Source organism: Pseudorca crassidens, chromosome 5 (genome assembly GCF_039906515.1).
Source record: "Pseudorca crassidens isolate mPseCra1 chromosome 5, mPseCra1.hap1, whole genome shotgun sequence".
Classification (NCBI taxonomy): domain Eukaryota; kingdom Metazoa; phylum Chordata; class Mammalia; order Artiodactyla; family Delphinidae; genus Pseudorca; species Pseudorca crassidens.
In genome coordinates, this window is record NC_090300.1 from 10,968,763 (window position 1) to 11,112,941 (window position 144,179).

At 39.9% G+C, this 144,179-nt stretch overlaps 3 protein-coding genes and 1 pseudogene across 4 annotated transcripts; 2 read left to right on the forward strand and 2 right to left on the reverse strand.

The window, feature by feature from the left end:
- Positions 1–1,635: 1,635 nt before the first annotated feature.
- PP2D1 (protein phosphatase 2C like domain containing 1) lies at positions 1,636–22,178 on the forward strand. The gene is given in 4 exon segments (XM_067739780.1): positions 1,636–1,658; positions 4,770–4,877; positions 4,879–5,813; positions 21,066–22,178. Coding segments are annotated over 4 exon segments (1,875 nt in total). The 3' UTR covers positions 21,875–22,178.
- RAB5A (RAB5A, member RAS oncogene family) lies at positions 22,033–51,956 on the reverse strand. Of its 2 annotated transcripts, XM_067737380.1 has the most exons (6): positions 51,573–51,952; positions 48,272–48,527; positions 29,115–29,266; positions 28,685–28,807; positions 27,083–27,176; positions 22,033–23,474 (listed from the first exon to the last, which is right to left on the reverse strand). In XM_067737380.1, the coding sequence occupies exons 2-6, from the start codon at positions 48,432–48,434 to the stop codon at positions 23,359–23,361; spliced, it is 648 nt and encodes a 215-aa protein (XP_067593481.1). In that variant the 5' UTR covers positions 48,435–48,527; positions 51,573–51,952; the 3' UTR covers positions 22,033–23,358. The 2 variants fall into 2 exon arrangements, with proteins under 2 accessions (XP_067593481.1, XP_067593482.1); XM_067737381.1 differs by lacking the exon at positions 28,685–28,807 and having other exon boundaries at positions 51,573–51,956.
- Positions 51,957–58,467: 6,511 nt separating this feature from the next.
- Positions 58,468–107,232, forward strand: EFHB (EF-hand domain family member B). The gene is made up of 13 exons (XM_067737192.1): positions 58,468–58,779; positions 72,829–72,891; positions 73,599–73,742; positions 74,443–74,623; positions 76,890–77,000; positions 80,499–80,628; positions 86,744–86,827; positions 87,415–87,482; positions 91,404–91,558; positions 98,457–98,664; positions 101,586–101,798; positions 103,658–103,839; positions 106,863–107,232. Exons 1-13 carry the CDS (start codon positions 58,483–58,485, stop codon positions 107,034–107,036), a joined length of 2,010 nt encoding a protein of 669 aa, XP_067593293.1. The 5' UTR covers positions 58,468–58,482; the 3' UTR covers positions 107,037–107,232.
- Positions 107,233–133,217: 25,985 nt separating this feature from the next.
- Positions 133,218–134,022, reverse strand: LOC137225579 (centromere protein U pseudogene; annotated as a pseudogene).
- Between the last annotated feature and the right edge of the window lie 10,157 nt (positions 134,023–144,179).

Sequence of the window (144,179 nt, forward strand, 5' to 3'; positions counted from 1 at the left end):
AGTAACCTTCCCACACTGACGTGGCATGGGTGTGATGCAGCTGCTGGGAGTGATCAGGCAGTACACCTGCATGAGTGGTGTGAAGGAATTATGGAATAAGGAATTCATTCTGTGGGACTTCCCTGGAGGTCCAGTGGTTAAGACTGTGCCCTTCCAATACAGGAGGTGTGGGTTTGATCCCTGGTTGGGGAACTAAGATGCCACATGCCGTTCACCACGGCAAAAAAAAAAAAGAATTCATTGTTGAAATCTGACCTCACACAATTTGTGGAAGGAGCCGGGCAACTGAACATCTGGGAAAGGAAGCTGGAAGGACCAGAGGAGTCCGTAGCCAGTCTGAGAAGCCAAGGCTACCCAGCCACTGAAGTAGGACCACAGAAGGCATGCTGATGGAGGAATCTGGAGGGAGTATTTGCTTTGGGGGTCCACTTGCTGGTGGATCTGGGGCTGCTGTGGGCAACGTAGAGGGAGCGAGGACAAGCTGGACCTGCTAGGCACCTCTGCATCTGGGGTCAGCTCATTGAACCATAGCAGCGTTCAGATGTACTGCCCCCAAATTCCTTTCTTGCAAGTCTAACCTGGAACCACACAGGGAAAAGGATTCTGGAAAACATAGTTTCTAGCCTAACCAAGTTAATGGTGGGAGATGATTCTGGAGGAAAGGTGGTGAGTTCCATTTTGGACATGTTAATTTGGGGTTGACTGGAATACGTGCTCGTGGTGATGTCCAGTAAGTAGTCGGGCTTGTCCAATCTTCTTCAATATGCAAACAAGCTGTTCTAAGACTCTAGTTCTAATACAGCCTGGGGTGAGAAAGTGGAAGGCCGCTGTGGATTAAGAACCTAGGAACTAAAGATATCGACCAGGAATAAAGTTAGCCTCAAGAAATACAGTGCAAAAGCCAAAAAGCCTGTACCTTTCAAGCAGTGACTTGGGGCGGCAGGATGGGAGTGGGGATGGCGAGACTCTCCAGGGCAGGTAGGAAGGGGTGCTGGAGAGATGGCTTGAGATACCTTACCCCTGAGTGGGAAGACAACTGTACATTAATTGAGAGTCACTCTTTTCTTTTCTTTTCTTTTTCTTTTTGTGGTACACGGGCTCTCACTGTTGTGGCCTCTCCCGTCGCGGAGCACAGGCTCCGGATGCGCAGGCTCAGTGGCCATGGCTCACGGGCCCCACCGCTCCGCAGCATGTGGGATCTTCCCGGACCGGGGCATGAACCCGTGTCCCCTGCATCGGCAGGCGGACTCTCAACCACTGCGCCACCAGGGAAGCCCACTCTTTTCATTTTTTAAGTCTTATTATGCAGGCATAAGGCAGTCTATTCAATGAATGATCCTTATTTCAGAAATTTCAAAGACAAGTTTGTTACTTAACACAATTTGTGACCTTATTGCTTCACAGTTCTTCAGAATCATAGAGTGAGTTCTGACTGAGGTTCCAGGTGATGTAGTAAACATTCCAAGCAGAGAGGTCCACCAGCAAGTCAGGGGACCCTCCCACCGGCATCACCACCATCACCACTATCACCCACCCCTCCACTCCTACCACTGCCAACACTAGCCAGGTTGGAGGAACAGAGGCTGGGAAAGGTGGTAAAGAGAGGGCAAAGGATGGTGGCAATCCCAAAGGAACATGGAAGTTAATAGCGCTTTCAGGTAACGTTTCTTCATTTGTATTGGATAACAAATGTAGTCAATGAACAATTATATCTGCAGTTTTCTTTTTCCTCCACTTTCTCAGTCATCAAATGAAACTTTGGCTTCCTGTTAGACTATGTACGTGGAGGAGCGGTATATTCCTCCGACTACCTTATACAAAAAGGGCTTCTGTCTCTCTCTCTCTACTTTTATTCTGCTATATTTTTCATGATAGTACTTATCTCTGATATTATGTGTTTCCATGTTTCCTTTATTTTTTTAATTTTTATTATTATTATTATTTTTTGCGGTACGCGGGCCTCTCACTGTTGTGGCCTCTCGTGTTGCAGAGCACAGGCTCCGGATGCGCAGGCTCAGCGGCCATGGCTCATGGGCCCAGCCACTCCGTGGCACGTGGGACCCTCCCGGACCGGGGCATGAACCCGTGTCCCCTGCATCGGCAGGTGGACTCTCAACCACTGCGCCACCAGGGAAGCCCCATGTTTCCTTTATTTACTGTCTGTCTTTCATATCAGAATATAAGTTTCATTACAGAAAATGCCTTTGTTCGCATCTCTATCCCAAGCAAATAAACCAGTACCTGGCAAATTGCAGACATCCAAGTGTTTGTTGAATGAATGAATGAACGAACGAATATATGAAGATGCATTACATTCTAAGAATGGCTCCACGTGAGAGAGAGTTGTATTATGGCTCTATATAGGGAAATAAAATTCTGATATAACTTTATTTTTATCTGATGACTCTAGGTCTAACTATAGAATTGGTATGCCTTATATATTGTCCCAACAGTTCTACAAGCCTCAGAAAAACTGTATCCTTTATATGAATATTACCAAATAATAGCAATTTTAAAATATTTGATATACGTTTTGGTCAGAGAGCTGAAAAGCTTTGCCAGTACCCATTTTTTCCACTACTTCTCTGTGTGCCTGTCCACCTCCTCGGCTGGGTCGTCTTCATCCTTCTGCCTGCTAGCTGGTCATCCCTTTTGTTTGACCTTGGAGCCCTTGCTGCTTTCTCAACTGAGTGTTTTTCTAGGTCAGCTTCTCAAGTGTCATGGTGCCATTCCTAGCCAGATGAAGGTTGGGCTCCTGGTTGAGTCCTGTCATGGGGCTCTGTCCTGGCTTCATCTGACCTGTCTGGTTCTTTGTATGAGCACATGGGTGGGACTACAGACTCCTCCCCTCATAGCTTCAAGGGCAAGACACCAGCCTTATTCGTAAGCTGTACTGTAGCTGCACAGTAGCTGGCCTGTTGTAGGTATTGAAGAAGTGAATGGTTGCTGACTAAATACTGAAGTATCGATGAGTGAGATTGATAGAACTGGGGGATTTGATGGGTACGTGGGGCCTCATTATATGTTTCCATTTTTGTGTGATTTTAAAATTTTCCATTAAAAAAAGAAACAAGTTTCTTTTAGATTCTTATGGTGGTTTTCTGCTGCTAAATCCAAATATTTGTACATTTTATAGACAACATTAATAAAATATATTGTTTTAATTAAGATAACTGAGTAAAGAAAAAGTTAAAAATAGAAAAACAAAACAAAAAAAGAAACCAAAATTGGTTGGTGAGGCAAAACCAGGAAAGATTGCTACTAGGCTAATAGTTCAATGAGCATTTATGGAGTGGAAATTTGTAAATGAAATTTTACTGTAGGGATGAGTAGCTGTATCCAATAGAGTTGTGCACATCAGGGAATTAAATACACATAAGGAAAGGAGCAGACTAAATATACCCATATCAAATACAATTCATATATTAGTTGAGTTGAAGTTAGCTAATTTTTTAAAATTAAATTGAAGTATAGTTGATTTACAATGTTGTGTTAAGTTTCTGCTGTACAGCAAAGTAATTCAGTTATACATATGTATACTTTTTTAATATTCTTTTCCATTGTGGTTTATCACAGGATATTGAATATAGTTCCCTGTGCTATACAGTAGGGCCTTGTTGTTTCTCTATTTTATATATAGTAGTTTGTATCTGTTAATCCCAAACTCCTCATTTATCCCTCCGCCACCTCCTTTTCCCTTTGGTAACCATAAGTTTGTTTTCATTTTTTAAATTTATTTTATTGAAGTATAGTTGATTTACAATGTTGTGTTAATTTCTACTGTACAGCAAAGTGATTCAGTTATACATATATATATTCTTTTTCATATTCTTTTCCATTATATTTATCACAGGATACTGAATATAGTTCCCTGCGCTGTACAGTAGGACCTTGTTGTTTATCCATCCTATATATATAATACTAGTTTGCATCTGGAAGTTAGCTGGTTTTAAGATATCACATTTCATAAACATTTAAAGTCACTAACTTTGATTTTTCAGGTTTTAAAATATTTTGTAACCAAAGCATTTTTTTTCAGGTCTCTCATACCTCCACAGGCCCTTTCAAAGATCTCCTGCCCTAGGAATTGCCCATAAAAATGGATACAAATGGCTTCATATGCTGAGTACTGTTGTAGATGCTTCAGATAGGAAGGAGTGTAAGAAAGGGTGTCTGCTTTCTGGAAATTTATCATCCAGCTCCTCTTCTTTCCTCAGGCCATAACTCTTTCCCTTTGCAGTCCTAAAAATTTCTGTCCTTACTATCCATTCTTTTCATCATTCTGCTTGGTTTGGGCATCTCCCATTCATTTTCTTGAGAACTCTTTAATTAGGACAAACACGTTTTTTTAAAATTATTCTATTTCTTTATATAATATTATATAAATAAAATTATTTTATTATTAGGACAAAATCGAATACAAAAATAATTATGCTTTATATTTGAAATCACATTCCTAGATCTCAAGCATATACCTTCACTTGCCTAGATAAAATATTGTGCTGATTTATCTGAGTGTTTGTTCTTAGAGGTCTAGCTGACTTTCTGGAGATTTTGCTGAATTTCATTTGGGCCTACACAGGCCAATCACCAATTCCTTAAGTACTTACTATGTGTTTTGGGGGGGAATCACAGAAAGAGGAATAAGAATATTCTAGGCCAATATAAAATCTCAAGGATCCAAAACAAATTGCAAAGATAGGGGACTGCTTGAAGAGATATTCAGTGCATCAATCCAGGCATGTAAATATCTTTTATCCTGTTTGCAGAGTGTTTTGGAAATCAAGGCAATTGTACACAAGAAAACTGACATATGATTCAGATGAGGGAGTCCCACTTACCTGGAGAAGAAAGCATTTTAAAAGGAAAAAGAAGAGACCATCACGAAGTGCAGGTCTACAATGAGATGATCACGTTTCCCTGTTCCATATGCAAGCATGAAATTGACCTACCTGGAATATTCCTCCATAAAAAGCAGCATGTAGCTCTGGCTACATTGGGCTTTCAGTGGATGGGTGGGGAGAAACCAGGGCTCTCAGCGATTGCTGATCAGAGGCAGTCCGTCATTGCTAAACTATTGTCATCGTTTGCATTTACTGAAAAAATCTTACAGGGCATTAATAATGCTTTTGAGCTCCTTTGCAAGAAACAAATACCAGCACACTATAAGATTATTGATAACATTCCCAAGAGTTCAATATATCCTCAAAAAATCTGTCACCTATTAATTAAAGGAGCAGCCATTTGCGAAGACAGGAATTCTACGTGGAGAACTGACATGAATGATAAATTCACTGTCGTGAATAATTTTGGCAACAAACCCAATGTGTGTTTTTTTGGTTTGTTTGATGGACATCACGGTGCCTCGGCAGCAGACTTGACATCAGTGGAACTCCCAGTTTTACTTCTCCACCAACTTTCCAGACTTGATCCTTCCTACCAAATGACCCCTGAAGAGCAAACAGTAATCAATTCTTTTCACACAGTGTTTAGAGAAGACTACAGAGCTATAGAAGACACCTTCTCCTCCATAAAGAAAAAGACGAAAGCATTGAAAAGTGAGTATGAGAACATACACAAAGCCTTTGCAAAAGCATTTTGGAGAATGGACAGGCTTTTACGTCTTGGAAGGAAAGAAGTGTCCAGGGCTCGATGGAGCGGCTGTTCTGCAGTTACTTGCATATTGGAAGGCAACATTGAAAGTCCCAAAGCTAAGAAGTCTTCGAGAAGATTCAATGACCTTGATGCTTCTTTGGTCCCTTTCCAGGAGACGCCGAAAATAATTTCTGGAGTGCTACATATCGCAAACACTGGTATGTATATTGAATGGTACCAGGTTACACCTTAACATGTTTTATTCCTGGCAGCAAAACCTCTCTTGCTTCCAGAATTATCTAGTGACCTATTATTTAATGACTTACTAGTGCCTAGATACTTCACTGACCAATTTAAGAAACGACCAATAACCACAGTTTAAATGTAGATTTGCAGGCACAAAATGAATTGTAATTATGTCTCAAGGAGGCACGTACATGAAATAATGTGACCAAAACATGACGTTTTCTAAATGGGGTAGCAACACAGCTATTGATAAAGGCAAAGCAAATCTATTACATTTGCTCAGATCGGAATGAAACCAAAACATTCCCCACACTTCCCTTTTTCGGGAGAATGGAAAGTTCTTTGAGTGTTGTTAGTATAGCTGCTAAACTGGTCAGTTTTTCTGGTAACTAACATATTTGCAACAGGTCACTCTTGTGCTCACTGGCCAAGTTGTATCGATTTCATCTTAGGAAAAACAATCGTTTATGATTCAGTTTTATAGGCGTGTATTTCCTTCTCCAAAAATTTTGGCTGGATTATTTTAATTTTATTTCAAGAAGCAATTCTTTTGACTTGCTGTGCTAAAGTTCTAGCTAAGGAGCTTGCCAAACTCGAAAGCCCAGAGGTAAAACAGTTTTAGCCAAGTTAACCCGAGTTCCATGCTCATTTCCATGAGATGCTTAACTAGGGTTCCACCACCCCTTTCCTCGGTAGAATTATTATTAATGACAGTGTCCACTTACTGAATATTGCGCACAGAGTAATTTCTCATGTAGTCTTCCAAGAACTCTGATATCTAAAGATATCTAAGAATTGTTTTTAAAAAAAATATTCGACATGTAACATTGTGTAAGTTTAAGAAGGAAAACATGTTAATTTGATACATTTTTATAATGAAACATGATTGCCATTGTAGCGATAATTACCACTTCTATCACATTACATAATCATCATTTCTTTATAGTGGTTGAAAAAATTAAGTTCTAGTCTCTTAGCAAGTTTGATGATTAAAATATATACATTCTCTCTGTTCCCAATATTGTGCATTAGACCTCTAAGACGTATTTACTGCTCATTGCAAGTTTGGACCCTTAAACCGCATCTGTTCTCCTTCCCAACCCCTGCCGCCATTTCTAAGTGGTGTTGACCCAATTGTCCAGATGAGAAAATAGAAGCTCGGAGAGGTGAAATTATTTGTTCGAGGTGTCAGAGGTGATAGATATTGGAGCTGGAAATCAAACTGCCTCTGAAGGAGATTGCTTCCAGAGTCTGAGGAGTCTGGGCCTCAGGGAGTGGGACTTTGGCCCACACCGGGGCCAGATATATTCACCAAGACCATTACAATGTCAAGGTCCCTGGAAGCCGGCCTGTTTCTGATCTAACTCTGGTTGTGAGCCCAAAATGAGAACACCAGATTAAGCAATACCACGGAGCCAAGTGCAATGCCAATTTCCTTGGAGCATTTGCCATTTCTCAGGCCCTACCCTGAGGTTCCAAAGTGCTTCAGAGCAGGCCTACTTCATGGATGGAGAGTTTTCAGATTTCAAACTAATCTGGGAACTGACCCATATCCTTGGACTTTGGACCTCTATTAGAAAATATCATTTGATATCATGGTTCCTGGGAAATGAAAGGAAAATATACGAGATACTCAATAAGTAGATACTATCATCAAATGTTCAGTTTACTATGATTCATTACTTCCAAGCCCACTGTTGTTTGGCAGGTTCTAATTTCCAGGTCAAACATTTTTTTGGATCTAATTTACAGGCTTACATACATAACTGTGTTAAAATGTTTTCATTTGGGCATCCTTCATTCTAATAGAAACAAATAAGTAGGGGGAAAAAATCCAACTTGTGAAAGGGAGGTCATGATTTATGATACAAAAGTGCTCCTAAAAGAAAGTAATTTAAATGAGTTACAAAAAATAAATGTTCACACAAATTTATCAAGGGCATGTTTTGTATTTTATAAAACAAGACCTATAAAGATAGCAAGGGGATTCATTTTTCTTGTTTGAAATTTGTCAAATACCAGTATCATCACAACTCTGGAATTAAAACCAAGAAAAAAACTCCACCTCACTTTATAAGGAAACATGAGTGTGGTGATACAGTCATTGAATAAGTGTTGAATTTGTGCATGTGGAAAAAGATCCTTCCAAACAGACATTCCTGACTTTTTTTCTTAGCACTTCTCATTTATATTGCATTTTATCACTTCTCCTGGTGCTCTCTTATTTTTCTTCAGTTAATCCTCAAAGGATTAAAACTCAAACATATTGATACAGCATACATAATTACACTTTTTCCACAACATCAAATAAACCACAAATTTTTACATTTCTAATTAACCACACTAGTTCCTTATAAACATATGGGATTCTTATTTGATCCCCTAAATTCTTTTCCCCAGTGATTTTATATTTAATAGCTTTATTGAGATACAACTCACAAAGAACACAGTTCATCCAGGTAAAGTCTACGGCTCAGTGATTTTTACTATATTCACTGATACAGCCTTTTCTCCCCATCTTTTTATCTTTGAATCAAGTGTCTTGTTAGAGAACATATAGGTGGATCTTGTTTGTATTCATTTACTGTGGTTGCTGTTACAAATTTACCATAGATTTGGTGGCTCACACAACAGAAATTTATTCTCTTACAGTTCAAGAAGTTCTAAACCAGCATAACTGGCCCAATGTCTTCATGGCAGTGCTCCCTCCAGAGGATGTGGGAAAGAATTTGTTCCTTGCTCCTTCCACCTTCTGCTTGGCTGCCAGTATTCCTTGGGTTGTGGCCACATCACTCTGATCTCAAATGTGCTTCCATGTGGACATTTCCTTCTTCTGGTCTGTAGCCAAATCTCCCTCTTGTGGTCGAATTTAGAACCCACCCAGACAATCCAGTGTTAAGCATCTCAGGATCATTAATCACATCTTCAAAGTCTTTGCCATAAAATGTAACATTTACAGGCTCCAGAGATTAGGTTCTGATATTTTTGGGGATTTTATTCAGCCAGTCACCATGTTTGTTTGTTCGTTTTTCCATTCTGCCAAACTTTGCCTTTTGATTCAAGTATTTAATTCATTTACATTTAAGGTAATTAATTATAGGGTAGGATATATGTCTGACATTTTTCTGTTTGTTTTCTCTCTCTCTCTCTCTCTATATATATACATCTTTTGTTTTTCTATTCCTCCGATACTGCTTTCTTTTTTTTCCCTCAACTAAGATTAGCCATCCTTTTTTTAAAATTTAATTTTATTTATTTTTTTATACAGCAGGTTCTTATTTGTCATCCATTTTATACACATCAGTGTATACATGTCAATCCCAAGCTCCCAATTCATCACACCAACTCCCCCACCCCCCACCACTTTCCCCTCTTGGTGTCCATATGTTTGTTCTCTACATCTGTGTCTCAATTTGTGTCCTGCAAACCAGTTCATCTGTACCATTTTTCTAGGTTCCACATAATGCGTTAATATACGATATTTGTTTTTCTCTTTCTGACTTACTTCACTCTGTATGACAGTCTCTAGATCCATCCACGTCTCAACAAATGACTCAATTTCGTTCCTTTTTACAGCTGAGTAATATTCCATTGTATATATGTATCACATCTTCTTTATCCATTCATCTGTCAATGGGCATTTAGGTTAGTTCAATGACCTGGCTATTGTAAATAGTGCTGCAGTGAACACTAGGGTGCATGTGTCTTTTTCAATTATCGTTTCTCTTTTTGAATTAGGGTTTCTCTTTTTGAATTATGGTTTTCTCTGAGTATATGCCCAGTAGTGAGATTGCTGGATCATATGGTAATTCTATTTTTAGTTTTTTAAGGAACCTCCATACTGTTCTTCATAGTGGCTGTATCAATTTACATTCCCACCAACAGTGCAAGACGGTTCCCTTTTCTCCACACCCTCTCCAGCATTTGTTGTTTGTAGATTTTCTGATGATGCCCATTCTAACTCGTGTGAGGTGATACCTCATTGTAGTTCTGATTTGCATTTCTCTAACAATTAGTGATGTTGAGCAGCTTTTCATGTGCTTCTTGGCCAGCTGTATGTCTTCTTTGGAGAAATGTCTATTTAGGACTTCTGCCCATTTTTGGATTGGGTTGTTTGTTTCTTTAATATTGAGCTGCATGAGCTGTTTATATATTTTGGAGATTAATCCTTTGTCCAATGATTTATTGGCAAATATTTTCTCCCATTCTGAGGGTTGTCTTTTCGTCTTCTTTATGGTTTCCTTTCCTGTGCAAAGGCTTTGAGGTTTCATTAGGTCCCATTTGTTTATTTTTGTTTTTATTTCCATTACTCTAGGAGGTGGATCAAAAACGATCTTACTGTGATTTATGACAAAGAGTGTTCTTCCTATGTTTTCCTCTTAGAGTTTTATAGTGTCTGGTCTTATGTTTAGGTCTCTAATCCATTTTGAGTTTATTTTTGTGTATGGTGCTAGGGAGTGTTCTAATTTCATTCTCTTACATGTAGCTGTCTAGTTTTCCCAGCACCACTTATTGAAAAGACTGTCTTTTCTCCATTGTATATCTTTGCCTCCTTTGTCATAGATTAATTGACCATAGGTGCGTGGGTTTACCTCTGGGCTTTCTATCTTGTTCCATTGATCTATGTTTCTGTTTTTGTGCCAGTACCATATTGTCTTGATTACTGTAGCTTTGTAGTATAGTCTGAAGTCAGTGAGTCTAATTCCTCCAGCTCCGTTTTTTTCCCTCAAGACTGCTTTGGCTATTCGGGGTCTTTTGTGTCTCCATACAGATTTTAAGATTTTTTGTTCTAGTTCCGTAAAAATTGCCATTGGCAGTTTGATAGGGATCACATTGAATCTGTAGATTGCTTTGGATAGTATAATCATTTTCACAATATTGATTCTTCCAATCCAAGAACATGGTATATCTCTCCATCTGTTGGTATCATCTTTAATTGCTTTCATCAGTGTCTTGTAGTTTTCTGCATACAGGTCTTTTGTCTCCCTAGGTAGGTTTATTCCTCTTGTCTCCCTAGGTAGGTTTATTCTTTTTGTTGCAATGGTAAATGGGAGTGTTTCCTTAATTTCTCTTTCAGATTTTTCATCATTAGAGTATAGGAATGCAAAATATTTCTGTGCATTAATTTTGTATCCTGCAACTTTACCAAATTCATTGATGAGCTCTAGTAGTTTTCTGGTGGCATTTTTAGGATTCTCTATGTATAGTATCATGTAATCTGCAAACAGTGACAGTTTTACTTCTCCTTTTCAAATTTGTATTCCTCTTATTTCTTTTTTTTCTCTGATTGCCATGGCTTGGATTTCCAAAACTATGTTGAATAATAATGGTGAGAGTGGACATCCTTGTCTTGTTCCTGATCTTAGAGGAAATGCTTTCAGTTTTTCACCATTGAGAATGATGTTTGCTGTGGGTTTGTCATATATGGCCTTTATTATGTTGAGGTAGGTTCCCTCTATGCCCACTTTCTGGAGAGTTTTTATCATAAATTGGTGTTGAATTTTGTCAAAAGCTTTTTCTGCATCAATTGCGATGATCATATGGTTTTTCTTCTTCAATTTGTTAATACGGAGTATCACATTGATTGATTTGCGTATATTGAAGAATCCTTGCATCCCTGGGATAAATCTCACTTGATCATGGTGTATGATCCTTTTAATGTGTTGTTGGATTCTGTTTGCTAATAGTTTGTTGAGGATTTTTGCCTCTGTATTCATCAGTGATATTGGTCTGTAATTTTCTTTTTTTTGTAGTATCTTTGTCTGGTCTTGGTATCAGGGTGATGGTGGCCTCTTAGAATGAGTTTGGGACTGTTCCTTCCTCTTCAAGTTTTTGGAAGAGTTTGAGAAGGATGGCTGTTAGCTCTTCTCTAAATGTTTGATAGAATTCACCTGTGAAGCCATCTGGTCCTGGACTTTTGTTTGTTGGAAGGTTTTTAATCACAGTTTCAATTTCATTATTTGTGATTGGTCTGTTCATGTTTTCTATTCCTTCCTTTCAGTCTTGGGAAGTTATACCTTTCTAAGAATTTGTCCATTTCTTCCAGGTTGTCCATTTTATTGGCATAGAGTTGCTTGTAGTAGTCTCTTAGGATGCTTTGTACTTCTGCAGTGTCCACTGTAATTTCTCCTTTTTCGTTTCTAATTTTACTGATTTGAGTCCTCTCCCAATTTTTCTTGATGAGTATTAGAGTATTTTGTATTAGATAGTTTCTAGCACATCATTTTAATTCCTGTATTTCTTTTACTATATATATATATATATATATATATTTTTTTTTTTTTTTTTTTTCCGGTATGCAGGCCTCTCACTGTTGTGGCCTCTCTGGTTGCAGAGCACAGGCTCCGGACGCACAGGCTCAGCGGCCATGGCTCACGGGCCCAGCCGCTCTGTGGCATGTGGGATCTTCCCGGACCAGGGCACGAACCCATGTCCCCTGCATTGGTAGGCAGACTCTCAACCACTGTGCCACCCGGGAAGCCCCCTGTTACTATATATTTTTAAAATATATATTTTTAGTGGCTATTCTGAGGATTATAATAAAATCTTAACTTAAAAACAATTCGGCTTGCATTAATGCCAACTTAACTTCAAACGATATATATGGCATCTTTGCTCCAATATAGCTCCATTTCCTGCAGCCTTCTTTATACTTTATAGAATTACATCTTTACACATTACAAGCCTATAAAGTTTTATATTATTGTTTTATGCAGCTTTCTTCTAAATAAGATAGGAAAATAAAAGTGTTAAAAGTAAAATACATTTTTTACTGTTTTATATTTACCTATATACAGTTGACTCCTGAACAACATGAGTTTGAACTGTGTGGGTCCACTTATATGCAGAATATTTTCAATAATAAACACACTATTACACAATCCATGGTTGATTGAATCTGTGAATATGGAACTGCAGATATGGAGGGCTGTCTATTGGACTTGAATATCCACAGATCTGTTGTGTGTCCTGAACAGTGCTCCCCAGATACTGAAAGATAATTGTAGTTACCTTTCTTTTTTTGTGTGGGTTTGAGTTACAATCTAGTGTTTTCATTTTTGCCTGAAAGACTCCCTTTAGTATTTCTTGTATGGAAAGTCTACTAATGATGAATTCTCTCAGTCTTTTTTTTTTTGCAGTACGCAGGCCTCTCACTGTTGTGGCCTCTCCCATTGCAGAGCACAGGCTCCAGACGTGCAGGCTCAGCAGCCATGGCTCACGGGCCCAGCCACTCCACGGCATGTGGGATCTTCCCGGACCAGGGCACGAACCCGTGTCTCCTTCATCAGCAGGTGGAGTCTCAACCACTGCGCCACCAGGGAAGCCCTAGTTTTGCATTTTGAATATGTCATCACGTTGCCATCTAGCCTCCATGGTTTCTGATGAGACATAATTTTTGATCTTATTGAGTATCCCTTGGCTGTATGTAATGAGCCACTTTTCTCATTCTACTTTCATTATTCTTTCTTTCTCTTTTGACAGTTTGACTATGATGTGTTTAAGTACTGACCTCTAATTTATACTCGTTGGAGTCTGTTGAGCTTCTTGTATGTTTTTATTCCAATTTGGGAAGTTTTTGGCTATTAGTTCTTCAAATATTCTTTTTTTCCCACTTCTGTCTTCTCCTTCCATTATGCATATGTTGGTATACTTGGTGGTGTCCCACAAGCCTCTGCGATGCTGTTCACTTTACTTCATTCTTTCTTTTTTTCCTATTCTTCAGATTGGATATTCTCAATTTATCAATCAAGTTTGCTGATTCTTCTGCCAGATCAAACCTGATGCTAAGCTCATTCTAGTGAATTTTTCGTTTAAGACATTGTACTTTTCAACTCCAGAATTTCATGCTTCTTTGTTATAATTTCCATCTCTTTATTGATAGTCTCTAGGTTGGTGGATCATTGTTCTCATGCTTTCCTTTCATTTTTAGCCCCATTTTCCTTTAAACGTATTGATAATTTTTTTTTTTTTTTTTTGTGGTACATGGGCATCTCAGTATTGTGGCCTCTCCTGCCGCGGAGCACAGGCTCTGGATGCGCAGGCCCAGCAGCCACGGCTCACGGGCGCAGCTTCTGCACGGCACGCGGGATCCTCCCGGACCGGGGCACGAACCTGCGTCCTCTGCATCTGCAGGCAGACTCTCAACCACTGCGCCACCAGGAAAGCCCTATTGATAAATTTTAAAACATTTTCGTCCAGTTAGTTCTAATGCCTAGACTTCCTCATGGACAGCTTCTATTGACTTACTTTCTTTCCTGTATATGGGCTATGCTTTCATTACTATGTTTCATTACTCTCTCATTACTCTTTTTTTGTTGAAAACTGGACATTTAAAATAATATAGATGCCCTCCCTCTCCAGGGATTGTTGTTGCTACTGTTTTTGTGACTTATATGAACTAATTCTGTAGACTCTATATTCTGTCATGTGCAGACAAAAAGCCTCTGCTTGGTTGGTTATCTTAGTGTTCAGCTAATGACTAGATGGAGATTTCTTTAAATACCTACTACTAATATGCATGTCTTCCAGTCTTTGCTGAGGCTCTTTTTTTTTTTTTTTCTGTATGCGGGCCTTTCACTGTTGTGGCCTCTCCCGCTGCGGAGCACAGGCTCCGGACGCGCAGGCTCAGCGGCCATGGCTCACGGGCCCAGCCGCTCTGCGGCATGTGGGATCTTCCCGGACCGGGGCACGAACCCATGTCCCCTGCATCGGCAGGCGGACCCTCAACCACTGCACCACCAGGGAAGCCCGGCTCTGTCTTTTTTGAGGCTTGTCTTGTAAAAAATGGCAGGCAGTTTAAAACTCTGCCTATGCTTTTACTTCCTACTTGGGTTAATCATCAAGATTAGTCATAGGTGAGAAATTAAGGCTTGTTCAGGTCCTGGGCATGTATACAGCCTGCACATGTGCACGCTCTTCTGTTTCCCCAGGAGTATGTTTGAGCTTTTCAAAACCCTCTGTAGGGTCTCAGTCCTCAGCTCTTTCTTATACTTTTTGGGGGGTCAGCCTCTTGTCATCCCCAGATGCTTTCAGTGCCTCAGGCAAGTGTGATTTTAAACAATTGCTGCTGGTTTTTGGCAAACACACTGAGGATGAGTTATTTGCATAGAGTAAGCTCTGAGTCAAGTCAAATGATGACAAGATTTGAGAATGGAGCTTTCTTCAGGGACTTGCAAGACAGTTCACATAATGACAATTCTCTGGGGATAGATAATTTTAGGGAGGTCTAAAGCCATCCTTTCTCCTGCAGAGGCTGCTAGACTGTTGATTGCAGAGCTAGCATCACTATAAAATGTTTGGTTTTCAAGGCTACTGCAGAGCTGAAGAGAAGTGGTTGGAAGTAGGCCAAGTTACAAGGCCATGACCACTTGGTTTTACCTACTTTGTTTCTCTTCAATGTTTCTCAGATTTTTGCAAGCCTTTGGTTAATTTCCAGCATTTCAGAAAAGTTGACTTTAACAATTCTTGTCAGTGTTCTCATTCCTTTTCCTGAGGAGTAGATTTTCAGAGATCCTTACTCTGCAATATCTAATCTTTTCTTCTGCAATATTGAACCTGCTGTTAATCACATCCAGTGTAGTGTTCATTTTAAATTTTGTATTTTTCATCTTCAGAAGTTTGATTTTTAAAATTATCTTCCATGTCTGTATTTAACTTTATAACATTGAGAGTTGTTGCCTACTAATTCCAACATCTGCCTCAGTTCTGGGCTGGTTTCAATTGATTTTTCATTTTATTATGGGCAGTATTTCCCTACTTATTTGCATGCTTGCTGTTTTAGTTTCTTAGGGCTGCCATAACAAATTAGCTGAAACTTGGCAGCTTAAAACAACGAAAATCCATTCTCACAGTTCTGGAGGCTAGTTGACCAAAATCAAGGTGTTTGCAAGGCCATATTTCTTTCCTCCACTGTTCAGCATCAGTTTGAAATAGTCCATTATTCTGGCAGTCTGCGTGGTGGGTGAGAGGCATATATTTATTTTCAGTTCAGTGTTGCAGTGAGGGCGTGGTTCTTTGGGCTCCTAGCTTTGTTGGGGAAAACCACTAGTTTTCCCCACCTTGAACAAGCCCTAGGTTTTGTTTCCTGTTCCATAACCCCGTGAAAAGTCTAAGCTCATTTATTCAGCTCAATAAATGCTCTCAGATAAAAACTGGCTTTTGCTCTTGGCATACTCTGGGATTCAGCCATTATTCTTTTGACAGGAGAATTCTTTACTTTCTTACTAGCTCAACAATGTACATGACTTAAAAGTATATACATTATCCAGGGTATTTTCCTATTCTCAGTGGGAGTCAATCCAAGACCCACACTGGCACATTACTGCTCCTTTGTAATATTTGAGTGTTTTAGCGTATCTGCTATTCCAGTATCTTTATGTCTAGATTATACATATTTGTTAATACCTTCTTTTAATGAGGCCCCAGAAACTACCTTTTTTCCTAGTGTCCTTGTTCTCTGTCCTGTGAGCTCACTCTAGATCCAGAGGCCAAGCATGACTTTACCCACTACTTCCCTATTACTCACAATCCTTTATTTGTTCCTCAAGCCCCCTTTCTTCTCTCTTCTTAAGGTTAACAATAACTCCTTTATCTAATCCTCACAACCTGTGAGGTAAGAATAATCTCATTTTAATAGAAGCTTGAGGCTCACCAAAGCCTTATTATATATGGTTATATCATTAGCGAGCCAGAACCCATGTCCTTTAAAGTCTCATTACTTCAAATGAACACCAGCAGCTTCCTGCTTCTAAGGTGTCCCTTCATTCTTATGTGTCTTCACCTTCCTCATTCACAACTGATGCTGTGTTTGCAGATCTTTTAATTTGTTGTGATTTTCCTATCTAGATGTGATTGTCCTTAGTGGTTAAATAAGTTGCTTTTAAAATTACTTCCAGCCCCATCTTTTTCCCCTAAAACCTAATTCAACTCCAGAATCACCTTAAGCAGGGAAAAAAAAAAAATATATATATATATATATATATATATATATACACCCACACACACACATATACATATTCTTAAACAACACTGACCTTTTATAGACTTTTCCTTCCCCATCTCCCTTTTTTGGGGTATGTTGGTTTGTATATATGTGGACTCACATATATACAAACTGGATTCTGAAAATATAATCAACAAATATTTGACAGATAGTTGAGACTAATGTGTGAAGTACTGTTAGGCTCCAGTTGGAAAATGGTGAACTTGAGTTTCATGCTCACACATCTTACAAAACAATCAAAGGAATCTTTTGAACATACAGTGAAAACTAGCTCCACATCAATAAGGCTCTCATGCTAATCACCAGTAGGAAGAGTCAACACATGGCACCCATGCATACAATTTCAGCCTCTTTTGCCAAAATTAGAATCCTGAAAAAAACTGGATATAAGTTGTTTTCCTAACCTCATCTACAGGTGTTTCTACTATGCTTCCATTTTAGGGATACTTCACTAGGGTTTAAATTTCCTTAGTTTGTTTATGCTGCTTTTCAACTGCTCCCTTTTCTTTCTCCAATAACTATTTCCTCATTTCTCAAGTTCCAAGTTCCTGCTCCCTACTCCCTTAAGCCTATAACTCTTTTTAAGGATTTTCTTAGTTTTTTTTTTAAATGGGTCTGAAATGAAACATTCATAGCTTCATCTCAATCTCTTTTGGATAGACTCTCTTCAGCTGCTTTTCCCCTTCATGGAACAAAAAGGAAAATAACCTTTGTCAAGTGTCTACTTACTAAATTACCTTCTTAAACTCGACAAAAAATATTGCAGGTGGTAAATTGTTACTCACAGAAATAAAGTGACTTAATGAAAGTCACACAGACAAAACTGGGATTGAAGTACCAAGTAGCAAGCTCTCAAGACTTTCCTCTTCCCCATGCTGCTGCTTCTAAGGCAAGCCATCTTTTTATCCAGGGCACTCGTGCACCTTAGGGATGTTTCCTTTTCTCACCACCATCTAACATTTCTCTTACTCTTTCCTCCAGTCCTTTCCTAAAACTTCCGTTTAAATGACCTTCATGGCCCCATCTGGAAAAAAAAAAAAAAAAAAGATCTTGCCCATTCAGATCTAGAATTCCGTTTGGGATTGATTCTAGAGGTCATTCTGAAGTTGACGGGGACACTCCTCCTTTTCACAAACTAGAGACAACCCAGCAATAGCAGAAGGCAGTTATGTCATTGCCTTCTGCATAAAGAACACTTTGCCTGACTATACGTGTCATCTATTTTATTTATTATTTATTTTATTGCCGAGTTGGGTCTTTGTTGCTGCGCACAGGCTTTCTCTAGTTGCGGCGAGTGGGGGCTACTCGTGGCAGTGTGCAGGCTTCTTATTGCGGTGGCTTCTCTTGTTGTGGAGCACTGGCTCCAGGCACGCGGGCTTCAGTAGTTGTGGCTCATGGGCTCTAGAGCAGGCTCAGTAGTTGTGGCGCACAGGCTTAGTTGCTCCTCAGCATGTGGGATCTTCCTGGCGCAGGGCTCGAACCCATGTCCCCTACATTGGCAGGCGGATTCTTAAACCACTGCGCCACCAGGGAAGCCCCCATACGTGTCATCGTAAAAAGGCTTAAATATCATCTCAAAGCAGTTCATTTTAGTTCCCATTAATGTCCTTAAACATGTTGCCCTTCCAGTAACACTGTTCCTTTTTTTTTTTTAATTGGAGTACAGCTGATTTACAATGTTGTTAGTTTTAGGTTCCACTTTTGTTTGATAATGTTTTTCTGAACAGCACCATCTCTCCAACTACTGAAAGCTGGTAACTTTATGTCTAGGAATTTGAATACTTATTTATGCTCAGATTCATTATGTTTTTGTGTAAAGGTCTTCTTCATCACAGTTCACTACTTAGTTATTCTCCTTTCCTCCAAACAGATATTACAGGAACCCTTCTTTAAAGCCAATCTCTCAAACTGTCATGTCTTGCTCCTCTCTCTTCCTTCAGTTCTCCAAGACACATGGATATACAGTGTTATTTTTAAATCTCCCTCCAATTTCCCATCTTCCTTGAAGCTCTTTGTTCATTATTCTATTCTAGCTTTCAGCTTAATGTAGACAACCACTTTCAACAACCCCGATTGCAGCTGGCAGCACATGCAACCCGAGGTCTAGGAAATAGAACTATTAACTCTGCATATCCACTTTTTCGCCATGTCTATTCCATTGATACTCTTCCAGGGCCTCTTATTATCCTCTATTTCCTGAGCTATGCACGAATAGTTGAGAAACACTGGGTACTTCCCCTTCATTTTCTTCTTCCTTCATGCAAATTCACACAGGTTAAGGATGTGAGTTAGTCAGAAGGCACCATTTATCAGGATGAATCAACTGTCCAAGTAATTAAATAACTCAAATCAGATAGCAAGTCAATGGCAGGGCAAAACCTGCAGCCATTACTTACTGTCCTCATTTTCTAGAAAATTTTATTGTGCTGAGCTTAAGGGATGTTCACAATAATAAAATCAACGAAAATGGCATTTCCTACCCTGTAGCACAGCAATTAAAAAAAAAAGGCAAACAGTAGTACCTAAGATGTTTACCAAACTCTCTGCAGAGGCAACTAAAACCAAAATACCAACGTATTACCCTTCCACTGTAACTACATAATCATATTAAATGCTTTTCAAATCACACAGAAACAATGCTTTTTCTTTTTGCTGAGTGAGCTTTGGCTTGCTACATGCAAATAAAACATTTAGAAGTCAGTGGATTGACTATTCTGAGCCTGTGTTTCCAGAGCTATGGTCGCACTATTTATATGTGTAAGTACACAAAGAAATTTTCTAATTTAAAAGAGGAACTGAACCATATGTTCTCCTAAGAGAACAATTCAGTCTACCCAGTTGGCATGTTCAATACCAACCCATGCTGCTTTGCTGGTACAATAATAATTTAAAACTCAGCAGAAGTCAAGAATTATTTTACTGACTTCTCTTCTGCAGAGTGTAAACAGAATGACCAGCAAAAAAGTTAACAGAAAATATTAATAACCAAACCACAAATAAAAGAGGTCATTCAGTTTTGAGGACTATCATTTATACAGCTATCAGGTTTCCAAAATATTTTCCACACAGTCATCTTTTGGTCCCATCCAATAACTCAGATATTAACAATTGCCATTATGTAAATGAGCCAACAGGCTCACTCTATGCCTGACACTAATGCTTCACCAGCTCAGGCTCTGTCCAACATATTAGGTGTGTGAACCTTACCTTCTGAAACCTAAATCCCTTTACCTAAAACGTTAGGGGATTAGAAATGAAGGCCTGCAACAACAAAATTCTGACTCCAGGTACGGTGCCATATTTGAAATCAGAATATTCTAACGTAAATTTTGCCTATGATTCCAGCAATATTAACTCTCATAGGTATTATAAATATATAATTATGTTCCTAAAAACTTGGGAAAGTCAATTTTTCCTAACAAACTAAAGGATTCTGAGTCCTTTTTTGTATACCAAAGAAAATTTTGGTAATACAACCATCCTTCAATCTGTTCAGAGCATTATGTTAAGATTTTCTTAAGATTTTAATAAAGCACACATCATAGGTTCATCTGAATCATGAACAAACTACAATCAGATTTTTAATACCTCAGTTTTCAATCAAAGGGTTTAATGTTGGTTAGCTATTATCCATTTAATACATTAATAACACGTTTTTCTTCACCGGGCTGACAATTTCTTTTTAACACACATAACAAACCTAATAAGATGGACATTAACAGTGGCTTTCTAATTTTTTAATCACCCATACCTATAATATATTCAGGTTTTAACTTTGACCAGTTAAAAATTTACCTAACTGCACTCTTAGAAAAAAATCAAAGTTTGTATTTTTAATTGAAAAGGCATTTATTAAAACATTTTAAAAATGTCTGCTCTATGGAATGTATGTTGGTTATAAAAAAGTTCAATTCTTGATTCTACAAATATGTAACACTCAGAAGCTGCTTCATAAAAAAATCACTTATTTTTCATTATCTGTAGTTTGTTATTTTAATACTAAATTCAGTATTTTAAACACTAAATTGCTTAAAAATGAGGAATAAATTAGCCCCCCCATTTGAAATCTGAATTACTGTAAATCTTCTAATAATGATATCAATACTACATATATTTAAAAAATATTTTTAAGTGGCCTGGTTTCTATTTATGAAGTTAACAGCATGCTTTGATATAAATGGTTATAAATCTCGAGGATCAATTTTTAAAAATAATCTTTTAGGTAATGTGCAAGCAGTCTTATGCAGAAATGGGAAAGGCTTCTGCCTAACCAAAGAACACACTACACGAAACACAGATGAAAGAAGAAGAGTACTTCAGAATGGAGCAATAATTAGTTCACATGAACCATACGGGCTCCTACAAGGGCAAATAAAAACCACACGAGGACTTGGATTTCATGGAAATCTCAAACTGAAAAAATTCATTATTCCAGCACCTCAAACTATTTCTGTGCCTATAGATGACTTATGTCAATTCCTTATCTTAGCTACTAATGGACTCTGGGAAGTTCTGGATACAAAGGAAGTCACTGCACTGACAATGACAGCTTTTCAAGCATATAAAGAAGCACAGTGTTCTATCACAGGAAACAAATTGTCACCATCCAAAGGGTCTCTGCTTTTCCCAATCGATGAACAAAACACATCTAAACCAGAAACTAACATCCACATAGTGTTTCAGAGCAAATCTGAAGAAAATGTGTCAACTATAAATTCAAGAGAAAATTTGTCAGATTCAAAATATTCTATTCATAACCTTAAAAATATAGGAACATTTCCACCAAAAATGACTAAGCATGATCCTTGCAGTGAGAAAGAAACTGATGGACCAACCAGTGTAGATGCTGTGCCAAAAGACTCAAGTGAAAAAGAGAAAGGATCATGCACTAAGAGTTTCTATGGAGGTGCTGCTGAGTATATCAGCCGTGAACTTGTAAGTGCTGCTTTGGCGGCTGGCTCCAGAGACAACATTACAGTCATGGTCACACTTTTCAATGGAAGCGAGTACCTCCAGAGAGCAAAAACATGAAGACAATTCTTCAGTGAACCAGATGCTAGGATAACATCAACACCACACAAATCATTTTTAAGAATGTAGTAAAGGAAATATAAAAGCAGACTGTGGGTTATACAGTACCATTTATATATGTTCACTGTTTCATGCCAAAAAAGAGAAAAACCAGTACCTGCTTTTTGTACCACTTTATTCCAACCTGAGCACCTCAATATAAAACTAAACACTGGTGAACTGTTTTCCTTACTAATTTTGAATTACTGTAAATGTACAAGTTCTGCTAGCAGTTCAACATTTAAATAGATTAAATCATCTCTGACACATGGTAGATTTCATATAATGAAAATACCTAAAACAATTAGTGCAATATACTGAACTGATCAAAATAAAATGAACTTTGGAAAACAAGGCTGCAAGATTGTTACTAACATATCCAATACTTATGTTACAAATTACTGGTACATTGTTTATTATGGTTCTAGCCAGGTAGGAACAATTCAAGCCCCTTCCTTTCAAAGGGGGAGAGAAGGAAAAAATTAGCTGTTTTAGTAACTGTACATTTTGTATACTTTTAAGCAACTCTTAAATATTACAGAAAAGTAATAAACATATATGGAGACTACAACGCAGTACCCTATTTACAGTACAGCTGAAGATCGAATTTGAAATAATCAAGTTTGAATGTACATAATTGTTAGTGCATTGACTATTTCTATGTCCAAAGGGCACAAAAGCCCCTCCCTACTCCCAAAAAACAAAAGCTATGTAATGGCCAGCAGTGATTAAACAGAAATCACAGACACCTGGTTTGTTTCATTTTTGTTGAAGAACTTACATGTTTGAAGGGAACACTATTCTTTAAGATGCATTTTATCAGTTTTCATATTCCTAAAATAAGACAGTTACATATGATTTTTTTTTTTTACTCCATTTAAAAAATAACAGGACTAGCTATAATTTAGATGCCACTGATGTTCATTTTTTCCTCCTGAAGATGTGGGAATGTTTCCTTGTGGCTAATTTGTTAAAATGTGGAATGTGTACTTTAAATAAGGATACTAAGTGAAATTACAGGTGGCTTGAATATCGTAGTTAAGCATAAATATCTTTAGAACCTCCTTCCAAAGAAAGAATTTTTTTTGGAAAGCCCAAATGAGTGAGTTCCAAATCTTTTTCACAGAACTGGCTGGTTAACTGTGGGTTCAGAGTCATCTGTTTATATCCCTGGTGAAGAGAAATGAGTCCCGCTAACATTCCAAGGAAATAAGTGTACACACAGCTCTCATCTTCCCCTTTCACTGCTGAAACATTAGTCAGAGGGTCACATGCATGTTATTAAAAATTAAGTTCAAAACACTTAAAATAATTCTGTATTAGAAACTTGACTATCGTAAGTCTCTTCTTTTTGGAAGTCATACTGGGCTGGTTAAATGCTCCAATTCCACTGTTATTAACAATTAGGAAGCAGAAGAACATTCCAGTTAGTTTAAACTGGAGGTTTAGTTACTACAGCACTGACTCCTGGTTGGCTGCGTGGGTTCAGTAAGGTCTACTCCTCTTCCTCTGGCAGAATTTGCTCCTGGATTCTGTGGTTCATTCTTCGGCAACTTTTTAGCTGAGAGATAAATTATCAGAATAAACACAATTAGAATAGCTGTATTTAATTCTTTATATAGATTCACTTAACAATACCAGAAAAGTTGTACTTTAAAGAAAATCTAAGTAAGTTCCTAAAGATAATGGCCAGCCATTATGTTTATAATAAAGAAGCTCAGCTCCAACCCATCAATGTTCTCTGGACTGCCACAAACTTTCTGGAACAAGTCAGGATATAAACGAATACCATCACCCCAGGAGAACTTGTCCTCTACTGTGCAAATTATTACCCCACATCACAACAGACTGTACCTCCTATTTTCTTCACTTATACACTTTACCCTTCAAACATCTATCATTTTCCTCTCTTGTGGCTGATTAAGAATCCTAATCTGATTCATTAGCAGCTCTTTTGAGATAGTGCCTTCAGGATCAAGTCCCTGTCATTAACAGGGACTTGATCCTGAAGGCACTATCTCAAAAAAACATTTTCCAATCTTGAGCCAGATAAGCATGGCTTGCCACACATTTGGACAAAGCCCCACAACTGGTAGTTATGGCTTTAGCTTTGCTAAGTTCTATGGAGCTTAACAGCTGTTCTCTGGAGTATGGCTCCCACTGATGAGAAAATGTACCAGCTAGATGTAGTCTGCTTGGATCCCAAAGATCCTTGATGTGTTGGGATTCATTAAACATTAAATATCTCTAAGAGCACCGACTGTAAGGGTGGCTAGACACACTGGTTTCTATCAGCCTTGGGGATACATCATTGAGGTAAGACTCTAGCTTTACCTTAGCTGTGAGGTTATACAAAAGCTGAACAAGATCTACCTCAAAATCTAAATGCCTAGTTGTGTTCTGGATCTTTTACAGTTTCTTTGTTGTAATATTCCACGATAGCATTAATCATCTTTAGAATCCTAGATGCTGGGCTGGGCAATGGATCTGGGAGCCAGGAGCACTGAGGTTTGGGAAGAAAAGTGTTCCCTTGGGCCACTTCTCTAGGAATGGCTCTAGGAATGGTACTGTAAATGGTAATAAAATGGTAAATTTCCAGTCAAATGTATTTACAAACAAAGCCCCGCCAGGACAAAGAGTAGGCTAACATTACAAACTTTATTATAATTAATACCAAATTAGGTTTTGGACTAAGTGATCATTTCTCCCTTTGGCATACTTCTGGCAAGGGCTTTTTGTAATTAGATCTGAGTGAAATTAGGAGGCTGAAAGAATTAAACTGGAATGAGGAACCTTTAACTTGTATTGGTTAATTTTTATTGTGTGAAGATGAACTACAACATATCTTCAGGGGGTCTCAAAAGAAGTAGTCTCCTGTCTCCTATCTTAGTGAGTGCTACCCAAAGCGAAGCTGGTACTATCTGCTTTGTATATAGATAACTGCAGCTTACCAACCTGACCCTGAATTGATTAGGACTGTGAGAAGCTAAAATTCCTGAATCAAGTTAAGGAAGATGTGCAATGAAAAAAGCCACTGAAGGACTTCCCTGGTGGCGCAGTGGTTGGGAATCCGCCTGCCAATGCAGGGGGCACGGGTTCGAGCCCTGGTCCGGGAGGATCCCACATGCCGCGGAGCAGTTGAGCCCGTGAGACACAGCTGCTGAGCCTGTGCTCTAGAGCCCGCGAGCCACAAGTAGAGAAAGCCCGCACACAGCAACGAAGACCCAACACAGCCAAAAATAAATAAATTAAAAAAAAAAAATGTGGTTGTGATTTAAAAAAAAAAAAAAGAAAAAAGCCACTGAAGACCTTATCAAATTAAAAGCAGATGATAAATTTATTGTAGACTCCTACTAAACAAGTGTACTCTACTTGGGAACCCATCAAAAGTATAAATATGGGGCTTTCCTGGTGGCGCAGTGGTTGAGAGTCCGCCTGCCAATGCAGGGGACACGGGTTCGTGCCCCGGTCCTGGAGGATCCCACATGCCACGGAGCGGCTGGGTCCGTGAGCTATGGCCGCTGAGCCTGCGTGTCCGGAGCCTGTGCTCCGCAACGGGAGAGGCCACAACAGTGAGAGGCCCGCATACCGCAAAAAAAAAAAAAAAAAAGTACAAATATGAGTTCACTGTGTGATTTATTTAAGTTACTAATGGAGAGGTTACAACTCAATTTACACTTGGAGTTTCTTTCAAGGAAAGAAACATTCTAATTTTAGAAAAGTAAATAAGAGCTCTAATACGTAGGCTACTTTCTGACTGAAAGAAATAACCTTATTAGCAAGTCTAAATAAAAGGTACAAATTAAACAGAGCCCATCTGGTGGAGTCTTAATAGCATCAGAAAGGTTTAAAAGTTCAGCCTGATTTGAAGGCCCTATTATCTCCTTGTTTCCCAACTTTTCAGATGTGGTTGTGGGTGTGATCTGTCCCATTTATTAAAAAAAAACAAAACAACTATATATTTGTCTCATAATCCTTCACAACTATGCTGGTATTTCCCTAACAAAATGCAAGCCTGAGTTTCTCAGGAAAATATTTTACACAGGCAAGTTTTTCCCTAAATGAAGCTGCCACTAAACTCTCTCACCTAGTGAAAAATAATATGACAGTACCTGCAGCTCTTATTGGGTTTTCTTTAGCCTCTGAATCAGCTGTTCACTGGTTAATTTGTATGACTTCAGTATAAAAGAATACTTATTTGGGACCAAGGATGTGGACACCCCAGTTAATAATCACTGCTGTATAATAAAAGATGTTGTGGGATGAGATGAGCGCTTGGCACACGGACATTGTGGACGCAGCAGACTGTGAGAGCCACCACAGTAGACCCCTCCCATGGGATCTGCACCTGAAAACTACTAGGAGGCAGCTAGGGTCAATAAAAATATTTTAATTGTTGTTATAGAAGAAAGAAGGCTTCAACTTCATCACCTATAATCAACGACTGTGCAACAGCAATCATTATTAGTTAAAAGTACTTAGAGGAAAGGTAAGAGCACAGTGTAGGATCAAATGACCATCGAGGCAATAGAAAGCCTGGATATTGTTTTGCTTTCCCTTGTTCTCTCTGTGCCTCAGTGCTTTGAAACTTTCTCCATTACAATATTTGCGTTAAAACAATTTGTAAATCTGTATGTACAATGTACTTGTCTGTGTTATAGTTGTCAGTAATCAATGATTTAAAAAGAACCTGAAAAATAAACAAAAATAGTGTTCAGAGCAATGGAGAGATGAAAATAGTTATTGATCAGTAAGAAACAAATCTCATCATGTCTATATGTTGCACTGAAAAACATTACTGAGTTTATCTTCCTTTTATATAAAAACTATAATCTAATAGAAAAACATGTATTTATCCAAATTTTTCAGTGAAATCTTTAGAAAATCTATCTGCTTGAACTATCAGCTCCAAGTTCAGGCTTTCAACTCACCTAGAAGAAACTTAACTAAACTGAAAGCACTGCAACCTAATGGGTAATAATTTTTCAAATTTAACAATATGCCTAACAAAGTAATGCTTCTGGAAGAAATCTAGGATAGTAGTATAATCATTAAAAACAAAACAAAACAAAATTCCAAGAATTAAAAAAAAGACAGTCAAACCAAATATGCCCCCAGTGTAACTTGTTCTACCTTTATTTTTACTGTTTGCAAAAAAGTTAATCTTACCTATTGCCATGAATATTTCATTTACATTCATTGATGTTTTAGCTGATGTCTCCATAAATAATAAACTGTTGTCATCTGCATAGGACTGTGCTTCCTGTTTATAGAACAAAAATTGAGATATATCCTTTGCACATACTATTACTATACCTGCCTTATTTTTGTTATAGAAAAAGAGAGGCTTCCTTATTACTACTCCAACTTGATCACCTACAACCAACAACTGTATAATAAGCAATTATTTATAGTTAAAAGTAAAACAAAGGTAACCACTGCGTAGTTTATAACTTCCCTTTTGCCTTAACTTCTTGCACAATCCCATCCTACTTTATCTGGTCTCACATTAAATCTACTTTCAGATGATGAGTTTCGGAGAGAGGGACAACAATTCTAAATATAAAACTCTCTTTGATCTTTATGGCAATTTTACCTATGCTCGTTATTTACAAGGAAGGTAAAGGGAAACCAAATGTTTAACACCGGCTTCAGCCACTAAATGGTACCCTTGTATTTAATTCTGAATGACTTCTACAAGCAATATTTTAATTTTGAATGTCATGAATCATTCCTTTGAAAATTCTACAAGCAGCATTTTAATTCTGAATATGTCATGAATCATTCCTCTGAAAATTCTATTACTACTTTACGTTGTCATGCTTTACAGTTTACGTGTATTATTGCCTTTGATCCTCACAGCTGTTGTGAAGAACAACCAATTATCATTCCAATTTGATAAAGAAAAAAAATGAGTTTCCTTTGAAATGTTATGTGACAGGGCCACTTGTGACTATAATGTAAGTGTGCTATCTGCCTCTCTATGCTGAGGAGGTAACTATCTTAGAAAGAGTAATAGATACTATACCTCACATGGTTGTCACCAGAATTAAATGAAACCACATGTGCAGATTCTCAGTTTACTACCTAATAGTGCAAGAAATATTAGTGCCCTTTCTCCCAGTACGTGTACTCCATCATCAAAAAAGAACATTAACCCATCACTGATATTATACATATAATGGCCACAACCAAACTTCTCTGGTAGAGAAGCTGAAGAGCAAGAGGAGGGGAAGTTTTAAAATGTCTAACTAGAGACATTGCTTTATTTTAAATGACAGTACTTTATTTTGCAGCTGGGAACACTCTTAATTAGCTATATTAGATAACATACACACTGGATTTAAGCTTTTATTTTTGAAGGCCCTTTTAAGAACCACCACATATATGTATGTGTGTATGTGGGTATGTATATGTGTGGTGATATATATAGGTAGTTAAAAAAAGTTAGGAAGGATACTAAAGTTATACGTGGGGTTGGAGGGATTAGGGTAGGAGGCAATCACCTTTTGCTTTATATATTTCCACACTGTTTGTGAACAATTACTTCTTTTGTAATTGTTTAGGTCGACAAAATCTTTGAATCAACTTATATATTACAATTAAATAAAGATATTAAAAAATTCAGGTTTATCATGAGATTTTATTACATAGTACACATCTGGCTAAAAACTTTTTATCATTTGCATCGTTTTAAAATTGTAACTGTAATTCAAGTGTGGGTACAGAAGAAAAATATGCGCCTCCAAGTGAAAGTTAAATTCAACATACCTGGAAATCGACAGCTCTTTTATTTGCGAGGTCAGCCTTGTTTCCTGACAAAGCTATAACAATGTTAGGGCTGGCCTGCCTCTGAAGCTCTTTAACCCAGTTTTTGGCTCTGGCAAAGGACTCCTGGGAAACAAAGAAACAGCTATTCGGCACAGGCTCAAAGAATGGCTAGGGAGTGTGTCTGTGGGGCGAGGCTTTAAAGACTGTCCAGTGTGACTCCTGGAAAGCAATTCTTAGCACTACTGTAGTAGCTGAGACAATTGCATCTTATTTTTTAAAATCAGCTTCTCTATTTCATAAAAGCTTTGGCAGAAATGTCATGCTTGGCTAACAAAAAAAGATTAAGAAAAAATCTTTTCTATAATTGAAATTCTGAATACCAAAAATGGATACTCAAACAAGTTTCTTTGTAGAATGCATTTCTACTTACCTCGTTTGTGATATCATATACAACTATGGCTGCTTGTGCTCCTCTGTAGTACATTGGTGCTAGGCTATGGTATCGTTCTTGACCAGCTGTATCCCATATTTCAAACTTTACTGTTGTGTCATCAAGACACACCGTTTGAGTTAGAAAAGCAGCTGAAAGAAGAAAATGTCTGCAATAAGTTTATCATTTTCCTACTAATATTTTAATACTACAGAAAACACCTAGAAACCTGATATACTGCATACCCACAGTTAATAGTGGCTTTAAATACCTGTAAGATCTATGCTTCAAAGCTAGATAAATATATGCTTACATATAAAAACCTTCATAGTAAAATCACAGCTTGAAAGTGTTTCCTACATTCTTAAAAAGTGTGTTGTAATATTAAATAAGTTTTTTAAAGTTCTTAAATTGTTTTACAAATTGTGTATCTAAAAACTTTAAATTGTAACATGACTTAAGAAATATATATATTTTCTTTCTTTCTTTCCTTCTTTCTTTCTTTTTTTTTTTTTTGTGGTACACGGGCCTCTCACTGTTGTGGCCTCTCCCGTTGCGGAGCACAGGCTCCGGCCATGGCTCACGGGCCCAGACGCTCCGCGGCACGTGGGATCCTCCCGGACCGGGGCACAGAACCCGCGTCCCCTGCACCGACAGGTGGATTCTCAACCACTGCGCCACCAGGGAAGCCCATTGATATTCTTGAAAAACTGGGGGGAAGGTGGATCAGCATACCTATAACTACCATCTATACTGACAACAGCATACCTCTTGCTCCATTCTCCTGGGTTTAATTGGCATAATCTGGGAATTTAGTCCCAGTCCATTACCACTAAATCAATATATTTTTTATATTATTCCATCAAAACATCGACACTAATTTTTATAATCGTTATTACCTCAACCTAGACTTAATTTGTTTAATAGAGATTCAATATTAACTCCTAGCTTTCATTCCTTGCCTTATGGATTTTGTGATTTGTACTTTTTCCACCTGTTCTTTTCTGAGATTTTAATCTTAATAATAAAGTAGCATTTTATAATGATATTCCTCCTTTTAAAATTAAGAGATTGCTGTCACATCCTGCAAAGAATTACTGTATCATTTATTTTCTCAATTGCTTCCTGAGAACAATATGAAGTAAAATGTCTATTATAAGTATGATTCTCTTGGCTCTAAGAATAAACATCACGAAAAACACCACATGGATGCTTCTGAAAATAAGTTGACTTATAAGAGGTACATGATAATCAAGTGAATTGAACTTTAAAATATTACTCTTAGAGTAAGTTTTTAGATGTTGTTAGCTGCACCAAAGACCTACACACAGCCATTTTCCCCAGCATGCTGGCCAACAGTAAGAACACCTTACAGTTCCTTTCTTTCATTAACTTTGGTAGTTAAACCCTGCTGCTCTATCACTCAGTTTTAGTTGGTAAGCTCTTTCCTTTTTCTTTCAGCTCAAGATGTATTCAACTCCTCTGAAACTGGCATAGAATTAAGTTATAAAGTTTTCAAAAACTCTGTCCTCCCATGCAAGAGAATTATGATCCAATCCTGTAAATTGTAGCAGTTTACGAGTGATGTTAATCTTAAGAGATTTACTAGTTAATACCAATGTGCTGAATAAACCAAGTCTAATTTGATTTACATCTCTTCTATATTAGACATAACATTTATTTTCTGTGCTATTTTTATTAGGTCAACTGACTGCTGTACTGGCTTTGGTATCAACAAACTATAACCTTCTCAATTTTGCAACCATCATGATTGGAAATTTCTTTATTTTGAGTTAATTCTATTAGGGTTCTGTGAATTCTCACAATTGGCTAGTCATATTTAAAATATACTCCAATTCAAACTTCTTTTACCATCCAAAATTAGCAAAAATATCCATTTTTAAAAATCCTGTATTTATGATAAAGGATACCAAGAAAGTACTATGTCACTTTTTCCCAGTCACGAAAAGTTCTCATGCAGAATCAGTATTTTTATTTATTTACTTTTTTTTTTTTTTTGTGGTACGCGGGCCTCTCACTGCTGCGGCCTCTCCCGTTGCAGAGCACAGGCTCCGGACGTGCAGGCTCAGCGGCCATGGTTCACGGGCCCAGCCGCTCCGTGGCATGTGGGATCTCCTGGACGGGGGCACGAACCCGTGTCCCCTGCATCGGCAGGCGGACTCTCAACCACTGCGCCACCAGGCAGTTAAGAATCCGCCTGCCAGTGCTGGGGACATGGGTTCTAGCCCTGGTCCGGGAAGATCCCACATGCTGCAGAACAACTAAGCCCATGCGCCACAACTACTGAGCCTGCGCTCTGGAGCCCGCGAGCCACAACAACTGAAGCCCACGGGCCACAACTACTGAAGCCCGCCCGCCTAGAGCCCGTGCTCCACAGCAAGAGAAGCCACCGCAACGAGAAGCCTGCGCACCGCAACGAAGAGTAGCCCCCACTCACCGCAACTAGAGAAAGCCTGCATGCAGCAACGAAGACCCAACACAGCCAAAAGTAATAAATAAAATAAATTTTTAAAAAATGTATCAAGCGTCCATTCCATCCTTAAGCCTGAAACCTGCACTTTGCACAAAGCTCTTAGGGCAATCTCTCTAAACCTAGAAACCAGAAGAGAATGTCCACCATCACGATTATGTAATATCACTTCAGATATTCTTATAATAATTAAGGTAATAAATTATTGGAAAGAGACATTATTTGGAAGAGGCAAGAAGCCTGAAATGAAAATCCAAAGGCGTCAGCTAAAATAAAGCACATAGTAAATTCCTTAAATTGGCTGGAACAGATCAAAGAAACAGCCTTACAAACACAGGCAGTGACCAGATTTCAGTGTTATGCTGGGAGGAGACTGGATCCCTATCAAATTAACAAAGAATAAGAACAATCAATTCACTCAACTCCTCTCAGAAGCCATCCTTCATCACACCCTTTTAAGCAGGTCCTACCTTTGTGCTCCCAGAGTTCCCTATGCAAGAACACGTTTCACACTTTATAATCACTGGTTTACATTATCTTCTCCTAGACTAGGAAGTTCCTTGAGAAACTAGCTATTCTTGTCCATATTCAATATCTAAAATAAATCTCAGTTCATATAAATGTCCAAAAAGTTTGCTGAAGTCCATGAAAGATATGTACAACTATTTGGGGGCTATTTTGACTAGATACAGTTCCCAAATGGGAAAAAATAGGTATTTCAAAAGGCCTCTCTCTACTCAAGTTATTATGTAACAAACACAATCTCAAAGTACCAACAAGATCTTTTTACCTGGGTAACACCATACTGTTAATGTGATATGATAAAAAGAGCATAATTACGGGGGGAGGAGAAAAAAGACCAATATTAGAGGCCAGTGGAATGAGTTTTAGGGTACAGTCAAAAACACATTAGAACTACTTAGAAGTGCTGTAGTGCCACAAGGGCAGAAATATAGGAATAGGATAACCCAGTATTATAAACATTATATAACACAAAGACCATCAAGATTTTCCAAAGTTCTCAAGGTCAAATACTACCAAAGTATTTAACTTCCCCCATAAAAGTCAGTGAAGTACAGCTGACATCTTCAAATCCTCAGTGCTTCTAAAAGTACATTACTAGTCCTTTACAAAGTTGTAAAAATAAACTCTAGCACTCAAAATATAAACTACTACATAAATACTGTAGCAACATTAACCAACCACCAACTTACCTGAATCTGCAAAACCACTTTAATTTATCCAAAACGTCTATTTTCTGGCTAAGAACCATCACTTTCTTAGACCTCTTCATTTTCTCTTCACTTCCATCACCAGCACTAGCAGTTGGTTTTCTTTTCGGGCCCACATTTCACAAAGAAACAGCTTTTATCACTTCGAGAGTTACTGTGTACGCGACGACAAGTAAAGAAAAACAAAGCTGCGTTGAGATGCAGGTGCTGGCCTGTCTAATAGGCTTCCTCTTTGGGCTTCCACGATCAGTTCCTATTTGCAAGCTTGGCAGTAAGCAAGTAACACTTCAGTCTCAGCAAAACTACAAATTACTGAATGACAGACCTTGGGGTCAGCTGAGAGTTGGTGAAACTGTAAATGTTAAACCTGCAAATACCAAAGGCCTATAATGTGTAAGACCTCGATAAATAGTAAGCAAGGAGGAGACACTGCAATACACTGGGCAAGGGAAAGAACATCCAAAATCAATAGCATTAACCAAAGGTTAACAACTCATAAAAAAAAGTTTAAACTAACACCTAAAATGATTCTACATGAACTAAACAGAAGGGCAAAAAAGGAAAAACCAAGGAACCAATATCACCCCAACCCTCAACTTATTGTTTTATCAAATTTGATAGAAAAGAATTACTTTATTAGAACTGACCAAAAATCCTATAAGACTATCAGGTTTGATTATATAAAAATTAAAGACTTCAGGTTTGTAAAACATGTATCATACACTCAAAACACAAGGACAAACTCATTTAGAAAAATTTCTATAGTGGATATTATGAGATTAATTTTTAATATGTAGAAAGCTCATATAAATCTTAACTCCAAAAGCATCAAAGATAAATGTGCAAGAAAATCCACAAAAGGCATGTAACACAGAAAAAAATCAACACCACTAGTAATCAATGAAATCATCCTCACAGTAAAAATAGTTAAGTATTATCCCTTAACTTAGCAAAATTAAAAAATGAAAATAAAAGAGTGTAGCAAAAACTGATGCTCTGCTGGAGATACTGTATTAACTGTTTTGAAATAATTTTGCCAACATGTGGCAAAGCCATGAAAACTCTATTTGTTAACCTAGTATCTCATGGAATCTCTAAAAGATGATATGGGAGCAGGAGCGTAGGGAGAACACACCTTTAAGTTCAAAGTATTTTTGTATTTAATAATAAGAAATAACCTAATGTATAAGTGAAAAGGCACTGATGGTTTGGTTAAGTATTAAGATGCAACTAAATTTAAAATACTAATAAAATGACCTCTTAATCGCCAAAAAGTAAAAAAAAGAAAAACAAAAAACCCCACATACATACACACACACACAAATATATATATACATACATACATATATATATAAAAATATTTTTTTTCCCATGACTATGTCCTCCCTTACATAAAACTTTCATGGAAGTGGTGGATTTGATGCCCTATTAAAACTGAAAGGATATAGTTGTTAGAGAGGGGAAGAGCCTTGTTCAACATCTCAGATGCTGATCAGGGGCTTGTGAACATAAAATCCAAGTTAGAGGTTGTTTGGAGGTGAGGTGTAGGGGAAGCAAAGGTTTTTAGAGCCAAGTAATTCAATGGTTGGGTTCGATGGATCTGGATCAAACTTCAGGGAGAAAGATGGCAGAAACTGACCAACTGGCATCAAGAACAAGGTATCAAAGTTATCTGTGAAGGAAGAAATTGGTTTGTTGGGAAAATGACTATCAGTGGCAGTAGTATTATAATACAATATAATGAATTTTATCAGATAATATAATGAATTTTATCAGACAGATGAGCACTGACTTCAGATGATAAAATCGTACACAGACAAAGATATGGATGGCCTATGGCAGTGGTCCCCAACCATTTTGGCTCTGGGGACCAGTTTCATGGGAGACAATTTTTCCACAGATTGGGGGAGAGGGGTTCAGGAGGTAATGCGAGCCATGGGGAAAGATAGGGAGCAGCAGATGAAGCTTCACTTGCTTGCCTGCCGCTCACCTCCTGCTGTGTGGCTCGGTTCCTAACAGGTCACGGACCGTTACCAGTTTGCGGCCCGGGGGGTTGGGGACCCCTCGTCTATGGGACTTCCCTGGTGGTGCAGTGGCAAGAATCCACCTTACGATGCAGGGTAGGTGGGTTCGATCCTTGGTAAGAGAACTAAGATCCCACATGCCGCAGGGCAACTAAGCCCGCAGGCCACAACTACTGAGCTTACACGCCTCAACAAGAGAGCACGTGTGCTGCAAACTACAGGACTCACGCGCTCTGGAACCTGTGTGCCGCAGCTAGAGAGAAGCTCACGCGCCACAATGAAGAGCCTGCAAGCCGCAACGAAAGATCCTGCATGCCGCAACTAAGACCCAAAGCAGCCAAGAATAAATAAAATAAATAAATAATAAATGATAAATCTTTAAAAAAAGAATATATGGATGGTCTAAAAGCCAACAACGGCCAAAATAAAAGCTGCGGTCATTTTTTATTTTAAACTGTATATGTGTATATAAGAGAGTACCCAGTAGACCATGGCAGCAAAGAAGATGAAGACCACGTATTCTTGGAAGAGTTACAGTTCAACTAACGCAAGGAGGAAGGTAAGAAAGGGGATAAAAATAGATTGGGGCAGAAAGGAAAGCGTACACAGTGATTAAGCCCAAACAGAAAACACTCCAAAAGCCTGGCAACAAAGTATAAATATATACTTTGATCTCTATATGATCTCTATATACAAAACATAGAGATCATATACAAAAGATGGCCATACATGGGCTTCCCTGGTGGCGCAGTGGTTGAGAGTCCGCCTGCTGATACAGGGGACGTGGGTTCGTGCCCCGGTCCGGGAAGATCCCACATGCCACGGAGAGGCTGGGCCCGTGAGCTATGGCCGCTGGGCCTGCGCGTCCGGAGCCTGTGCTCCACAACGGGAGAGGCTGCAACAGTGAGAGGCCTGCATACCACAAAAAAAAAAAAAAAAAAAAGAAAAAAGATGGCCAAGAAGCACATGAAAAGCTGCTTACCATCACTAATTATTAGAGAAATACAAAACTACAATGAGGTATCACCTCATACCAGTTAGAATGGGCACCAGAAAATCTACAAACAACAAATGCTGGAGAGGGTGTGGAGAAAAGGGAACCTTCTTGTACTGTTGGTGGGAATGTAAATTGATACAGTCACTATGGAGAACAGTATGGAGGTTCCTTAAAAAACTAAAAATAGAATTACCATATGACCCAGCAATCCCATTACTGGGCATATACCCTGAGAAAACCATAATTCAAAAAGAGTCATGTACCACAATGTTCACTGCAGCTCTATTTACAATAGCCAGGATATGGAAGCAACCTAAATGTCCATCAACAGATGAATGGATAAAAAAGATGTAGCACATATATACAATGGAATATTACTCAGCCATAAAAAGGGACGAAATTGGGTCATTTGTAGAGACGTGGATAGATCTAGACTGTCATACAGAGTGAAGTAAGTCAGAAAGAGAAAAACAAATATCATATATTAACGCATAACGCATATATGTGGAACCTAGAAAAATGGTAGAGATGAACCGGCTTGCAGGGCAGAAACAGAGACACAGATGTAGAGAACAAACGTATGGACAACTAGGGGGGAAAGTGGTGCAGGGGGTCATGGTGGTGAAATGAATTGGGAGATTGGGACTGACATAGTATGTATAGTATGTATTAAATGGATAACTAATAAGAACCTGCTCTATAAAAAATTTAATAAAATTCAAAAATTCAAAAATAAATAAAGATGGCATAAATTAATCAAACAAAAAATAAAAAGATGGCCATATTCCCAAAGTAAATCCAACTTATGAGATGATCTATATAAATACTCATCATATTGAACTCATTCTTAAAGACCAATAAGCATCTGATAAGGACTGATATCCAGAATATACACAAAACTCCTACAACTTAGCAACACAAAAATCCAAACTACCCAATTAAAAAAATGGACAAAGGACTTTAATAAACATTTCTCCAAAGATAAATGGCTGGGAATTCCCTGGTGGTCCAGTGGTTAAGGCTTGGCACTTTATCTGCTGAGGCCCAGGTTCGATCCCTGGTCAGGGAACTAAGATCCCACAAGCCATGCAGCATGGCCAAAAAACCAAAAAACATACGCACACACACACACAACCACACGGCCAAGAAGCACATGAAACGATGCTCAACATCACTAACACGAAAATGCAAATCAATACCACAATGAGATACCACTTCACACCCATCAGAATATCTATTATCAAAAGGGAAAACAAGAGTTCCCAGGATATGGAGAAATTGAAACCCTTGTGCACTGATGGCGGGAACATAAAATGGTACAGCCACTGTGGAAAACGGTATAGAAATTCTTCAAAAATACTAAACACAGAATTTCCATATGATCCAACAATTCCACTTCCAGATATATGTCCAAAAGATGTGAAAGATATTTGTACACCAATGTTCACAGCAGCGTTATTCACAATAGCCAAAAGGTGGAAGAGACCCAGGAGTCCATCAAAGGATAAAATAAGCAAAATGTTGTATATACATAAAATGGAATATTATTCTGACTTAAAAAGGAAGAAAAATTTGACACGTTTACAAGATGGATGAACCTTGATGACACGCTAAGTGAAAAAAGCCAGTCATAAAAGGACACTATCATATAATTTCTCTTATATGAGTGAGGTTCCTAGAGTAGTCAAATTCAGACAGAAAGTAGGATGGTATTTGCCACAGGTGGGGGGCGGAGTGGGGAAATAGGGAGTTATTGTTTAATGGATAGGGTTTCAGTTGGGCAAGATAAAAAAGTTCTGAAGATGGACATGATGTTTGCACAACAATGTGAATACACCTAATGCCATAAAACTGCACACTTAAAATGGTTAAAACTGTAAAATTTTTATTACGTGTATTTTACCACAACAAAAATCATTCAAGCAACATCTAAAGATAATTGTTGCCAAATGAACGCAATCTTGGAAAATATTAATGATACATAGGGAAGTCTGCATGAAGTCATGCAAAATGAGGATCAGTTTTTCTCCAACATTATCTAGGAGGAAGATATACTTTTTAAAAGACTAATTCATGCAATTTTTTTCAGAAATAATATGGGAGTAACAGAGGTCAATGTGTTTTTCTTTTACTATTATAGCTTGACAGTTACTCTTAAAGGACACCCAACTCTTCTAAGGGAATCACTAGCCAGGACATAAGCTAGTCACATGTCACTAGTTGAACATTATCATACTAATATTTCTGATAGTACATTAATGTACACTGTTTTAACATTAGTCGTAGGAGTTTGAACTTGGTTAGTATTAAGTTAGTATCCCAAACCCAATCACCCTAGAATGAACTGATAAAACCAATATTTGAACCTTCAAGGCTGAGAGTCTGTGGTTACCACACCAAGGGCACAATCCTTAAAGTCTTTACTCACCTGATGGGTTTTATATAACAATCATGTTCCAAATACTAAACTGGGAAGCAGAATGAAGGCACACATCACAAAGAGGAAAGGTGAAGAAATGGGAGAAAGGGGAGAGGCTGTTAAAAGCTATTAGCTAGTATCAGACAAATGCTCCCCAACAAACATCAAGAGAAAAAGTTAATGAAATTAACTCAGCTTTAAGGGATATATGTCCATGAAAGACATTTAACAGACACTTTGTTAAATAGTTTAAACAGTATTTTAAAAAATTCCTATAATGTGCAAGCAAAGATGACTTCTGGTTCTGCATATAAGGAACTTAGAAGTCGCCACTCCATCCTGACAAATGAAAACCTAAGTAAACTGAAAAATCAACAGTTGTTCTTAGATCTGAAAAAGAAGTGAGGTCACAGGGCAATCTGTTGTCCCCCAAATTGGAGAGACAAGCCAGGTGGATAAAGAAAACCACAACATGTAAGGGCAGAAACCTGAGGAAACCAGTGCTGGTGTAGGAAACTGTAATTGACAAATTGCTGGAGGTTAGGTATGGACAAATCTGAGTTAAAAACTCCAGGGGAACCCACCAGACATAGGGGAGGAGGGGGGCACCAGACTTTTGTGAGTTTTACATCCAGGAACTTGATCAGGTTCTCACAGTACATATCAGAGAAAAATCCCTGCCTGCTTCTGGCAAGGTAGGAGGAAAAGGAACCATTTTGAAATAAACCAGACTAGCATGTTCTTAACAAAGCCTGTCCCCATGAGAAACTAGTTAACTAGTTAACCTGTTGGAGTATTATCAGACTCTTAACTGACTTGGGGGAAGAAATATCCAACTCAAGCCAGTTCTATCCTTCCATGTGGGAGAAGGGAAATCTCTAATTCCAGTCCATTCTAGCCATCCTGTCTCAATCCAAGGGGGGTAGAAAAAAACTGATAACCACTTGTGAAGTTCACTGTTTAGACAAACAGGCTCACTAAAAGACAGACCTAATCACAGGACTGTAGAATGGTCCCCCCCCCCACACACCTCTTTACTGCACTACTAAAGGCCTATTTATGGCACTTGCTTTTACCCAGTATATCATATCCAGCTAGCAAGAAAAATCACAAGGCATACTAAAAGGCAAAACACAGTTTGAAGAGACAGAGCAAGCATCAGAACCAGGAACAGCAGAGATGCTGGAATTACCAGACTGGGAATTTAAAACAACTAGGATTAATGTGCTAAGGACCCTAATGGTAAAGACAGAATACAAGAATAGATGGACAATGTCAGCAGAGAAATGGAAATCTTAAGAACACCCCAAAATTGCCAGAGGTCAAAAATACCATAAGAGAAATAAAGAATGCCTTTGATGGGCTTATTAGATGACTGCACATGACTGAGGAAAGAACCTCAGACCTTGAGGTCTATCAATAGTAACCTCCAAAACTGAAATATAAAGAGAATAAAGACTGAAAAACACTGAACAGAATATCCAAGGACTGTGAGACAACTACAAAAGGTGTACTATATTCATAACGGGAATACCAGAGGAGAAGAAAGGAATAGAATATGTGAAGCAATAAAGACTGAGAATTTCCCCAAAATAATGTCAGACACCGAATTACAGATCCAAAAAGCTCAGAGAACACCAAGAAAGAGAAATGCTGAAAATTCTACTCCCAGGCATATAATTTTCAAACTAAAGAAAATCAAAGATAATGTGCAAGGATTGTGCCCTGGCTATTTTGCAAAGGAGGCCTCTTTCCCCCTTCTCCTTAGGGATATCCCTTCTCCATTTGGTTTAAGAACCTAGCACTTAATACTTCCCAAGTCTCAAGGAAATCTACCAGACTTTAAAAAAATTACTGGCCTTGAAAGTGACTCTTTTAATGCTTAGCAATAAGCCTATCCACTAAGTGAGCTTAAAATAAAAGTTCTGGGGCTTCCCTGGTGGCGCAGTGGTTGAGTCCGCCTGCCAATGCAGGGGACGCGAGTTCATGCCCCTGTCTGGGAGGATCCCACATGCCGTGGAGCGGCTGGGCCCGTGAGCCATGGCCGCTGAGCCTGAGCGTCCAGAGCCTGTGCTCCGCGGCGGGAGGCCACAGCAGTGAGAAGCCCGCATACTGAAAAAAAAAAACAACAAAAAAAAAACAAAAATGCAGAGATCAATGTACATAAGCATGGCAAAGATCTGTAAGTATGACGCTACCTTGAGTTAGTAAAATAGGATAACAGGCATTCTGTGTGTTGCTGGTTGGAGGGCGGTGTGGAAAAATGTATCAGAATTACAAAAGTATATAACCTAAGACACAGCAATCAACTTCGAGGAATTTATGTTACAGAAATACTTGGAATATGTGAGAAATGACTATGAATTAAATTATTCAATGCAGCACTGTTAACGTCCCAAAATATAAAACAATGTGCAAATCTGAAACTAGAACTGATAAAGCATATTGATTATGATCCATTCAAAGGAATGTTGATACAGCCAAGAAAAAAATGAGGATGCTCTTCATAAAATGATATGAGAAATCAGACTGTATTTTCCAAGATGGCCAGAAGATTTCACATACATTCTTGTGACAACATGACACTGACACTTTCCTCAAATCTGTACAAGCCTGTGATATGAACATAATTGACACTATCTATGTGAACTTCTGGGAGGTAGGTCATAAAAAGCTACCCAGCCTCTGCCTGGTATTTTGGGGATATTCATGTTTGAACCCAGCCATCATGCTGTGAGGAAACCCAAACCAGGTGGCAAGGCCACATGCAGGTGTTCTGGCTGACAGCCCCAGCTGAGGTCCCAACCAACAGCCAGAATGAGCTGCCAGATGTGTTGAGATGATTCTAGCCCCAGCACTGACTGCCACCCATGACATCAGAAAATCACCTAAGCCCACTCAACCCCCAGAAACAAAAGAGATAATAATTGTTTTAAATGACTAAGCTTTGGGTTCATTTGTTTCTGAGCAGTAGATAACTGGGACAGTATTAAAGTGAAAAATAAAAAGTATACTACAGTAGGTCTGGTATGTTTCAAATTGCGTAAAAAGGAGAAAATACACAGATATAAATATAATAGTAACTTTGCAAGGACAAAGTAACACTACCTCTGGGAAAAAGAACTAAGTGGGTAGAAGACAGGAGGGAGACTTTTCGATGTCAACCATTTGAGATTTGACTTATAAGAACAAATCAATGAAATAATAAAAATGTGATACATGTGGAGGGCATAAAAATGAACAGTGGTGCTCACTTTGGAACATGAGTGATTTGAATTTTTATTTAAAAATACTTTCACATTATTTTCCTTATATCAATAAATCGATATATAAGGGGCTCTGTACCTGCCAAGTACCACACATTTTATAACAGAATGCTTATGTCATGCATATCCTGACCCTAAACTTTATCAATTCCAGAATACAGGTGGCAATGAAGAAAGATCTGTCTTTAATCCCAGCTGTCACTTAGTTGCAAAACCTCAGGCAAATCACTTTTGTTGCCTCAGTTTCCTCATCTATAAGATTAGTATTTCCTCATATAGCTATGGTAAGGTCCAGATGACACTGTGAGAATGCTGTATAAGCTCTATGACTGCATCATATGACATGGAGCTAACTTAAAAATTACCTTACAAGCTATCCTAAAATTACCCTGTACTTCCTAGAAGTCACATTTTTCTAAAATTTACAAATTAGTTATGAATACAATAGATGAGAAAGTTAGGATTGTCTAAGTTCAAGTTCAAGCCCTCTAATATTAAAGGACCCTATGTGTCCAAGATACATTCACATTACACCTCAAATAGAATTGGTATCAACTAAGTGGAACCCCTCTTGGCTCTCGTTCTATGTGAGGATAAATAACTTTTTTTTTTAATTGGCCGTGCTACATGGCACGTGGGATCTTAATTCCCCAACTAGGGATCGAACCCGCACCCCCTGGCTGTGGAAGCAGGAGTCCTAACCACTGAACCACTGAAATCCCTAAGTAACTATTTTTTTAACTGAGAAACGCTGAAGGTGCCTGATCATTAGAGTGACTACAGTCCCATATCATCAAGGTATCTCTTCTTTTTGAATCCAAAGAGTGACTGCTATCTTCAGCTTTGCAAACAGGCTAAAACCACAAATGACTGGTTCCTCATCCTGCTGTTACCCTTCCTCATCTATATTACCTGGAAAAGAGGGTGAATGTTGTTCACCAGCACTTCCCTCAAATACTGTTTTGTAACACTTGTAAAATTCTAAGGATTATTTCTTATTTTCAAAATCCAATATGTGACTTCACTCTCATCTTGAGGAATTTAGTAATTTGGTAGTTGCAGTTCATGTTTACATCAAAATAGCCAATGATCAAAAATCAAACGCCTCTGGAATTACTCCTGCTGCCTTTCTCACTCTAATACATCCCTATTTGCCACCAAGAGGCCTGGCAACAAAAGGCTCTCAATGATAACTCCAAATGATGAATTAATTCAGCATGCATCGTAAGGAAGACTGCATATAAGTAACCTCAGATTACTATGGTGTAAGACCCAAAAGGTGGAAAGGTTAACTTTGGTTTCTAATATTCAGCACAGTGCTAGGAGGTTGGTAAATTTGTTGAGTAAATGAATTTCTGAAAAGCTTGATAATCTTATTTCCCAGCAAATTAGTGAATCAACAGAAGTAGTTCACCATACTTAGAGCTAACTGGCAAAATCATTCTACCAAACAGCTTTGAACACTTCAGCAACACCAGAGGGCATCGATGAATTAAGTAAGACAGGGCAAAAACAGACGTTCATGATCCCAAATTGTGAAATAAATTTTAAGAGGAAGAAAAGGTTTAACTATACTGATTGCATTGTTTAATGTGGAGGAGAGTACACACTTTAAAAAAAGTCTGCCATAAAAGAATCCTTATTTAGCTTACTCTTCTCATTTTATAAATGTGTAAACAGTGCTGTTTGTAAAAGGAAGCCAGGATTGAAGCTAAGCTTATTGGCTCCTAATTCACAGCAATGCTTCAGTAGCCACATATGATAACATTTTAAACTGGAACACTGGGGAATAACTGATGTTAAGACTATTAAAATTTTTTAGGTCAGAACTGGTACAAACATATAAAATACCAAATCTTTACCAATTTCTCCTAGTAATACAACCTATCTCAAATACTGAATATGTACTTTCTAGAAGGAAATATTATTATGCAGAAAGGTAATATTCTTTCAATTAGAACCAAAAGATAAACTCCCACAAATTTTAACTCTCACTGTAACAGAAAGAATAATGAATATTTCAAAAAGCATTTTTCTCATGAATTGCAAACTACATGCTGGTGGTTTGTCCCTAGGTCTTCTATCCTTTCTCAAAAGTACTTTTAATTGAAAACAATATGCAGATGCAAAAAGATAAAGGAAGTAAACAAATGCACACATTACAATTACACAAACAAGTCTTTCTTACAGCTAACAAGTGAAGGGCAATAGTAGAAAGCTTACTACTACAGGAAAAACATGAGTTATTCAGATTTAAATTTTCTAGCTGCTTTTATTTTTCAGTTTAGGAAGCAAATTTAGTATGTACATACATGTCGTATTCTATCTAACTGTGTAATTTCTCTCTCTGAGAAAACTTCCAAAATATCTTAGTTGATGTGGGGAGCAGGCATTTAATGTAACATACATAAATAACCGCTTTTTTGAAAATCAACAAATGGTGGGAGGGTTAAGCAAGAATCTACCATACAGAACTTAAAGAAACTTAGTTGTATATGTTCATGCTATTTACTTGAAGGAATCTGCAAAAACTCCATTTTTGGAAAGGCTCAAATTTAGGAAGTACCTGCTCATAAAGTTTTTTACATCTCATTTGTTCCTATAAATTTTAATAAGAAACTTTATCTTCCAAGAGGAGAAAATCTGGACATAAAATTCTTTAACACTGTCAAATCCTAAATTGAATGCTCTGCACTAGGTGGAAAAGTCACGGTTCTAAAATAATATCATGTCATGACAATACAACAAAAATATCAACAGTGATAAAAATGACTCAGCAAAAAGTAATGGTGGTGATGGTAATAGCTAATATTTAATAAGCATTTTACTCAATGCTAGGCATTGTGCCAAGAAATGTATATGCACTTTCATTTAATCCTTACCAAAAACCTCAAGTAAGGTACTATTATTTCCATTTCATATAAGACACAAATAAAGCTGGGTATGACTTGCCTCAGATGATACGTGGTATGTGCTGGAGCTAGAATTTTAAATCAAACAATGTGGATATAGAGCCGCTCGCCACCCCTTTCTTAACCACACGCTCGACTCTTAAGAAGGTCCTGGTTGTAAATTGATAAGGTAAGGTAAAAGACTGTTAATAATAACTTTGAAACCAACCTTGTTTTTCTTAATTTTAATAATTTTTCCCCCAGATGTTTTTGAATCTGAATAGAAACAAGTCCTGGTAGCCCCTTAGAGAAAACTGGACGGATGTTAAATATAGAATAAACTTTGTTCTTCCAGTAAAAACAACCCTGAAATAATTATTTCAGACACTCTACTTAGGGTTAATAACTGCTGAAAATAGCTTAAAAAAGAAGGCACTTATTTCTTTAATTTCGTGTATAACCAGTCCTTGATTATTTGTGGCAATAAAAGGGAACAGCATCAGTACAGATAACTGAAAACTATGGATATTCTAACTCCCGTAAGTAAAGACAAGGCAGGGTATCCTTGATGGAACAGAGAAGGAGCCATGCTCTCTTAAAGAGGCCTAGCAGGTTAACAGGAAGGGGTTCCCATACAAACAAATAACAGGTTAATATGTAATGTAACCAAGTACATAATACTTGAAATTCTCAAACTGGAGGAGTTAGATGAACAGCAAGTTTTAAAAAAATCCTACAGTTTAAAAAAAGGAAAAGCAATTATTCCATTTGTGGGAGAACTTTAATATGTAGTGTAAATGTAATACTGGCTCCTCAGAACACAGAAAGCAGGGGTTCTCAAACTTTGGCATGTACTAGAATCACGTGGAAGATTTGTTAAAACTTAAAATAAATCTTTAGGTGTTCAAGGTGTTAAATGAAAGATGGCCAGTCCAAACATCCAACAAGTATTTACTGAAGAGCTATGTGCCTCCAGATGAAATAGCAAGAAGGATGACAACCCTCTGAGCCTAATGCTCCCTGCTAACCTTATGGGCTAGTCTTAGACAAACAATGGGAACGTAAATGTCATGCAGACTTTAAACCCCTACAAATAAGCTAGAACTCCCCAAAGCGCTAAACCCACCACCTAACTATCTATCTCATTATGAGTGCTATAGAGCCAAGGGGCAGGGGTGTGGGGTATTGTGAGACGACATGGATTCTTAAATCAAGCTATCGTGTTTAGGAAGAACCACAAAAACTAAAGAAACCTTGATGTTCTTGATGAATATAAGGTTCTAGAATACACAAATTCAAGAGTGCAGTATATGATTTCCACCTTACAACACAACCAGAGATGAAAATTTTAAGTGAGCTCTTCAGACCGCAACTAATGTTATTAAACATCAACAGTTAAGTAAAAAATAAAGAACAGATGAAATGTAAAACATCTGGCTAGATTCATTTTTAGACAGCTCCTACCACACATCAGCCAAAACAAAAAGACATATTACCTACAAGTTACAGACCTTAAATAGCTCAAACCTTGAGATCCTTAAATGCTTAGATTCTAATCTAGTCCTTAAGAGTGAAGAGCTGCTAGCAAAGAGCATACAAAAAACAGTGCTCAACTGTAGGCAAGTTAAACCAATACGTCTTACACCTTAAACTTACACAATATTATGTCAGTTATCTCTCAAAAACAAACAAAAAATCCAGGGCTCACAGCTGTAATCATAATGGCACTGTCATACCTCCTAAGGATATTAATATGTGGTCAACATAGTGGAAAGGTATCCAGCCAGTAACCAATAACATAGAAATTGGGATGTAATTAAAGTCCTAAAGTTGGTTTAAAAAGCCAGCTCAATCTGTACTCGTAGAAAATATTAAGGAAGTTTTATGTGTTAGAATGAAAACCTTTTGACAATTTCATTAATGAAATGTAGACAATTGGTACTGGTATTAAATGGAAATGGAGATTATATATATATATATATGTGTGTATATATATATGTGTATATATATATACACTCCCATACACACATATCAGAGAATATGTATATTTATGTTGATGAACTGATAAGGGGTTAAATTTCTCTTTTAAATGTCCTTCCTTAGATGTCATTAGGAAAAAATACATTTCGAAGATAATCGGGAGTAACCAAAACAAAAACAAAGTTCTAGTCTTAGGCTACATTTCCCAGGAGTTAAGTTCTTTACTACAGTACTTCAGTGTTTTTGTTATTTTAATATGCACTGTGAAGGGGGGCAGGGTTAGCACATAGCAAGTCCCAAACATATCGGCCCAGGTATTTTGCCTACGATGCATATGTACTTTGGAAAATGCTGCAACTGACAATCACTTGCCAAAAAGCAGTTATAATGACTAACTTTTTGCACCAGTTTAAGGTGGGTGGACATAACCTCAAACTCTTTAAAACTCTTCCTACCATGTGGGCTAGTTAACTTTGGCCCAATTTGCTTTCTGGAGGAGGCTAAAGCTTGAGAGGTAATACTTCATTATTAAATCATACGTATACATATTTTTATATTTCATTATTAAACGGTATACACACACACAAATGTATTCACAAAGAAACCACAAAGAACGTGTGATACACTTCATTAAAGCTTTTTAAAATACCAAGATTTCTGAATCAAAATAAAAGCTGCATGGTATGGACTATACTTTTGATGCTCATCCATTATAAAAACCATAAAATACTAAAATGGGATCACATTGTAACATGACATACAAATGGAGGGGGCTGACAATCACTGTTATACTGCTGAGTCTATTAAAGTGGAAATACCACTTATCTACTACATTTCTTGTATGTAGGGAAAAGCCAGGAGATACTAGAGTTCTGTAATTTATCTTATTGGGAGGATCTGAAACTACAAATAAAATTCTCAAGTGTACTTACTTGAGAACATATACTCAATGCATAGCATAAAGTTATGCTCCTGAAAGACGGACTCCAAGAAGTTGCTACATGCCAATGGGTATCTGCCTTACATATTTCAAAAGTAAGACTTTAAAACGTATAAAATACCTGGAAAAAATATGGTACTGCTTAGTTACACACCCCTTGCAAAATACCACGGATCTTAAAGCTGTCCACACAGTACCTAATTCAAAAGCTTCATTTGGCAGATGAAACTGACGCCCAAAAAAGGCTGTTTTGCCCCGCTGCTATATACAGTTGTGGATTTCTCTGATGAGGTTCAATTATCTAATTTCTTGTCTTCTATTCACAGCAATGCTCTGTTAGTTGTCTCCTCTTTGTCCTGTATCTTACCGTCCCCTTGCCTCAGTCTTACCAAAAACACTGTAAGCAGTGCTTACTCTACCTCTTTCCCCTCTCCTTCCATCTTTCTCTCCAGGTCCCATTTCCCTTTCATGTCCCTCTTCATTAATCACTCACTTTTTCTCTTCCCTCAGTTATTTAGAATTAGAATTTTAATGTTAACTCTTTTACTATTTACTTTTACTATTTTCACTATTCATTCTAAAGCCAATATAATTCAGCACAAACATGTATTAACTTGAAGAAGCTTCTAATCATTATCAAGAAAGATATCAATCAAATCTTATACTTGGGGACATTGATTCCACTCATGTTTACATCTGTGTTTTAGCTTCCATATAACCATCTTGGGGATAACCAGTAAATCGAAATATTAAACAACATTACCTTAACAAAAACCAAGTTATAAAGCTTGAGCCTGCTGCTCAGCTCTTCACTCTGAGACCTACTTAGTACCTATCATCATACAATCAGAACAGCAAAATCTTATTTGTCAATGTATGATTCAATTAAATGAAGAAGGGATAAAAGAAAATCTTACCCCCAATGGTACTCTCTTGAAATTCATGAAATTGGCCCTTCACAAAACGAAGCACCAGGCTCGATTTGCCAACAGCAGACTCTCCCAGAAGTACTAATTTGAACTGGCATATTTTATTTCCAGTATTTGGCCCATTGGGTCTTGTTGCTCCTCGATTAGCCATGTCCAAATTTGAAAGAAGTCCCTAATTTCAGTCTCTTAAATGAACTTCCAGGATGCAAGGTGTCAATTTTTTTCTTTCTGGAGGTAGAGAAACCTGTAAAAAAACAAATATGAAGTAATTAAGTATACAAATCAGCAAAACAAAGCAAATCTACTATTAATCACTTTGGTAAATTCTGCCTGTAACACATTATTGCATGACAATTATAATCTCTAATAGACACCGAGTGTCATTTAGTTTAATTCACTACCTTTGTGAGTACTGTAAAGGCATGAGATTTGAGCCTAAAATCATGCTGTAATCAAGGCTTTTAAAACATTTTAAAGCTAACCTTTATCAAAGACTCAATTTTGTGCCAGGTGATTTTAAGTACTTAACACAGCCACTCAACAATCCTATAAAGTTGACTATTACAATCCTTAAAAATGAGGAAAACAGGCACAGAGAGGTTAAGTAACTTGAGGTCACACAGTTACTGTGACAGAGCTTCAACAGAGCTGAGTTTCAAACCCTGGCAACCTGAAAGGTGACTCAAGTACTTAGGTTAAAACAGTTTTGAGTAAAATTAAGTTAATAAGTGGAAAGCTCTTAGAATAGACCTTAGAACACAGTAACAGCTCAATAAATGTTGGCCATTATTATTTGAAGGCTTCTGTTAAACAGTACATGTTTTTTGTTTATTTAACGGTAGTTTTGGAGCAACAAATATATTAAGTAGGTGGTGTGTCTGGTGCCTAAAAGACTTAAAACTGTTTTCTGATGTGCTCAAGTATATCAGACGTGGAACTGTTAACTGTGGTTCTCTATGTGGTGAGTGAATTAGTGTCTTAGTTATACTTTTCTGTAGTTCTGGAGCTAACAAATGTGTCGTTACTTTCTATTTAACACATTTAGAAAAAGCTAGCCTGAAGGGCAACTTCTATGTCTTCTACTATTATCTAAGAACGCTAATTTTCAATCTCAAAGAATTAGGGAACTTTCAAAGAACTCTTTTCCCATCTATTCACAAATCAATCATCATAGTTTTCTTCCATCTTTAATCAAAAGCTGATCATGTGCTAATAACATTAAATCTGATGATTCCCCTTCTCAAATCACTGTTCTATTTCATTTAGGTACCTAATAAGATATGTGCCTTACCCATGAAATTAGTTTATACAAGAATCCCTCTTGACCACGAACTCATTAATAAACATATCCATGAGACCTTACATTCATGGCAATAAAATCACCTCTGCCTTACCTGAACAGCAGCTTTGAAGAGTCCTTACCTTTTAGTAATACGTATTGAAATACTGACAAATGAAATAATAGGTCTGAGTTGCTTCCAAACAATGGGGGCGTAAATAAAACAAGATTGGCCATAAAATAACTGAAGCTAGGGTGATGGGTTCATTATACTATTCTTCCTACTTCTGTACATTTAAAAAATTTTCTGTAATAAAAAAATGCTCCAACCCCACATCTATCCTCCTACCACCCCAAAAACATATCAGATTTGGGGATCTAATCCTGGCTAGCTATACCAATTTCTGCTGGAGCAAGTGCTTTCATTTCAAAGCCTCTATTTCCAGTATACCTAACTTTCATAACTGCTGTGGGAAGTAAACAAGAAACTATATATGTAAAAAGTTTCTAATACAGTGGTCAACACACAGCAGGGATTTAAAATTGGCAATTAAAGTGCCCCTTTGATGAAATAATGACCAAGTATCAAAAGAAAGTCAGGTAGACTGAAAATGCACCAACACACCTTCAGATAGTACATACGATAGCAACTAAAACACTTCCCAGCTGTCTGATTACCTACAAAACAGCAAACTGAATTACTCATCAAGGACAACATGCTCCGAATTTCCAGTCCTCCCAAAATTGCACGGAAAACATCAGATGCCCATTAAAAAAGATTATGATTTAGTTTTGTCTTTTAAGGTTTAAAGCCTTGCATTATAGTTCCCTCCAAGGATCTCAAACAAAACATATCTGAATCTAATTATAAATATACAGTTAGCATAACATTAAGGTTAAAAGTTACATTTTGTAATAGTTGCATTCACTACTTAAACTTTTGTTTCACAAAAGCACAAGATTTTGCACAAAGTGCATTTTAAATCTTTTGAAAACACCTGGCATTCTAGAGTTAAAGTCCTCCTGGGTGCTCCTTGACGAAAACTAACAGCAGCTTACGTTTCTGGGTACTTATTTTGTGCCAAGCACCATCCTATGAATTAGGCTCACAGCAACCCTACGAGCTCTTTTTATTATCCCCATTTTACACTAAGAATAAAGTTTCTGAGCTGTCCTGAATTACCGCAGTGGTGTCCATGTGGGTTTTTTCCCTACTAGTTATGTGAAAGGCAATTGACTGGACACTTAGGCACCACTTCAGCAAAAAACAAAAACCAAATATGTGAATTATGACGTTCAGAGCTTGAAAAAGTCTGAGTCTCAGGAGGATAACCAGCTTCCAGGGAGGCGAACAACAGAGCACGTTTAGAGGGCTCTATCCAGTGAGTGTGTTCAGCGACCTAGTTGTGCCGAGTTGTTTAAGGCTGCGGTTCACCACCTTCCAACGATGAGACAAGAGTCCCTAGACAGCCCGGCTTCCCGAGCCGCCTCCTCCCTCCATTACCCGGCTCAGGGAGTCGGGGGGTAGGCGGAGCTCCCCAAATTCACACCTGCTGGAAGCCCCAGTTCCTCCTTCGAGAGCACCTGAGCAACTGACACCAGCTCCGATCGCCCGAGCAGGCAGGCTCCGCCAGGCCCCTGGGCCGTCTCTCCCATCCTCCTCCCCGGAATCCGGCTTGCTTCTGGCCGGAGACCACCCCCCCCCCAACCCCGGGCTGCCAGGACGGAGCAGGCGGAACCGCGGCCTCCGGCCCTCTCTCGCGGCGCCATCTTGAGAAGGGAACAGGGTGACACCCGTCGCTCCCTCGGCCGGTCCCCAAATCCTGGCCTCCGAAGCCCCTCGAAGGATGAGTCACCAGGGCCGGTGGGTCGAGACGCCGGGTTCGGCCCATCTCCAGTCTCGGGCCCCGACGCGCGAGAGGGAAGGGCGGAGGACTCCGCGCCGGCAGGGCCCGCGGACCACCCGGGGTCCCGACCCGCTCCGCGCAGGCGGAGGGCCGGCTCGGTTACCTGAGTCCGCAGCTCGCGGGGCCGCGGCGCCGAAGCTTCCGGCTGCAGGTCCCAGGCGGAGCCCGAGAGGAGGCTGAGGCTGAGGCGGCGGTGGTGGCTGGTGGCGCGTCTCCTCGTCTCGCCGCTCCCCTCAGACTGGACGGTGCGGGGCTCGTGCCGCGGTGCCGCCCCCGTCGGTCTCCGTCTCCGCCTCTCGCCGCTCCGCCTTCCTCTTTGCTTTCTCCTCCTCCGCCGCCGCCGGCGCTCGAGTTCCCACTAAATCTTCCTCCTCCTCCCTCCTCCCCTCAGGCCGGCCGCCGGCTCCTTCGCTAACCAAAACACAAACACTCCAGTCCCAGCGCGGTAGCCACTTCCGCCGCCCGGCGCCGGCCTCGCCGCCACGTCGCCGCACGTCGCAGACTACGCCCCTTCGTCACTTCCGGTCGTTCCCCGTCCGCCCGTTCTATCCGCTCCCCCGCCCCCTCTCAGAGCCTTAAGAGTCCGGGCTGGGCCGCGGGGCGGGGCGGCCGCGTCACGTGACCCCAGCGAGCCGCGGGGTCGGCTACGGCCGCGGGCCGCCTCCCCTTGCCCGCTTCCCCGGGGCGCGCGCGGCCCCGCCCCCGTCGGCGCCATTGTTATCTGGGCGGTGGTCGGTGGCTCCCCGTGGCCGAGGGCGGGGACGAGGCGGGGACACTCCTTGGCCGGCCTGCTCTAGGGGGAGCCCAGAAGAGCTTGGGTTTGTTACTCCCAGGCGGTGTGGGGCGGCGAAATTTTCTCTGTGAATATTAGCTGTCAGTTCCCCTTCCCCTACCTCTGCAACAGCCCAACAATGCCCCCTCGGCTTAGGGGCTTTTTTGTGGGGGCTTTTCTAGCACAAGAGAGCCTTCCAACACGTCCCTAGGGATGGGTGGATAGGTAAGGGGCATTGACTCCAGGGAGGAGGATGCGATCCTCCCCCGACCCCCGAAAGTTGTCTTTAGGCGGGGACATTTTCAATAACTTGCTTTTCTTGAGAGCCTACCTGTTTTGGGTGCGAAGGGGCAAGTTATAAAATAATAGGTAGCTTTTATAAAGAATTTCCCGTCGCGGGTTACTGCACTAAACGCTTTACAGAAATTATCCCATTTTCTTCCTACGCTATGGGGCTCTCACTCTGAAACTAGCTCTATCGTCCGCCTCCCTCTACATTGGAATATTACCTACCCAAAGTGGTCCTCGCCGCTGTCTAGCACAGCAGCTGGCAGCCAGGAGTCTTCAGTCGTGGCTGTGGAATTCATGAATGTGCCGTGCCTGTTTTACAGGTAAAGAATTTGAGGCACAGAGATTGTGTAACTTGTCCAAAATCACCGCGGAGTAGGTGATGAAATTGTGTTCTAACCTGCGGGCTGGCTCCAGAATCTGAGTTCTTAAGCACAGTTCCAGTAAAAGAACCCAATACATTCATTAGCCTCCATTGCAGACCTACTTAAGGCAAGCTGTTTTGGCTCCATCTCACACAACAGTCCCTGGCTGGGCATCTGAAACAAAATAAAAAATTCCTTTCGGAATTTGGGAGAATGTTAAATCGATTTTTCCTCAGGATGAGGGTTGCTTTTTCAGTTTGCTGTTTACTATTTATAGCCCTGCCGTGTGGCCATCAGTTTTGATCGTCTAGATGTGTACTTGGCCTAAGGTATCCTGTCGGTGCTCAGTCAACATTTTGCAATGAAGGTGATTTGAACCCTTGAACAGCCAGCCTTTCAGATCAACCTCCCAGTTACCCCAAGAACATTATGTGTCATGTGCAAACGGTGTCTGTGGCACTTTATCCCAAGGGGTGGTTCCAATATGGTATGTTAGTCATGGTGATACCTCTTGGACAATCCCAGGAATAATCAGGAAATAGGATATGTCACATCAGTTTTGGCATGTCAACAGTATGCCCCAAACCAAACCTATTCCATCCCAAATGTGCTTCTGCTTGGTGACTGGTATTAACAGCCTCCCAGTCACCTAGACTTGAAAGAGCAGAATCATCTTCAGCTCTTCGTTGTCCCATTCTGTCACCCAAAATTCTCTAATCCCAAATCTAAGCTCTAATCCCAAAGCCTGGGCCATGGTAGTATTTGTACAAGCTGAAATTAATGCACGCTCCTGCCTTTTCAACCCATTCTTTACACTTTGGCCAGTCACTCTCCTACTCAAAAATATGCAATTGCTAAATAGAGTACAAAGTTCTTCAACTCTGGTCCCAACCCATGTTTCTTTCATTCTGTTTCTAAAGCCTCCCTCTCCCCAAACTCTTGCCTTGTGACCTAATCATACCAGTCTACTCTGTGTTCCCAGAGTGTCGCCTGTGTGTTTCCATCTTGGCATCTTTGATCACTTTGTTCTCTGCACCTTGGAATACCACTACCTCTCATCACTGCAGGTCTCACCTTGGCCAGGATGCCAACTCCTCTGGATGGCATCTGAGGCTACTTCTACTGGATTTAGTGATCTTTTTCCTGTAGTTTCATGATACTTTACTGTCTGTAATAGTTCTAATATGTATCTGCCTTATTTTACAGTTAGAGAGTACCTGCCTAGACTTTCCTCCTCAGGCTTTCATTCCCATTAGGATTTTAAAGTTCTTAAGGACCAGGACCATAATTTATTCATGATTTAACTTCCTTTCAGAGGAACTTTGATTGATATCATAGGGACTCCCCAAAATTTGTGAGCTTAATTGCATTTTTTTTTTTGCCACACCATGCAGCTTGTGCAATCTTAGTTCCCTGACCAGGGATAAAACCCCGCCTTCCACAGTGAAAGCACTGAGTCACTAACTACTGAACCACCAGGGAATTCCCAAGCTTAATTACATTTAGAATGGTGAACATTTGACTTAAGTCCTCACAAATAACACCTGGATGCTGAAATTTATACATTGTTAGGAACTCCCCATCATTGTTCTAGGGTATTGCTTCCTCATTCATTTCATTCTACCAATTTTTAAAATATTTATTTATTTATTTATTTTGGCTGTGCCGCGTCTCAGGTGAGGCACACAGGATCTTTGTTGAGGCATGCAGATTTCTTAGTTGTGGCATGCATGCAGGATCTAGTTCCCCGACCAGAGGTCGAAACCGGGCTCTCTGCATTGGGAGCACAGAGCAGAGTCTTAACCACTGGACCAGCAGGGGAGTCCGACTTTCTACCAATTTTGTCTTTTAATTCACTTCCTTCGTGAGGGAATTCCTGGCTTTCCAGAGGTTAGCAGTACTTTCATTGCTGGGGCCTGGGTTCAATGGTCAGGGAACTAAGATCCTGCAAGCTGTGAGGCAAGGCCAAAAAACCCCAATTCTCTGTATTCATGAATATATTCCACAGTATTTTATAGTTTAGTCATAATGTTTGCCTGGGGAGTTCTGCTCCAGTGGCTGGTACCTCTAAGATCCAGTGGTAATTTTGGAGAGATGGAAATGCCACAGTAAAGCTTTGCTCTTGTACTGCCACTCGCAATAGGCCTGTGTTTTTTTTCCCCCTAACTCTGGATAACTGAGGAGGACTGATAATTGGATACATTCTAGTAGCAAATGGGAGATCCTACTGAAACCGTGTAACTTGGAGTGGGACTTGAACCCACAGGCCGGGACCCAAACCCAGCCAAAACCCAGATTGGGACTTGAACCCATGGTCTTTTAATGGAGATCACACCTAGTCTCAGGACTTAATGAAGCTCATGTTCTTGATGTCTCATCGCAGAAAGAATTCAGTGAGAGACAAAGTGATAGGTAAGAAGTGGATTTATTTAGAGAGAAACACACTCCATAGACAGAGTGTGGGCCATCTCAGAAGGTGAGAAGAGCACCAGGGTAGGGGGGTTGTCAGTTTTTATAGGGGTGGGTAATTTCATAGGCTAAAGAGTGGGAGGAGTATTCCAGCTATTTTGGGGAAGAGATGGGGATTTCTAGGAATGGGGCCACCGCCCACTTTTTTTTTTTTTTTTTTTGCGGTGTGCGGGCCTCTCACTGTTGGGGCCTCTCCCGTTGCAGAGCACAGGCTCCGGACGCGCAGGCTCAGTGGCCATGGCTCACGGGCCTAGCCGCTCCGCGGCATGTGGGATCTTCCCAGACCGGGGCACGAACCCGTGTCCCCTGCATCGGCAGGCGGACTCTCAACCACTGCGCCACCAGGGAAGCCCACCGCCCACTTTTTGACCTTTATGGTTGGTCTTGGAACTGTCACGGCGCCTGTGGGTGTGTCATCAGCTTGCTGATGTGTTACAATGATCATATACTGAGGCTCTAGGTCTAGTGGAAGTCGACTTGTCCACCATCTTGGACCTATTTTGTTCTAATCTGTTTATGTCGTGTCCTCGGGCTATGTTATTCTTTTAAAGGTTGTGCCCTGCCCCCTTCTCTCCTGTTTAACTACTAGGTGGTAAAATTTCTTAAGGAAGCTACAAAATGGATGGAGCCTAAATAAAGTCATGCAGAACTGAACACTGCCCTTAGTGCTGCCTTTGCCCTCAAATCTCTAAACACCGACTCAGGAATTCCCAGCACCTTGCATCTCTCAATCATCCACAACACTCCATGTCTTCTACCTTCTCCTCCAGGAAATCTTTCCATTGTGTAGTTGAAGAATGACTCTTTGCATAGATGGTAATGAATGGTAACATTCACTTTTAAATGGGACTGTCTGGAGACAAACCGAAAGGTAATTCTGGCATAAGGAATTGTAGGCATGGTGGCAAGGCAGTGAGAAAAAGGCTATGGAAACTTGAGCTATTCAGGTTTAAAAGCTAGTGTCTTTGTAGGGCATCATGAAAGCCTCAGCTCAAGGTCACATACCTAAGGGATTTCTAAGCCCATCAATTCTAAAGTAGCTTCCCTCCACATCAAAGTGTTCTGTTTTCTTCACGGTACTCATCACTCATCATGTGAAATGATCTTATTTATTGCTTTACTTGATGGTTATCTATCCCTACTAGAATATAAATTCTATGAGGTAGGGATTGGCTTAGTCCATTGTATTCCCAGAACTGACACAAAATGAGGACTCAGTACTGTAGATAGTTGTAAACAAAAGAATCGAATGAACACTTATACAGACATACCTTGATTTACACACAATCAAGTCATTTAAATTGCTTAGGGGGAGAAGAATATGTATACTAGCTATCTAGAAAATTACAGTACACTGTTTTTACAAATGTAAAATAGTATCCCTTAACCACTTTTTAAAAAAATTTGGGGGCTTCCCTGGTAGCGCAGTGGTTGAGAGTCCGCCTGCCGATGCAGGAAACACGGGTTCGTGTCCCGGTCCGGGAGGATCCCACATGCCGCAGAGCGGCTGGGCCCCGTGAGCCATGGCTGCAGAGCCTGCGCGTCCGGAGCCTGTGCTCCGCAACGGGAGAGGCCACAACAGTGAGAGGCCCGCGTACAGAAAAAAAAAAAAAAAAAAAAAAAATTTGGACTTTGCAAGTTTTTCATGAGGCTTTCTTAAAAAAGTGGAATCTCATAAATTTCATTCAAATTCTAAGCGAGGTGTTCTGTATCCCCTGTATGTGTAGAACATGACAAATATTCACCAAATATACATTCATTAAACCTTGAGTTTAAAAAAAATCGCATACTTAATTTTGAGTTCGCCACATTATTTTAAAAAGTCAATATGCATTACTGTGTAACGCATTTCAAATTTTAATATATTTACTTGAAATGCTATTTAAAGCCTATTTATTGGAGTGTGTTTTCAAAGACTTTAAGATGTTCCTTACCACAGCTGCCAAATATAGTAACTTTACAGAATTTTTAAAGGATGTCCTAAGTGCTGAAAGAACTACATGCAGTGTGCATGTACTTTCACAAGGAAGGATCTAAAATTGGTGGTCACCACCAGAAAGAGGGTTATTTATTCTCTGATCGCCAGTAAAATTAATAGGCCCGTGGCCAGGAGTAGGCCCCTGGCTGAACCCATCCTAACGGGACCGCGTTGCTTGGGAAACCAAAGAGAAGTTTGGGGTCATTTGATCTGGAGCCCAAGACCACATCCTTCAAGTTTTCCTGCCCTCCAAATCAACTAAAGAAGGGGGGGAAAAAGAGAGAAGGAATAAGGGAGAATAGGGGGAATGAGGGAGAGAGAAAGAGGAGAGAGTGGGGGAGAGGAGAAAAAGGGAGAGAGATGGGTGGGGGTCCTGCCCTGGAAAGAGCTGCGCTCCAAGCCCCGCCCCCGTTTCCCAGGTAACTGGGTAAACAGACCTCCATCTTCTTTTCCCCAGTGAATTCTGCTAGGTGTGAAGTGGCGGGCAGGAAGCAGTGGGCAGGAAGTCCGAGTGGAGATGTGCTCTTTCGGAAGAGCGGGGTCCCCCAAAGGGTTGGGGCGCTCCAAGGGATTGGGATCTTCCCTCTAGCCAGGTGCAGCTTACCCCTTAGAGATGAGTGCCCTTGGAGGAATGACGGTATCTGAGAGGAAATCTCCCCTGAGCATGGACGTGGCACTCACCCAGGAAGGAAAAGATGACTTAGGAGAGAGAAGGGTCTTCATGGGAACAACATCTCCCACGGAGTTGGGGCTCAGAGTGGGATTAGGAAAAGAAGATTCTCCATGCAGTAATAAATATGAGGAGAGGATGGCTTCATGGGAAACAAAATGTCCATCGAGCAATGGGCTTGATATAAGATTAAAAAGACAGAATATTTCTAGGACTTTCATGGACGGGAGTAATTTAGGAGTCAGCAGGGTCTCAGCCTCACAGGAAACAAAATGTCCTCTGAGAATGTTGCCAGGAAGAGCAGGTTTAGAAAATGAGCGTTTTCTGGCAGGGTGTCGTCCTGGAAGGGTAACACAGTCTCCACTGGGCCTGGTGTGTGAAAGTCCACAGACTCTAGGCAGCAGGAGATGTCCTGTGTCTGGTGACCCTGAAGAGTTAGGGGCTTCAGTGGGGAAGCAACCTACTTTGGGTATGGAACCTAGACGGGGACTGGAAAAAGAGTCCACCTGTGTGGTGATGAAGCCCAGCGTGGAGATGCAGCCTCCTGTGGAGGTGGACATGGGGTTCCCCCAACCAGAGGATCCAGATGAAACTAAGCCTACAGAACCCCAAATGGGCTTGGTGATAGAACCTTCTGAGTGCCAGTTGGCTCAACAACCTGAAGAGCAAAGGGAGACTGAGAACATTGAACCAGGAGTAGAACCTCCAGAACGCATCAGACCCATATACTCTGGGAAATTTTTTGATCGGTTGCCTTGCTGGCCAAGTGTAAGTTTTTTCCTAGTACTTTCCGTAGGAACTATGTATAGCCATGTCTCTATCAAGATGATAAACGAGTGAGACTTGTTTGGATTTGCAGAGTCAAATTGCAGAGATTTTGTTGAGATTCTGATATTCCTTGTCCCAAGAGACTCTTTCCAGCTGTTATTCTGTCCGATCTCCTCTGACTCTCTGCCTTCTTTTCTAATGTCAGCTTTGTTTTCTGTGCACACGAATGGGTCCTCTTGATTTCTCCCTCCTTTCTCCTTTGACCTACATTTCATTCCTCAATCTGCATTTTCTCAACCCTCCAACTGTAATACATGTTATATCCTAATATTCATGTACTTTTTCCAAAAACAGTTTGCTTTTTCTATTCATTACTCTGTGAGTTATTTATTCTTTCAGCAAAGACTTGTGGTGGTCCTTATGCTGGGTCCAGGGCACTATCAAATGAGAAGCACATGATTCTAATCCCATGGGTTTAGGCTCTCACTCCAATGTTGGAGGCAATAACTAAACAAATATTATATAGATGTCTAAATGCATAGAAAACATTCTTCCTTAATAGAAGTACACTCTAAATATGAAGCGCAATGGAGAGTTTGGACAATTGTTTTGGAGGAGATAGGAAAGGCTTTACAGAGCAAGTAATATTTCAGCTAATTTAGAAAGGTGTCAGTATTTGTCAGATGGAAACGGTTGGAGCATCTTGGGCAAAGAATGGCATGGAGTGTGACCAAAGCTTCTTGTGTCGGGAGGTATAAGCAATTCTGTTTAGCCAGCATGGTGGTAAGAGATGAAGAAGAAATCTAAACGTCCCGAATGCAGGGGTAAAACGTATGGGTACAGAAGCAATGGTGGATCTTCATGAGGGAAGAAATGAATAAAATTTGCCTTTTGGAAAGATAATTCTGATATCAATAATAATGGTGGACTGGAAGGGGAAGATATTGGATGACAGGAAAAAGTTAGAAGGTTATTTCAGGGTAATGATGGCCTGAAATTAACGTAGAGTTGGAAAGAATTGGAGAGGAGAGAGCAATTCTGAGAACCTTTTAGGAGACGGTATTGTTAAGAATTGCCGTCCAGTTGTGGATCTATGTGGTGAAAGAGAGGGAAGTTAATGGATGACTTAGGAGTTTCTAGTTTGATAATGAGACATCTTCTGGTTTGGTGACACATGAATATCTGGTGTTGGCCATCCTGAGTTTCAGTTATTTACAGGGTATCAGATGAAAAAGCCAGGCAGACAGTTGGAGCCATGGGTGGAAATGGGACAAAGAAGGTCTAGGCAAGATCTTACCTTGGGAAACACATGAGATGATCAGAGAAAGAAATGTCAACTAGGTGAGTTCTTGAGGACAAGGATTTTCTCTTATTTATCATGTCGCTTCATGGCATATCATGATGTCCAGCTTATACTGGTCATTCAGTAAATATATGTTTGATAAATGGAAGGAAGCCTGGATGATTAAGTGGGAGAAAAAACAGAGAAGAAAAAGGTGAGTCTGAGAGGGTGGTATTGAGCAACATAAAGGGAGCATCCTTAAAGTATTCTGGGAGTAAAGGGGACATTAGAGAACACAATTCTGCTGAAGTGGTCACAGGGATTCTGCAGAACTTTTTTTTTGGCATCTGCAGACTTTTGTTCCCCTTGGGAGTCAGGGTGTTCTTTTGTCTTTGACCTACTTTGCTTTCTGGTTCCGTTATTGGATTTCCCCAGCCACTCTCTTCTCACTTGACCATGCCTGCTTCTCCTTTCTGGATCGGTTCTGCAGTCTATGGGTCTATGGCTTCAGACCTGATCTCACATACAAGGAGAAACCAGCTTCCGGTTTCCAATACAGGCAGTTCTAAAACCTCTGCTTCCTGCTACCTCTCACGTCCTCCTTTCTAAATGTGAGAGGAAAAAAAAAAAAAATGTGAGAGGACAGGGAAGAGAGCTTCAAGGAGGAAGTGACCAGCAGTGTTAAAACGTCTCCGATAGGGTAAATAGAATAAAGATGAATTAGCTTTGGGCATTAAGGGAATTAGCAACATAGTGAGAATGCAGATTCCAATATACTGAAGAGTGAAATTAGAATTGGAGAAAACTATTGTAACTTTTTTTTTTCTCCTAAGAAGTGTGACAGTGAAGAGAACAGAGTAAAGATTCCATTTAGGAATAATTTTATTTATTTAGTGAATCAGTAGGGGAGTTTGAGATAACACAAACGAGATAATCGGTGGAACCAGACCCCAGATAAGCAGGAGGGAGTGGAAACGGGATCACAGGCCAGAGGAGAGATTAGCCTAGATTAGAAACAAGGTTCCTTTTAAAATAATTTTTTAAATATTAAAATATCTACTTTCACTATAAAACAAAGATAATAACATGGAAATTTTAGAAAACAGGAATGAAAACACAATAATCTTATCACCCTAACACTACGCCTACTGGCACTTTGCTGCCCTCACATTAATTGTTATCAGTGGCTTTACTATATCAACATCGCTACCCATGGAGCTTTGCAGGTATTAACTCTTTACCGGTGAGGAAACTGAGGAAAATTAAATAATTTGGCCAAAGTCTTACAGCTAAGAAGTAGTAGCCCCAGGATTTGAAGTCACCACTTCCAATTTAAGAGTCTGAGTTCTAGACTGTACTATACTTCCCATGACACTTTTCTCCTAATCATTTTTATGTAGTTGTTACAGCAAGCATAAAAATTGTCTTGACTTTTCACTTACTATTATTTAATAAATTTTTCAGTGTTATTACAGAGAACTTAAAAGATGTTTTAGTGATAAAAGCAATATTCCTTTAAGCCCATATATGCTTCCTTTTTTTTTTACATCTTTATTGGAGTATAATTGCTTTACAATGGTGTGTTAGTTTCTGCTTTATAACAAAGTGAATCAGTTGTACATATGCATATGTTCCCATATCTCCTCCCTCCTGCATCTCCCTCCCTCCCGCCCTCCCTATCCCACCCCTCCAGGTGGTCACAAAGCACCGAGCTGATCTCCCTGTGCTATGCAGCTGCCTCCCACTAGCTATCTATCTTACGCTTGGTAGTGTGTACCATATATGATTCTTTAGATAACTCATTCCCTCTCTTTTTGGACAATAGATTTTTTTCCAGATTTTTCTGTAAAAATAGTCTATGAACTTCTTTATGTATATGTCTTAGAATATTTCCTTAGGATAGAGTTTCAACAGAAGCTAAACGATGAATCTTTCTCTGGTTCTTGTTGCCAAATCCCTTCCTAAAAGATTGTACCACTAAGTTTTAAAAATTAATAATGATTTGTAAGGCATTGTTTTAATTCACATTTCTTTGATTTATAATGAGTTTGAAAATTGTTTCATATGTTTGTTTTCATTGTTTTGGTTTTTTTTATTCTTATATCTGGTCATCTTGCTGAACTCTGATTGGTCTTAATTGCTTATTATTTCTTTTGGATTTGCTAGGTAGACAATCATATTGACACTTTTGTCTTTCCTACTTTAATATATCTAACTCTCATTTCAATTTCCTATCTCACTGCATTGCCTACGATCAATAATACAATATTGAAAAGTCGCTTTTCAGACTTTAATGGGAATGATTCTAACGGTTCACCATTAAGTATTATTTTTGCCATATCCATTCCCAGTTTGCTAAGTATGTTTAAAAGTCAGGAATAGAGCTTGAACTATGAAGAGCTTTCCCCACATTTGTTGAAATATATCTTTTTCTGAATCAATATGATTAATTTTCTAATAACAAACCATCTTCATATTTTGGGGCTAAACCCTACTTGGTTGTGATATATTATTATTATAATATATTCTAGGGTTTGATTTGCCAGTTTTTTAGTGGGGTTTTTGCATCTACGATCCCATGTAATATTGGACACAGTTTTCCTTTTTGGGTTATCCTTCTTGGAGTTTGGTATTAGGGGGATGCTAGCACATGAAAAGAATTGAGAAGACTTCCATATTTTCATTTTCTTTATGCTTGTAAGAGTTTAGATATCGTGTGCATTATCTACTTCTCGTAGGCTTAGTGGAACGCGTACAACTGAAAGGAAAAGAATAGGAGATCCCCAGCATCCTGATCAAGGGATGGGCTGGTGAAGTATTTGGTGCCCCTGAGTTCATCCAGTTTCAGAGAAGGGAAGAAGTTCATTTGGGAGAGGTCAAAACCCATTTTCAAGTATGACAGTGAGCAGAGCTCAGATGGAAATACCTCTGTGAAGAACCTGCTAAAATCAGCCTGCGAGGACACTAGCTTTTCATCAGGGTGCGCTCAGGAAACTGTCATCTCCACGAGAGGCCGTTCCAGTGTTGGGGGGAGGGGAACAGATGCATCTCATTGTAAGGACACTCATCCTGTGGTTTGAAGTTGCTGCCCAGAGTTGGCTGCAAGTGAAGGTCTGCTCTGATGGATTTATGAGACCCCATTAGGCCTTCTAATCCTGCTGGTATAGTCATTGGTATAGCAGCAATGACTGCTGGTACAGTCATTGGTATAACAGCATTGGTATAGCAGCAATGACTGCTGGTACAGTTATTGGTATAGCAGCAAGGACCTGTATTCAGGAAAAGCCAAGAAATGGTGGCCCAAGAGGAGATTTTTGGAGTGCTCTTCAAGAACTAAAGAGTCTGGTAAAACGAGGTCCTCTCTGTGTAGACCCTTGGAAGGGCTCTTGGACAGCACTCTGGTAGAGATCAAAATCTCTCTAATGGTCATTTCTCCAAGACATCCTGATACTGTCCCTTGATTGACATTAATGCACTGACTATGGCAGAAACCTTGGGGTTATTAAGACTAAACAACTGAACCTTACAAAGTGCATTGATAAATGGTATTGAAGCCTGAAGTACAAAGAGGAGGAAGGAAGGAAAGTTTCAAAGAAAGGTTTTAAAAAGATAGTATTGTCTACAATGACTAGACAGTATGTTAGGTGCTAGGGCTACAAAGATGAAAAATGATACAGTACTGGCTTTCCAAAAACCTTACAGTCTAGAGACTTGAGACCAATAGACCAATGATTTTACAATGTGGTAAATGTCATGCAAAGGGATGCCTTATTTTTTTCCTCTTCTACACAAAGAGACCCTGATAGCTATTTGGTGGATGGGTAGAGGCAAAGGGGTCACCTATTTGTAAATCTTGTGAGAACCTGATAGTCATGCAAGCCCTGATACTCAAAAAAAAAAAAAAAAAAAAAAGTCACAAAGATTCATTTTGTCTGAATTTGCAAAGAGCCAATCTCTGCAGAATTCTGCGAAGTGGGTGGTTTTATTTGCCTAACGGGTTCAGGGCCTTCTGGGCAGAAAGATTGATGCCATCATTCCTAAATTTTTGCTGAGATTTTCCGAGTTAGGGATATCTATGAGCAAAACAGAGTGATCTTGACCAAGGGAGAGATCGGACCATTATGCCAGCCCACACGGAGTTTGGATGATTATGGGTCAGTGGGTCTTTAGCAGCTGAAAATGGTCTCATATCAACCTTCCTGAGTTGACTTGAATCATACTTGGTCACTGAAACCTGTAATACTGGGGACCAACTGACGAGCTGGCCAAGGGAGGTGGCACTGCTGTGGCTGGGAACTGAGGAAGGAGGTGCCTGAGGGAGGAGGTGGTCAGTGCAGTTGGGAGTTTGATTACAGACAGAGGGCCTGAGCAGATAAGTAAAGACCGAGAACAGTAGAAGCCAGGTTTCTTACTGGTAGAGAAAAAACTTACTAATACGAAAAGGAGAAGGATAGAAGGAATCCTGTTGTGTTGGATTGTGATTGGAGGTATTGGTGGAAACTCATGGTACTATGTCTATGTCTATGTCTATATCATCTATATCTATATCATCTATGTCTATATCCATGTCAATATCTAAGCTAAACATTTAACTAAACAGAGTATCATAGAATTGATATAGATGCAAATGTGTGGGGTGTGTATACACCACACATTTCCTAGCTCCATCCTCTAAGAGGATCTAGAAACAATGTTTACTTAGTAGCAATGAGCACGCCAGAACCGGGATCTTGATTTCTAAATATCATTCTCTACTAAAAGGAATCAGGACTCTTTGGGGGAATGGCTGACTCTAGGGCTGGTGTAGTACGATATGAACTTGGAACACCTTTGAGAACTATAAAGTAAGAAAGTGCTCAAAGAATAATGCAGATATGTTAAAGGGGTACAGAAACAAGCTTGAAGAAGCTCCCAGTGGCCCAAACTGTTATACTTTGAGCACTGAATAAAATTAATATTGAATAAAAGGAGAAGGGAGGGAGAGATAAATTAGGAGTTTGGGATTAACAGATACACACTGCCATATATAAAATAGATGAACAACAAGGACCTACTGTATAGCACAGGGAGCTATATTCAATATCTTGTAATAAACTATGGAAAAAAATTGAAAAAAATAACCAAATCACTTTGCTGTAAACTGGAAACTAACACAATATTGTAAATGAACTGTACTTCAATTAAGAAATTACCATTGAATAAAACAGAAATCCATGAGCCCATACTGATATAAATACATGAGTGATTGAAAAAATAGCAAGAAAAAAATAATTCCTTGCAGTATAGCACAGATGGAATGATGGAATTAGAAAGTCACCATTTGGCAACCGTCATAGTAGTAATGATTTAGGTCAGAGTCATCAGTGGATATTAAAACAGTAGGTAAAAGTTTAGTGAGGAACTGGATATTTACACAGAATAATTTTTTAAATTGATGCATAGTTGATTTACAATGTTGTGTTAATCTCTGCCGTACAGCAATGTGATTCAGTTACACATATAAATCTTTTTTATATTCTTTTCCAGTACGTTTATCACAGGATATTGAATATAGTTCCCTGTGCTTTACAGTAGGACCTTGTTGTTTATCCATTACATAGAATAATTATTGATTACAAACTTTACAGTGGAGAAACCTAGCTGGCTTTACCTTCCTTTAGTGATCAAAGTTAACACTAATAGGACAAATTGACAGTGTGGGCTTCCTGGTAGAAAAACACAGCATTGTTTCTCTGATAGCCCTGACAAAAATGTATAACTTTCATCATAAGAGAACACTAGTCAAACCCAAACTGAGGATCATTTAACAAAATAACTGACCTATACTCAAAAATTGTCAAGGTCATAAAAGACAAGAGAACATTAGGAACTGTTCCTGACCAAAGAAGACAGAACAGACATGACAAGTAAATGCTATGCATGTGTGCTGGTTACCGAGGCACTTGGATTCTGACTACCCTCAAGAGGACCTGCTGGGTGGGGGTCTGGGCCGGGGTCAGGGGTGGCGGGAAGAGTGTAGCCGGTTGACAGCCTCCACCTGCTGCCCCATGAATCCCCTGCAGCATTCCTTCACCAGGCCACACTCCCCAGGACAGAGCAAGGCAGGGACTCTAGAACTGAACTTGTTTGGCCAACACAGATTCCTTTAATGGGAAATGTAGTCTCAGAGACCACACACTGGCCTGGCCAAAGTGTTCTCAGAACTGTGCTGTGGCCTGAAGCCCTTCTTAATACTTCCTTCCTGCTCTCCCTTCACAGGTGGCATGGTCTGAAAGCTCTCCCTGCCTACCGTCCGCCTCTCCCTTCATCTTTCACAGGTGTTTCCCTTCATAAATCTCTTGTATGGCTAATGGGGGTGTCTGGTTTTCAGAGGAACCAAGCACTCACGCTGTGACCTTGGATATACTCCTTTTTCTAGAAAGGACTGTACTGGGGCAACTGGTGATATTTGAATGTGGTCCTTATATTAGATACTAGAATTATATCCATGCTAATTTCCTGACTTTTGTGGCCTGTAATTGTTGTTGTTTTTTTCTTAAGATAATAAACCATGAGGAAAAAGAAAATAAAAGAGGACACAACAGTTTAAAAATTTCAATAAATTTTAGAAAATAAGAAGATGGAGACATGGCCACTGATTTTGCAGGGGGAAATGAAATATGAGGGAAATCAGGTGGTAATTTCCACCAGAAATGATCCCATTTGCCTGGTATAATCCCTGAGAAGCTCAGCCCGTGGAAGAAGATGTAGTAAAACTTGGATCTGAAAACTGAAGGATTGGTTGAAGGTCCAAATTCAGTGTAGCTGGGTTTCCAGTTCCCCTCCTCCATTTTATGCTCCCATGATTCCCACCTCTGTCCACCAGCTCCCACTCCGTTCTACCAAAACTGTGGATTTATTTTCCCAAAGTGCCTTTTGGAGTCAAAAGACTCCAAGCCAAAGATAAGGCAGGAGGGCAGCTCCAGGCTGAAAATGGGACGTTAGTAAGTAAAAGTGTAGTTTCTGTAGTGCAGTTTCCCTAGCTTCCTCTCCCAGTGGGCCCTTCAAGGGCCAGCAGCTGGGGGTAAAGCCCACCCTCTCACCAGTAGGCAGCGACTAGAGAGACAGGAGGGCATGACGGATAAGAGTAGAGACTCAGAAGCCAGCCTGCTTGGGCTCAGATATCTGCCAATATATGAGCAGTGTAACCCTGTTACTCAACCTCTCTGTGCCTCAGTTTGCTTACGAGGGAGATGATAATAGTACCTACCTTGTGGAAACCATTATGAGTATTAAATGAAATAATACATAGGAAGCCCTTAGAATGGTATCCAGCCTATGTGATGTGCTTTCTTATTGTCAGTTATTATTACCATTATTATTAGCCTCTGGAAATTCTGAATAGCCTAGAGGAAAAAAAAAATTTATAGGGGGACTCTACCAAAATAAAGGCTGCCTCATTAACTGATCATCTTATAGGAAAGCCTGAGAGTCAACAAGCCCTGTAACACACGGAACTCCATAATCATCTCTGTGGAGTCTTAAACTTTGTGATGATCAGATGCCAGCTTGAAGAGAGGGGCCGAAACAAGCTAACAGAAACCCCAGAGAGAACAGGGGAAATGTAAGCACACAGGAAAGTTATTTGAGAGACAAAAGATGTTGCATTCGTAAGACAAGATCGGAACTTTTAAAAGAACAGCCAGAAACTAACACAACATTGTAAAGCAACTATACTCCAATAAAAATTAATAAGAAATAAAAATAATAAAAAGAAAAGAACAGCCAGAGAAGAAGAGACGACATTTTAGAACTTAAATATACGTTATTTAGAGAGTCTAAATAAACATTCAGTAGAGGATTGAAGGATGAAATCAAAGACATTTCCGAGACATTAAAACAAATGCCCTTGAGGTAAAAGGAAAAAGACTCAGAAAAGATCATTGTTCCCTTTCTCGGGTTAAGGGGTCCCTAGGATCAGCAGAGGTCCCCCCTTTAGAGCTCAGGAAGTAGAACTTAAGGTGACCGTTAAAGCTGCTCTTAAGTTCCGTCCTCGCTGTGCATATACTTGATTCTCATTCTTACTTCTAGGGCTCTTGCAGCTGTTTCCCTTCTATTTGATACTGTTTATAGATTTTTTGAAAGCCTCCATTGCTTCCTTTTGCGTAATAAAGCAGTACGCAGTAAAATATTGAGAAAACAGTGCAAAGAAGAAAATAAAAGCACATGGAATCTCACCACTCAGAAATGGCGATCACAACTAACAACTTTTTGTCTATGGTGTTCTGTGCATATTGCAGATAGAGACGTGATTCTTTGAATTTGTACGATGCAAATTTACGTCTTTGTTTTAAAGTCATGAACATTTTCCTATACCATTAAAATGATGTATATACATCATTTTAAATGATTCCACGATAGCATATCTTTTGACGGTACCATATTTTATTTAACCATTTGCCTGTTGTTGCGTATTTAGTGTGTTTATATCTATATAAATAAAACAAAAGTTCATTCCGTTTGTCTCTCTTTTTTTTTTTTTTTGCGGTACGCGGGCCTGTCACTGTTGTGGCCTCTCCTGTTGCAAAGCACAGGCTCCGGACGCGCAGGCTCAGCGGCCATGGCTCACGGGCCCAGCCGCTCCATGGCATGTGGGATCTTCCCGGACCGGGGCACGAACCCGTGTCCCCTGCATCGGCAGGCGGACTCTCAACCACTGCGCCACCAGGGAAGCCCCTGTTTGTCTCTTACTGGACCACATGAAAAATTACACAACAGATTTTCACCAAACTTGGGAAGCATGCTTGGGATAGCCAGATTCAAAGTGTAGGCTATGAAGAATAGAGTATATCCATGTTGTGGAGCTTGATGGAGAAATAATAGGGGAGGGAAAATAATTTTCCCTCTGCCTTTCTGAGTTCTTGGCTGAGACTTCCTGTGACAAAAGACAGATTAACAAGAGAAAAGCAAACACATTTATTAACACGTATACCTCATGTATACATGGAAGATACCCAGGAAAACTGAGTAAGTCCCAAGATGGCCCAAGTCACCACCTTAAATACCATCTTTAGCTACAGACAAAAAAGGATGTTGGGGGACTTCCCTGGCGGTCCAGTGGTTAAGACTTCATCTTCCAATGCAGGGGGTGCAGGTTCGATCCCAGATCGAGGAGCTAAGATCCCGCATGCCTTGAGGCCAAAAAACCAAAAACATAAAACAGATACAGTATTGTAACAAATTCAATAAACACTTTAAAAATGGCCCACATCAAAAAAAAAAATCTTATAAAAAAAATAGGATGTTGACAGAGAACTATATTAACCACAATGGAAAAGAATATTAAAAAAATAACTGAATCACTTTGCTGTACAGCAGAAATTAACACAACATTGTAAATCAACTATACTTCAACAAAAGAAGAAAACTCATCTAACTATGAAAAAAAAAAAAAAAGATGTTGGGGCGAAAAGAAGGCCAGCTATGGGAGGTTACCACGGAAAGCATGGTAAACAAGGGTAAGGATTATTATGCAGATTACATCAGTGCCTTCTCCATTGATAAGAGTTCCTGGACATTTAGAGTCAACCTTCTCTTCCTAGTACAGAGAGGGAAACACCTTTACAAGCGATTTCCTTTGTAAAATGTACATGTCCCTTACAAAAGGGTAACTTCTACTCTGTTTTCAGAGCTTCTGCTGTTTCTTAAAATAATTGGTTGAAAACAATCCTTATGCCAAAGAGGCATATTTGGGGGTGGCAAATTCTGCTATCCTTCACATCTCAAATTGATGAACAGGCATCCTTGAAAAGAACTGAAATAAAAAGAGATAAAAAGAGATCCATGACTGGAGCGAGACTTGTCACACATAACATGACACTGTAGATAGAAATCAGACATAATGGCTTCCATCTTTGTGTCCCCAATCAAATGGCCTGAGAACATCCAAACCTGATTACAGCTACTGATTTGGAATCAAATTGCTTTTCAAGTAGGCAACTCGATGAGGAATACCAAAGGCATTTCTGTCCAACAGAATGTTTACAGTGATAGAAACCTGGAATATCCAATGTCAAACACTTGGAAAGTCAGCAGATGACGGACAAGTAAAGTCATCTTCCTTCCATCTCTCTCATCATGTAGCACCTGGCGAGTAGCTGCCCTGGGTACCCCCAGCCTTAGGAATTAGTCTTTTTTCTTTTTAACTTTTTATTTTATATTGGAGTATAGTTGATTAACAAGGTTGTGATATATCGTTTCAGGTGTAGAGCAAACTGATTCAGTTATGTATATGCATGTATCTATTCTTTTTCAAATTCTTTTCCCATTTAGGCTGTTACATAATATTGAACAAGAGTTCCCTGTGCTATACAGTAGGTCCTTGTTGGTTATACATTTTAAATAGAGCAGTGTGTACATGTTAATCCCAAACTCCCTAACTATCCCTTCCCCCAACCCTTCCCCCTGGTAACCATAAGTTTGTTCTTTAACTCTGCAAGTCTGTTTCCATTTTGTAAATAAGTTCATTTGTATCATTTCTTTTTAGATTCCTTTCTCTTTCTCTTTCTCTGTCTGACTTACTTCACTCAGTATGACAATCTCTAGGTCCACCCATGTCGCTGCAAATGGCATGATTTCATTCCTTTTAATGGCTGAGTAATATTCCATTGTATATATGTACCACATCTCCATTCCTTATGAGTTAATCTTTACATTAAATATTTAAAAGAATGGCTGGAGCTTCTATAACATGTATAGCAAGAGAGACTTTATGTTCCCTGATATCTCTGAGATTTCTTACCATCTCCAGCTGAATTAAAAATCACTTGTATCTCAAAAAACAAACACACAAACAAATAAATAAAATAAAAAACAAACAAAAAGAAATTTTAAAAAAATCACTTGCATCCCTCCTCTCTTTTCCCCACCCTGGTTCAGCTCAAGTTAGAGCACAGCCCCTTTCCTTTTTAACCTAAGGTTCTTCTCCCATTGTGTAGTTGTGTAAGTAGAATTTACCCAAGGTTTGGCATTAAGGTTGGACTGCTTGTGACTGGCCAGTTTCGCATCTTGGGCCCCCCGGCCTCTGACCTTGTTGCTAGATCATTCCCTTCTCCCACCTCTTTCTCAGTCTTTCTCTCATCTCTCTTAATCCTTCTTTAGTCTATCCCATCAAGACTTCATATTTTCTCCCATTTTTTAGCAAAGCAATTAACTTCTCTGTCTGACCATGTCTATGGGCTTCCTCTTTTGTACACAGAGGTGTCATCAAGATACTCTCTTAATCTCTTTTTTTCTATCAATCAATCAATTAATTAATTTTTGGCTGTTGGGTTTTTGTTGCTGTGCACGGGCTTTCTCTGCTTGTGGAGAGCGGGGGCTACTCTTTGTAGCAGTGCACAGGCTTCTCATTGCTGTAGCTTCTCTTGTTGTGGAGCACGAATTTTAGGTGCACAGGCTTCAGTAGTTGTGGCACGTTGGCTCAGTAGTTGTGGCACGTGGGCTCAATAGTTGTGGTGCACAGGATTTGTTGCTCTGTGGCATGTGGGATCTTCCTGGACCAGGGCTCTAACCCATGTCCCCTGCATTGGCAGGTGGATTCTTAGCCACTGAGCCACCAGGGAAGTCCTTACTCTCTTAATCCTTGATGGTTCTCCCTCTAAGAGGAATTCCTCAGTTAACATTTAACATAATAAAAAACTTTCACCTACCCACCTATATCCATCTTCTTTATTGTCATCCAGTCATCCCTCATTTGTCTAATTAATCCATCCCCCTGCCAACACCTACACATTCATCCATTCACCCAGCTCTCAGCCTCTCTGCTTTTCACTGATTTCCTCCATCCTCCTCCAGAGACCTAGAACATTCTGTATGGGAAGTTTCTTTCTCTCGGTTTTTTAAAGAGAAACTTATGCTTTGCAGAAATAACTATCAGCTGCCTTGAAATGATAAACGGGAAATAGATAAGAGGTGCATTGCTGGGAATGAACTTATAATCTTTACCTGGGCAAGGGAAGGGCAGATAAGACCCAAATTAGAATTAAGTGAACAAAGCCAAGTGAGGTTTGGGCCATTCACTGAAGAAGCATGGCCAGGGGTGACATGTTCGCATATATCAAAAGTTAGGGTGGGCTTCCCTGGTGGCGCAGTGGTTGAGAGTCCGCCTGCCGATGCAGGGGACACGGGTTCGTGCCCCGGTCTGGGAAGATCCCACATGCCGCAGAGCGGCTAGGCCCGTGAGCCATGGCCGCTGAGCCTGCGCGTCCGGAGCCTGTGCTCCGCAACGGGAGAGGCTACAACAGTAAGAGGCCCACGTACCGCAAAAAAAAAAAAGTTAGGGTGTTGGTGAAATACACCCACAGTGCAAACACACCCACATCCACTCAGAAATACTTAATACTTTGAGTTTAGCTTGAATTCAGCCACACTCTCATTGTACTGATGACAATAGGACAGCCGATAATTAACCTGTGAACTATGACGGGATTATTTCTGAAAGTTGAATCCCTCAGCATGTTGCAGAGGTTCTATAATTGATGGATCACTAATAATGCTGCACTGTGAAAAAAAAAGGTATGCTTGAATATATGTAGCATCTAACGTTTATATTATACATCAGGATTGTCTTAGATTTGCTAATTGTTCTTACTACTTTTCTTAATTGTGTTAAGTAGTTGAAAGTAACTTTTTAGCATTAGATACATAGGCCAAATTTGAAATACATTCCATTCTTCAAAACACTACCCCTGGACCTGACAATGACCAATTATTGCTTTTTTTCTCTTTAGGCAGGGAAAGTTCTTCCGATTGGATACAGAGCTGCAAACTGCTTGACTGAAAAACTTCCCAGGGTGAGTGTTTTCAAAATGCATTTGTGTGTGGGGCTTCCCTGGTGGTGCAGTGGTTGAGAGTCCGCCTGCCGATGCAGGGGACACGGGTTCGTGCCCCGGTCCGGGAAGATCCCACATGCCGCGGGGCGGCTGGGCCCGTGAGCCATGGCCGCTGAGCCTGGGCGTCCGGAGCCTGTGCTTTGCAACGGGAGAGGCCACAACAGTGAGAGGCCCGTGTACTGCAAAAAAAAAAAAAAAAAAAAAAAAAAAAAAAAAAAAAAAAAAAAATGCATTTGTGTGAACATAAGATAAACAACGCTCAGCATTCCTTCTGAGAGTTGCATAAATTTAATGTGGTCAATTTGGATTATTTTTACTGTATTTTGGGGCCTTCTATTGAGGAGGTGAGGAAGTGAAAATTCCAGGCTTACAATTTCCAGCTCTACAAAAACTACAGGAGATTCCATTTATTTCGATGGGAAATAGTCATTTATGGTATGCTTCCTAACCTGGATACTTCTCGGCTGTTTTCTAAATATAACTTTTAAAATATGTTGTTTATTTCTATTAAAAAATTTTCAGGATGTTTCATTTTTTGGAGCTGTAGATCCCCAGGTACTGATTAAACTCATGTAATGAAGGCTGTTCATTGATGGGTATAGATCAGTCTTGCTAATATCTAATCGACTGTACTTAATACTTCTATTTTCTTCTCTCCCTGTTGGTAGCTAGTGACCCCACCTGAAGCAAAAAAATTTTTCAACTTCAGATATCCACCTGCTGGAGCCGAAAGAGTATTTTACGGCAGAGCAAATGATCCCCAAATTGCACCTTCTTTGACACATGGAATCAGATCTAAAATTTCAACACCGGTAACTTCTTTTCTATTTTTCCCTGTACGTTATTCACTTACCAAGGTGAAAATGAACAAATGAGGTATTAGTGAAATATCTCCTTCCCACTCTTAATCTTGGGCAGTGAAAAAAATTCAAGCAGCCGCAGCCAGGAGGGTGAGTGTAGAAAAGTCAATGGTTTAAGCCACAGACTAATATTCTCCCCTCAGATAATAAAAGCCAAGCTGCACTTAATTTTCTCACAGTAAAGAGAAGTGCTGTCAAGGTTTGTTAAAGCATGGTAGGGACAAAGGCTGGGTGATATTGCTGGAGATGCTAAGAGTGCTTGTACATGCATTGCGTGCACGCAGGGTCCCGGTGTTCCCTGCTACAGATTGAATGGACAGCCAAGGGTCAGAAGACCTGATCTTATACCTGGAGGGAGCTGGTGGGAATCACGTGGCTCTTGCACTTGTCATTCCTACTTTTCTGGAACCTTGGAGTCGAGTAACCAGGGAGTTGCCCTCATAAATGCTTTAGCTCCAATGAAAAGTCATGGTTAGACATGTCTAAGCTGCGTAACCCCAATTCTGATGGTTCATTTGAAGGGGAGCCAAGACAACGATCATGAAATGTTTTCCCACAATCATATTGTCTTCTCCCCAGCTATTGAGTTTCAGTGTTCAGACTTTTTTCCTGTTTTTGGTTGTTACACCTTTGCTTTGTATGATTTCTTTAGGCAAAGGTACTGATCAACCCACAGCCTATTACAACCTTTCAACAGAAAATGAAAGATAAGAAGGAATCAGTATATTTTAGCAATCAACGGGCACCGTTAGGAAAATCTCATGACCAGACGCCAGGATTACCTAAAGGCCTGGATATACTCAACACGACATTTGGGACGGCAGTCATCAAAGGTAGTGAAAATAAAGGGTGGGGAAGGAGTGATAAAATGTCTTCTTAGAAAATGGGATTAAATATCCTGTTGGGATTTATTTAGTGCTGGTGTAAATGTTGATCCCAGAATGAAAGATGGGAATCATAGCAAGAAAGTTACTCTCAGACCCAGAAGCCTTAGAGTTGATGTATGTCAAGGCAGTAAGAGTTCAGGGTTTGGAGAGGAGATTCAGGGAGCAGAGTAGAGATGGTGTAAAGACAGGAAAAAGACTCCGGGAAGTTGATCTTGGGACCAGCTGTGAGGGTTGCTATCTTTTTCCCCTGGACATCTATTTGTGTGTTTTATTTCCACCAAAGCCTCTAATGTGTTCATAACTCTTAATTCTTTTTAAAAAATTTTTTGTATTGAAGTATAGTTGATGTACAATGTTGTGTAAATTTCTGCTGTACAGCAAAGTGACTCAGTAATACACATATATACATAATTTTTTGTATTCTTCTCCATGATGGTTTATCCCAGGATATTAAATATAGTTCCCTGTGCTATACAGTAGGACCGTATTGTTTATCCATTCTATATATACCAGTTTGCAACTGCTAGCCCCAAACTCCCCATCCATCCCTCCTCCACCCACCCTCTCCCTTGGCAACCACCAGTTTGTTCTCTACGTCTGTGCTTAACTCTTTATGAAATTCTGTTTCATACAAAGACCACAAAACAGATGTTAGGTAAATGCTGTGTATAACACTCATTCATGAAGATCCATGATGTGTACACTTGCTTATTAACCTAACAGGCAGTATCAGAGCAGATTCCCCTCTCATCTTGAGAGGGAGTGAAGCAATCTTTCAGCAAATGACTTAGAATAGAATTGGTCACAGGCCATATTTTCTTCTGCAGCCCCAGCGTCCTGCCATGTTGTTGGGTGCTTTCCCTTTACACCTTCTCACATTTAGCCTTTTCTGGTCTCTTACCCTCTCCTTCCAGGGATCTTATTACAGGAAAACTCAAATTCCATCTTTTTATCATCCTGCAGAGGAATTCGCTTCTTTCTTTATCTTTCTGCACCCACTGCGGCTCTGCACCAGGAACTTATCTTTTTTTCACCAAAATGTCCATTAGATTATTTTCCTTGACATAGTAACATCAGTTCTGGAGATAAATTATGCCTTTCTCTTGGAATGCAAAATCTGCAGTTGTACTTTAGTTTATCAGATCTAAAGTTAAAACTTGTTAAAATTTGAAACATGAAAAATGTATTTTAGAACAGATAAAATATCTTTTTTTCCTTTTAAATAGGATTAAAAATTGTATTTAAGTACACCAGGCATTACAGAATTACAGTAATTATATCATAACCGCTATCAAGAATTTAATATGGAAAGTACTGCCTAGGTGTGCCTCATTTAAATATGTAATAGAAAGAATGTTCTAAAATGTATATATGTGTATTAATAGGTGTAATGGTTCCCACATCAAAAAGAAGCACTGCTTTACAGGATTATTCTGAGTAGGGCTACCTTCTGGTATTCTTAACTGTTTATAGACCCCACTTCTTGGCAGAAAGTCCAAAAGAAAACATCTTAATGTATGTTGTTAGGTTGAAAGAGAAGAGTGAAATTGTAAATGGAATTATATTTAAAAATCATTACATGAAACAATAAAAAGAAAATAATTCGCTATATATAAAACCAGGGACCACCAGTCCTGGAAAAGCAGCTGTTCAACAAAGATCTTCTAGCTCTAGGTTTGGGAGCAGTAAGAAGAAGAATTTCTTTCTGATGCCAGTGATTTCCCCGGCACTTTGGGCTATTTTGAAGATGGATATTCACATCTAAACAGATTCAGGGTGTGTGCTGTTGTCTACAGCTGCCAACATTTGCATCAAGTCTTCCCCACAGGGCATCAGGGTTTCTGAAACTGATTTGTGATTCAAATTTGCCTAGATCATGGGAAGTCTGGAGCAAACTAAAATAAAAAGGAATCCTGAGATCCTCAAAATTGGGAATTTAACTGGGCTTGGCATATAGCTCAGGACAACCAAATGGTTAACCAGTATGGAGTTCTTCAGAATTCTAGGGATTGAATCTGTTCAAGTGGGATCCTTAAGACAGTGACGCCTGGGCTATTCCTGTCTTTGGTGAGAAATCTCTATGTATGTTGGCTTTTTGCCCATGTAGCTTATGTAGTTAGCATACCAGTTTGTCATTTGCTCTAGTCAACTTAAATATGTTATAAAGAGTTGAAAAATGCCTTAAAACTGATTTCATTAATTCTTCCTTCAGAATTACCTGCTAGAGAGGTGGTGAATCCACCAAAATCCTATCAAGAAGTATTTGAAGAAGGACAGGCAGGACACGATCTGTATATTGTATCTCACAATGATTATTATGCAGGTAAGTCTCCTCCAGTGTAAAATGGGCCTGAGAATATGAGACTCAGATTTGTGAAGAGGAATAAGGGAGATGATGTGCTTAAAGTTAAAATGCCTGGCATATGATAGGTGATCAATAAATAATAACTTATTACTTATAAGGTTATAAACCCCGATAGCTGGGAACACATACACTTATGCATTTTGGGTGTAAAATGTCGAAAGATATGTTTCATTAAAATGAAAAAAATAGCTAAGTAAGATTAAATGTTGGGTAGTCTAATCTTGTTTTTTATTCAAATAGGATTATTCTAAGTGCTTTGCTTTACATGAGGAATATTAGATAATGGTCAAGTGCAGAAATTTTCGAGTCAGATCAAGTTCAAGGCCTAGCTTGTCCATTTATTATCTTTTAGACCTTGAATATTTTACTTATCACCATCTATTTAAAATTTATTAAATAGGGATAATAATGTTGCGAGGATGAAGTGAGTGCCTGCAAAATGCCAAGCATGGTGCCTGGAACATAGTGAGGGCTCAGTAACTATTATCATTATTATTATTATTATTATTATTATTATTATTAAGTGATCTTGACTAAAAGCCTTATTACTAGAATTATTCTATAGCATAACTAAAAGGCATTGGATGTTTGCTGTAAACTACAATTTAATTGTTGACGTGTGGGTGCTAAGTAGAATCTTGATCTAACAGAGGATTGACAGTTAGACTCTGATACCTGTCCTGAGAAAGCCGATGGCCTGTGCAAGATTCACGAACTAATCTGCATTAGTTAGAAGTAAGACTAGCCCTTCACTGCAGCACAAGACCCCTCTCTCCGTCTTTATTTCTTTACTTTTCTCCTCCACCGCCCCCTCACATCATACTCCTTCTGGGGCTTGTCTGCTATGCCCATTGCTCCCCGGCTGGAGTCAGCCATTCCCTTCTCCCATGACCAGTCTCTGCTGGTTCCTTACGCTGCCGGTACACCCCGGTCCTGAGATCATCTCCATCCTCCCACGGCTGCTTCCACCGCGCTTTTTCACAGCCTTGACAAGGCTTCTCTCCGTGTCTCCTCCGCGTCCCTGGCTCTGTCCCTCCCTTTCTTCTTCTTTAATATAAATTTATTTTATTTTATTTATTTTTGGCTGAGTTGGGTCTTTGTTGCTGCGCGTGGGCTTCCTTTAGTGGTGGTGAGCGGGGGCTACTCTTCGTTGCAGTGCGTGGGCTTCTCATTGTGGGGGCTTCTCTTGTTGTGGAGCACGGGCTCTAGGCGCGTGGGCTTCAGTAGTTGTGGCACGCAGGCTCAGTGGTTGTGCCTCGCGGGCTCTAGAGCGCAGGCTCGGTAGTTGTGGCACACGGGCTTAGCTGCTCTGTGGCATCTTCCTGGACCAGGGCCGGAACCCTTGTCTCCTGCACTGGCAGGCGGATTCTTAACCACTGCGCCACCAGGGAAGTCCCCTCCCTTTCTTCTTTTCCTCCTTCTAGTCTTTCTTTTCTTTATTCCTCCTTCCCTCCATTCCTCTCTTGTGAAAATATTTTATTCATTTTTGGAAAAGTTTAGCATCGATAGCACAATCTAATCCAATGCCATTTAATTGTTTTAAGAAAGAACTATTTCAATGAATATGTATATAGACACCCTTTACATGCATTTAGCATTTGGAGGACAATTTGGAGGAAAATGAGTGTAGTTTTAAAATTATTTATTTATATTGGAGTATAGTTGATTTACAATGTTGTGTTAGTTTCTGGTGTACAGCAAAGTGATTCAGTTGTACATATGTGCATTCTTTTCCATTATGGTTTATTACAGGATATTGAATATAGTTCCCTGTGCTCTACACTAGGACCTTGTTGTTTATCCATTCTATATATGGTAGTTTGCATCTGCTAGTCCCAAACTCCCAGTCCAATTTTTTTTTTTAATATTTAGAAGACTCTAATGGACTATCACATGACTGAAATTACTTTCATTTGCTGATTTTTACAAAAGTCTCACTAGCCTCTTGAAAAGGAATAGAATCCAATCCTTTAAATATTTATTTTTTACTTTTTCCCTTTAATGAAAGCACTATTTTTTATTATAAAAATATAATTGTAGAGAATGTAAATATCATGGAAAAATGAAGAAAAAGTAAATGTAACCTTAAAATCCCATTAGCCAGAGATAACTACATTTGATACATCAAACATCTTTCTAACCCCCATCCACGGAGCTATCTTCAGTTAAATGTGACAATAATCTCCACGCTTTTGGAGAAACTGCTATATGCACTTACTTGAAATAGTATGTCAAGGACATCATTCAATAACAATAACAACCTCTTTTAAATACACTTAATTTAAATTATTACTAAAGTAATACATATTTTCTTTTATAAAATGCAGGTTGTATAGAAGTATATGAAATGCAAAGAAAATCTCCCACAATTCCCAGTCTGCCATAGGTGATACTTTCATATATGTTTTTCTTTGCTCATTCATATATGAGTGTATGTGTGTGTTTTGCATCCTACTGTACACACTTTTTTTTCCCCTTTTTCTTCCCTGCCCCCCCCCCCCACATATGAAATTTCTTGGTTGTCTTTTCAGGTCAGTTATCAATATTGTATTTTTCAGGATTACAAAAATGTATTGTTTATATATCTTTGTGAATGTGATTTGTTTCCATAGGATACATTCCTACATTTCTGAGCATCTGAAAATTTCACTCTTAGAGCCAAACTCTCCACCTGAATAGCTGCCCCAGTTTGTCCTCGCAGGCACAGTGTATGAGAATTTCCATTTCCCTGCATCTTCCCCAATGGCGAACTTTGCCAATCTTCTTTATTTTTGCTTAACTGAGAGTCGAATTATGACTGTGCGCTATTGTTTTTGCTTACATTATTTGGGTTACTGGTGAGGCTGAATATCTTTTCTCCATCATTTTATAACCTTTTAGCTGATCTCTAGTTTCAGTCTTACTTTCTTATCTACAAAGAGAAAACTAATACCACATCATGGTACAGTACTAGATCTTAAAAATAAAGACCTCCCTGTTGGGTTCTCAGCCCTCTATCAACCTTTGAACGTCTCTAATATGAGATAAGTGATTATAACGAAATGTGAAGGTTGTAACGCAAATCTCAGTAAGAGCAAATATAAAACACCAATCTCTCAAATCTTAGCATAGCTTAAAGCACCGCTGGGGTCACAAAGCCTTGCAGTACCTCCCCTGATCTTAAGGATTTCTTTAACATTGATGGGCCCTGAATTTTTCATCAGTTATATGTCTTTCTCCTACATCATTTTTCTCCTTACTTTCCAAATATTAACACAAGGAACCCTTGTTCCACCAGTCTCCCAGCTCACATGGGAGAATGCATCTGTCATCTGTAGCCAGATGTGTGCAGTTTCCTGTGCTGTGACAGTTCCATTCTTTTTCCCGCTCTCATTTTCATTGTCAGTGAGAACATCATGCGCTTCTTGCACAAAGTTGTGTTGCTTAAGTCAGAAGTCTTCCCTTTTCTTTTCTTAGGAGAAGCAAAGCACCGAAAGTATAATCCGTCAAGTTTTCATAGATTTAACTTGTATGGGATCCCAACACCACATTTTAATGATGGACGAAACATGGCAAAAACTTTACATTGGCTCCACGAACTACAAATGTAAGTTTAAGTATGTTGTGTCTTGGAACAAGTGTTAGATATATGGCACATGGACTTGACAGTTTATTACGTTTATTTTTTGAAGAGGTAATGCAGTGACATGGTTCAAACATAAAAATAATAGAAAAAGATACACAGTGATATGTCTTCTAAACTGTCCAGTTCCCCCAGCGATAACCATGATACTGTGTTTTTGTTGTTGTTGGGTTTTTTTCTGTTTGATTTTTTGTTTGTTTGTTTTTGACCGCGTGGCTTGCAGGATCTTAGTTCTTCCAGCAGGTATAGAGCCTAGGCCCCCTGCAATGGAAGTGCAGACTCCTAACCACTGGACTGCCATGGAATTCCCTGTGTGTGTGTTTGTGATTCTAAAGTAATTTCATGTCTTTTCAGCAGATTGGAAGACATACATGAATGTTTTTAATCTATGGGATCAACCCTACTATGTTTCTTAAAGATAGTGGGGTTTCAAGTCTCAACAAAGACAATCATGTCACATATAATTGACCTGTCATTTATCATTCAGCTTTCTTTAATAGTTATTTGGGCACCTGAGCATCTGACTTAACTCTCACAAACTGTGACCTTTTTATACCTGCATTCTACATTTTGACTACTTTCCTAAGAAATTAAAATAAGTTGCCTTAGTTTTTCATTCCCTGTCTTATATTTTATATCTAAGCCAACAAACAAAATAAAAACCTATATTTCCTACTATGTTTAAAAAATCAGAAGATTGAAAATACTGAGGTACTGGGTTGAATGGTGGCCCCCAAAGATGTCCATGTTCTAATTCCCAAAACCTATGAAGGTTATATTATATGGGAAAAGGGTCTTTGTAAATGCAATTAAGTTAAAGATCTTGAGATGAAGAGATCATTCTGGATGATCTGGGTGGACCCTAAATCCAGTGACAAGTGTCCTCATAAGGGAAAGGCAGAGGGAGGATTGAGACAGAAAAGCAGAAGACATTCAGAGGAGAAGAAGGTGATGTGAAGATGGAGGAGGCTGGAATGATGTGACAGCAAGCTAAGGAAGGCCACAAAAAAAAAAACGTGCCAACAGCCTCCAGATGTTGGAAGAAGCAATGAACAGATTATCCCCTAGAGCCTTTGGAGGGAATGCAGCCTTGCTGTCACCTTGATCTCAGACTTGTGGTCTCTAGAACTGTCAGAGAATACATTTCTACTGTTTTAAGCCACAAGTTCATGGTAATTTGTCTAGCACCCACAGGAAACGAATATACTGGGCTTGCATTTCTATACATCAATGGTGGGAGTGGATTTGCTTTGCTCTCTGCCCTCTTTATTTTTTTAGTTTATAACTTTTTAAAAATTAATTTTTATTGGAGTATAGTTGATTTACAATGTGTTGGGACTTCCCTGGCCATCCACTCCGAGCTTCCACTGCAGGGGTCGCGGGTTCGATTTCTGGGCAGGGAACTGAGATCCCACGTGACGCACAGTGCGGCCAAAAACAAAAACAAAGAAACCAAAAAACAAAACAAAACAAATACAATGTTGCATTACTTTCTGCTGTATAGCAAAGTGAACCAGTCATACGTGTACATCTATCCATTCTTTTTCAGATTCTTTTCCCATATAGGTCATTACAGTGTATTGAGTAGAGTTCCTTGTGCTCTACAGTAGGTCCTTGTTGTTTATCTATTTTATATACAGTAGTGTGTATAAGTCAATCCCAATCTTCCAATTTATCCCTCCCCCCATTCCCCCTTGGTAACCATAAGTTTGTTTTCTACATCTGTGACGTCATTTCTGTTTTGTATATAAGTTCATTTGTACCATTTTTTACACCCTCTGTCCTCTTTAAAGGATACACTGGCCCTCCAAGTTTCCATAGGCCCCCAGGGTGCACACAGAGTTTGCACATTCCCACAGGCACCCACCTGCCTCGCTCATTTGCCTGTCTGGTCGCTGAAATAACAGCTCCCAATTATAGAGGCCAAATGCTTAGTACTTTATATATGATTAATTTAATCCTACCAACACCTCTGTGAGGTAGGTGTACTATAATTTTTTTCGGGGGGGTATGGAAAAGTTTATTCACTGAACCTATCTATGAAACAGAAACAAAATCAGGGACACAGAGAATAGCCTGGTGGTTGCCAAGGGGGCGAGAGGGTGGGAGAGGGTAGGATTGGGAGTTTAGGATTAGCAGATGCAAACTGGTATATACAGAATGGATAAACAACAAGGTCCTACTGTACAGCACAGGGAACTATATTCAACATCCTGTGATAAACCATCACGGAAGAGAATATGAGAAAGAATGTATATATATGCATAACTGAGTCACTTTGCTATACAGCAGACTAACAACACTGTAATTCAACTATACTTCAGGTGTACTATAATTTTTAGCCTTTCCATTTTACCGATGAAGAAACTGAACTACAGGGCTTCCCTGGTGGCGCAGTGGTTGGGAGTCCGCCTGCCAATGCGGGGGACGCGGGTTCGTGCCCCGGTCCGGGAGGATCCCACATGCCGCGGAGAGGATGGGCTCGTGAGCCATGGCCGCTGGGCCTGCGCATCCGGAGCCTGTGCTCCGCAGCGGGAGGGGCCACATCAGTGAGAGGCCCGCATACAGCAAAAAATAAAAAAAAAAAAATAATAAAATTAAAAAAAAAAAGAAACTGAACTACAGAGAAGTGAAATCATTTGCCCAAGATCATGCAACTGAGAAATACTAGGGGTAGGGTTGAAACCCTGGCAGTGTGTCGCCAGGGGCTGTCTTTAACCACTACACCAGGGGTATAGACAGTGGATTCTGTGATCACAGGCCTGAAATTTTGATTTCCATTTTTCTCCCACTCCCTTATTATATGAGTTTCTCATACTTGAATTATTGAAAACAATAATGTTAAAACATAAACACAGAAGAAATTCTTCCAATATTATACTAAACCCATATGAGATAGTTTTTCTTTAGGGTATAGAAGAAGAGCTTATAAAACAAATATTCATGAATTTATCGCTATTAAAGTTGTTAAAATATACATAAAGGAAAACATGAAGAAATGATTTAAGTATTTCACTAGATATTTATAATTAAATATAACATAGAAATTGACACTTAAAAGAAGGTGACAAATATGGTTTATCCACTTCTGAAAGCTTAGAAATATTAAATCTATTATCCATTTCTTAAAGATATGAAATAAACATATTCACAAGGTGCCTTAAGGAGGTCCTAAGAGTAGAGCTTCTGGGTCATTAACAAGCACATATTTATCAATGATTAGGGATAGTCATAAAAAACCACACTGAATTTATAAAAGCAGGCCATATGCAGGATGCATTTCCCACCAACTTGTCTCTACCCACAAGGAAACATCATTTATGGAACACTGTTTTATTTGATCACTTTCTGTATTTCGAACTTAGTTGGAAAATTATTGCTGAAATGATAGATTCTTTATTCCCTTGATTTTTTGTATTTCAAAAAGGACTCACTACTTCATTCTTCAGTGTGATTTCTATTATAAACTTAGAGTGAAGTATATTCGTTTACATCTCTTTTTTTTTGTTCCTATTTTCTTCTTTTTTTGTCTTTATTTTTAAATTGAAGAATAGTTGATTTACAATGTTGTGTTAGTTTCAGGTGTACAACAAAGTGATGTATTTATTCATATATATATAAATTTAATCTTTTTCGGATTCTTTTCCATTCTAAGTTATTATAAGATATGCAGTATAGTTCCCTGTGCTATACAAGAACTACTGTATAGCACAGGGCCTACTGTATAGCGCAGGGAACTATATTCCCTGTTATGTATATTGGTTATCTATTTTATATATAGTAGTGTGTATCTGTTAACCCCAAACTCCTAATTTATCCCTCCTCCACCTTCTTCTTTGGTAACCATTGTTTGTCTTCTATGTCTGTGAGTCTTTTTCTGTTTTGTTTACATCTCATTTTGATATGCACTATTTTAACATAAATTTGTTTCACTCTTAACTTTTGAGAGTTATTAGAGACATATACTTTTAAGGAATATATTTCCTCCATAAAGCTACCTCTATCTATATTCTGTTTATGACCTTTGGTCTGAAGAATCAGTTAGAATGTTGAAATGGGGTGTGTGTGTGGGTGGGTGTATGTGTCTGAATGAAAAAATTGATTGGCACGCAGAGACTTTACTCTGAGCTGGTTAGTGAATACTTTGAGGTGTGTAATGATGTTACAGCTATTGATACTCTGACATACTTGGTTGCTCAGAAATACTTCCCGATTCTCCCAGAAACATAACCCAGGCACTTTTAGGCTGAGAAGCGTAGGCTCCATGACTTAGAATCCTTACCTTTACCATCCAGGCTTGCTCCTAATCATGCCCCTTGGAGCTGGTTTTATTTATTTATTTATTTTTAATTTTTGGCCGCGTTGGGTCTTCGTTGCTGCATGTGGGCTTTCTCTAGCTGCGGCCAGCAGGGGCTACTCTTTGTTGCAGTGCGCGGGCTTCTCATTGAAGTGGCTTCTCTTTGTTGTGGAGCTTGGGCCCTAGGAGCGTGGGCTTCCGGGCTCCGTAGTTGTGGCTGTCGAGCTCTAGAGCGCAGGCTCAGTAGTTGTGGTGCGTGGGCTTAGTTGCTCTGCGGCGTGTGGGATCTTCCTGGACCAGGGCTCGAACCTGTGTCCCCTGTATTGGCAGGTGGATTCTTAACCACTGTGCCACCAGGGAAGTCCTTGGAGCTGGTTTTAGATTGTCAACTTTATTTGTTCTTACAGCCCTTAAACTGCCTCTGATTTATTCTGACTTTACCCATATTGTTCTTTTTCTCCCTTTTTGAACTAATGGGAAGTAAATGAAGAAATAAAAGATGAATTACTTTATATTTCATCTTTTGTTTCTCCACAGAGTGTCACTCTTCTCCAGAAATTTATTCAACTCCATATTTCTCCAGTACAGGAAACAGTTTTAAAAGCAAATGGAATCTAAGAGTTTAATGTTCATTGTTTTTAGTCTTAGCAAAACAATAGAGAATTTATTAATTTTAATGTTATTAAATAGCGGTGTTGTAATTTTGCAGTTCTCAAAAGAAATTCTTAGTCATTTAATCACAGTGATAGAAGTAATGAAATCATGTTACAGAAAATTGGCAAAATAAAATCACCCATAATCCTGTCACCTTAATTCAACCTTTATTATCTTTTTAATCTATTTCTTTCTAGTGTGGCTTCCTGTGTTGACTTTTGCATAGCTTTAATCAGAGTGCAATAACATTTTATATCCTGGTTTTTCTTAACTTAACATAAAATAATTTTATATTGCTGTGTATTCTAAATAACCAACATTTTGAATGCACACAAAGTGTGTTCTTGTAAATACGACATAATCACCCTCCAGGATTGAACATTTAGATTCTTTTTTTTTTTTCCCCATCGTAGACAGTGAGGCTACAAGCATTTTTATAAATGTAACTTCTTTTCACACTTAATTATGTGGATTATCTCCTTATGATTGGTTTTCAGAGGATGAACATTTTAATGCTTTTTGAATCATGTTACCAAATTATTTCCAAAAGGATTATAGCAATTTGCACTCGCAATCTACAAGTGTTTTACCATACTTTTTGCCAATGTTAGATATTCTTTCTCTGTCTCTTGTCTCTCTCTCTCTCTATATATATATATTTACTTACGTACTATTTAAAAGTGGTACTTTGTTGTTCTTTTATCTTATATTTCTTTTATTACTGGAGAGTATTATAATTTTTCCATATATTTGCTTACTGGATTTGAGTTATTTGTTTATATCCTTTGGTTATTTATTTCTTTTATGCTTACTGTTCCGTTAGCAGTTTTAGGAGTTACACTCATAAGAATGATATTAACTCTTTTTGTTTACTGAAAAAAATTTTGTTTGCTTGTCTTATTCTTTAATCAAAATTTTATATTCTATTATAAACTTATCTTTATAATAGAATATACATGATAGAAGAATGAACACATAAAGCTTTCTTTTTAGCATACAATTTCTTTTGAAACTGGATTTATTTTGTGATGGCCCAAATGATACTATGGTATTCCTCACCATATGTATATTTGGTAGCCAAGAATACTTTAGGTAATACAGATACCTGACAATTTTCTAATTTTATAGGAAAAGAGGAGCTAAGGTTGTATCCAAGAGAGTTGATGATTTCAAAGAAAAATTTCAACATAAACTTGGAAGAACTTTAGATCCGTAAGTTCATGATTAACTTAGAATTGAAAATGTTTTTGGATCAAATTTACAAACTACTCTTGTGGTAAATTTTGGTTTGTGTTCTATTAGGTTCTATCAATTAAATAAGAATCATCCTTTTGTGTTAATCAGGGAACTCTTATTAGCCTCTATAGCGCTTGGGGTTCCAGGAAAGTACTGAGTCTCCAAAATGGACAGGGCCTTTGGAGAACAGGGTGGAAGAATTTTGTGTAAAGCTTTATTTCTGAGATCTCAGAAATTTAACTTATTGCATTATATTTTCCTCTCTCTTCCTTGTCCCCGCCCCCCCATGTATATGTATGTACTTCCATAATTCTGCTTTGAGTATGTTCTGTTTTTTCTTCTTCAGTCTGGACTTTTTCACTGGAAGCCAGTGAAAGCATTCAGCCATTGCTAATGCGAGTGGGAGATTAGGAAAAAGATCTGTTGGAGAACTTCTGTTTGATTCTCATAGTTTGGTTATAGGAGAAAATATAGGCGATAAAAAAAAAAAGGCAAACATATTTTAAATTCCAGGGATGCCATGTGGTGGGAATTTTCACTAAAAGATTTGTTTTCTTTGATAGCATTGCAGAAACAATGAATGTTCCCCCAGACCACATATTTGGGGCTTGTCTCCGTCCTGATGATTATGGTAAATATACAAACTTTCTTCTTAAAAAACAAACAACAAAATCCCCCCCACCCCCCAAATCATGCAGTTAAGTTCACCATCTCCTTCTCTCAAAGCTTCTAATTTTAATGGCTTAAAATATTACATTAACATTAAAGAGAACAATTTGTAGCACAAGAAAGAAACAAAATTTTCATATTATATTTGAAATAGGAACAGTTTAAAGCCCTTGTAATGAATTCCTTAAGTGTATTTAAGGCTCAGAATTTTATTTAGAAAATAAATAAGGCCTGTATTAAACAAGCCAAAGTGAAGTGAGGTAGCTTTTTAATGAACTCCAATATTGTACTAGGCCCTTGTTACTCAAAATGTGGTTGCAGATGGGCAGTGTTGGTGGCCCCTGCAAGGTTCTTAGAAATGCAGAATCTCAGGCTCCACCCCAGACCTACTGAATCAGAAACTGCAACATTCCCAGATGAACTGTAGGGACATTCAAGTTCCAGAAAGCACTGTACTCTACAACCACATACTTAAGAACCACTCTTCCCACCAGCCAATCAATTAATCAACCTATAAAGTGGCAGAAGAAAATTCCCAGGATTTTTGTCTTTAGTGCTAAGGGATCCAAACAGCAGACTTCCAAAGGGAAAACTCTGCCAAAACTTATCAGGATTGGGCTGTATTTTACTGGTTTTCAAAATACAGTCTGCAGTGTACCTGCATTAAAATCACCCAGAGAATTTATTAAATATGCAGGTTCCTGGGACCCATGCTCATATATTCTCATGTACACTAAACTTTAAGAACTGCTACTAAAAATGTGTTAAAGTCCACTCACTGACAAATAAAATAAATATTTACTGAGCTTCTGCAACATGGTGTTTCAGAGCACCATGAACCACCACATTAGGAGATTATATTTTGGTTCTGTTTTTAGATCCACTGTTACATGTTTAATGGATGCCTGCCCATCTTAGAGGCTCTTCATACCTCTAGAAGTGGGTAAGGGATGATTTAGGAAATCCATCAGTTAGCCTGAAATACAAGTAGATAACCATGCTCAGCTGCCTCCTTGAGGGCAGGTTCATGCTGGTTGGCGCCCCATCTTGCTGTCTGTTGGATTCTTGGGGTCTAGTGCACAGTACATTGTTTTCCCCGGTATCTATAGCATGAATCAATGTATCTAACACATAGTTTATCATGTTGACAATTAGGCAACATTGACAAATTTCCTAATAGTTGAGCTACATTACCCTTAAAAGTTGAATGATAAGATAGAGCTATAAAGTGAAAAGGAAGGACACTGACATTAATAGTTTAAAAAATGTGTCAGTATTGGCCTTGGCACCGTACAGCGTAATTCTGTAAGGGGACTGTCAGCCCTCTCTAGACTTTTCCTGGAGCTCATGGATGGACACAGATTAACCCCAGTGGCCTTTTGTGACTACTGTTGGGGTTAACTAGCAGCATCTATTCCGTGGAAAGCTTCAGGGTCTGCCTGCTTCCGAGAACATATTGGTTTCTTTACTGGGCCTGGATTGCTCCCTTACCCTTACTTAGGGAAAGAAAGGCAACTGCACAAAGAATGCCTCATCCCTCAGGCCTGGGGTTGTTGGTTATGTTACGATGCTTCCAGGAAGAGTGCAAGGGCTGTGTCCAGCTCCCAGAATGCACCAGGGCAGAGGCAATGTGAGGGAGAATCCGGCTCCCAGAATGCACCAGGGCAGATGCGATGTGGAGGAGAATCATAGGCAGTGGTGCATCATGAGAATTGGTAGCAGGCAGGGTGCAACTGAGGAGCAGGCGTGGCTTTTCTGATGTCCCTGGCGTGGTAGCAAGGTCATGGGTCTCTCTCTTAGGGCCACAGCTTGTACTCCTGATTTCAGCTCTTTAGAGGTGGCCCTTGAGTAGTCGTCAGTGATTTGACATGAGCTTCATAAATATTCTCTCAGGGCCAGGCCAGAAGAGGGTATCAGCCTACCTCTCATCCACTAGGCAGTCATACCTGGTAGGGTTGTGGTGGGAAAACCAGGTAGAGTTGGAGATACAACCATTCAAATGGTTATTTTTGGATGTTAATGGAGAGTGAAGGCCTCTGAAGATAAAAAAAAAACTCAACCAAGAGCCATCTTGTGGAAGAGCTGGGGTGGGGGGAGGTCCTTATACAGAGAAGCCCCCCAGAGGGTTGACATCAGGGGAAGAAATGTGGAAGAGGAAAGGAAGCCACACTTATGTGTCAAAAATCACCCCTAATCACTTTGATTTCCTCTCGCAGAGCCTTACTTGGGTTTTGCCTACGTTAGGATGGTCTGATGATAGCTGACCCCGTTTCAGATGATCTTGTTCTGAGGCACTTGGCCAGTTCCTGGAACCAGCACTGGTTGTGGGCTTTTCACCCATACTTAGGGTCTACCCTTAGAAAGAAGGCTTTTGTCAGAATACGCAGGATTAACTCCTGATTTTATAATGAACTTAGAGGTGCTACGAGTACCTATTAAAAAAGACCCTTGACAGAGCCTAATAATATAGGGCCTTGTACAAAGTAGGTGTGAATATTAGTTGCCTTGAACTGCAACCAATGTTGCAATTTATTTTTTTTCAATTTTTAAAAATTGAAGTATAGTTGATTTACAATGTTGTGTTAATTTCTGCGGTACAGCAAAGTTATACATACATATACATATAAAAAAATTGTTCTCCTTTATGGTTTATCATAGGCTGTTGAATATACTGCCCTGTGCTATATAGTAGGACTTTGTTGTTTATCCATTCTATATATAATAGTTTGCATCTGCTAACCCCAAACTCCCAATCCTTCCCTCCCCCAACCCCTTACCCCCTTGTCAACCACCAGTCTGTTCTCTATGTTTGTGATTCTGTTTCTGTTTCATAGATAGGTTCATTTGTGTCATATTTTAAATTCCACATATAAGTGATATCGTATGGGATTTGTCTTTCTCCTTCTGACATACTTCACTTAGTATGATCCTCTGTAGTTGCATCCATCAATGTTGAACTTTAAATTAACCTACCCAGGATATCACAGCCAACTGCCAGCATGACCCTGTCGCAAGAAAGCAGGAAGGGAGGGGTATAGGCCAGGGGAAAAAGAACAGAGGCAGAAGGTTTCTTCTGGTGACATCCACCAAGCCGTCACATCTGAAGCAACATGGTCAACTCTGGTCTGATCTGTGTCACCATTAACATCCAAGCAATGGGGTTTAGAGGTAGTGTATTTGTACTTTCTTTGTGTCATAATTCAGGAAAGTTCCTTTAAGTCATGAAAGAAAAGTGGAAGCAAGAGGCTGGGGGTGGCAGTGGCAGCAGGTGGATTGGAGGGGTTATTACTCGGGGTTGTGGGTCAGGACTCACTTAATGGACTGTGAATGGAGGTCTCCTGTGCTGGTAATAGTGTAGGGGAAGCAGGACAGAAATGGGGGCTTGGTGTGCAGACTGAAGGCAGACCGGAAACTCACATTAGGAAGGAGTAGGGAACTTGTGTCCAGTTTTTACAAGGTTTCCCAGATGTTTGGTCAACCCTGAGGCACACAGAGTGACCCCCACGTGGAACCAGCCCCAGCTTTCAGATCCTCAGCCTTGTCGACAAATGTCTGCTAAGAGGGTGTCAGGCAAGGACTTTGTTGTCTTAGGAAAGGATTTGACAGCTGAGTGGGCTCATGATTCCCCCATAAAATTCATTTTTTCAGATTTTTTTCATTGAGCAAAGAAGTCGCATAAAGCAGAAGTATTCATTTTTATCAATTACTTTGTACTTTTTTTTTTATACAAAAGAATTTTCTGTCATGATGCATAATAGTATTGGAGTTAGGTTTTTTCATTCACAGAAGTTGCTAGATCTCTCTCTGTTTTAGTTAGTGTGGGAATAATTGTGACAGACTTTAAATTCAGATAAAAGACTTTTTTTCCCCCTCTCTTCAACAGGAGCTGGTGATCTCATCCACAGAAGACTTCCGGGAGAATATCTCCGAGGCAAGGACAGACAGAGAGCCCTGGTTGCAGCAGTGCGACATCACTTAAAGAAAGTTAACTACCAAAACTTTGACACTTTGTTGTCAGCCTTCAGACACTATGACAAGGCCAGTAGTAAAGTGAAGCTTTTTTGGTCTACGCATGGGCTTACAGGTCCCAGCAGGCTGGTGTAGATCAGGATCAAGTCCGGTCCACCACCTGTCTTTGTAAATAGTTTTACATGCCTATATTTAAAAAACTTGGGGTGCATGTATCTCTTTGAATTCGAGTTTTCTTTGGATATATGCTCAGGAGTGGCATTGCTGGATCATATGCCTGTCCATTTGTTTTAAGTATTGTCCACGGCTGCTTTTGCAACTACACATGCAGAGAGACTGAATGGCTTGCAAAACCTATGATATCTACTTTTGAGCCCTTGACAGAAAATGTTTGCTGGAGTAGACCTGCGTTGTCAAAATGTGGTTCTTTCACCATCGTCAGTATCACTTGGGAACATGTTAGAGAGGCACGTCCTAAGGCCCACCCCAGACCTCCTGAATTAGGAACTTGGGGTTGGGGTCTAGCAATTGTGTTTTAACAAGCTTTTCAGTGATTCTGATGCAGGCTGAGGTTTGAGAACCACTGTTGCAGATCATTAAACTAGAGTGTGCTGGGAGCCTGGGGGATGGACAGTCTCTGCCTCACTCTGAATGTGTACACACGGTACTGTCAGTCTGGTCCAAGTCAAGCTTAGAACGCTCTCCCCTGGGCACCAGGTGTGGTTTCAGTTTTGAGAGTAAGATCACTCAATTTTCAAGCTCCTCTAACTTTTATTCTTTGATCAAGTCAGATCAACCCAGGGCTGCATAATTACCGGACATCATTTTAGGCCATTACAGGATTTACCAAGCTGCACAGCGCCTTAGGCTTGCACTAAGGAACGCTACTACACAAACAGTTTGTGAAACGTGGCACATTTTTTATTAGTACGCCCACGCGGCTGTTATTTATTTTTGTCACACGCATCCTCTTTATAAGGAAACCCAGTCTTTCTAAAACACATAACTGTGCTTTGTCTAGGTGTCTGGTTTGTTTTTGCATCATGTACAGCATGACTTTGGACCAATAGTGCATACCTTTTTGACTTGGCTGCCAGGAAGCTTAGAGCCAATACAGAGAAACACATCTAGTTTGTGAAGGTGATCTTATAGCATACATTTTGTGCACTCTTTTTATTTCAGGTTTCATCTTATTTTAGTCCAACTTTATTTTCTCTTTGCCCTGATTTCCTCACTTTTTTTGGCTCTCATTGTACTTCCTTTTCTAGGCAGCCTCAAACCGTTTTAGAATGAACATAAACAAATAAAAGCTCATAAATAAACCCATGATGATGTAGTGCATCATAATCTTGATAGGAGAAGAAAAGAAAGAGCAGAATAATTTTAGTTCATCTCAAAAGGAAAAAAAGATAATATTCTTATCTCCATTCCAATGTTGAGTACAGTTTTAGAAAAGTGACACCTCACAATTTTTATCTTAGGAAAAAATCTTGATCATTCATTGGCTAATTCATTTTAAGCCCATGAGTCTTATCTGATTTTAGATTAGGGGCCTGTGTACCTGTGATGTACTGGTGAATAAAAAGTGGGTTAAATACCTCAGTTAAGTTTGTACTAATTATGTCGGGACAAACACCAATCAGTCATCAACGACTGTGTTTAAAGAAAATGTAAGTATTCAACTGTTTCTCTGGTTTTTAGTAGAGACCGATTGCTATTTACAGGTAATTTAAAAATTATTCTTCAGAATTAAATTACTTAAGCAAAAACAAGTTTTATATATATATATATATATATATATATATATATATATATATATATATAAAATTTATTTATTTTTTTTTTGCGGTATGCGGGCCTCTCACTATTGTGGCCTCTCCCGTTGCGGAGCACAGGCTCCGGACGCGCAGGCTCAGCGGCCCTGGCTCACGGGCCCAGCCGCTCCACGGCACGTGGGATCTTCCCGGACTGGGGCACGAACCCGCATCCCCTGCATAGGCAGGCGGACTCTCAACCACTGCGCCACCAGGGAAGCCCAACAAGTATATTTTAAACCTTACTCAACTCCAAGTATCTACAAAGATGATATTGGGGAAATTTACATGGTAGTAAAGTGAATAAGGAAAACTAGCAGGGTGCATAGTGCTCCTCTTTCTAAAAATTCCTCATGTTAAATGTAATCATAATCAAGGTGATCATCTTAATAGCTGTTGATGATCTCAGTGAACCACCAGGCACATTCCTTATGATAACATTAAATTAAGCAGGAGGAAATTACTGAGAATTATTTAATGCTGATATACCTTTTAAATAGTCAACTTTTTTTTTTTCTTTTTTTGCGATATGCGGGCCTCTCACTGTTGTGGCCTCTCCCGTTGCGGAGCACAGGCTCCAGACGCACAGGCTCAGCGGCCATGGCTCACAGGCCCAGCCGCTCCGCGGCATGTGGGATCTTCCCGGACCTGGGCACGAACCCGCGTCCCCTGCATCGGCAGGCGGACTCTCAACCACTGCGCCACCAGGGAAGCCCGTAAATAGTTAACTTTTAATATGTACAATGTAGTGCTCAGTGCCCTTGAGGAGCTTTTTTTTCCTGAGTGGGTAATAAGATGTGGGTCTTCCTAGTACAGCTGTAGGATTGTTTTTGATGATTAGAATCTTATACTGTTGAATGCCTAGATTTAATTTAATTGAAAAGCAAAACAAAACAGAACAAATAAACTGTGATTTCCTAAATGACTCTTCTTGGCTTAGAGGATTAATTCTGTTATTTGTTGAACACTCACAGCACATCAAACATTATCCCAGATAATGTGCAGGCTTTTAACTCAGGGAACTTAAAATCTAAAGGGTGGGGGAAATGAAGACTCATTATGTCCAAGAACGGTCACAGCAGAGTCTCAAATTTTCAAAATAGGTATATATAATTCCAACTCCTTTTATTCTGCCTATTATCCAGGAAGTAGCTGAGATGGGATGATTCCTTTTGGGGGACAGTTGCATTCATTGACAAAACTGGTTTACTAAGACGTGTGAGCAAGGCTGTTCCAAAGCTCAGTAATACCAGACTGCTGTGGATGGTTAGGGGCAGAAAAGGTTCAGTGAATACCTTGACTAATAGCTCATTGTTGAGTAGCCTTTGTGCTATAAGTCACGCCACTGTCAGACCGAAAGTGGTCCAGAAAGCAAAGCACGTGACTCAGATGACTTGCACGGGCCACACTTTTGTGTCTGGAGCTGGCTCATTGGCCTGAAATAGCGATTCTATAACTTGAAAATGTGTCAACAGAGAGATGCACCATCAATAGCTCTGAGTGGGGACAAAGGTTCGTGTAGTCAGTATGCCAGGAGCATGGGGCAATGCCTTGTGTGTGATGTGTCCTCCCTCACCATGAGACAAATGGGTCAGCTTGTGGCAGGAGTCACAAGTTAGGCATGTGGTGGTAGCCTCTGCCTCAGAAACGTCGACTGCTTTTTTGGCACTTTGTCTAATGGTGCGTGTATTGTCGTGTCTGCTACAAGGATGGATCCAGGCAGCGATGGTGCAAGCTGGGTGGTGCAGGCGCAATCCAAAGCTTGATTCCTGTCATCCACATCGGAGGATGGACCCTTATCCTGGGCATCTATGTGAATTACCTGGATGGTTCACTCAGCAGCCGTGATTTGTTTCCATAGTTTTCTTTTTTCTATTGGAGTACAGTTGATTTATAATATGGTAGTTTCAGTTGTACAGTAAAGTGAGTCAGTTATACATATACATATATCCACACTTTTTGTTTTAGATTCTTTCCCCATGTAGGTCATTACAGAGTATTGAGTAGAGCTCCCTGTGCTATACAGCAGGTTCTTATTATCTATTTTATATATAGTACTGTGTATATGTCAATCCCAATCTCCCAATTTATCCTCCCCCCCCCATTCCCTGGTAACCATAAGTTTGTTTTCTACATTCATGATGCTATTTCTGTTTTGTAAATAAGTTCATTTGTACCCCCTTCTTTTTTAGATCCACATATAAGCTATATCATATGATATTTGTCTTTCTGTGTCTGATTTATGTCACTCAGTATGACAATCTCTAGGTCCATCCATGTTGCTGCAAATGGCATTATTTTGTTCGTTTTTATTCCATTGTATATATGTACCACATCTTCTTTATCCATTCCTCTGTTGATCCATAGTTTTCTGTCTCAAAAAGAGGTGTCTTTAATCTTCCAATCTGTAGTGGTCTTTTTAAAAATTTTTTAAATTTTTAAATTTTTAATTTTCTATATTTTTGGCCATGCCGGGCGGCATGTGGGGTCTTAGTTCCCCAACCAGGGATCGAACCCATGCCCCCTGCACTGGAAGCATGGAGTCCTAACCACTGGACTACCAAGGAAGTCCCCAGTCTGTAGTTTTCCAAGTGGCAACCAAGCACGCAGGCCATTGGCAACAGTCCAAGAGTCAGTAAAAATATAACAGATTCATCAATGGCAGTATTGGCCGGAGCTGTGAGAATAAGCTTGAGTTCTGCCCACTGAGTAGAGTGACTATGCCCTTTTTTGGTCCTTAGCTCTTATTGAGGTTGAAAGCCACAGCAGACCAGTGAAGACCACTGGGTTTCAGGTTAGTGAACCAGGCCCAGTGGCTCTACGTGGTGAAATCATTATTCATAGAGACTTGCAGCTCAAAGGGGTCATGAGGGTTGAGGGGCCCCAAAGGTACTAGCATTCTCTCCACGTGGCTTCTCTTGATCATAAGTGCCTGAACATTCATAAGACAGGTATGGAAAGCATCAATATCAATTGACACATCCAGCAGTGGAAGCCACAGAAATAATAGATTGTTAACTTTCCTTCTCCACTTTGAACAAACCCTGCCCAAACGCCACCAGCTGATTCCTGACGTCTCTTCTTGCTGCACACTCAGTAGGGTGACGACTTTGGCACCCATAGCCAATGAAGCCGTAGTGGTTTCAGTCTCCACCCCCCTGAAGTTCCACAACATACTGGGACAGATACTTGTGGCCTGTGAGCCCCCTTGGGGACAAGGAGATCTTGTCCCATACCTAGTCCTGCTTAGAACAGTTGAGGTTGGGGTATGGGGGGAGGGAAACGTCAAGGCTGCAGAGGCAGAAGTGGCTCTGTACCCAGTGAATAAGAAGCATTTTCTTTCATTATCGCCACCATCTTTTTCAGATTTGGGGACCCTCGATTCAACAGCCCACCACCCCACCTTTGCTTTTCAGTTAGGGGTGTGGGGCTCGTAGTTTTGGTTGACTTGGGCTGGCAGCAGAGACTTGCATAAAGCAGTCTACTTTTTTTTTTTTTTTTTTTGTGGTACGCAGGCCTCTCACTGCTGTGGCCTCTCCCGTTGCAGAGCACAGGCTCCGGATGCACAGGCTCAGCGGCCATGGCTCACGGGCCCAGCCGCTCCGCGGCATGTGGGATCTTCCCGGACCAGGGCACGAACCTGTGTCCCCTGCATCGGCAGGCGGGCTCCCAACCACTGCGCCACCAGGGAAGCCCCATATAATATATTTTAAATTCTCATTCTTTTTCAACGTGAGGGTTAGGAACATTCTCCAGGCCTATGGGTCTGGCTGCAGGAATTTATCTAGAATTCACTGGGTCAGTTTCTTGTTCTCAAGGGGATTGCCTTCACCAGCGTTGTGAATCCAACCCTGGGCCTAGGAGCTGATTGTTGGTGAGTCATTTATGTTTTCCCTTGGGAGTTTAACTTTCTCGGGGAAATCTCTCTGAGAGGGCCAAAGCTCCCTTATAGCAGCTGGCACCCACTTTGAAAACACTGGGACCTTTCCCTGTCATCTCGGATGGATCTAAGTTTGGCTTGACGGGCCGCAGTAGGGCTGAGGGGTAAGACGCCCAGCTCTGGGCGTTCTTCCTTAACAAGCATTATGTGCTCCGGCCCGTCACCCTGCAAGTGAATCAGCCAGGTTCTGCCCAGAGTCTTTCTAAATTTCCCTCCTTTCACGCTCAGCGTAGGTGCTTCTGTCTTTAACTGTTGTCTGAAAGGGGTGGAAACTTCCCCTCCTCCCGCTTCCAGGATGAATCTGAGTGAATCCTGTTGTCCACGGGAAGCGTTAATATCCAGGGGCAGCTGCCTTTGAATCCACTCTCTGTGCTTGGCCTGCAGCCACTTCCCTAATTTCTTCTTTTCACCAGGCAATGTAGTGTAGGACAATCACTGCCCAGTTGACTTTTTAATTTTTTCCCACACCGTGCGGCATGTGGGATCTTAGTTCCCTGACCAGGAATTGAACCCAGGCCCTCGTGAGTGAAAGTGTGGAGTCCTAACCACTGGACCACCAGGGAAGTCCCTGACCGCCTACTTGGAACACCAACTTTGAAAGCATTGAAAATTGCAGAAAGCTGTCAAAAGTACACAACATTGGTCAAATGAAATGTCAAGCATGAATCATGCTTAGGCCTTCTCAACCCGAGTGTAAACAACATGATCTAAGGAGAAAGATATTGGGCTTCCCTGGTGGCGTAGTGGTTGAGAGTCCGCCTGCCGATGCAGGGGACACGGCTTTGTGCCCCGGTCCGGGAGGATCCCACATGCTGCGGAGCGGCTGGGCCTGTGAGCCATGGCCGCTGAGCCTGTGCGTCTGGAGCCTGTGCTCCGCAACGGGAGAGGCCAAAACAGCGAGAGGCCCGCATACCGCAAAAAAAAATAAAAAATAAAATAAAAATAAAATAATGAGAAAGATATTAAAATGAACAAAGGCTGTGAGCCACACTCCACTCCGAACAGGGTTAAAATTACCGGGCACATATCAGATGGACACAATGGGGACCAATCTCGCTTAGTATCTGACTCTCCTTATGTGAAAAATAGGACCGATTCTTTGAATTTATGTGATAGAGCTCTTTCTTTTTTTCTTAAAGGAAATAACAGATGTTGCCCACTCTGCTCGTGAAGACAATGCTCACGTCATCTTTTTTTGCTTCGTGTCTAACAGAAGGGAGATGGGGCCATAGATAAAGCTGAGCTTCGGGAAGCGTGTGACCAGGCCAGTTTGCACATAGATGAGAAGCTCCTGGACCAGCTGTTTGAATACTGTGATGTGGATAACGACGGGCTGATTAACTACCTTGAATTTGCAAATTTTCTTAACTGGAAAGATAAAACCCCCCTTAAGGAGTATGAAGAGAGGGTCATTATTAAAGGTATTTAATTTCTGAAGGCTTGCTAAATTCTTAAATGGACTTTAGTATTTTCTTTTTCTTAGGAGTTTGACTCTTGTCAACTTTAATATTATATATTTAAAGATATGCACATATACATATATTTGTTTTTATTTTTATGCATAGAATATCTGTGGAAGGTTAGGAAAGAATTTGATAACATTTATTATTTCCGGGGAGGGGACACTGGTTGCTGAGGGTCAAAGCGGCAGCGAGACTCACTTTTCAATCTATGTTTTTGTATCTTTTAAGTTTGGAACCGTGTGTTACTCATTCAAAAGAAAACAGTTACGAGCAAAACAATTTACACAGAAGCCCAAAATATGAAAGAGAGTTCCTCAGAAAGCTGTTTGAAAACCATTTTCTCAGAGAAATTAGCTCCCCTCCCCCAGGAAAAGTCAACTGTAAAATAGAATTTGATCTGTTAAATTTTTTAAGAAAAGGAAAAACATAATCTTTACTTTTATTCAAATATCTTTATGTTTACACATTATCTTCCTGCATCACTAACCATATATAGATATACATATATACATATGTGTGTGTGCATATGGAAATTTTTTTTATAAGCTTGTTCTTTGTTTTTAAAATTAATTAATTAATTTTATTTTTGGCTGTGTTGGGTCTTTGTTGCTGCATGTGGGCTTTCTCTAGTTGCAGTGAGCAAGGGCTACTCTTCGTAGCGGTGCACAGGCTTCTTATTGCGGTGGCTTCTCTTGTTGTGGAGCACAGACTCTAGGCGCATAGGCTTCAGTAGTTGTGGCACGCAGGCTCAGTAGTTGTGGCTCACGGGCTTAGTTGCTCTGCGGCATGTGGGATCTTCCCAGACCAGGGCTCGAACCTGTGTCCCCTGCATTGGCAGGCGTATTCTTAACCACTGTGCCACCAGGGAAGTCCATGTATGGAAATATTTTAAAATAGCTAAAATCACGGTGACTGTACCATTTTTATTTGGCTAAAAAAAAAAAAACTTAGCTCTCAAATTTCTATGGAATGAAGAGATACTTTTATGGTTTCTGTAAACTTCATTTTCAGTTCCCTTAAGCTGAGGTATTATGAATTACTAAGCCATTTCCTCACTTTTTAAAACTTAGGTTATTTCCAGATATTTTTAAAGTAATATGGGTGATGCTATAATGATTATCATCTCTCAGAAAGCTTTCTGTTTCGATCTCATTTCTTATGAATGTTATTTTTGTCCCAGAAGTAACTCTCTCTTTCATTTTGCTTTTTTAAATGATTGTACCAATTTGCAATTTTATCAGTCACGTTGGTGAGAAGGTTTTACTCCAATCTTGCTACCATTGAGTGTTATTTCAAACACTCTTGTGATTTAGTTGTTATATAATGATACCTCATTTGCTTTAATTTTCAAGTCTTGATTCTTACAGACGATTAACTTTTGAAAGATTGTCTACATGCTTATCTCCTCTTGGAATATCTCTCCTCTAAAACGTGAAGATACTCCTGTTTTCACTTTTATTCCTGCAAAGCCAGTACCACATTTGGGGCTTTTTTGACCACGGGAGCCCTTACCAGTTTCTGGGATGGCTTTTCTCTGCTGTCCACTAGGAAAGCAGGAGGATCTTCTCTACCTAATGAAGCTTTTTATAGAAAACAACTCTACCCTAGTTCTCTCAGAAATAAATAGAGGGTGACAGAGTATTTTCCTTCTTGGAACAACTCATGAAGCAGTGGGGGAAACAAAAGCCTGCTTTCAAACCAGGTGTTTCTTCTAATTGTTCCTGGTTGGGGGGGTCCTGACTTGAGCGCCATTTTCAACGGAGTTCTTGAGGTTTTCCTCTTCTTCTAAGACAGTGGCTGGTGGGTCAGTCAGAAGGGACTCGGGAATGTATTGCCAGGAATTTTCTTATATCAAGTTCCATCTTACTGTTGACGGCTGGAGAAAAGGGGGTGCTTCATTTAAGGCAGGGGTTTTCGAGCAGTTTTCTGAGAAACTATTTTTCGTACTTGGTCCAGATTTCTGCCTTTTGCGCCCACCCACTCGGGGGTGCAGGGACTGGGTCCAGAGGGTCTGGAACACTGGGCCCGACGCTTTCACTGCAGCGATTGGCAGGGGCTGAGTCGGGGGGTGCAGACTTTAGATGGGTCTGTCTTTTCTGGTTTGCCACCCCGATCGGGCACTGGGGCACTCTTCGCCGGTGTAACCGGTGCTGGGCCTTCCCTAGCACTTTGAGTTCCTCCAGCGCTCGAGAGACCACAGCGCCGCCTAGTGCTAGCTGTGTACTTAGCAGCTCCATGAAGAAGCTGTGTCAGGAATTTCCTCCTCAACTTCAGAACTGACTCAGCAAAGCAAATCTGCAAAAGAGAACAGAATCTTACAGGGTTTTCTCTTATACACTGATTGGAAGGGAGTTATTTATAGAATCGGTTCCTGCGCTCACAGCGAGCTCTCGTCGCCTCTCCAAATGTCACAGTGCATGGGGCTCCCTCCCTACCGCGATCAGGTATGTGTGGAATTTACAGCTCCAAATATTTCTTCTCCTGTCCCTCCCCAGGGCACAGTCTTAGGAACAACTCTGGTAATCCTGTAGTTCAAGTCAAATATGAAAATAGGCTCTAATTTTAAAAAAGAGGAAAGAAAAAAAAAGTTCTCCGTTTTCATTTGGTGTTTCAGATTTAAAAGCTTTATTTAGCATAAAATGAGTGCAGTGGTGAGCAGAAACATTAGACCTTGTTCAGATTTCCTGGTGTACGACCTTGGACTGAACTTGTGCTTCCACAGTGGCTACTGGTGTCAGAGGAGGGTCTACATCAGCTCAACCTCTGTTTCCACCAGCAAGAAGAGACTAAATGGGAAAACTCATCTTGTTACAGGGTGAGCACCAGGTAGTAACTTTGTCCTGTACTTTTTTTTCCCCCCTTTCCGTCTTTGCTTGAAGGTGGAAAACCAGATTGTGCAAACCCTGCTGAGGCTAATGTAGAAGAATCTGAACCAGCTCTCCTGATAAAGCCTGAAGATATTGTCTTGAAAGAGCCAGGGAGCTCAGAAAAGACTCTGCGGACACTTCTGAGGCCAAGCGATGAAGTTTCTAATCACTACAAGACCACTTCTTCGGAGATCAGTGCAGTTGTAGGCGCTGTTCCTTCTACTTGTGAGTATGTCACATTATTTGCTGAGTGTTAAAAGGATCAACAAACACAGAAGGGGAGTGTCCTTTGTCTGTCCTTGCATTGTCCCCCAGCCTCTATTAGACTCTAACTTTCTCAAAGCCCAGGACCTTTCATTCAGTTCTGTATTCTAAGCAACCAGGAAGGCTCGATAAATGTAGGCTGAATTGAACTAGTGTTCATGGTGACCCAAGTAAAATGACTCTCTCTGTATCAATGAAACTGAAACCATCATAGCTCAGAACCCGGAATGTTAGACCTCGTCGTAATTCAGACTTCACCAAGTGCTAGGAGACTTTTGAACCACGTGATTCTTAGCTACAAACAGATTTGCCTTCAAATATTTGATGAGCTCTTACAGAACGGTTCCTTACATCTTTATTCCCCGTCTGTTAGTCTGCTAGGGCTATCATAACAAATACCACAAACTGAATGGCTAAACAGCAGAAATTGATCATCTCATGATGGCTGCAAGTCCGAGGTCAAGGTGTTGGCAGGGTGGCGTCCTTCTGAGTGCCGTGAGGGAAAATCTGCTCCAGGCCCTATCCTGGATTCTGGGGGTTTGCCGGCAGTCTTTGGTGCTACTCAGCTTCTGCTGCACCAGCCTGATCTCTGCCTTCGTCTTCATCTGATGTTCTCCCGTGTGAGCATCTGTGTCCCAATGTCCCCTTTTTATAAGGACTCCAGTCATATTGGACCAAGGGTCCACCCTTCTCCCGTATAACCTCATCTTAATTAATTATTCCTGCAATGACCCTCTTTCCAAATAAGGTCACCTCCTGAGGTACTAAGGGTTAGGACTTTAACATAAAAGTCTGGGGAGGGTACAGTTCAACCCATAACTGCCCAGATCTCAATATCAAGCATGATGAATTTAGAAGACTCTTTTATATTGGTCAAGATCCCTTTTTTGGACTAAGGCCATGATTAAGGATTTACATGTTTTTCTCAACTGGATTTCATAGACATGCTTTACATTCCGTTGTGATGAGAGCTTGCTACTTGCTTTGGAATAGTGTTGCCCAATAGAAATACAATTGGTGTTGTATGTATTTTTTTTTTGTTTTAATTTATTATTTATTTTTGGCTGCGTTGGGGCTTCCTTGCTGCGTGCAGCCCTTCTCTAGTTGCGGCGAGCGGGGGCTACTCTTCGTTGGGGCGTGCGGGCTTCTCATTGCGGTGGCTTCTCTTGTTGCGGAGCACGGGCTCTAGGCGTGTGGGCTTCAGAGGTTGTGCCTCGCGGGCTCTAGAGCGCAGGCTCAGTAGTTGTGGTGCACGGGCTTAGTTGCTCCGCGGCATGCGGAATCTTCCCAGACCAGGGCTCGAACCTGTGTCCTCTGCATTGGCAGGTGGATTCTTAACCACTCCGCCACCAGGGAAGTCCTGGTGTCATCTGTATTTAAAAAATTTTAGTAGCCACATTAAGAAGAAGAAACAGGTGAAATTAACTTTAATAGTACATTGGGAATTCCCTGGCAGTCCAGTGGTTAGGGCTTGGTGCTTTCACTGCCGAGGCCCAGGTTCAATCCCTGGTCAGGGAACTAAGTTCCTGAATGCTGCGTGGCACAGACAAAATAAAAAACAAATTTTTTTAATAGTATATATATATATTTTATATACAATATGTATCTCCAAAGTACTATCATCTCAACAAGGAATCAATATAAAATGATTAATTAAATGTCTCACATTCTTGTTTTGGGTACGACATCTTTGAAATTGTGTATTTTACACTCAGAGCACAGCTCAGTTTGGACCAGTCACATTTCCAGTGCTCAGTAGGCGCATGGTTGGTGGCGGCTGTATTTAGAATGTCTGTTTTCCTCCCCCATCCATGTCCTAGGTTATCCCACCTACGGTGTTCCAACCATTCGGTCCGATATTCCCGCCCCCCGAATTCGCCGTATCAGTGACAGAACCAATTATGGTGAAGAGGGAAATGCCTATTCATTGCTGTATCCTACCATCTTTGGCCAGAAAGGATTGTTTGAAAGAGACTTCTTCAAGACCAGATCCAAAAAAGAGGTACAACATGTGATTTCAAAAGGGTTGAAAGAAAGGCCAACGACACACAGCGGTGGAAATGTTTATTTGCTTGAGCGTTTATATTACAAAAGTCATCAGGAGCACCCCATTCCCGCCCCCCCATTAGGATTCTTGAGGATAATGTTCAATTTTGTTGTGATATTTGGTACAATTCTTGAAGTAGAATTTACTCTATTAAGAAGCATTACACTCACGTCATATATTCACTGTGACCTATGTATAAAAAGAAAACTGTTTTCCTAAGATATTCAACACTATTCTTCGTTGAGTAAAAGCAAAGTGGCTCAATCCCTTCCTTGTGTAAGTACCCTTGTGGTCGTGGGTCTCCAAAACCAAAGAGTAAGTGTGAGGAGGGCCACTCTGCCATCCTTATGAGCTGCTATCTCAGACTATCTACAACAAGCACTGATTTAAAATGTTCTGTCCTGTTGCCACGTGTCAGCCCATTGTATCTTGTTTTTTCGCTTGGTAAACGTGGTCTTCATGGCCCAGGTGATTTTCTTCCTAGGTTTGTTATAAAGCAGGTGCAACCGGCTAGGCCAGAATAGCCATTGGGTTTCTGAGGGCCGAGGAGTAACGGCAAGTCTTGGTCAGAGCAGCCAGCCTGTCTAGATCTGTCATTGTGGAAAGCAGGCTGTGATCAAGGGAGCAATTGCTTCTCTGAGCTTTCAAATCCAGAGCTAGAAATGATGTGTACAGACGTGTGATGCTTTCTGGGACTGCACATGCAGGGTTGATGGCTTGCAAACTTGCAAACTTAGTAACAGATTCATTCCAATGATTTATTCCCACTGAGGTGGGGGGAGAGGAGGGGAGAAACTCAGAGGAAGATGCCTCCTGGCTGGTCCCAAAGAAGGAACCCAGGATCCACCACAGAAGGTTAGAGAAGAGACATTCGCAGACTGTGTTTTCTCTTCCCTCAGTCACTCTAAAGGGCCTATGAAATAGGGCTTCAGGGCCACCAAAAGAAATAAAAATCTCCTGCTTGTTTCCTGATGCCTAAAATTCTTTTAACTAGGAAGTCATCCTTTATCTCACAATTCTAGGTAGGAAGTAAGAACCCAGAGGCCTGCACATATACTATTCCAACTAAATGACATTCTAGAAAAGGCAAAACAATGGACAAAGTAGAAAGACTGATGGTTGCCAGAGGGTTGGAGAGAAAAAGGGACGGATGAATAGGTGTAGCACAGAGGATCTTTAGGGCCGTGAAACTATTTTGTATGATACCATAATGGTGGATACGTGTTATTATACATTTGTCAAAACCCATAGATTATGCAACACAGAGAGTGAACCCTCATGTGAACGATGGACTTTGGTTAACAATAATGTATCAATATTGGCTCATCAACTGTCACAAATATACCGCACTAATGCAAGATGTTACTAACAGGGGAAAAGAGGGGGCAAGTGATAGAGCATACGGGAACTCTAGATAATTTCTGCTCGATTTTTCTAGAAACCTAAAAATGCTCTAAAAAATAAAGTCTATTAAAAAAAAAAAAAAGAACCCAGAGACCTGGTTGGAGTAATAACGTCACCTTGAGAATAGATGGGTTTCCGTAAAAGTGTTAGCTAATCAATACACGAGGATGGAAAGCTGAAGGAGGGTAGGAATGTCTCCCGAAGAGTTGGGAAGGAAGCAGGGGAGAAGGGCTGGGATGCCCAAGAACACACCTCAGGGCTTCGCTCTGAAGGGACATATTTTTTTTTGGCTGCACCACATGGCATGCGGGATCTTAGTTCCCTGACCAGGGATCGAACCCTAACCCCCTACAGTGGAAGCGTGGAGTCTTAACCACTGGACCGCCAGGGAGGTCCCCGCAGGGACTTTCTTTACCTGTCACCGGGTGGAGGAAAATAGCAACTATGCGCGGGTGCTTCGAGGCGCTTCTGCTGTGTAAGTGCTGCCGCTGACAGCACTGCTCTCCTGAATTTCAAGTGTATTTGATTATATTGTTAATTTCCCACAAGGCGCATCATACCTAGGGGACCTTTTAATTGTTAAGATTTAGCTTAATAGAGGTATTCTGCAGGTCTTCTATTTCTTTGGCTTTCCTATTCACGGTCTAACCTTTCTTTCCATTTCCCTCTTTGCTTCCCTCCTGTATGCTTCATAGTAAATGTCTTCCTCTTTTAAATTTAGTTTCATTTTTTTTTTCAAATCTTTTCTTCCCTCTACTCATTCTAATATTTCTTCTCACTACTGGTTCTTATCTTTCCTTTCTTATATTTTCCCTGGGACATATAAAGCATGTTTCCCCCCTCCCTTTATCTCTTTTACTAATTATCACTGCAGAGAGATGATTAATAACCAAAGTTTGCTGGTTTTCAATATGCTCAGATTTTAGTCTGCTCACTCGCTCGCGCGTGCACTATCTCCCCGACATTTGCACACCCCCAGCTATAATTAAAGTTCACAACAGGCCAGTTAGAGACACTCCATAAATGTTCTTTATCTTTTGGCCACGTGGCTCGTGGGATCTTAGTTGCCTGACCAGGGATCGAACGTGTGCCCCCTGCAGTGGAAGCGCACTGGACCGCCAGGGAAGTCCCATAAATATTCTTATTTTAAAGAAGAGAAACTAATACGCAAGGGGTCTAGATAACATACATAAGAGGTGACTGGGACGGAAATCAAATCCAGCAAGTCTTCTATCTTTAACTCTTTTACCCTTTCTGCTTGAATTTGGCCACCTCCCTTTAAAATAAACAGAAACACTTGGAGTTGAAAGTAATTTTATATATTGGCTAGTAGAGTTGAACACGCTCATATTCACTCATATTAGCAAAATGATTCCTGAGCTGAAAGTCCTGGAATTTTAATATTGGCTTATTATACGTAATAAGCCCTCCTCCCCTACCACACACACACATCCTCACATCTTTTTTGGGGATAAATGTCCATAGTCTTAGATATTATAAAGATATTTTTAAAAATACAAACTGAAAAACACATAAATATTAGCCTGACTTTGAAAGTTTTTTTTTTCCCCTAGATTGCAGAGATATTATGTAACATTGGTGTCAAGCTTTCCGAGGATGAATTTGAAAATGTATGGAATCTTGCATCAAAAAAACATCACGGAGGACAAGTTTGTGTTGAGACTATCAGAACTGTTCTGAGTGAGTTACAGTACGCAGACTGGACCAAGTGCAAAACAGCCATGTGATCTTTGTGGCGTTCATTCATTTACACCAAAGAATTGTTAAATCCGTGTTCATCTAAAATGTTCAGTCCATTCTGGTTTTAGATATTATAATTCAGCAATCACTGTGGTAGGGCTTATATGCCTGGATGCGTTGCTAATAAATTAGATCTTGGACTTTAAACTTTATTTTCTTGTTTCCTATAAAGCACCAAAGAATTTGCCGAGCACTTGGAGTTAACCTTTAAGCTCACCAAAGGCATGGCCCAGAATGATGCTGGAAGTTTGTCATGTTTAGTATGCTTAAGAATGCTATGCATTTGAGTGGGTGGCCTGATATTCAAAGTCTGTTTTGTGATACCAGGGTCACAAAATTTTGACTTCAACATTTTGTTATTTTTCTCTTTAGGTGTCACTGTGACACAACTGAAGCTTAATGGGCTTTTAAGTCTCTGTCAGCATCTGAGGAAAACAGACTTAATTACAAGGAGCAGAATTTTGGGAATAAAAACTTGAGTTCCAACAACTACACGATGTCTGGTGGCTTTTCACATCCTTTTATGGCCAGAAAAGCATATTGTCCTTGGAGTATCTGTAGAGGACACAGCTGACCACACTGTTAGATGTAGCTTTAGAGAGTTACTGTTGCAGATTGTGCTGAATCATTCCCTCCCTCCTGCCTCGGCTCTTTCTTTTGTTTTGTTTTGCGGTACGCGGGCCTCTCACTGTTGTGGCCTCTCGCGTTGCGGAGCACAGGCTCCGGATGCACAGGCTCAGCGGCCATGGCTCACGGGCCCAGCCGCTCCGCGGCATGTGGGATCTTCCCGGACCGGGGCACGAACCCGTGTCCCCTGCATCGGCAGGCGGACTCTCAACCACTGTGCCACCAGGGAAGCCCTTGCCTCGGTTCTTTGATATACGAATGTGATGCCAGGGCGGGATGAGATCCAGATGGTGATGGGGAAGTGGGAGCCCAGTCCAGCGTGTTCCTTTTGTGCATCAGAAGAGCCCCAGGGTGGGTTGAATCCATGACTGAAGCTTTCTCAGCAATATCACTTGATGAATTGAATGATCTATGTATTCTACCCCGTATTTCTCTGTGATAGACCTTAACATTTTGTTGTTTGGTTTTTGTCTGTTAGTCTAAAAAAATTACTCTTTAATTTAGATATTGTGGTTATTCTGTAGTCTACTGTTACTTTAAAAAAAAAAAGAACTAAGGTTCAAAAGATTGCTTTACCCAATCCCTAGGAAAAATTTTTATAATCCATTTATTTTATAGGTAATTTATGTGAAAAATTTTAACTTTTTATTTTGAAATGATTTTAGACTTACAGAAGATTTGCACAAGTAGCACAAAGAATTATGCAGGGGTGGGCTGGAGCCTGCTCTTACTGTCCACTGTGGTCAACTGTGGGCATTTCTTCCCAGCACTGTGTCCCTGACCCCATGTTGGTAGCCTGAAACCAGCTACAGTGAGAGTATTTACACTAAGCAAACCAACACATGCTACAGATCGGGGATCCCCGCCCTTCCCAAAGAACATTTACAAGCACTTCTACATCTATCTGTCTATCTATTTCCCTGTCTATCTATTTATCTATCTATCTATCTATCTATCTATCTATCTATCTATCTATCTATCTATCTATCTATTTACCTATCTTCCTATCCATCCATCCATCCATCCACCTACCTACATACCCATCTATGTCTCTATCCATCCATCTACCTACCTATGTCTCTATGTCCCTATCTATCTATCTATCTATCTATCTATCTATCTATCTGATCTATCATCTGTCTATTCACCCGCCTATTGACAGAGGCAGGCTCATTGACTGAACTTTAGTCAGGCTCCTTTGAACCCTTTTCTCAATTAGGTTTTGACCTTGGGCTTCTGTGTCTGTCCTTCCTGGGCCTGCATTGCACAGTTTTAGCAAGAATCTTGCTAAGTCAGTTTACAGAGAATCCTCCCATCGTCGATATCTGATTACCCTCCATATCTGATGAAATTCTTCATCCCTGAAATATGATGTATTAACTTTGGCCTGCTTTTTTTTGATAGCTATTATAAAATGTTTATTATTAATTTGTATTTACTTCCTGAATTTTTTCGTTTGAATTTTATTTATTTTTTTATACAGCAGGTTCTTATTAGGCATCAATTTTATACACATCAGTGTATATATGTCAATCCCAATCACCCAATTCAGCACACCACCATCCCCACCCCGCCGTGGCTTTCCCCCCTTGGTGTCCATACATTTGTTCTCTACACCTGTGTCTCAACTTCTGCCCTGCAAACCGGTTCATCTGTACATTATTCTAGGTTCCACATATATGTGTTAATATACGATATTTGTTTTTCTCTTTCTGACTTACTTCACTCTGTATGACAGTCTCTAGATCCATCCACATCTCAACAAATGACTCAATTTCGTTCCTTTTTATGGCTGAGTAATATTCCATTGTATATATGTATCACATCTTCTTTATCCATTTGTCTGTCGATGGGCATTTAGGTTGCTTCCATGACCTGGCTATTGTAAATAGTGCTGCAATGAACATTGGGGTGCATGTGTCTTTTTGAATTATGGTTTTCTCTGGGTATATGCCCAGTAGTGGGATTGCTAGATCATATGGTAATTCTATTTTTAGTTTTTTAAGGAACCTCCATACTGTTCTTCACAGTGACTGTAACAATTTACATTCCCACCAACAGTGCAAGAGGGTTCCCTTTTCTCCACACCCTCTCCAGCATTTGTTGTTTGTAGATTTTCTGATGATTGCCCATTCTAACTCGTGTGAGGTGATACCTCATTGTAGTTTTCATTTGCATTTCTCTAATAAGTAGTGATGTTGAGCAGCTTTTCATGTGCTTCTTGGCCATCTGTATGTCTTCTTTGGAGAAATGTCTATTTAGGTCTTCTGCCCATTTTGGGATTGGATTGTTTGTTTCTTTAATATTGAGCTGCATGAGCTGTTTATACATTTTGGAGATTAACCCTTTGTCCGTTGATTCATTTGCAAATATTTTCTCCCATTCTGAGGGTTGTCTTTTCACCTTGCTTGTAGTTTCTTTTGCTGTGCAAAAGCTTTGAAGTTTCATTAGGTCCCATTTGTTTATTTTTGTTTTTATTTCCGTTATTCTAGGAGGTGGATCAAAAAAGATCTTGCTGCGATTTATGTCAAAGAGTGTTCTTCCTATGTTTTCCTCTAAGAGTTTTATAGTGTCCTGTCTTACATTTAGGTCTCGAATCCATTTTGAGTTTATTTTTGTGTATAGTGTTAGGGAGTGTTCTAATTTCATCCTTTTACATGTAGCTGTCTAGTTTTCCCAGCACCACTTACTGAAGAGACTGTCTTTTCTCCATTGTATATCCTTGCCTCCTTTGTCATAGATTAGTTGACCATAGGTGCTTGGGTTTATCTCTGGGCTTTCTATCTTGTTCCATTGATCTATATTTCAGTTTTTGTGCCAGTACCATATTGTCTTGATTACTGTAGCTTTGTAGTATAGTCTGAAGTCAGGGGGTCTGATTCCTCCAGCTCTGTTTTTTTCCCTCAAGACTGCTTTGTCTATTGTGTCTTTTGTGTCTCCATACAAATTTTAAGATTTTTTTGTTCTAGTTCCATAAAAAATGCCATTGGTAATTTGATAGGGATTGCATTGAATCTGTAGATTGCTTTGGGTAGTAGAGTCATTTTCACAATATTGATTCTTCCAATCCAAGAACATGGTATATCTCTCCATCTGTTGGTATAATCTTTTATTTCTTTCATCAGGGTCTTATAGTTTTCTGCATACAGGTCTTTTGTCTCCCTAGGTAGGTTTATTCCTAGGTATTTTATTCTTTTTGTTGCAATGGTAAATGGGAGTGTTTCCTTAATTTCTCTTTCAGATTTTTCATCTTTAGTGTATAGGAATGCAAGAGATTTCTGTGCATTAACTTTGTATCCTGCAACTGTACCAAATTCATTGATTAGCTCTAGTAGTTTTCTGATGGCACTTTTACGATTCTCTATGTATGGTATCATGTAATCTGCAAACAGTGACAGTTTTACTTCTTCTTTTCCAATTTGTATTCCTTTTATTTCTTTTTCTTCTCTGATTGCCATGGCTAGGACTTCCAAAACTATGTTGAATCATAGTGGTGAAAGTGGATATCCTTGTCTTGTTCCTGATCTTAGAGGAAATGCTTTCAGTTTTTCACCATTGAGAATGATGTTTGCTGTGGGTGTGTTGTATATGGCCTTTATTATGCTAAGGTTGGTTCCCTCTATGCCCAGGTTCTGGAGAGTTTTCATCATAAATGGGTGTTGAAATTTGTCAAAAGCTTTTTCTGCATCTATTGAGATGATCATATAGTTTTTATTCTTCAATTTGTTAATATGGTGTATCACAGTGATTAATTTGCATATATGGAAGAATCCTTGCATCCCTGGGATAAATCCCACTTGATCATGGTATATCATGGTGTTTTAATGTGTTGCTGGATTCTGTTTGCTAGTATTTTGTTGAGGATTTTTGCATCTATATTCATCAGTGATATTGGTCTGTAATTTTCTTTTTTTATAGTATCTTTGCCTGGTCTTGGTATCAGGGTGATGGTGACCTCATAGAATGAGTTTGGCAGTGTTCCTTCCTCTGCAATTTTTTGGAAGAGTTTGAAAAGGAAGGGTGCTAGCTCTTGTCTAAATGTTTGATAGAATTCACCTGTGAAGCCATCTGGTCCTGGACTTTTGTTTGTGGGAAGATTTTCTTTTTTGCGGTACGCAGGCCTCTCACTGCTGTGGCCTCTCCTGCTGCAGAACACAGGCTCTGGACATGCTGGCCCAGCGGCCATGGCCCATGGGCCCAGCCGCTCCGTGGCACGTGGGATCCTCCCAGACCGGGGCACAAACCCGCGTCCTCCACATCGGCAGGCGGACTCCCAACCACTGCGCCACCAGGGAAGCCCTTGTTGGAAGATTTTTAATCATAGTTTCAATTTCATTACTTGTGATTGGTCAGTTCATATTTTCTATTTCTTCCTGGTTCAGTCTTGGAATGTTATACCTTTCTAAGACTTTGTCCATTTCTTCCAGCTTGTCCATTTTGTTGGCATAGAGTTGCTTATAGTAGTCTCTTAGGATGCTTTGTATTTCTGCAATGTCTGCTGTAACTTCTCCTTTTTCATTTCTAATTGTATTGATTTATCCTCTCCCTTTTTTTCTTGATGAGTCTGGCTAATGGTTTATCAATTTTGTTTATCTTCTCAAAGAACCAGCTTTTAGTTTCATTGATCTTTGCTATTGTTTTCTTTGTTTCTATTTCATTTATGTCTGTTCTGATCTTTATGACTTCTTTCCTTCTGCTAACTTTGGGTTTTGTTTGTTCCTCTTTAGTTCCTTTAGGTGTAAGGTTAGATTGTTTATTTGAGATCTTTCTTGTTTCTTGAGGTAGGCTTGTATAGCTATAAACTTCCCTCTTGGAACTGCTTTTGCTGCATCCCATAGGTTTTGAATCATCATGTTTTCATTGTCATTTGTCTCTAGGTATTTTTTGATTTCCTCTTTGATTTCTTCAGTGATCTCTCGGTTATTTAGTAATGTATCGTTTAGCCTCCATGTGTTTGTGCTTTTTACGTTTTATCCCCTGTAATACATTTCTATCTCATAGCGTTGTGGTCAGAAAAGATGCTTGATGTGATTTCAATTTTCTTAAATTTACTGAGGCTTGATTTGTGACCCAAGATGTGGTCTATCCTGGAGATTGTTCTGTGCACACTTGAGAAGAAAGTGTAATCTGCTGTTTTTGGATGCAATGTCGTATAAATATCAATTAAATCTATCTGGTCTGTTGTGTCATTTAAAGCTTCTGTTTCATTATTTATTTTCATTTTGGATGATCTGTCCATTGGTGTAAGTGAGGTGTTAAAGTCCCCCACTATTACTGTGTTACTGTCAATTTCCTCTTTTTTAGCTGTTAGCAGTTGCCTTATGTATCGAGGTGCTCCTATGTTGGGTGCATATATATTTATATGTTATATCTTCTTCTTGGATTGATCCCTTGATCATTATGTGGTGTCCTTCTTTGTCTCTTGTAACATTCTTTATTTTAAAGTCTATTTTATCTGATATGAGTATTGCTACTCCAGCTTTCTTTTGATTTCCATTGGCATGGAATATCTTTTTACATCCCCTCACTTTCAGTCTATATGTGTCCCTAGGTCTGAAGTGGCTCTCTTGTAGACAGCATACATATGGGTCTTGTTTTTGTATCCATTCAGCGAGCCCGTGTCTTTTGGTTGGAGCATTTTATGCATTCATATTGAAGGTAATTATCAATATGTATGTTCCTATGACCATTTTCTTAATTGCTTTGGGTTTGTTTTTGTAGGTCCTTTTCTTCTCTTGTGTTTTCCACTTAGAGAAGTTCCTTTAGCATTTGTTGTAGAGCTGGTTTGGTGGTGCTGAATTCTCTTAGCTTTTGCTCGTCTGTAAAGCTTTTGATTTCTCTATTGAATCTGAATGAGATCCTTGCCGGGTAGAGTAATCTCAGTTGTAGGTTCTTCCTTTTCACCACTTTAAGTATATCACGCCACTCCCTTCTGGCTTGTAGAGTTTCTGCTGAGAAATCAGCTGTTAACCTTATGGGAGTTCCCTTGTATGTTATTTGTCGTTTTTCCCTTGCTGCTTTCAATAATTTTTCTTTGTCTTTAATTTTTGCCAGTTTGATTACTATGTGTCTTGGTGTGTTTCTCCTTGGGTTTATCCTGTATGGGACTCTCTGCACTTCCTGGACTTGGGTGGCTATTTCATTTCCCATGTTAGGGAAGTTTACGACTATAATCTCTTCAAATATTTTCTCTGGTCTTTTCTCTCTCTCTCCTCCTTCTGGGACCCCTATAATGAAAATGTTGCTGCATTTAATGTTTTCCCAGAGGTCTCTTAGGCTGTCTTCATTTCTTTTCATTCTTTTTTCTTTATTCTGTTCCACAGCCATGAATTCCATCATTCTGTCTTACAGGTCACTTTTCCGTTCTTCTGCCTCAGTTATTCTTCCACTGATTCCTTAATACCTTTCTTCATATGCAACCACTGAACTTCAGACGTGGAGTAAGTGGAGCTCTGGATTTAGCGAGGGTAGGAATTTCTCCTGGTGAATAAGATGGTGGGGGGGTGGATATAGGAGCTGAGTGCATGCTAGGAAACAATTCTAGTGATTACCACAGAAACTAAGATGGGTAAAGAGGAAGTTCAGAAGTGAAATGGTAGTGAAAAATGGCAGGGTCAATGGATTGGACCATTCCAGTGGGTCAAGAATTGTGGAGAAGTATCACAAAAAAGAAGCTAGAAAAATAGGAGACAGTGATCAGAGAGTGGAACGCTTGCACGTGAGATCCTGGAGATGGTAGGGTTGTTGGTAACAATGTTTGGGGTGCGACAATGGGCATAAGTGACTGAAATCGGTTGGAGAACAAGATCACTGAAAGAGAGGAGTTCAAACAATGGGAAGTCTGGTGATAAGTAGGAGACCACCTACAGGGATGTTGACGTTACCAAAAAGGGTGACAGGGAAGGTGGCAGAGAGAGAGTGACCCTGGTTACATATCCCTTTGAAATATGATGAAAGCTACACACTATCATTTCAGAAAAGTGCACATACACATATATTTTTGGTGGTGTAATATTCAAATCCCCTGCCCTCTTCATGGATGGATCTCTAGACCAGGCTGAACATTAAAGCAGCTCTGCTCCAAAATTTTAAATTTATCCTTAGGTAGAGCTATTATTTCTCTCTCCCTCCCTTCCTTCCCTCCCATTTCCCTTCCTCCCTCTTTACCTGCCTTCCATGTGACTAACCATCACTTATGTGAACTTTGGTTAAGTACTCCTTTTGGAAGAATCCTGTTCCCCGAATGCAACAGCGAAGAACCGTGCTTCCCCATTTGCAACGGTAGGGGGCACCCTAACATTTCTAAACTTCGCGATGAGGTTCAGCCCACAGTGCAGAAGAGCAGCAGCCCGTTCAATAATACTTTCAGAAAAAAAGGAGAATATCAAGCTGGAGGGAAGAGACTGTTTACCACTGCACTTTCTGAAATCCAGGGTGATCCTAGCAGTTTCTTCTTTCATTATTTAGTGGCAGTAGTTAGACTGGAAAGGAACATTTTCAATAGTAAGCTAGAGGGAAAGTCTGTTTGGATCATGAAGTTCCATCTCTTAGTGAAACAGGTACAGCATTGTGAAATATTCATGTGAAATATAAATAAATACCCAAATATATCACCACGTTTTCACCTAAATCATGTTTCTACAGAGTTCAGGATGGTCTTGTTAATAGTAAAATATGTTCAACTCATAAAAACTTTAAAAAGCCACTGTTTCCTAGCCCAGACAAATAAACTCAATAAATCTTCCTCACAAAATAGCTAACAAATGGAGGAACTTGTTGGAAATATTATGGGGACCAATAAAGGGTAATTTTATTTTATGTAATAACCACTTATGAAAACTCACTGTGGCTTGATGTGAAGAGCTGGACTCCTTAGAGGTTAACACCCCAATCATAAACCAACAATGAGGGTAAACTTGAAGGGCATTTCTTCTATTATGAAACATTTACAATAATAACCTTGTAAAAAATAATGGGATCTTTTTAAAGCTCATTTATTTCCTGGCTAAGTGGCAATTTCCCATGACTCAAAATGCCAATACTTCCTCCTGAAACCCTAGGGATAATCCAATTCATGTATGTTCGTTAAAAAAAAATCTGGTTAAAATAAGCAGGTGATTCTGTTTTAATAACATTTGTCCTGCCAGAAATAAGACAGTCTCAGGTGCAAATAAATATATAAACAAACAGATTTTCTTTAAAGCACACGGGATCTCATATCATTTCCAAATTAGCCAATTAGCATGGTGGTATTGGAAGAGATAATTAAAAAGTACATTTAGACTCAGAAATGTTTCCTGAGAGTAATCTGGAGCGTACAGTCCTTATTCCACCTGTAAGTACTTTGGCTGATTTTCCACTCTGTAGATAGAGGTGAATACACCTTCATCTGGGCAGAGGGAAAGCCTTTTTCTTGCTCTCCTGGAGTAAGCTTACATATTTCAATACTTCAAACCAATCAATAAACAATTATCTTTTAACAAAAGAACTCCCCATACCAACTCTCTAAGTTGTTTGAGGAGAGTTAACTACTACAGAATTTAAATTAAGACTAAAAGTGTTGTCTTTGTCCAAAGATCCAGCCTGTAATTTGTTCTGTTAGAAATATTTTCACAATTAGAATCCTTGGTAAGTTCATCGACTTTTGTAGTAAAGGATGTCTATCAGAAAAACTGAATTATTGAACTGTATGAGGTCACTTATATGTGGAATCTAGAAAAGACAACAAACTAGTGAATATAACAAAAAAGAAGCAGACTCACAGATATAGAGACCAAACCAGTGGTTATCGATGGGGAGAGGGAAGGGGGAGGGGCAATATCGGGGTTGAAAATTGGGGTACAAACTGTTGGGTGTAAGATAAGCTCAAGGATGTATTGTACAACACGGGGGAAATAGCCAATATTTGTACTAACTGTAAATGAGAAGTAACCTTTAAAAATCGTATAACAAATTTTAAAAGATAAAAAGAAAAACCGAATTATTGAGCTTTATAGGTGAAAGAATTTTGCTGGGGAGAGGTGGGGTTTGGGGAGGACAGAGGATGAACAGACAATCTGTATTTGATAGTCATTAAGCTGGTGCCTTTTAAATTTTAAAGTGCATATAAATCACCTATAGAGCCTGTTAAAATGCAAATTCTTATTCAGTAAGTTGGGGTAGGGCCTGAGACTCTGCATTTCTAATGTTTCCACGTGATAAAGTGTTGCTGGTTAGAGGTCACACTTGGAGTGACAAAGCGTTAAGCTTTCTGGCAATTCTGTGCCTTTGCTTTATGTGTACTAGCTGTCCACCATTCACCCTCCCTGTTGGTATAGCTCTTTTACTATTTACACGCCTGCTCTCTGCTCAGGCGTGCATGCATTCCTTCTCTTTGGGTAGCATTCACTTTATTTTTAAAAATAAAATTTTAATTTTAGAACAGTATTAGGTTTACAGAAAAATTGTGAAGATAGTTCCCCGCACTGATTCCCTTATTATTAACTTCTTAATAATTAATTAAGGTCCATTACAATGAATGAACCAATACTGATACAGTGTCATTAACTAAAATCCACACTTTATTCAGATCTCTTTGTTTTTACCTCATGTCCTTTTTCTGCCCCAGGATCCCACCCAGGACACCACATTCCCCTTAGTTGTCATGTCTCCTTAGGCTCCTCTTGGCTATGATAATAGTTTCTCAGACATTACTTGTTTCTGATGACCTGGACAGTTTTGAGTAGTGCTAGTCAGGTATTTTGTAGAATATCCCTCAATTGAGAATTGTCTGATTTTTTTCCCTCATGGTTAGACTGCAGTTATGTGTTCTGGGGGGAAGACCACAGAGGTAAAGGGTTATCCTCATCACATCACATCTAAGGAACATACCCTCAACATTATTTATCACTGTTGATGTTGGCCCTGATCACTTGGCTAAGGTAGTGTTTTCAAGTTTCTTTACTGTCAAGTTACTCTTTTTTCCCCTTTTCCATACTGTTTTCTATGGCAGGCAGTCACCACGTGCAGCCCACACTTAAGTGGGAGGTTACGTTCTACCTCTCTGAGAGTGGAGTGTCTACATAAATTATTTGCGATTCTTCTGCATGGGAGATTTGTCTATCACCCCCCATTTATAGTCTATTTCATCATTTATTTATATCATAGATATTTATTCTATACTTTGGGTTATAACCCCATGCTATTTAATTTTGTTGCTCAAAACATTCCAGTGTGGTTTTTGGTTTGTTTGTTTTTAGCACTTTTGAATTTTCTGGCACTATAAGATGCTCCAGGCTCATCTTGTATATTTTCTGCCCCAGTCATAGAATTAGCCATTTCTCTAAGGAGCCCTAACCAGACCTTTTAGTAGAGAATGCTACGGGAAACCAAGTTCTGGGCACTAAGTGTGTTAGTTGCTACAGGGGTATCTTTGCTTCTGTGCCCTCTTGGCTGATAGAGCAAGCAAATATATGTGTGAATATTAATCCATGTATATACACATATCTGCAAATATTTCTATGTATAAATATTTGTATCTACATTAAGCTAAACAAGAGTTTATATTGATGTCTCTGACTCCATTTTTTTTAACATCTTTATTGGAGTATAATTGCTTTACAATGGTGTGTTAGTTTCTGCTGTATAACAAAGTAAATCAGCTACACGTATACATATGTCCCCATATCTCCTCCCTCTTGCATCTCCCTCCCTCCCACCCTCCCTATCCGACCTCTCTACGTAGTCACAAAGCACCGAGCTGATCTCCCTGTGCTATGCAGCTGCTTCCCACTAGGTATCTATTTTACGTTTGGTAGTGTATATATGTCCATGCCACTCTCTCACTTTGTCCCAGCTTACCCTTCCCCTTCCCCGTATCCTCAAGTCCATTCTCTAGTAGGTCTGTGTCTTTATTCCCATCTTGCCCCTAGATTCTTCATGACCATTTTTAATTTTTTTTAGATTCCATATATATGTGTCAGCATACGGTATTTGTTTTTCTCTTTCTGGCTTACTTCACTCTGTATGACAGTCTCTAGGTCCATCCACCTCACTACAAATAACTCAATTTCGTTTCTTTTTATGGCTGAGTAATATTCCATTGTATATACGTGCCACATCTTCTTTATCCATTCATCTGTTGATGGACACTTAGGTTGCTTTCATGTCCTGGCTGTTGTAAATAGAGCTGCAATGAACACTGTGGCACGTGGATGTCTCCGATTCCATTACCGCATGGCTCATTCTAGACCTCGTTCCTTGCTTATCTATAACCACCCACTCCAACAATGAAAATCCAGGCTCCAACCTCCCGCCATCCACTGAGGGCCTGCTGGCGGGTGGGGCCATGTTGCTATGAGGCTGCCTGCATGCCCCAGAGCGGTGCGAGGCTAGTGCTGGTTTGCTGGTGGGCGAGTATGCCTCTGGCGCTAATAGGCTAGATGGTAGATTCCAAAATGGCATGCGCCAGTGCTGGCATCATTGCGGTAGAGGGAACTCCCCGACATGGCTGCCACCAGTGTCTTCATCCCCAGGGGGAGCCCCAGTTGCCTCCTGCCCCTCTGGCAGGATCTCCAAGGTCAGCAAGTGGGTCTGACCCAGGCTTCTTTCCAATTACTGCCTCTGCATTGGGACTCAGAACATGTGAGGTTTTGCATGTGCATGTATATCTTATAGTACTCTGGCACCCAAACATAAGTGCTACTAGTTTTCAAAGCCAGACGTTTTGGCGGTTTGTCTTCCTGGTGCAGGACCCCTGGCCAGGGAGCCCAGTATGAGGCTGGGGCTGCTCACTTCTTGGGGAGAACGTCTGCAATTGTGATATTTCTCCTGTTTTGGGGTCACCCACTCAGGGGTGTGGGTCCTGACTAAACTGTGTCTCTGCCGCCACTACCCATCTCATTGTGGTTCCTTCTTTATATCTTCAGTTTTGGAAAATCTTTTCTGGTTGTTCTCATAGATAGTTGCTCTGTAAGTTGTAATTTTGGTGTGCCTGCAGAGGAGGTGAGTTCAGGGTCTTCCTACTCTGCCATCTTGGTCACACCCTCAATCGCATTTTTATTTTCAATCACATGTTTTAGTTGGATGTGGAAGTTTGCCTGACAAGTTGATAATTACTGTCACTCAGCATGTTGGCAATATTCACTGTATTTTAGTTTACATTGTTATTTTAGAAATAACTGCTTTCTAACTAATTATTGTTTATTTGTTGGCCATATGTCTTTTCTCTCTGCTTGCTTTCAAGACTTTCTGGTATTTTTTGCGTGACTCTATTTTGCTCAAAACTCATCTACTCCTTATATCTGGATTCACTTTTGACAAGAGAACGAAAAAGAAAAGCCAAGAGTTTCATATGCTTTATTCTCTCAAGTTAAAAAATAAAGAATAACCCGATTTAAATTTGGTGGAGATTTTTGCTGAATGAGACTGAAGTTTCAGAGATTAGGAACAGAGCTGAAATCTAGTTTTGGGCATGGGGACTGCAGTAACACTGTTTTCCTCCCATTACTAACACATGGACCTGATGGGTAAAATACAAGAACAACAGCAGAACTAAATCATACCTTTAAAAAAAGAGATGGAAATCTGTGGGTACTTCATTTAAAGCAAAGGTAATTTGAAGTTAGAGAAACATGTTTGCAGCATGATATCCTGATAACCTAGGCCTGTGTGGTATACACGTCAGAACTGAAGCTCTTTACACCCAGCCAGGGCTCTGTAAGGGCTGCTGTGGCAGACTGCATTCTCCAGAGATGGTCATAAGAATATTTCTCAGTCCACATGGTTTTGTAGAAATTTGCCCCTCCTTCATCAAAGGTGGAATCTAATTCCCCTTCCCTTGAATCTCTTATGTCTCACTTTTAACCAATAGAGTTGGTCAGTGGAAGTGATGTTCCATGATTTCCAGGTCTCGGTCAGAAAAGGTGGTGCATCTTCCAGTTGCTGGTTGGAACACTCTTGCTGGGGGCCTGTGCTGCCATGGAAGCTGTCCAACTGCCCCGAGGCCACCGTGCCATGAAGAAGCCCAAATTATCGCATGTGGAGAGACCACCTGGAGAAGCCCTGGAACTACTCTTAGAGCGATGCCTGGCCAGCGCCCATCTGCTCCTGCTGGCCTCCACCCCACCTCCCCACCCCACTTCCAGCTCCAGTCACCTAGCACTGCAAATGCTTCAGAGATATTGAGCCAGAACTGCCCACAGAGCCAGTGTCAAATTTCTCACCCCCATGAGATAAGAAAATGATCATTTATGTTATTTTAAGTCACTTAAAATTTAGTGATTTGTTATGCAGCGTTAATGACTTGAACAGCTGTTCTTTTAGTGAAAAAGGGACTAAAGGGATCCTTTCCACAGACCCACTGATGTGGCAAGAACTCTCCTCTCTGTCTGGGGACTCTGGGCAAATAGTCTCTTTTGGGAAATTAAAGTCATAAGAGATCTCTCACCTTCTGAGGTTGTAAGGTATGAAAACAAATTAAATACGGATCATTGGGGATTTTTTCATTATATGGTAACTGGCTTTTAGGAAATAAAGCTAACATGGAATGAAGTAGAGCCAAGAGTCAGAGGGAGAGAGAGTCCTGAATACAATATTTGAGCACCTAGTTCCAGCTATGCTTGATTACAGTTACATGAGCCAATTTATTTTGTTTTTGCTTTAGTTTGTTTGAGTTTCATTACATTTAACTAAAGCATTCTGACTATTACAACTCCACTTTTCTAGACCAGTTCATATCCAAAGAGATAGGAAGGGGCAGCAAGTTAGCCAATGAGGTAGACTCTTACACAGTGGCTTAAATGAATCACAGCTCCTGGATTCATGTTCTCTGTGACCCCTCCCACAGTGAGTCTGGGTGTGACCATATGACTATTGGTAAGTGTTTGCATTTGGGGGCTGGTCCTCTTGGAATTCTCTCTCGTAGAACCCAGCTGCCATGCTGAATGGATGTCCAGGATATTCTGCTGCACATGCAAGGCCATTTGGAGAATGCCTAGAGGATGAGATACATCACTGAGAGATAAACCACGGGGAGGAACACCAAGGCAGCTCAGCCCAGCTCCTAGCTGAATGCAGCCACAAGAGTGATCCAGCCAACAACACGTGGAACAGAAAAACCACCCAGCTGAGCTTAGTTAACGCACAGAATCATGAGAAATAATAAATTGTTAATTTTTTAACCAAGTTTTGGAGTAGCTTATTAGGCACCAAAAGAGAACTGAAAGAGCCAAGGATCAAAACACCCAGTCAGAGTAGATCTTACCCAGGTGCCCAAGAAAGAGTCCATGATATCCATCCACCCATATATCCATTCGTCATCTATTCATCCATCTATTCATCCAGATATCCATCCATCCATCAATGCATCCATCTACCCATTCATCCATCCATCATCTATCCATCCATCCATCCATCCATCCATCCATCTATCCATCCATCCATTCATCCATCATCCAATCAATGCAGCATTTAATAAATGTCTACTGTATACTGGCCAAAAAAAAAGAGTCATAAATGGCAAGTAAATATGCATAATCACTATGTAAATAAGGGACTTTAGAATTCAATGTTTATTTCTTTCAGAAGATTTAGGGCTTCCCTGGTGGCGCAGTGGTTGAGAGTCCGCCTGCCGATGCAGGGGACACGAGTTCGTGCCCCTGTCCGGGAAGATCCCACATGCCGTGGAGCAGCTGGGCCTGTGAGCCATGGCCGCTGAGCCTGCGCGTCCAAAGCCTGTGCTCCACAACGGGAGAGGCCACAACAGTGAGAGGCCTGCGTACCGCAAAAAAAAAAAAAAAAAAAAGAAGATTTAAAATGGTCTTGACTGTGAAGGAAATGGCTTCTGACTAATCAATACTTAAAACTAAATTTTCCAGCATATATATGGAGGTAGAAGCTGTGTTTTAAGGCCACATCCTCCCAAAGTGTATCACAATTACCTACATTTATGAACAAACAAGTTATTTTAAGGTTTAAAGGGAATACGTTTTCATTGCAATGAGAAACCAGCCATCATTTTCTGCTTTGAAATTCATTTCTTCACTAAGAGGCATTTGACTACCAGAGTTCAAATCTTATGTCCATCACTTTGTAGATTTATGACCTTGTGGGCAAGTATTAACCATTCCTAGCTATGAGTTCCCCATTTGTTAAAAGACACAATAGTAGCATCTACCGTTTGTGGTAAGCCCCAAGCAAATAACTATTATTATTATTATTTTTTTTTGTGTGTGTGTGTGTTATGCGGGCCTCTCACTGTTGTGGCCTCTCCCGTTGTGGAGCACAGGCTCCGGATGCTCAGGCTCAGTGGCCATGGCTCACGGGCTTAGCCGCTCCGCGGTATGTGGGATCTTCCCGGACTGGGGCACGAACCCGTGACCCCTGCATCGGCAGGGAGACTCTCAACCACTGCGCCACCAGGGAAGCCCAATAACTATTATTATTATGCAAGATGATTCCTGGATCATCAACTCTGTCCTAGGAAACCCCTTCGCTTTTCTTTATTTGAAAGGAAATGGTAGTCATCTTTACTTCCTAACAGGAAAAACTAGTAAATAAATCCTTATTAGTATTAACTGACTCCATCCTTCCTTTTCACTCCATGCTTTGGGTAATAAAGATTTTAGTAAATAATGTTAAACTTGAAAAAATGCATTAATGTATTAAATGATTTTTATACCCATAAGCATTACCTTATTATATGATGTCTGAAGGAGGAGCTGGTGCAATTATCTGAATATGATTAGTTTTATAATGGAATGGGGAAGCAAGGAGGGAGAACTGGGCTCATTTTTTCCTTTTTGGAAGAATGCATAAAGCTGTGTTAACTGACAAAGGAGAGAACTTAGCTTTCAGGGGATTCGGGTTTGAGGAGTGAACAGTAAGTTCTAGCCAAGCTGGGAAACTTTGGGAGGTTCTAATCTGCAGAAAGTAGAAAGCCTCCATGTACCAAGAACATGGAAATCATGGCCCCAGTTTGGGCTTTGAATCTGCCACAGTTCTGTTCCCAGAACTGCATGAAGTAGCTCAAAGGGTGTATGAGCTGGAAAAATATTTAGAAGACTCTAGAATTGCCACGATGAAAAAAATATAGTCTCATGTCTCAGTCCTCACAGAGCTTACAGTTTAGAAAGGGAGGTAGATTTAACCACACATAGAAACAAAGCTGAAGTTACGCTGTGACGGGTGGGAAGACTGGAGCCATACAGAATACCAGGAAAGCCTCTAACCGGGGAATTTGAACCTCTGTATTTCATCGAAACTTAAGAGGCAGTTTTTATATGATGCATGGTTATTCTATGTACCACTGAGAAAAAACTCATCCACAAGGGAATTCCTAAAAGGGAACCTCCACATGAAGCTGGGATGCCCCCCGCAATAAAAGGGCAAGTGAGAAATAAATGATCTCACGGAAAGGGACAGCAAGGAAATTTACTTGTCTCAATGTCGGCACTGAGCTGATGGAGGAAAAGAAAACTCTCTCGAGAATTTCAACGTCAAGTCAGTGCTTAAGTGTTCTCCATCTGAATTCACATCAGTAATATGTCCCAAAACTCAAGGAGAGAATTTAAAGTGACTTCAGACTGGTAATTCCCTGAGATGACTGGCAGAGGCAAACTGTTGGAAGAATTGACTTGCATCCGGGCCAACAGTACTCACAAGACTCCACTCACTTGTAGGACACACTCTAATCTCAGAGAGGCTAAAGTATGAAGAAACTGGGATGGAGGTTGGGTCTCAAAGATTCACAGGCTCTACCTTGGTGAGGAGGTGGGAGGACATTCCAGTCACAGGCATGAGCACATGCGAAGGGCCCCAAGGAGAGGGAGGCTCAGGGAGGTCAGGGGACAGGAGGGCCGAGTGTGCAGAGCACAGATGCAGGGAACATGGTGGTGAGTCAGGCTGGAGAGGTGGGCTCAGGTGAGACCGCACAGGGCGTTGGAGCCACGTGAAGGAGTTTTGTCCAGATCCAAAGAGAAATGGGGGAGACTAAAAGGTTTTTGGAGGGAGAGTTTGAGAGAATCACATTTGTGTTTAGAAACAATGATTTTGGCTTCAGTAAGAAAAATGGATTGAGGGTAGATGGAAGCTTAGTGGATGGTGCCTACAGTATAATGGTCCAGCAGTCCCCAACCTTTTTGGCACCAGGGACCGTTTTCGTGGAAGACAATTTTTCCAAGGACTGTGGGTTGGGGATGCTTTCGGGGTGATTCAAGTGCATTACATTTATTGTGCACTTTATTTCTATTATTATTACATCAGCTCCACCTCAGATCATCAAGTATTAGATCCCAGGGGTTGGGGACCCCTGGTAACCTATGACTCTCCTCTTTGCAAGAAGGATAACCTGGAAAGACTGAGGCTCACTTTGGACTTAACTGACTGAAAGGGAATAGTCCTCAGACATGGCGAGATCAGAGAGCATCACCCATGCCAGGAGGTCTGCGGGTGATGGGGATCCTGGGGAAGGACCCTGGTGGACTCTGAAGGTGTGGCCTGGCTTTCTCATAATATATCTTACAACACATTATTTGCCTCTTTTTTGTTGTTGTTCTCAAGTGAACTGCCAAGAAACCGTAAGTGTTTTGAAAGAGATTTTCACAGAACAGATGATAATGTTTTCTTTAAATTCTCACCTGTCTTACTTTTTAATGAAAATTTCCTGAAATTCAGTAAGTTGGGACTGGTTCTACAATCAGAGAAAGGCAGGGTGTACAGTCTCAGTGGATGAATTTGCTATGCTTGGTCTTTCTGCAGATGTCTTAACTCTGGCTTTTTATTATTTTATCTTTGAACTCTGAAGACAGTGTTAGGAAAATGACTTCCAACACTTATGAGATTTAAAATTTGTCCATTGTTTTACAATTTTGCTTTATAAATAAGCATAAAATTATATAAACAGGCATTAGTGGGATCATATCACACATATTGGGATTTTATTTAGTGAAATTATATTTTTCCTGTTTCCTTTTTCACTTGCTTTTCTCCATTCCTAGCCTTCCCAGTCCATGACTCTGTAACCCCCTCCCACCAGTAACCCATGAAATTTATTTGTTTAATTAAAACTTACGTAGTGCTAATAGGAACTGGGCATGTTTTTTTTTTTGTTTTTTTGTTTTCCTTTGCGGTACGCGGGCCTCTCACTGCTGTGGCCTCTCCCATTGCGGAGCACAGGCTCCGGACGCGCAAGCTCAGCAGCCATGACTCACGGGCCCAGCCGCTCCGCGGCATGCGGGATCCTCCCGGACCAGGGCACGAACCCGTGTCCCCTGCATCGGCAGGCGGACTCTCAACCACTGCGCCACCAGGGAAGCCCCAGGAACTGGGCATGTTTTAAGCACTTGACAAACTTTAGAGTCTGATGAACCTTGTGGGTTTCTTCTCAGAATAATGTTTTTTTTTTTTTTTGCGGTATGTGGGCCTCTCACTGTTGTGGCCTCTCCCGTTGTGGAGCACAGGCTCTGGACACGCAGGCCCAGTGGCCGTGGCTCACGGGCTTAGCCGCTCCGCGGCATGTGGGATCTTCCCGGACCGGGGCACGAACCCGTGTCCCCTGCATTGGCAGGCAGACTCTCAACCACTGCGCCACCAGGGAAGCCCAGAATAATGTTTTTTAAATGCATAAAAAAAATGCATGGGATTACAAAGAAAACCAATTATACTGAAAAAAATTATCAAATCTTTAAAATATTGTGATATTAAATATCATATTATTTAATAGCACATTAAATAAAAAGATCTAGTGTCAGGTCAAATAACTGGCATATTTCAAAGTAATGATGAGCATAAATAACATTTTGAGATACTTGGAACACCTCTGACATGATAGGAAAATATTTGTAATTGTATTTGTAACACAGTCACAGGTATAGCAAATAATACTGCAGTTTTTTGCCTATATTCAGAATTGAAGGAAGTGCTAAACTTCAGGTGGATGTTGTGGAAATCATTTTTTCTATTCAAGTTTGTGCATCAACCCCCGGTAAAGATATTAGTGCCTTTTCGGGGAGGAATGCCATTTCTACCAAATGAACAGAGTATCTTGTACTCTGTGTGTTCAGAGCTCATAAGAATGTAGTTTGGTATTCAGGGAAATAAAAGTTGATGTTTCCATGTTGGTAGAGGAACACATGGGAATTGCTTATACGTTGAAGCTAAAAAATGATAGAAATGAACTTATTTACAAAACAGAAATAAACTCACAGACACAGAAAACAAACTTATGGTTACCAAAGGGGAATGTGGGTAGGGGAGGGATAAAGGAGGAGTTTGGGATTAGCAGATACACACTAATATGTATGAAATAGATGTATAACACAGGGAACTATATTCAATATCTTATAAAAAACTATAATGGAAAATAATCTGAAAAAGAATATATATGTATATATATTTATACATAAAAATATATATACATATATATAACTGAATCACTTTGCTGTACACCTGAAACTAACATAACATCGTAAATCAACTATACTTCAATAAAAAAAAAAAGAACCCCAGGTTTGTGGACAGACACCTGCACGTGGGCATCTAAAAGGGCATCTGGATGCATGTAAAGGAGGCCTGTGGTCTTCACTCCTTGTTCTCTTCTCAGACAAATTACTTTCCCAACTCAGTAAGGGCCACACAATTATAAAATCCACTCACTCGATTATAGAAACCATTTACCCAACTATAAAAACAATTCACCTGATTGTAAAACCCAGAAGCCTGGGAATCATCTTTAACTTTCTCCTTTCCCTCACCCTCATGTACAGCCCATCACCACCAGGGGCTGTCAGTGTTCCCTCTAAAATTTTCCCCCGATCCATTCATTTCTATCTCCATTGCCATTTCCCAATCCAATCTCCATCACCTCTGACTTAGCCTCTTGGATTCCACTTTTCTTTCTTTGAAACTTGTTCTCCATAATGATTTTATAACACATTCACTTATGGTCAATTAATCTATGACAAAGGAGGCAAGAATGTACAATGGAGAAAAGACAGTCTCCTCAACAAATGGTGCTGGGAAAACTGGACAGCTACATGTAAAAGAATGAATTTAGAACATTCTCTAATAGTATAAACAAAAATAAACTCAAAATGGATTAAAGACCTAAATGTAAGACCTGAAACCATACAACTTCTAGAAGAAACAAAGGAGAACACTCTTTGACATATACTGTAGCAATATTTTTTTTGTTTTCAAAGGCAAAAGAAACAAAAACAAGAATAAACAAATGGGACCTAATTAAACTTAAAAGCTTTTTCACAGCAAAGGAAAACATCAACAATATGAAAAGACAACCTACTGAATGGGAGAAAATATTTGCAAATGATATGACTGATAAGGGGCTAATATCCAAAATCTATAAACAGCTCACATAACTCGATATCAAAAAAACAAACAACCCAATTAAAAAATGGGCAGAAGAACTGAATAGACATTTTTCCAAAGAAGACATGCAGATGGCTAACAGGCATGTGAAAAGATGCTAATCATCAGAGAAATGCAAGAGAAAGACAAATACTCTATGATATCACTTATATGTGGAATCTAAAAAAAATGAAACAAACTAGTGAATACAGCAAGAAAGAAACAGACTCACAGATATAGAGAACAAACTAGTGGTTACCAGTGGGGAGAGGGAAGGGGGAGGGGACAAGATAAGGGGAGGGAATTAACAGGTACACACTACCATGTATAAAGTAAATAAGGATATATTGTACAACACAGGGAATACAGCCAATATTTTACAATAACTTTAAATGGACTATAACCTTTAAAAATTGTGAATCACTATGTTGTACACCTGAAATGTATATAATATTGTGAATCAACTATATGTCAATAAAACAAACAAACAAACAAAACTCACTTCAGGGTCACCCCTCAAAAATTAGAATAAAATCCAAACCCTTTAACATTGTGTAAAGGCCTCACATGGTCTGACTCTTTCTTACGTTTCAGATCTAAGTGCTTCTTTCTCACTCTTGTTTGGCGCTCCAGCTATACTGGGCTCCTCTCTGGTTCTCAAACACACCAATCCTTTTGCTGCCTCCAGACATTTGCATGTGCTATCTCCTCTACCTAAAATATGCTTTCCCTAGATCTTTGCATCACAGGACCCTTCTCACCCTTTGGGTCTTAGCTCAAGTAGTACCTTCTCACAATGGCCTTACCAAACTGCTCTGATGTGGTGTCCACTTTTTAATTACTCTACTATGATTACTTTTAGATTTTAACATGCACACTTAAATGTATTGTTCTTTTTTTTTGAATTTTATTTTATTTTTTTATACAGCAGGTTCTTATTACTTATCCATTTTATACATATTAGTGTATACATGTGAATCCCAATCTCCCAATTCATCACACCACCACCCCCCCACCACTTTACCCCCTTGGTGTCCATACACTTGTTCTCTACATCCGTGTCTCAATTTCTGCCCTGCAAACCGGTTTATCTGTACCATTTTTCTAGGTTCCACATATATGTGTTAATACACAATATTTATTTTTCTCTTTCTGACTTACTTCACTCTGTATGACAGTCTCTAGACTCATCCACATCTCTACAAATGACCCAATTTCATTCCTTTTTATGGCTGAGTAATATTCCATTGTATATATGTATCACATCTTCTTTATCCATTTGTCTGTTGATGGGCATTTAGGTTGCTTCCATGACCTGGCTATTGTAAATAGTGCTGCAATGAACATTGGGGTGCATGTGTCTTTTTCAATTATGGTTTTCTCTGGGTATATGCCCAGTAGTGGGATTGCTGGGTCATATGGTAATTCTATTTTTAGTTTTTTAAGGAACGTCCATACTGTTCTCCATAGTGGCTGTATCAATTTACATTCCCACCAATAGTGTAACAGGGTTCCCTTTCCTCCACATCCTCTCCAGCATTTGTTTGTAGATTTTCTGATGATGCCCATTCTAACTGGTGTGAGGTAATACCTCATTGTAGTTTTGATTTGCATTTCTCTAATAAGTAGTGATGTTGAGCAGCTTTTCATGTGCTTCTTGGCCATCTGTATGTCTTCTTTGGAGAAATATCTATTTAGGTCTTCTGCCCATTTTTTTGATTGGGTTTTTTGTTTTTCTAATATTGAGCTGCATGAGCTGTTTATATATTTTGCAGATGAATCCTTTGTCTGTTGATTCATTTGCAAATATTTTCTCCCATTCTGAGGGATGTTTTTTCACCTTGCTTGTAGTTTCTTTTGCTTTGCAAAAGCTTTTAAGTTTCAGTAGGTCCCATTTGTTCATTTTTAGTTTTATTTCCATTACTCTAGGAGGTGGATCAAAAAAGATCTTGCTGTGATTTATGTCAAAGAGTGTTCTTCCTATGTTTTCCTCTAACAGTTTTATAGTGTCCAGTCTTACGTTTAGGTCTCTAATCCATTTTGAGTTTATTTTTGTATATGGTGTTAGGGAGTGTTCTAATTTCATTCTTTTACATGTAGCTGTCCAGTTTTCCGAGCACCACTTATTGAAGAGACTGTCTTTTCTCCATTGTATATCCTTGCCTCCTTTGTCATAGATTAGTTGACCATGGGTGTGTGGGTTTATCTCTGGGATTTCTATCCTGTTCCCTTGATCTATATTTCTGTTTTTGTGCCAGTACCATATTGTCTTGATTACTGTAGCTTTGTAGTATAGTCTGAAGGCAGTGAGTCTGATTCCTCCAGCTCCGTTTTTTTCCCTCAAGACTGCTTTGGCTATTTGGGGTCTTTTGTGTCTCCATATTAAATGCATTGTTCTAATGTCTGCAGTTAAGTAGTATCTCTGTAGCCTTCCATTAAACAATACAAAAAATGTAGCATGCTTTTATGTCTTCTGCTTCCTCTCCTTTCTCCACCTCCCATCTTTTTTTTTTTTTTTTTTTCCCAGTACGCGGGCCTCTCACTGTTGTGGCCTCTCCCATTGTGGAGCACAGGCTCCGGACACGCAGGCTCAGCGGCCATGGCTCACGGGCCCAGCCTCTCCGTGGCATGTGGAATCCTCCCGGACCGGGGCACGAACCTGTGTCCCCTGCATCGGCAGGCGGACTCTCAACCACTGTGCCACCAGGGAAGCCCCCCATCTTTTTTTTAAACACATTTTTATTTGCACATTTTATTTTGGTCATGCCCCATGAAATGTGGGATCTTATTTCTCCAACCAGGGATTGAACCCATGCCCCCTGCAGTGGAAGCGTGGAGTCTTAACCACTGGACCACCAGGAAAGTCCCTCTCCATCTCCCATCTTGATTTCAACTGGAATTCTAGTTTCAGATTATTTTGAATATTTTAACAAACAATTATTTAGACTTAAGAATAAATTTTTCTAATAGTTCATGCATTTATCTATTCCTTTGAGATTTATTTTCTTTTTTCTGAAGTTTGTTTTCTCATCATTCTTTCAGCATGGATCTGTGGGTAATAAATTGAGTTCTTGGATATAAAGGTGGATATATACATTTGTTAAAATTCATCAAACTCTATACTTAAAACCTGCACATTTCACTGCATGTAAGTTAGAAATATAGTATTGGAAAAAATTTAATAGATGAACCAGTGGATACCACTGAGAACCCAAGCTGAAGAAACTTCTCTTAGAAAACAGCACAAAGAGATAAAAAATGGAAAGTATGAATATGATGTCAGGAGAGAGAGAGAAAGAGAGAGAGAGAAAGAGAGAGGACAGATTTAGAAGGTGTAACATTCAATTAATGGGAGTTTTAGGAGAAAAGGTAGTCTCTTGGAATGAGAACTGGAATGAAGGATATACTCAGAGAAATAAAGGAAATTTCCTAGAACAGAAGACAGATGGAAAGGGCCAACTGAGCAATATAAATATGTACTTTATATCCATATTTAGGCACATAGCAGTTATTGAAGTTAAGAATAGCAAAGCTGACATGGAAATACTTAGGTGTCAGACGTGGTTTTACCCACTGGACAGAATGTAGTATGGGCCATGTGTTCATCACCAATTTTTGAATATTTCCTGTGCACCAGGCATTGTGTCAGATGCTTAGTGATTTAGAAGCATGTGAGAGATGACCCTTGCCTTGAAGAAACTCTTTGTCTAGAAGGAGCAATAGACAGGTCAGTGGATAAGTGCAACCAAAGGCTGATAAATGGAAAAATGGAGCACACACATACACAGATGGGGCAGCACCAGGGGTTAATCAGCCTGGTAAGGGGAGAACAATGTCCTATCTAATTGAAGTGAGACATCTAGAAAGGAAAAATAACATGTAAAAAATTTTCTTTTCAGAATACAGTTCTTTAAATTGCTTTAGTAACAAGGTGTGGGTGTGAAAGGCTGGCAGTGGGGAAAACACAGGTGTGAGGTCTGTTAGCTGTAGTCTCTAGTTACTCAGGTTAACGTGCAGTTGCTGGAGTGCTGCTCAGAGGCCCAAGTGGGTTTTGGAAAGCTTTCAATCACAAGCAACCATGAAGGTAACCGCAGACGAAAGGAAAAGATCTAAACATCTCTGGGCTTCCGCTATATCTGTGAGGGAAAAAAAGGGAAGGACCAAAGAATTTATGTACGTAGAATTTTCATGGAAGAATACATTATTTCTTTTTTTTAATTGAAATATAGTTAGTTGATTTACAATGTTGTGATAGTTTCAAGTATACAGCAAAATGATTCAGTTATACATATATATATATAAATTTCAGACTCTTTTCCATTATAGGTTATTACAAGATATAGAATATAGTTCCCTGTGCCTTAAGTAGGTTCTTGTTATTTATCTATTTTTCATATAGTAGTTTGTATCTGTTAATCCCAAACTCCTACTAATTTATCCCTCTCCCTACCCTTTTCCCCTTTGGTAACCATAAGTTTGTTTTCTATGTCTGTGAGTCTATTTCTCTTTAGAATACATTATTTCTTCATAGAGTACTTGGATTTTACCTTTTATGGGTTCTATCTACAAAAGGGATAGAGAACAGGTGGGTAGGGTTGGTACTAAATGTGGAAAACCCTTTTCTGGCTGAAATCTGTAAGTAAGATGAGGTTTAGCTAAAATTTTCTTTGTTATTTGGCAGTTGATTTCTCAAAGAAAGATAACACTAATACTGAAGGTAATTTCAAGTTTCATAAAATAATTTAACTGGAGACAAATATCCCCAGATCTATTTATGCAAGGAGCCACAGGCAATAACTGAGTAAACTGCAGAATTTGGATGAAACAGAAACGAGGCTATTCTATTGGCTGCAGCTCATTACATAGATCCTAGAAATGTTGGTCGTATCACTACTCATGCTTGTGAGAAAATGCTAAAGGGAACTGGATGTCTTAAATTCTACCTTTTAAAAATGGGTTCCCAGGCTTCCCTGGTGGTGCAGTGGTTAAGAATCTGCCTGCCAGTGTAGGTGACATGGGTTCGAGCCCTGGTCTGGGAAGATCCCACATGCTGTAGAGCAACTAAGCCTGTGCACCACAACTACTGATCCTGCGCTCTAGAGCCCACAAGCCACAACTACTGAAGCCTGTGCATAGCAACGAAAACCCAATGCAGCCAAATAGAAAGAAAGAAAGAAAAATAAAAGGCAAGTTAGAAATTAGAAAAAAACAAACACAAAAAGACAAAACAAAAGTTGCCTTTTCTTTTCGATATCTGAGATCATCTTAGCGTTCTTCCTTTTCAGAGTTTTCAACATCTGGATTTCTTTAAGCAGTTCGATGAGTTCTTCTTTCAAATTAGAATGAAATTTGTTGATGGCTTCCTTACAAATTCTGAGTCTATTTTTTGTTTATACTCTAAGGGGATGCTCTCAAATGCAGACAAAACAACATCTAACTCCATGATGTCACTGCTTTTCTTTTAAACACCAAATAGGTACACAGTCGGAAGTATCCAAATCTGTGACTTCACTTCTTGGTTTCTTCCTTTTGCCACAAAACATCTTTTTCTGAGTTTTCAGTTGACTTTCTGTTGCCAGGGTCTCTTTTTCAACAGAGAGCTCAGCACTAAGGGGTCCTATCTTTTTAGGCGTGACTGATTCAGCTGGTTTCTCTGAAAGTTCTGAAGATGCTGTAGCTGAAACAGCTTCATGTTGTCGTGTATTATCTTGTCTGCTGGTTTAACTTTTCTTCTTATATCACTTTCTTCAGTGCTTTCAGATTCATCACTAATGGGCTTGAGTTTTCTTCCTGGCTTTTTTGCACTAATTTTTACAGACTCGTTTTCACTTGCTTCAATTTCAGAAGCGTCCAAACTTCTTTGTGCTTCTTTTCCTTGAGGAGTTGAGGGGATAGATGATCCGCAGTGTTTGGAGAATTCTTCCTCATCAGCATATATAGAGTGCTGTGTAGAGGAGGGTATCGTTCGTGGAGTGTGTTCTTCCTACAGTGTTCTTTGAACATCTCGTACCAGAGCACCGCACTCACCCCGGCGGGGCCATCCCTGCCCACCACTCTCTCCAGTCCCCTTTTTAAGCTAAAGTATTTTGAAGCAAATACCAGAGAGTATGTTATTTTACCTGTAAATACTTCAGTAAAATCATGGCCATCTTATACAGAATGAACTAGTGGCTATCAGTGGGGAGAAGGAGGAGGGAAGGGGCAAGATAAGGGTAGTGGAAATAAAAAGGGTTATTATGGGATTATATTAAATTATGTGTGTGAAACTTTTGAAAATTGTAAAGCATCATAGAATTTAAAGAATTTTTCACTCAGTAAAAACTTCCATTTAGACTAGTAAAATAAGAAATCATCTTTCTTTCATATCATACTTGTTGCAGATACTCAAATTATCATTAATACTCATCATTACTTTAAAATCATAGTCGTTATTGGAGCCAACACTAGATCTTGTTATTTAATTCATTAGTAATAAAGCACATATTTCACCATATCATATTATTAAAATGATTTGACAATTGTGTTTATAACTGATTTTCTTTTTTTAAACAAAAACATTTTTTACTTATAAAATGTAAAGGGTTACACAAATTTAGAAGAATAACACATGTATACATATATATTTATCTTTTTCAAAGGAGAATTTGCATTATGACCTATTACTAAATGTTGTCTGAATAATGAGCTTTCGTTGGCAAGGTTTAATCACTATTGTCGGTTTGGTTTAACATCAATATTACACCTTCTACTTTGAGTGATCATTTAGAGTAATATATAACTGATTTTCTTTGTAAATTTTTTTAAGTCTTGTATTTTAAAATATTAATATTTAATTAATATTTTTCTTAATAGTGTTGACCTTTTTTTTTTTTTTTGCAGTACGTGGGCCTCTCACTGCTGTGGCCTCTCCCGTTGTGGAGCACAGGCTCTGGACGCGCAGGCTCAGTGGCCATGGTTCATGGGCCCAGCCGCTCCGTGGCATGTGGGATCTTCCCGGACTGGGGCATGAACCTGTGTCCCCTGCATCAGCAGGCGGACTCTCAACCACTGCGCCACCAGGTAAGTCCAATAGTGTTGACCTTTGTTCCAAGCTAGAATAAGGGTAGGGAGAAAAAGAAGATTTGTGGTTCCCTGGGGTTGGTGGTGGGAATGGAGATGAACACAAATGGCATGAGATTTCTTTTTGGAATGGTGGAAATGTTTCATATTAGATTGTGGTGATGGCTGTATAATTCTGTAATTTAATAAAAAGTATTGAGTTGTAGGTATAAAATGAGGGAATTTTGTGGTATGTAAATTACCCCTCAATAAAGCTGCTTTAACAAAAGAAAAAAATCATTAAAATTATTAAAAATCATTTTAATAATCATCTATATAGGAATGAGAATAAAATAGATTATTATAGTTTACATGTATTAAGTTCTGTGTTCAGAGCTCTTTATTAAGCATTCTGTATTGTGTTGTGTCATCCTTTCAACATCCAATCAACTAGGCATAACTGTTCTCACTTTTCTGATGGGGAAAGTGAAGGTCCAAGAGGTGCAGTAATTTGCCAAAGATCACACAGCTAGGAAGTGATGCAACTAAGATTCAAAAAATTTTTTTTTTGCCTATTCTGGATCTTGTGCCCTTAACCACTGTGTACAAATGCCTCACCACTACAACATACTTGACTTCTGAAAATAGACCCACCCTTGCATGCATGAATTAACTGCTTTGCATAAGACTATTTATTCTATTGTTTAGTGCCCTTAAATAAATCCCTTGTTGACTGAGAATTTGGGGGCAGAAGGAGAATTGGCTTTGGAGTCATACAGCTTTAGGTTAGTTAGGCATAATATTCCATCACTTTCTGGTTGTGAGACTTTGGGTGAGACTCCAGCTCTGAGTCTCAATGTTCTCACCAAATCCCATGAAGATTATATGAGACACGTGAAAGCTCTAGAGCAGCTCACTATATGGAGACTGGAACCCAGTATATGTCAGCACTCTGCTTCCACTATCGCTTCCACCATCTCTTCTTCCAACTCCTTCATCCCACTCTGAGTGTGCTTTTTCCTTCCCCTCCCACCATCTCTCTTCCATGCTATATTGTCAAGGCTACATTTATATCCACATATCCTAGGTTTCTTCATTTAGCATTTTTGGGGATTTAATTTCTACTTCTTTACCTTCTCCTATATACATTTAAAAACGCCCAAGCCTGGCTATTACCTTGTGTTAATTCTCATTGCATTTTTTTAATGTAGGCTATGTAACACACTTTCAGAAAGTCGGCAGGGTGTAAACAACCTATCTCATCATTTCGTATCACATTCCCTATGAGATTATGAAGTAGTATGTGCTGTATAAACCATGGCACATTTTGGTCATCACTGTGTTGTCAATTTCAATTAAGGCTGAGAACGTCTGGCGAATAGATGGGGGTGGCCAGGGGAGGGGAGGGGAGGGTCAGACAGGCTGGTGGTCACATGGGCAGCCTGGCAGATTCTTAAAACTGATTTACAAGGCTGTTTTAATTACCTTGGCAACTCTCCGTGGGACACTCTCCAAGTTCCTCACATTAAAGTCTTCTCATCAGCAACCACCCAAATTATCGATGATTAAAATGCATAAACCACCCAGTTCTCTGCTGGGCTCATCATATGGATGAACTCTAAGGTTTTCATAGTCTGAAATGTCAAGCTGATTCTCTGGTTGCTATTGGAAACAGTTTAGATCTCTTAAAAACACTGAATAATCTCTCCAGGTCAATTCATATTCATATTGTGACTACTGAATAAATCAAATTGGGTTAAAGAATCTTTTATAGAGAATTAAAAGGGGCTTTTTGTCAGAAATTGGTACATTATTAGTTGGCACTGGGAGACATATAAAGAGGTAGACATCTAGGTTGTATTATTCAAATATATATAGAATTAAATGTAATTTTGACTTGGTTGAGACCTAGGGCATACAAATAAAAATAAGTAAGTGCATACAGATATACATATGCACATTTCCAGATACTTCTCATGCTCAAAAATAACCATATGCAAATTGTGATTTTAGGGTCTCTGAGGGAAGATCCAAGCTGAATATGGTAGTGGCCTTGCTATTATGAGACAGAGGTGTTGCAGAATAAATCAGAAATGGGGAAAGTTCCTAAAAGTTTATCTGAGGCAAAGCAAAGTGGAAATGGGACAAGACTGGCTTGGGAAATGTGGGCAGGAAGCAAGCCTGCTGGCCCATTTTGGCTCCAGGGAGGATTTTCTACCTGGGCATCGTTTCCTGGCTTCCTAAAAACACCCAGACAGATGAGATCTGGAATGCAGTTGAGTAATAGAGATGAGGAGGTAGGGGAAAGAGATGGCTTATTAGATGGCTGCATCACAAGCCGCCCCAAAACCTAGTGCCTTAAAACAACATCATTTATTGTGTAAAATTCTGTGGGTCAAGAAATCCTGGCAGGACTCAGCAGAGACAGCTTATCTCTACTCTGCACACTGCTGGCTGAGCTCACTCATGCAGCTGTGCTCGATCGGGGCTGGGAAGGCTCTAATGTCCAAGGTGGCTTCACTCATAACACTGGGAGCCTTGGTGCTGCCTGTCAGCTGGGTTGCTGCGGTTCACCTCCACTTTACCTTTCTCTCTCTCTTTTTAATTTTTATTTATTTATTTTAATATCTTTATTGGATTATAATTGCTTTACATTGTTGTGTTAGTTTCTGCTGTACAACAAAGTGAATCAGCTATATATATACCTATATCCTCTCCCTCATAAGCCTCCCTCCCTCCCTCCCCATCCCACCCCTCTAGGTCATCACAAAGCACTGAGCTGATCTCCCTGCGCTATACAGCAGCTTCCCACTAGCTATCTATTTTACACATGGTAGTGTATATATGTCAATGTTACTCTCTCAATTCATCCCACCCTCCCTTTCCCCCTCTGTGTCCACAAGTCTGTTCTCTACATCTGTGTTTCTATTCCTGTCCTTCCAATACCTCCCTGAATGCACTGCTCTCTTTTCTCTCTTTTTATAAATTGAAATATAGTTGATTTATAATATTATATTAGTTTAAAGTATATAGTGCTCCAGTACTTTTATAGATTATACTCTATTCCGATTATTATAAAATATGGCTATATTTCCTGTGCTGTACAATATATCCTTATAGCTTATGTATTTTATACATAGTATTTTGTACCTCTTAATCACCTACTCCTTTCGTGCCCCTGCCCCATCACTCTCCTTACTTGTAACCACTAGCTTGTTCTCTATATCTGTGAGTCTGCTTCTCTTCTGTATATTGATTTGCTTGTTTCATTTTTTAGATTCCACATATAAGTGATATCATACAGTATTTGTCTTTCTTTGACTTATTTCACTAAGCCTAATACCCTTTGGTCCATCTATGTTGCTGCAAATGGCAAAATTTTGCTCTTTTTTTGTGGCTGAGTAGTATTACATAGTATATATATACCACATCATCTTTATCCTTTCATCTGTTGATGGACACTTAGGTTGCTTCCATATCTTGGCAATTGTAAATAATGATGCTAGGAACATTGAGGTGCATGTATCTTTTCAAATTAGTGTTTTCATTTTCTTCAGATATATACCCAGGAGTGGAATTGCTGGATCACATGGTAGTTCTATTTTTAGTTTTTTGAGGAACTTCCATATTATTTCCCACAGTGGCTGCACCAGTTTCCACCAACAGTGTATGAGGATTCCTTTTTGCCACATCCTCACCAACATTTATTTGTGGTCTTTTTATTGATAGTTATTCTTACAGGTGTGAGATGATATCTCACTGTGGACTTGATTTGCAGTTCCCTGATGATTAGCAATGTTGAGCATCTTTTCATGTCTCTGCTGGTCAGCTGCATTTCCTCTATGGAAAAAAGTCTGTGCAGGTCTTCTGCCCATTTATTAGTCAGGTTTTTTTTTTTTTTTTGATATTGAATTGTATGAGCTGTTTATAGATTTGGATATAGCACCTTATCAGTCACATCATTTGCAAATATGTTCTTCCATTCAGTAGGTTGTCTTTTTGTACTGTCAGTGGTTTCCTTTGCTGTGCAAAAGCTTTTAAGTTTAATTAGGTCTCATTTGTTTATTTTTGCTTTTGTTTCCTTTGCCTTAGGAGACAGATAAAAAAAAAAACTTGCTAGATTTATGTTAACGTGTTCTGCCTATGTTTTCCTCTAGGTGTTTTATGGTTTCCAGTCTTACATTAGGTTCTTTAATCCATTTTGAGTTTATTTTTGTATATGGTCTAAGAAAATATTCCATGTTCATTCTTTTACATGTAGCTGTCCAGTTTTCCCAGCACCAATTATTGAAGAGACTGTCTTTTCTCCATTATATATTCTCATCTCTTTTGTTGTAGGTTAATTGGCCATAAATGTGTAGGTATATTTCTGGGCTCTCCATCCTGTTACATTGATTTATGTGTCTGTTTTTGTGCCAGTATCATACTGTTTTGATTACTGTAGCTTTGTATTATAGTCTGAAGTCAGGGAGTGTTATTCCTCCAGCTCTGCTGTTCTTTCTCAAGATTGTTTTTGCTATTTGGGTTTTTTTGCGTTTCCATACAAATTTAAAATTTTTTCGTTCTAGTTTTGTGAAAAATGTCATTAGTATTTTGATAAGGATTGCACTGAATCTGTAGATTGTCTTGGGCAGTATGGTCATTTTAACATTAATTTTTCCAGTCCAAGAACACAGTGTATCTTTCCATCTGTATTGTCTTCAGTTTCTTTCATCCATGTCTTTTTTAAAAAATTTAAGTACAGCTGGTTTGCAATGTTGAGTTAGTTTCTGATGTACAGCAAAGTGATTCAGTTCATATATATATATATATATATATATATATATATAAAATATTATTTTCCACTATGGTTACCTGTGCTATACAGTAGGACCTTGTTGTTTATTTTATATATAGTAGTGTGTATCTGTTAGTCTCAAGCTCCTAATTTATCCCTCTCCCCACTTTCCCCTTTGGTAACCATAGTCTGTTCTCTATGTCTGTGAGTCTATTTCTGTTTTGTAAATAAGTTCATTTGTATCATTTTTTTAGATTCCACATATAAGTGATATCGTATGATATTTGGTTTATCCCTGTCCCTGGCATGTAGCCATTTTGAAGTCCCAGCTGAAATATTTACTAGAGCCTTATACTTTCTGGTCTTGAATTCCTATTTTTGCCTCCTTGGCACTTGAGAGTGTTCAAAATTCTTCCTTCCTTTCAGCATCTTTTTGTTTAACCTCTTAGATTTTTGCTCCATTCAGTGTATGCATCCAACACAAGCCTTGGGTGGGATGTGTCACACTTCTCTCCATTTCTTTTCTCTTTATGAACCTGAGCACTCAATTATTAGCTGCCTTAGGAGGCGGCCCAAGTTCTAATCTTTCTAACTTTGTCAGGAGCTCCACGTTTGTAGTCCTCTTCCCAGATTTTTACACGACGCCAAGAATTTGCAAATGCTTTGAAGATAAAAATGGCTTTACTTGGCTTAACCTTTCTTGGCTTCTTCTGTCCTAATTGCCTTGCAGCTCTCTGAGCCTTCAAATAGATATTTTTTGGTACTGTATGCAATTTTTTCTAGTTGTTTTTGGAGGAAGAATTGCTCTTCCACAATCTACTCCTTCCTATCAAGAAGGTGAAGTCTCTCATGTACTTTTTGGTACATGAATTTTATCATTACATGAATATCTTCTGTGTTTTATCATTTCTACGAGTTTTTCTTTAAAGGCAGTTATCTTCTATGTATGTATATATGTGGTTTTGTGTGTGTGTGTGGGCTTGCATATGTTTTTAGTAGTGGAGGCTTTTCCATAGGGAAGTTTCATTTTCCTTTTTGCCAGAACTCCATTTTTGTATCAGTTTTCACCTTGGTTTCTGTGACTGGATTTTCTGTATGTGTAGTGGTGCATATTGGATCTTCACCCATGGATAGAATAAGAGCTAATTTCTCTCAGGCTCTGTTTCCAACATGGCTGGAGGTGGGTGACTGATTTATGCTACAATTATGGACTGGTGGGTTGAGATTTTCTGATCTTCTTTTACTGAAGATAGACTGTTTTTCTTGTGTCTGGACTCAGTTGAGGAAATTACAGTTTGGCTCATGTGAACAAAATTGTGCAACAAATCATCATGTGTTAAAAAACAGAGTAACTCCATTGACAATTGATGAAGCAAATTTACAGCCATTATATGGAAATAGTGTTCCTTATAGAAAGTAATAAACTATCAGAACATTCTATCCACAAGAGACCTACAGGCTGAAAACAGAAATACATGACAGAATATTTAGTACAGAAATTAGTGAGGGGAATCGGGAAGATGGTGGAAGAGTAAGATGCGGAGATCACCTTCCTCCCCACAGATGCACCAGAAATACATCTACACGTGGAACAACTCCTACAGAACACCTACTAAACGCTGGCAGAAGACCTCAGACCTCCCAAAGGCAAGAAACTCCCAACGTACCTGGGTAGGGCAAAAGAAAAAAGAATAAACAGAGACAAAAGAATAGGGACGGGACCTGCACCAGTGGGAGGGAGCTGTGAAGGAGGAAAAGTTTCCACACACTAGGAAGCCCCTTCGCGGGCGGAGACTGCGGGTGGCAGAGGGAGAAGCTTCGGAGCCGCGGAGGAGAGAACAGCAGCAGGGGTCCGGAGGGCAAAGTGGGGAGATTCCCGCACAGAGGATCGGTGCCGATCAGTACTCACCAGCCCGAGAGGCTTGTCTGCTCACCCGCCGGGGCGGGTGGGGCTGGGAGCTGAGGCTCGGGTTTCGGTCGGAGCGCAGGGAGAGGACTGGGGTTGGCAGCGTGAACACAGCCTGCAGGGGATTAGTGCGCCACGGCCAGCCGCAAGAGAGTCCGGGAAAAAGTCTGGAGCTGCCGAAGAGGCAAGAGACCTTTTCTTCCCTCTTTGTTTCCTGGTGCGCGAGGAGGGGGGATTAAGAGCGCTGCTTAAAGGAGCTCCAGAGACGGGCGCGAGCCGCGGCTATCAGCGCGGACCCCAGAGACGGGAATGAGATGCTAAGGCCGCTGCTGCAGCCACCAAGAAGCCTGTGTGCCAGAACAGGTCACTATCCACACCACCCTTCCGGGAGTCTGTGCAGCCCGCCACTGCCAGGGTCCCGGGATCCAGGGACAACTTCCCTGGGAGAACGCACAGCGCACCTCAGGCTGGTGCAATGTCCCGCTGGCCTCTGCCGCCGCAGGCTCGCCCCGCATCCGCACCTCTCCCTCCCCCCGGCCTGAGTGAGCCAGAGTCCCCGAAGCAGCTGCTCCTTTAACCCCGTCCTGTCTGAGCGAAGAACAGACGCCCTCCCGCAACCTACACGCAGGGGCAGGGCCAAATCCAAAGCTGAGCCCCGGGAGCAGGCGAACAAAGAAGAGAAAGGGAAATCTCTCCCAGCAGCCTCAGAAGCAGCGGGTTAAAGCTCCACAATCAACTTGATGTACCTGCATCTGTGAAATACATGAATAGACAACGAATCATCCCAAAGAGAGGAGGTGGACTTTGAGAGCAAGATTTACTATTATTTCCCCTTTTCCTCTTTTTGTGAGTGTGCATGTGTATGCTTCTGTGTGAGATTTTGTCTGTATAGCTTTGCTGTCACCATTTGTCCTAGGGTTCTATCCATCCATTTTTTTGTTTGTTTTTTCTTAAAAAAAATTTTTTTTAATAATTACTTTGTATTTTAATAACTTTATTTTATTTTATCTAACTTTATTTTATTTTATCCTCTTTCCTTTCTTTCTTTTCTTTCTTTCTTCCTTCCATCCCTCCTTCTTTCCTTCCTTCCCTCCCTCCCTCCTTTCCTCCCTTCCTTCCTCCTTTCTTCTTCCTTTCTTTCTCCTTCCTTCCTTCCTCCCTCCCTCCCTCCCTCCCTCCCTCTCTCTCTCTCTCTCTCTCTCTCTCTCTCTCTCTCTTCTTTTCCTCCCTTTTATTTTCAGCCGTGTGGATGAAAGGCTCTTGGTGCTGCAGCCAGGAGTCACTGCTGTGCCTCTGAGGTGGGAGAGCCAACTTCAATACACTGGTCCACAAGAGACCTCCCAGCTCCACATAAGATCAAATGGCGAAAATCTCCCAGAGATCTCCATCTCAACACCAGCACCCAGCTTCACTCAACGACCAGCAAGCTCCAGTGCTGGACACCCTAGGCCAAACAACTAGCAAGACAGAAACACAGCCACATCCATTAGAAGAGAGTCTGCCTAAAATCATAAGTCCACAGACACCGCAAAACACACCACCAGACGTGCACCTGCCCACCAGAAAGACAAGATCCAGCCTCATCCACCAGAACACAGGCACTAGTCCCCTCCACCAGGAAGCCTACACAACCCACTGAACCAACTTTAGCCACAGGGGACAGACACCAAAAACAATGGGAACTACGAACCTGCAGCCTGCAAAAAGGAGACCTCAAACACAGTAAGATAAGCAAAATGAGAAGACAGAAAAACATACAGCAGATGAAGGAGCAAAATAAAAACCCACCAGACCTAACAAATGAAGAGGAAATAGGCAGTCTACCTGAAAAAGAATTCAGAATAATGATAGTAAAGATGATCCAAAATCATGGAAATAGAATAGAGAAAATGCAAGAAACATTTAACAAGGACCTAGAAGAACTAAAGATGAAAGAAGCAACAATGAACAACACAATAAATGAAATTAAAAATACTCTAGATGGGATCAATAGCAGAATAACTGAGGCAGAAGAACGGATAAGTGACCTGGAAGATAAAATAGTGGAAATAACTACTGCAGAGCAGAATAAAGAAAAAAGAATAAAAGAACTGAGGACAGTCTCAGAGACCTCTGGGACAACATTAAACACACCAACATTCTAATTATAGGGATTCCAGAAGAAGAAGAGAAAAAGAAAGGGACTGAGAAAATATTTGAAGAGATTATAGTTGAAACCTTCCCAAATATGGGAAAGGAAATAGTTAAACAAGTCCAGGAAGCACAGAGAGTCCCATACAGTATAAATCCAAGGAGAAACACGCCAAGACACATATTAATCAAACTGTCAAAAATTAAATACAAAGAAAACATATTAAAAGCAGCAAGGGAAAAACAACAAATAACACACAAGGGAATCCCCATAAGGTTAACAGCTGATGTTTCAGCAGAAACTCTGCA

Excerpts from the sequence above, each read along its gene's own strand:
- RAB5A (XM_067737380.1), bottom strand. The coding sequence starts at position 48,434 with ATGGCTAATCGAGGAGCAACAAGACCCAATGGGCCAAATACTGGAAAT. Across the intron at positions 28,808-29,114 it reads TATATGATATCACAAACGAG|GAGTCCTTTGCCAGAGCCAA; the intron begins GTAAGTAGAAAT and ends TTTGTTTCCCAG. Across the intron at positions 23,475-27,082 it reads TGAAATATTCATGGCAATAG|CTAAAAAGTTGCCGAAGAAT; the intron begins GTAAGATTAACT and ends TTTATCTCTCAG.
- EFHB (XM_067737192.1), top strand. The coding sequence starts at position 58,483 with ATGGAACCTAGACGGGGACTGGAAAAAGAGTCCACCTGTGTGGTGATG. Across the intron at positions 98,665-101,585 it reads AGAGAGGGTCATTATTAAAG|GTGGAAAACCAGATTGTGCA; the intron begins GTATTTAATTTC and ends CTTTGCTTGAAG. Across the intron at positions 103,840-106,862 it reads AGACCAGATCCAAAAAAGAG|ATTGCAGAGATATTATGTAA; the intron begins GTACAACATGTG and ends TTTTTCCCCTAG.